General features: G+C 40.7%; 3 protein-coding genes and 1 long non-coding RNA gene across 5 annotated transcripts in view; all 4 read left to right on the forward strand.

The window, feature by feature from the left end:
• Positions 1 to 61,717: 61,717 nt before the first annotated feature.
• On the forward strand, positions 61,718 to 64,820 carry NPVF (neuropeptide VF precursor; the record flags this gene model as incomplete). Of its 2 annotated transcripts, none has more annotated exons than XM_081933502.1 (3): positions 61,718 to 61,846; positions 63,676 to 64,034; positions 64,559 to 64,820. In XM_081933502.1, the coding sequence occupies 3 exons, from the start codon at positions 61,718 to 61,720 to the stop codon at positions 64,629 to 64,631; spliced, it is 561 nt and encodes a 186-aa protein (XP_081789628.1). In that variant the 3' UTR covers positions 64,632 to 64,820. The 2 variants fall into 2 exon arrangements, with proteins under 2 accessions (XP_081789628.1, XP_081789629.1); XM_081933503.1 differs by having other exon boundaries at positions 64,574 to 64,820.
• Positions 64,821 to 70,429: 5,609 nt separating this feature from the next.
• Positions 70,430 to 90,838, forward strand: SPMIP4 (sperm microtubule inner protein 4; the record flags this gene model as incomplete). The annotated part of the gene is made up of 7 exons (XM_081970659.1): positions 70,430 to 70,563; positions 71,661 to 71,831; positions 80,332 to 80,354; positions 83,423 to 83,490; positions 86,210 to 86,354; positions 86,543 to 86,634; positions 90,065 to 90,838. The coding sequence occupies 7 exons, from the start codon at positions 70,430 to 70,432 to the stop codon at positions 90,836 to 90,838; spliced, it is 1,407 nt and encodes a 468-aa protein (XP_081826785.1).
• Positions 90,839 to 95,853: 5,015 nt separating this feature from the next.
• CYCS (cytochrome c, somatic) lies at positions 95,854 to 99,488 on the forward strand. The gene is made up of 3 exons (XM_081933838.1): positions 95,854 to 96,008; positions 97,419 to 97,595; positions 99,081 to 99,488. The coding sequence occupies exons 2-3, from the start codon at positions 97,427 to 97,429 to the stop codon at positions 99,227 to 99,229; spliced, it is 318 nt and encodes a 105-aa protein (XP_081789964.1). The 5' UTR covers positions 95,854 to 96,008; positions 97,419 to 97,426; the 3' UTR covers positions 99,230 to 99,488.
• A 32,820-nt stretch (positions 99,489 to 132,308) lies between these two features.
• Positions 132,309 to 144,179, forward strand: part of LOC309400893 — a 17,562-nt gene continuing 5,691 nt past the window's right edge. Inside the window, exon 1 of the long non-coding RNA XR_014176728.1 lies at positions 132,309 to 132,441. This is a non-coding gene — a long non-coding RNA (uncharacterized lncRNA). The remainder of the gene's footprint in view (positions 132,442 to 144,179) is intronic.

Raw genomic sequence — 144,179 nt, forward strand, 5'->3', positions numbered from 1 at the left:
ACTGGCTAAATTGAAAAGTACCTTCATAGATCAAATTCTTGTAATTATGATTTCAAAATATGATGGGTTGATTAAAACTTTCTGAAAATATTAGGAAAACAGTTTTTTTCAGTGAATTTGGTTGGTGATTCACTGTCCACCTTTTCTAAAGCAACACGGACTCATTTTTTCCTCAGTTCAAACCTGCCAAGTTAAAGTGCTAAAATACTACAATGTACATTTAATTGGATTAGGGTATTTAAGTGTGGGAGATTGGTTTTGCTGAAAATTAATAAATTAATATAATAGCTTTAAAAATCCCTAAAATGAGAAATACAAGTAGTCCTTGATTTACAACAGTTTATTTAGTGACTATTCAAAGGTACAACTGAAAAAAGTAATTTATGACTGTTTTTCACACTTACAATTGTTGCAGCATCCCCATGGTCACATAATTAAAATTCAGATGCTTGGCAACTGACTCATATTTATGAGAGTTGCAGTGTCCCATGGTCATGTGCTTAACTTTCGTGACCTTCTGGCAAAGTCAATTGGGAAGCCATTAACAGTCAAGTTACTAACTGAACAACTGCAGTGATTCTTTCTGCAAGCAAGGTCATCAAATGGGGTAAAGGTCACTTAACAAATGTCTCAATTAACAACAAAATTTTTGAGCTTGGTTGTTATCATAAGTTGTTGTACAATCATTCAAACTTGATTATCACTAATCAACTACTTAGAAATAAATTTTCAATTAGATTACCCTTATCTGTACAAATATCTTTCGGTACATAATACCTAAAATAAAAAACAGTTAGAAGATTTCACTGGGATTTACAGTGACAAAAAAAAGTAGACAAGGGAGAATGTCTCCCAAAAAAGAAACAATCAAACAGCAAAGAAGGAAATGGTGGGAAGAGACTAGGAAAAACCCTGGGGAAAACTACTAGAATAATAAAATTAAAAGTGAGAAAAAGGATTTTGAAGAAAAGATACAATAATTAGAAGGAGGAGGAGGAGGAGGAGGAGGAGGAGGAGGAGGAGGAGGAGGAGGAGGAGGAGGAGGAGGAGGAGAAGAAGAAGAAGAAGAAGAAGAAGAAGAAGAAGAAGAAGAAGAAGAAGAAGAAGAAGAAGAAGAAGAAGAAGAAGAAGGGGAGGAGGAGGAGGAGGAGGAGGAGGAGGAGGAGGAGGAGGAGGAGGAGGAGAAAAAGAAGAAGAAGAAGAAGAAGAAGAAGAAGAAGAAGAAGAAGAAGAAGAAGAAGAAGAAGAAGAAGAAGAAGAAGAAGAAGAAGAAGAAGAAGGGGAGGAGGAGGAGGAGGAGGAGGAGGAGGAGGAGGAGGAGGAGGAGGAGGAGAAGAAGAAGAAGAAGAAGAAGAAGAAGAAGAAGAAGAAGAAGAAGAGAGGAGGAGGAGGAGGAGGAGGAGGAGGAGGAGGAGGAGGAGGAGGAGGAGGAGGAGGAGGAGGAGGAGGAAGAAGAGGAAGAAGAAGAGGAAGAAACAACTAGGAGAATGGGGGGAAAGAAGAAAATTAATAAGAAGTGGAATCTGTTAGAGATCAAGAGAAAATGTTTAGAGGAGGAGGAAGGGAAAGAAGAGATATATTAGTAGATTAAAGGGAATAGTATTAAGATTGTTAATGCTAGTTAATTAAGATATAAGGAAATTATAGTAATATTGTTAATTGTGGATAAATAATTAAGTTAAATGTTCCCTATGTTAAAACTGAACTTGAGGATGTATGTTGCTTATAGTAAAATAGACCTAAATAGACCAACAGATGAAATATGAAATGATAACTTGGTTTAACTTTGAAGGGGCAATTAGTGATATTGTTTATATACTAAAAGGAAAATAAGTATAAGATGAAAAATATAGAAAGAAAATAATATGGCTGAAATTGGAAACAAAACTATGATGTAAAATGGATTGTATATATGAGACGATGTAAGAAAAGACCCAGACAACACTTTGTTTCTAAAATATGTCAAAATTTGTAATAAAAATAAAACCTAGAAATAAAAAAAAAATGACTCAGTCTTCCATCCTTCCAGAATCAGCAAAATGAGGACCCAGATTGTTGGGGAAAATATGCTGAGAGGGCTGGAAAACACTGTGAAGCAATATATAAATCTAAGTGTTATTGATATTCTCTAGTTATTGCTACAAGTGTAGTTCTGGTCAAGTGATGTGAGCAAAGGTCATCACAGTTCTTAGTGACTTTTGAGTTTGCTTAAAACTGATTGATGGTCTTTGGAAGATCTCTCCTGATTTGGATTATGAGAATAATCCTTAAAGGGTAATGTGACTAGTCCGTTATTCTCATACAAGACTTAGAAAACTCAGCATGGAAGGGAATGCATGAGAAACGGGTTTTCATATGGATTGATATGGAAACTGGAGCCTTTTTAAGGCAATGCTCTGCACTCAGAAGTAAGGGGCATAAAGGCTAAAATCTGTGATATAAATGCAATTCAAATGTGCTGTGCTTCAGCTCAAATGCTCACAGGCTGAATATTTAGTAGAATAAAAAGAAAAGGATGGGTTTGATAGGAATTGTCAATCTTTTTATGTGATTTCATACAGGGCCCTGGGGATTTTAGGAGGAAGGAAATTATTTGCATTCTGAATTACAGCTAGTAATTATAGTCAATAGTAATCCTCCCATTTATTCAATTCTTAAGATTCTTATCTAACATGCAATGTTTCCAATGTTTCCAGGCAACTGCATATATTTAGTAGCACTATCTGCATTTCAAAAATGATTTTTTTTAAAAAATCACCCTGTAACATGCACAAGTACATCATCTTTCTGTTATTCATTAAAACCACCCATTAGAGCTTCATATGCAGCTGAAAAAAGATGGCATTGCTTTAAGAAGTTATTTCACAAAGGTTAGTATGACTCATAAAGCAACTCTTTATGTGCTTCAAGACTTGTAAAAAAATATACAATCCACTATTTTAATGATCAATTAAGGAGTTATTTGTTAGTACACACATTTCATAATGTATTCTTAATACTTCAATAATATTGGATTTAATTTATAAAAACTCATTTTCAGATTGACCAAATATGTTCAAATTAACATAATAAATTACATTATTTCCTAATCCAGCAAAAAGTGTTAAAATAACAAAAAAAAAACCTAAGCAGAAGCCATAACAGATGCTTGTCACATTTTATTACATGTTTAGTTTTATAATTATAAAGTTTTGATGTAAATAAGAGGATTAGCTGATGAGATCTAAATGAGAGAACAAAGAAAGAATGGTGAATCTTACCTTATGTTTAGCTAGAATCTTCCATATATAAGTGACTATGCCATCTTTGTGTTGTTTTGTGTCCTACTCTTAATATTGTGAGTTAATATTTTCCAGCTCAGACCCATCCAGATCAATAGTCTGAAGTATTCTTGTTCAGATCAAACCCATTAATGATGAAATAGATGAATGTGTTAAGAGAAAAAAAATATTCTGGTGAAAGAGTAACTATTGTGACTAAGTATTGTACACACATTGTACTATTATGTTTGTTATATAGGCAGGAACTCAGACGGATGCCGTGAGGCGAATTCAAACTAGCTTTATTTACAAACAGCAAAAGTACAGCGTACAGGAGAGAAGCGGGAGCTGTCCCTGCCTGACAGCTATTTATATGGAGCTGTCAAGCAGGGAGGCCAATCAGGATGCGAGGATTGCCCGCGTTCAGCCAAGCCGCGTCTTGACCAATCAGACACGGCCTGGCTGTTGCCGGCAGACTCAGGGGAAACTCCTGACGTCATTGCCAGGACTCTACAATGTTTTATTCCTGATTTGCTGAATCCGTGGTGGCACAGTGGTTAGAATGCAGTAATGCAGGCTAATTCTGCTGAATGCCAACTGCCAGCATTTTAGCAGTTCGAGACTCACCAGCTCAAGGTTGACTCAGCTTTCCATCCTTCCAAGGATGGCAAAATGAGGACCCAAATTGTTGGGGAAAATATACTGACTCTGTAAACTGCTTAGAGAGAGCTGTAAAGCACTATGAAGCAGTGTACATAAGTCTAAATGCTATTGCTATTTGTTCATTAAGCCACAATTAGTTGGATTCACACTTCATGCTAAAACCATAACCCATGATTATGGTTAGTTAACAAATGACTATCATAGATTCATAAATTAAACATATCAGTCTAAACCATAAATAAATTATAGTTTTATTACTAAATGGTAATAAAATTAGTGAGCTTGACATTAATTGCTCAACCTGTGGCCAATATTGTAGCTGGGGCTAAACTTCAGGCAGTAACACAGAGTCCCACGATCAATGTTCCTCCCTGAGAAAAAAAAATAATGCAGGGAAATAAATGTATTTCTAGCTTGTTGTTAATGCAAAAACCAACCACCACCACTTCCTTTCTTTTTATCTGATTGTAAAGAATATTATACTTTTAGGAGTGATTGTATTTATGGATACTATGTAAGTAGTATCTATAAGTAATACTGTATACATTACTTTTTAAAGGTTTCCGCAGTTCATGACTTTCATGAAGCTCAAGTATGATAATGACTTAACAGTATCACAGCCTAAAGAACTATATTATTAATGGATCAAATAGTATACTATATAAGGATTAATGCTCTGTAAATATTCTATGGAAAAAAACACAAATCTCTCAAGACCAATGTCCATCATGGTCAGTATCCAATATATCTTTGGATACTCATCAAGCCCCTTGCTTTACCTGTTTTTTTGAAAGAGAGATAACAAAGTTAATATTTTCCTATGAAAACAGCAGAATATGTTAATACAAAAAGTATAAAACAAAAAATATGAAAAAACCACTAATATAACATGAACTTTTAAAATCAAAACTAATCATTAAAAAATTCTTTAGAGGATGTGAATCTGTGACCTTCTTCAATTAAAACACGAAGTCTTTAACTGAGCAATAATCATGTGAAAAAGTAAGGTGATTTTTCCTTCCATAATGTTCATTGCTAAAGGGAATGAGTGAATAAAACTCAAAGTGAGTGAGACCACCAGACAAAAGTTTGCTTGTTGTCACTTTTTACCTTCATAAAATTAAACTATTTTCATCTCAGAGTGTTTGCGTGTATCTTTAATCTTTAGCTATAACAAGGGTTGAAACTGGTTGATTAAAACTTTGGCACAAGGCAGGCAAACCGCTTTGATTAATCCTAAATCTTCATTCCGTGACATTTTAATCAAAATAATATAAAATTTTATTAAATAGCATATATAGTGCAATGACACTAGCTTGAATAAATAAATAACAGGACTATATGAAGTAGACTATACAGTTGAATTGCAAGTTTGCTAACCAAACTTATGCTGACCTGAAAATCTCCTATTCATCTCAAGGTCAAACTATATGTTATTTCAAAGAACTAACTACCTCTGTGACTGGTGAGGCCTATATAACTTTAGCAGAAAAGTTTATTACTCCCATGTGGGTAGTGTAGGTAATCATGTGAGTAGTCAAAGCCTAGTGTCTAGCAAGCTACATCCTATTACACTGGCAGAGGATCAGAGAGCAAGTGTATTGGGAAGACAAAGGCAGCAAGGAAGCCCCTTGAGACTAGCAATTTCCCAGACAAAAAGCAGGCAGAAGGAGAAAAGAAAGAAAGGATGCAAGGAAATGTCTAATGAGCTACATCCCACTGCCCTTTATGGTCAGTTGATGTCAGCAAGGTAAGCAAGGTGAACAACCAGAAGCAGCACACATTTCAGATATATTCATTCTTTTTGTAAAATAAGATAACAGAACATTAAATTACTGTCAAAGCTTCTCTCTGTCCTATCTTACACCAAACAATATCACAGTCGAATTTTTTTGAGTTTCTTTCTCATCCTTCCCACTTTTTCAGGACTGGATTGTTGTTTCTCCTCCCTTATTTTATTGTTCTCTTCCCCCTTCTAAAGGCCACATATACATTCTTTCACATGGATGGTGCGATGGTCGCATTTCCAAAATGTGACCATCCAAAATACAACAAACACACTTTTGAGACACTTAAATGAAAATTCAGATGGTTTACTTGTATTTGTGTTCCTATGTGGAAAATAAGATGAAACATAAGATACACAACCACATATGTTGCAAAAACATGATCAATTGAAGCATATAGGTGAGTGGGTGGGAGGATATAGTCAAAGGGAGGAAGATGAATATGAATTGGAACAGACAGTTAATGCCGCTGCATCCCAATGAAGTCCCAGTCCACATTATGGGCTTTATACTTTTCAGAAAGGAAAGATAATAAGACATGGTCACTTTTTTAAAAAGTGATAGATAATTCTAAGGGAATTAGGCTTATAAAACTTTAAAAATGGCATGAAACTGATTTTATACAGCAGGACGGTATCGTTAGGTCACGGCATTTTCAAAAATATTAACCACAACCCTCCTACTCTTTTTATTTAAAAAGGTTACATTCATACAAGTTCTTTGAAATCTTGTAACATTTCACCAAATTTATGAATTTTTTTTTTTATGCGCTCATGGTAGAATTCTGAAATCTTCCATTATATTTTTATATGCTTACAGAAGATTCCTAGGTTTTGATTGTCAGAATCCTCCAAGATGCATTAGTCTTCAAGATTTTGAATGCCTGTCAATGGAATTTGAAAAGTACTTATCCCAATGTAGAATTACCTTTCTGAAACACACATAAGGATGACGTCTTTTCCCAGTATATTGTAACATAGTTTTCAAAATAGCCAGGTAACATAGCAAAGTAGGGTTTTAAGTACTTAAAATTCAGATGGCCCGAGTGACCTATAGCACAATTTCTACAAAGCCTACACTTTATTGGATCATATTAAAACCTCAATTCATCCATTAATAGTTAAATCAATATACTCATGATGACAAGCGTAATTCAAACTAAAGATACCTTAAACCAGCGATGGCGAACCTTTTTTGGCTCACGTGCCACAAGTGGGGGGAGCGCGGGGGGGTCGTGTGCGGGCGTGCCACACCCATAATGCAACGCGCGATCCCCCAGTGCGCATGTGCGCACAACCCCCCCCCATTTTTACATGCTTTTTTCGCCCTCCCCAGGCTCCAGAGGCTTTATAGGAGCCTGGGGAGGGCGAAAAGAGCCTCCCCCGCCCCCCCGGAGACCCTCCGGAGGCTTCAGGGAACGTCCAGAGGCTTCCCTGAAGCCTTCGGAATGCTTAAAACGACCCTCCGAGCAACCCAGAAGTCACTTCCAGTTTGCTCGGAGGGTGGTTTTAAGCATTCCGAAGGCTTCAGGGAAGCCTCCGGACTGTCCCTGAAGCCTCCGGGGGAAGCGGGGGAGGCTCTTTTCGCCCTCCCCAGGCTCCTATAAAGCCTCTGGAGTCTGGGGAAGGCAAAAAAATAGCTTTTAAAAAGGTGAACTCAGCTGGCCAGCGCGCTCATGCGCGATGGCCAGCTGACAGGGCAGCACCTCACGTGCCCTGACAAATGGCTCCGCATGCCACTTGTGGCACGCGTGCCATAGGTTCGTCATCACGGCCTTAAACCTTAAACAGATGGGCAATCTAGATTTCAGAGAAAGCTAAGGTTTCCTGTTCTAGTCTAATCCAATTTAAATAAAAGGGTAAACAAAATCAAATCATCAAAATATCTGTAATCAAAGTTTCACCATTTAAAATATATACTGTGTAAGAGAAGTTAGAGAATTGGTGCTATATATTGCATTGGGTTGGGTTAACATTGAAGTTTATAATTTTGAGCCTCTTACTATGTCTCAAACTTTAGAAAATAAAGAAGATAGCTTTGATGAAAATATGTATATTCTGCTAGCTAAGCAAAAGGAAGTAAAGCATTTTTTAAAGTCCAGAACATTCCAGACAATATTCAGAAGTACCTCAGCAGATGCTTCCTTAATTTACCAAAATAAGAAGGCAAGATACAACACAATCTGACTTGCAAGATCCTGTTATTGTAATTCAATCTCACTAAAAGTTGGTTTAGCCATTCCATGGAGTTGATTTCATCATCCACCCATAGGGCTGTCATAATCCGATTAACTTCACAGGATTGTAATGGTGGTTAAAAATTAAAGAATGGGAATTCTTTATATGCGATTTTGAATGATAGCTTGGACATAATTAATTAACAACACATTTTATTGCTTTGCAGTTTATAAATTCTTCAAAAAAGGCAAGTCTGACTGACGGACTGGTTCAATCTATAGTTAGCCTTGGACCTATGACTACATCTCAAGTGCTTGATAACTAGCTTGCCTTTATGACCAGTTGCAATATTCTGCAATCACATGATCATGATTTGCTATGTTTTTTTGCTGGCTTCCAATTTTAAAAATGTCCATTTAGAAGAATTGGTTCTCACTTATGATCACAGCATTTGTTTAATGATTGCAAATTCTCTTAACAACCACTGCAAATAAAACTTAACATTGGATCCCATCTTGTAGGTGCCTTGAATTATGGCTGTAATGACTTACAACCAGAAATACAGTCCTGGTTGCAATAACTGAGTTAAGTCAAGAGCTATCTGACTTCTATTAGGAACTGGCAGCTTGTTCTTGCCTATAATTGAATGCACAACCCCGTTTCCTTGTGATAATGTAAGTTGGTTTCCCTGTTTAAAAAAAAATGTAAGTTATTAATATCCAAAAGGATTTTAAAATATTCCAGAAATCTCAATGTGGAAATTATTTATAGTAAATGTTACCTCATTGTGAAAAAAATCACTAATGCAAAATTGTTTCTTGCAGGAAAAGAGTTATTATAAAATTCCATATGGTAGATTCACATCAATCTCTACAGGGAATAGTATCATAAACTACTATTTTTGCTATAAAAATAACTATTAAAACCAAGACATGCACAAACAAGGTAATCTACCATAAATTTTGAGATAGCAAAATCCTAGAAATGTAAATTTATTCAACTCCCATTGCAATGTTAGCAATTTCCATAGCATTATTAGAAATCCTGCAGTTGCCTTCATTTGGCAATAGCTTATAAATATCGAGGATATGAGTCAGCATACAAATCCAGTCTGTGGTCGACAATCTGAAAGATTTTATAGCTCAAGGCTGTTTATTATTTGGTAAACTTGTAATGCAAGTTCACGTTTAGAAATTGCTGAGAGAACAACTTAACATAAGAATATGACCTTTGCTGGAATGTTCTACTTATTGGAGAATCTCCTTAGCTATTAAGGGTGAAATGTTTTTCTTTTAAGATTTATATCTCAGATACCTTAGATAATAAACAAACAAATAATATCAATACCTTAAATTGAGATGTCAAAATCAAAAATGCCTCAGTTTATCTCAGATAACTTTTACGTCATGGATTGAATTCAATGGGAATAGTCTGAGATGGCCTCAAAAAAAATGTTACATACTATAAGAGTGCCAACCTATCACCTAGAAATCACTGGTGCCTCATGGGGATAAGTTTTAATAAATTGACTTAAGAAGATAACTGCTATCTTTATCTTATCTTTATAAGAAGAAGCTTTATGCATTTCTGATAACTGCTAATATTAAATTGTATTTATTATATTAGCATCAACAACATCTAAATGAGGGTGATCCAGCAGAGCTAACACAATCCAGATTCCTTCAATCTATTTGAAACCAGGAAGGGTGTGTCTTTTTTATTAAGAGCCAGTTTTGCCAAGCAGTTAAGGCACCAAGCTAAAAACTAGGAGACTGTGAATTCTAGTCCAGTCACTTTTTCTTAGATCAATTCACATCACCAGGTTTTTATTGTGAGGAAAATAGGAAGAGGGAGCATTATAAATAGGATATCCTTGCAGCCTTGAGTTATTTATAAAAATAATAAAGGTAGGATTTTTAAAAATCTAAATAAATAGTGAAGGAGATCCTCCAGGAATATAGATCATCCCCTTCCCCGCTGCAGGTACAGTGTTTCAGAGAGCATTGAAATATTGACTCTTTACCCAAGACTTTGAAGAGGGGGATTGAAGTCCTCTTTTTTGTAGTGTGAGTTTGTTTTGTGCTGTTATCTCTCCCCACCCCCTTTGCCATTCTTTGTTCTTCTTGTTTTATATTTATTTTATCTGTTCTTTTACTCTGTGAAATACCTCAAATCTCTGGGAGCAAGTATGTTGATAAATAAATAATACCATAGAAACTGTGAGATATAATGGTTATGTCCTCCAACTGCTCTAAGGATATACTTTTTGCTAATCATGGGTTGTAGATCATGTATAAAAAAGAGGACCATGGGCAGAAAGGAGTGGGAATTGGGAAAAATTGGTAACAGTTCTAACTTTCATTCCATGATCAACTTGAATAATGCTCTTTCTCACATTAGTTGCCCTACCTATTCTTAACAAGCATCTGATTTGACATTTTCAGAATGGGTTGAGTGTCATAATTTTAACTCCTAAGCAGTGGCATTTGCAAAAAGGGATGAAGAAGTCATCATTCAGAATAGAGCTGGAAGGAACTTTGGAGGTCTTCTAGTCCAACCCCTGCTCAAGCAAGAGATCCTATACCATTCCAGACAAGTGGCTATACAGTCTCTTTTAAAAAGACCCCTGTGATGAAGCCTCTCACCCAGGTTAGAAATCTTACTCTTAAATCTAAGAGAAGGCATTCTAAATTGTTGAAAAGAAGTCCAGCCTGTACCTCAGTTAAATATAATCAGAGTTTCAGGGAGTTGTCATAAAATCTATTTCTTATTTGAGACTCCCAAGTCGGGCTGAGCCAAACTGGTAGTTGTGTTTGTATTCTGCTATAGACATATTTCCATAAAACTACAAACTGATCAAACCAAGATACCACTGAAATATGTGAATTCCATACAAACGTGTCCCTTCATTATACTCACCACATATTTCATTTTTAGATTTAAAAACAGCATGAGGATCTGAAATACATTTCTCTTTATGATTGCTTCCACCTGCACCACAAACTGAGTTGGGACCGTCCCAGTGGTGGGTTTCAATTTATTTTACTACTGGTTCGCTCGTGCACACGTATGCGACTGCGCAGAAGCATCCAGATGAGTGGGCGGAGCCTCCCATCGCTGTCACGACCGGTTCGCCTGATCCAGAGCGAACCAGGAAAAACCCACATATGGATGTCCTACTTCTCTCTTATCTCAGCCAAGTCTATCCGTAAAAAACAAAGCATACCAAACTGGTCCTGATACCCAGAAGGCATTATCTTAATAGGTATCTCCATAGAATTAGTCTGCCTATAAACCAGAAGGGGACAATGATACACAAAAGCTGAAAGCAAATTCTCCCATTTCACAAGTCAAATCAATGGAAGGAAAATTTTAAAGAATTAAGCAAAGCTTCCATTTTCTTTACCGAACCAAATATTTCATCTGTGCAATTTATTTCTCCTTCTTGGAAAGAAAATAATATTTCTACAGGTGTCTAATCAATAGCCAGAAACTGTTTCTTTTTAAAATCAAAACAGAACAGGAACTTGGCTGAGGAGGGGATTTCAGTCCAGCTTGATTTTGTAGTAAAGCCAAATGGCAAACAATGTAAAAAACAAAAAACAAAATTGGACTTAAATTGCTCATATTTAACAAAAGCCAGGCTTGGATATATAATTTTCCTCTTCATTTTCATACCATCTGGATTTCTCCCCTGCCCTTTTTTTTCATCCATTAGCCAAAACAATTATCAATCAAATATTCAGTTCTTTATTGCAATTCTGTGTGTCATAGAAGTTAGTGTTCTTCACTTAAAGACAGAGAGAAGTAGAAATGCTAGATTTTTGTGCATATGTATATGTGTGTATACGTTTAAGAATAATTTAACCTAATAACTAAGATAATCCAAATATAACAATGTCTACTTAATACTGAAGATCTTTTATTTATTCTCTTTAATGTGAATAAAAAATACTAAACATGCACTTTCTAATTCTGACTTCTGACATAAAGCAATAATTTTTTTCACCAGATTTTGCCCTGACTGTCAACTGCAAAGTATGTAGTTCCCAATGATGTCAAACCATCACCATAGTAGATAGGGATCATTTTACCCAGGATTTCTTTATTTAATGAATCCATTTTAGATACATTAATGGATACATTTGGATACATTTTGGAGATTTAATGTATCCATTTTGCCATATGCCCTTCCAAAACAGAAAGCTCAATATGTAATTTTTGAAAAGTATGAAATGTAATGGAGGAAAATGGTTTCCAAAGCTTTCCATGGCTTAAAGCATTTATTTTGCCCTTAATCCTCTTTTTTTTTTAAATCCCCCTGGGCTGAAATTTATATCTTGGATAGGTATGTAAAAATCCTGTAAATTTTCCTATTCTGTCTTCCAAGTCACTTCCCACTTTAATGACAGAGGGGAAAGAATGTATGAATAAACACATGCAGCATTGATATAGATCAGAAGCAGACTGAGAAACAGCTGTGAATTTTAGCTACCATTTTATAAATAATGAATACTCTAGGTCCCATTTGTAAAGAAAATACCAGTTCAGTGTACATCCAAAATAATATTGTCTATGGTCAATTGCCTCTCAGCAAAAACAAAACAACAGGAAGCTGGAGCTTAAAAGAACAGTTATACACATAACTTCACAGCCAAAACACTGAAATTGAGTAAATTACTAATTCAGATTCAGTTTGGAAACAAATTTCGGAACCATGTAGCATATAAAAAAAACTTCAGGTTGACAGCATATAATTGGTCCAGGGCAGTCCACAATGTATGGTCACAAAAAACAAGATGGCAGCTGCCCAGTTGGGAACAAAGCTCTACCCTCATAAAAAAACAAAACACGGCTGCAATTAGACTGTAAGGGCACCATCTTAATTTTTGCTCATATACTGATTTGGTCCCTGAGTAGCAATGGCATGCCACTTCAAAAAGAATTATATTTACTTAAACCTGCAACTAATTAATGCAATAGAGCTTACTTATTTACATACATACATACATACATACATACATACATACATACATACACACACACACACACACACACACACACACACACACACACATATATATCCAAATATTTCTACCATTTTCTCTTTGTCCAATTTAAACATCTCTGAGTTGATGACTACTTTTAGAGAAGCGCTAGAACCTCATTTAGAATACAACAGCTTCCAGTTTTCCATTCCTGAACTGTGCAATTTGATGACAGGACAGGGAGAAGCAAACCTAAGAGAATAATCCAGATGCTGGAGCATAGTTGGGAGCCCCAGCAACGTGGGAATAAAAATTAGAAAGAAAAGTAGGTTTGTTGCTTCATGAAAAATAAAAAGAATAAAATAATTACCGTTGGGCATCACTTTTTATTAGAATGAGCCTAATAATCATCTAAAGTTTGGTTTGAGCAACTGACTTTTTTATTGTTTTGAACCAAGGTAGATAAACCATGGCCAAGGTAGATATTAAGACCCAACTAACATGAAAAATTACAAGGGCTATCTTTAATTATAATGTAATAATTTCTGAATCATATGTTTCTTCTGCTTCTGCTTATATCTTATCATTCCTGTTGATCAGTGGTAGGTTCCTACTGGTTCAGGCCAGTTTGGCCAAACCAATAGTGGTTTGGCAGCCTGGGTCACTGCAACTGGCAGTGACCCAGGCCTGCCACACCACTGAAACAGTTCTCTAGTTTTATTGTACTGTGCATGCGCACCTGTTTGCGCATACGTCCATAAGCAAACTGGCAGTAGGGACTGTCAGAACCCACCCCTGCTGTTGATATAAATAATCAAGCCTTTTTTCTTTCTATTATGCTTCAGTTTTATATATATACTGGTTGCTATTTTTCCAGTACAGTCTGCTTGTTCTTTGAATCATATTTTAAAGTACCCTTTCACTTTTAAAATTGAAATACACATGCAACAATTTTTTGAAGCTAAAAATCAAACTGCTGAAATATAGGCATTGAAATAAACCAGATGATCCATCTAAAACGGAAAGTACTCTATTAACTAATGAAAGCTTGGTCGAAGAGCAAAGCTACCTTTTTTTTTTCCTTCCAGCTTGTTTTTTTCATTTATTTATAAAACTTGATGCCATCTGATATCTAATTAATCATTAATGCTTTTTTTAAAATGACTCAACATTAAAGTTCTGCTTTTTGACTTTTCTCCTTTTAACTTTCAGCCATTGTCTGCATAGAAATACATTAGACATGGCCTTTTATCTCCAGAAAATATTCTTTTATGTGGCTTTTTATACCAAATCAGATCATTTGTCTATAGTATTGTCTACAATGATTAGTAATATATTCTGAAGAGGGATATATTCTGTTGTAGCTAAAGATATCCATTATTGAACTTATTCATATTATTTCTAAACCCCAGCCTTTTCTCATCAAGAAGTTGTTAATCGTGATATTAAAATTGCAGTGGAAATAGAAAAAAGGATTTGTAGATATTATTTAGAGGGGGGTAGGTTGTCTAGGATTTTCTTCATTATTTCAATGTTTGTGTGAATACATCATCCAGGTAGAGGAAATTGATTGCTTCAGCCCATTTCTTACAAAAGAAATTTGTATACTACAGTATATTGACTGATGGTCTGGAACCTTCTACAGGAGCGGTGACTAATCTTTTCTGGACTAAGATATAGATTTGATTTTAGAACAAGCATATTAGGGACTTAATACCCCAAAGTGAACAGGACAAATATGGGCACAATATGTTTATTTTTCTTTTATTTAACTATGTATCGTTTCCATAGCAATAAAAATTACAATCAGCAGCAATTTTAGGAGAGTTGGGAGCATATTTAAGACAGAAGTACCACGCTCTCTCTATCTCTCCACTCTCTCCCTCCCTCCCTCCTCTCTCTCTCTCTCTCTTACACACACACACACAGAGAGAGAGAGAGAGAGAGAGAGAGAGAGAGAGAGAGAGAGAGAGAATTCAATACACTGTAAAATGACCCCTGAATATTAATGAGGAAAAACATAGCAGTCCAACAAAACAAAGTTTCAGAAATGTCATCATCACAATTTAAAGCAAAAAAAATTGTGGTTGTGTTCTAAAACAACTGCATTATCTACCACTGAACTGTTAGGGCTTCATACAGCACTCTATAACAGAATTTTCCAATCTTTCTGACATTGCAGCATAGGAGAGGGGATGGTTCTGTGCAAATGGTGAGCAAACGTGCACCTGCACAGCTCCATTTGCCAGAGCAGTGAACACACATGGCCACTGTTTGCACAAGCAGAGCAGTGGTGGGTTTCTAACGGATCGCACTGGATCGCGCGATCCGGTTGAAGAATGAACCCGGAAGTAATTTCCTGCCCCGCCCCCTTGGCGTTTTTTGCATCGGGGCTGACTCCCCGCCGCCACTGCTGTTCCTTGTCTTCTGGCCGCGGCCACACGCCGTGGAAAACATAGGCGCAATTACAGCCCGGAGCAGGAGCAAAGCCCCTTTCCCAACTGGCCTTTCCTCGCTTGGAGGGCTTTGGAGGGAAGCTTCTGCAGAAGCCCGGGTGAGTGACAACAAGTTCCCACCGTTACGAAGTCTCGGAGGCTGTAATTTTCTGAGCTGTGCGCGCGCACCTGTTTTCCACGGCGTGGAGCAGCGGCGAGATTCTGCGTGGCTGGCAATGACTCAGGATGCCATCCGGGAAGACGAGGAACGCAAGGGGAGACCATTGACGGCCTCCGCAATCATCGCTCGCCTCGCAGAGCCTCGCTGCTGCTCCACGCCGTGGAAAACAGGCGCGTGCGCACAGCTCAGAAAATTACAGCCTCCGAGGCTTCGTAACGGTGGGAACTTGTTGTCACTTCCCCGGGCTTTTGCAGACGCTTCCCTCCGAAGTGTTCTGAGGGAGGAAGGGCCAGTTGGGAAAGAGGCTTTGCTCCTGCTCCGGGCTGTAATTGCGCCTATGTTTTCCACGGCGTGGAGCAGCGGCAAGGCTCTGCGCAGCCAGCGATGATTCCGGGGGCCATCCGGGAAGATGAGGAACATGAGGGGGGACCCTGCCCCCCACTGATGGCCTCCGGAATCATCGCTGGCCGCGCAGAGCCTTGCCGCTGCTCCACGCTGTGGAAAACATAGGCGCAATTACAGCCCGGAGCAGGAGCAAAGCCCCTTTCCCAACTGGCCCTTCCTCCCTCAGAACGCTTCGGAGGGAAGCGTCTGCAGAAGCCCGGGTGAGTGACAACAAGTTCCCACCGTTACGAAGTCTCGGAGGCTGTAATTTTCTGAGCTGTGCGCGCGCGCCTGTTTTCCACGGCGTGGAGCAGCGGCGAGATTCTGCGTGGCCGGCAATGACTCAGGATGCCATCCGGGAAGACGAGGAACGCGAGGGGGGACCGTTGACGGCCTCCGCAATCATCGCTCGCCTCGCAGAGCCTCGCTGCTGCTCCACGCCGTGGAAAACAGGTGCGCGCGCACAGCTCAGAAAATTACAGCCTCCGAGGCTCAGAACGCTTCGGAGGGAAGCTTCTGCATAAGCCCGGCCGAGTGACAACAAGTTCCCGCCGTTACGAAGTCTCGGAGGCTTTTTCTGAGCTGTGCGCGCGTGCCTGTTTTCCATGGCGTGGGGCAGCAGCGAGGTTCTGCGAGGCGAGCGATGATTGCGGAGGCCGTCAACGGTCCCCCCTCACATTCCTCGTCTTCCCGGATGGCATTTGGAGTGATTGCCGGCCACACAAACCTCGCTGCTGCTCCACGCCGTGGAAAACAGGCGTGCGCGCACAGCTCAGAAAATTACAGCCTCCGAGGCTTCGTAACGGTGGGAACTTGTTGTCACTCGGCCGGGCTTATGCAGAAGCTTCCCTCCAAAGCCCTCCAAGCGAGGAAAGGCCAGTTGGAAAGGGGGCTTTGCTCCTGCTCCGGGCTGGAGGCTTCCCTCCGAAGTCTTGGGATGTTCTGAGGAGCCCCCCAAGGAAAAACGCCGCTGCCAGGTAGTTAAAAGTACCTCTCTGATTCTGTCAGACTCTGTCAGTCTCTCTCTGATTCCTTCTCTCACTCCCTCTCTCTGTTCCTCTCTCTCTCTGTCTGTCTGTCTGTCTGTCTCACTCACACACACACACTGTGGTCACCTTGTTGAGTGTTCCAATCACATTTGAAACACTCAACAACTGGCCTGCATTTATGGTATTTTGCAGCATTCTGCAGTCATAGGACCAAAATATATGGTTAAAAGCATATATTTTGGTCCTATGACTGCAGAATGCTGCAAAATACCATAAATACAAGCCAGTTGTTGAGTGTTTCAAATGTGATTGGAACACTCAACAAGGTGACCACAGTGTGTGTGTGTGAGTGAGACAGACAGACAGACAGAGAGAGGAACAGAGAGAGGGAGTGAGGGAGGGTATCAGAGAGACTGACAGACACACACACACACACAGAGAGAGAGACAGAGAGGGGGAGGGAGGGAGAGAAAGATAGAGAGACACACACAGAGTGAGTGATTAAGTGAATGAGTGAGAGACAGACACACCCACATACACAGAGTGACAGAGAGAGAGGAAGGGAGGGGAGAGAGACAGAGGGAGAGACAGAGACAGACACACACACACACACACACACACACACAGAGTGAGTGAGAGACAGACACACACACACACACAGAGTGACAGAGATGGGGGAAGGAGGAGAGAGAGACAGAGATACAGAGAGAGAGACAGACAGATAGACACCCAGAGAAAATGACAGAGGGAGACAGAGAGGGAGAGAGGGAGAGAGAGACAAAGAGCCAGAGAGAGAGAGAAAAAGAAAAAGAAAAAAAGAAAGTGGGAGAGAGAGATGAAAGAAAGAAAGAAAAAGAACTTATGACCACAATTGAGCCCAAAATTTTGGTTGCTAAGCAAGAGCATCGTTAAGTGAGTTTCACCACATTTTCCAAGTTAGCCATGCCCACCTGGTCACATGACTGCCAAGCCACTCCCACCAGGTCACATGGCCGGCAAGCCACTCCCACAAAGGAGGCCACACCCACAGAGTAGGTTCCAAAAAAATTTGAAACCCACCACTGAAGCAGAGCATATGTGCGTGCTTGCTCGCTGCTCGCGCAAGTGGGGATGCATGCATGCACACACTTCCACAGCCTGATTCCAAAAATGGCTCAAGGCCCATGAGTGAGCCCAGCAGTGGGCCATGGTCCTTGCTCTATAATACTAAGCCACCATTTATCAGTATCTCCTGATACAGCAGCTTTTTAGGAAGGACTGCTCTGATGGCAAGGAAAAATGATGTGCAGAATTTTCTTGCCTTCACTTCCTTTGTCCATGTGATTATGTTCAGGTCCTGTAAAAAGAACAGATGGATTAGCAGCAACATTGAAGTCCAGAAAATCTGTATCACAACCAGACATCAATGGCTTAAAAAGTTGACTCACAAAAAACAGTTTTCTATCAGGTAACAAGATTAGTTTGGGGTGAAAACTCTGCCACGGAAAATGGTTAGAAATATGCATCTAAATTGAGAAACATTTTTTATTTCAGCCAAACAGGTAGTAACACCGGCGGACACATGACAGTACCGGTTCTATCCTCCGCGGCGCCATCTTGGTTTTCTGTTCTGCACATGCACAGAACAATCTTCATTGAAAAAATGTCTTTTTTTCTTTTTTAAATGTTGTGCATCTGTGCAGACCGTTTTAAGTGCAAATGCCCCACCCATCTGCCCTACCCAATCACTTCTCACCTCCTGGGTGGCTTCCCTGCCTAAGCTGCCTTGCCTGCCATAAGCTGCCATGTGGTGCCTGCACTGTACCCCAACTGAGCTGCCGCCCCGGAGCTTGCTGCTCCCTCCCCCCACCATCACAACCTTCCCTTCCCCCGCCCTTCACGAGCCTCATTATGGCTCTCAACAGGCTTCAGCCAGGACTGCTAGGCCCAAAATAGAGCAGGGGGTGGGCTAGCAAGCTCTCTACAGCTCCCTGGGAGCAAAAGCGGGGGGGGTGGCTTCAAGAGAGAAAGAAAGAAATCCTCACCATTTGGGGATCCTCCAGTACATGGAGAAGAGAGGTCTTCAAAATTGGTAACTTTAAGACTTGTGGACTTCAACTCCCAGAATTCAGCTCTTCTGGCTGGAGAATTCTGGGAGTTGAAGTCCACAAGTCTAAAAGTTGTCAAGTTTGAAGACCTCTGCTAGCTGCTATCCTTAAACTCAGGCTAAGCTAATCAATAGTGGCGCTCGAAGAATGCCAGATGATCAATGGGCATGTTCTCAGTTTCAAAACGTCTGGCTTTTCTACCTCCCACCAAAGACCACCTGGGGTTCTTCACAGGGAGGAAGGGAGGGAGGGAGGAAGGAAAGAAGGAAGGAGGGAGGGAGGGAAGGGAAGGGAAAGTGAATGAGATATGGATGGATGGATAGGGGAAGGAACACAAACCTGGCACTAGACGCAAAAAATCCAGAAATGATTTACCATAATATCTTCATACTTATTCATTTCCAGCATGACATGCAGTGCTCATTATGACACATTTACGGGTTTTTCTCTGGATTTCAGCGGAAGGAGGCATTTAACGAATATCTGTTTACCAATTCCCCACAAATTTTCATCCTTTGGAATTCCGGCACATCTATCCCTCCAATATTCCAGTACTGTGACATTTCCTATGGGCCTTTTCAGGCAAACACTGGGCTAGAATTTACTGAGGGTTCTTAATTCTACAGGAAAAGTCATGCTGTTTGAATCTGGCTGGTGCAGAGCATTTTCCTTAGTTCTTTTTCTATGGGAATTTACACATGAAGAGAATGGAAGGAATCTGAGATTTTAAAAATATGAATAGAGAGAGCATGATTGAACCTTCCCAATGCTCCAAAATGTATTGCAAGGTTCAATAAGATGCAGGGCCAGCCGAAATGTTTTGAAATGACAAAACATTCCTTTTCCTTTCTCAGCCCCAGTTTGGCCCTAAGCGGGAGAAAAAAAAACCTTCTGTTTGAACACCGCCAGGTGAACATTCAGTCCCAGTTCCAGTGATTAAAATGCAACTTTTATTTTTCTTTTGTCCAAAATATTGCTGAGGTTAAAAGGATTGGTTCCCACTAGGATTCCTTCTGTGACTTTAGGTGGTGATTTTTGTATCATTAAATGGAGTGGTGCTATTGAAGGAAATGAGGCTTAGCAGCACAGGTGGGCTGCTGCCGGTTCGGACAGGTTCAGGTGAAACAGTAGTTCTGAGCAGCGGCTGGGTCCACCCACCCACCCCGGCACTATCCCAACCTATATAATTGCCCTGTTTTTGTTGCTGCACGCTCACATTTTTGGTTCTGGGCGAACCAGTTGTTACATTATGTGACACCCACCTCATCTTAGCAGAACTATTTTGGGGTGGGGAGAACAGGTGGGTCCCTATCAGTTCATACCGTTTCGGACAAGTAGGTAGTAACTTGGACGCCCATGCACCCGAACCAGTTCTATTGTTGGTGGTGCCATCTTTATTTTTGCTTCTGCGCATGCACAGAACAATCTCCATGCAGAAATGTAATTTTTCACCATTTTCTTACATTCTGGGCATGCACAGACCTTTTTAGGTGCAAATGTGCATGCTCACACAAAAAAATTGCCTGCTGAACCAGCAGTAATGCCGATAGCAACCCACCCCTGGTGGGGAGAGTCTTCTTCCCAGCCTTAACAATCAGACCATTCTTCAACTGTCAACCACTTTTTGCCATTGTGATCTCCCACACCCCAGCCATACAAATGTGGCACCAGGAAATGTTTTTAGAAAGAAACAAAGGAAAAACCCAACACATACTTCTTTTGCTTTCTCTGCATATACGATGCAGGGACCAGACCGAAAGGCAGTGTTCTTTTAATGAAAACATGTTTCTTTTTGACAGCAAAGAGGTTACAGGGCCGTGTCTGACTGCAAGAAAAAGATCTATGCCCTGCATTGTGCCGTGTTGATACAGACATAAACATAGACCTGTCTTAACAAAAAAACAGCACCAAGCTGCTTCCACTTCCTTATACAAATACCACAATTGGTCCTCTAGAGCCTTTTCTCTGAGCCTAAATAAATCACAAGATTTAATGCTGGGTTATTTATTATTTTTATACTGTATTCTCTATCACATTCTGCATACTTACTCGGCCATACAGTTTTTCCCCAAAGAAAGTGTCATTTGTTGCTAATACAGTTTATAATACCTAGAGGCAGAGAGAACACTTCACTATTTAGAGTGGACCCTCAAATTCTTAACTTCTAACAGATCCAACGTATGTTGAATTCTTGTCTCATTGCACTGCTCCCCATAAACAGATTAGCAATATTTTCATGGGGGTGGGAAAAAGAGAGAAATAATAAATTATGGAATTTGCAAACCGAAGACTCTGATGGTGGCAAAGCACAGCTGGAGTGTTTGAAAGTGACAGTTTTCTTCTGGGCCATCATTTTGCTAATCCAATGGGAATGCACAGCTAAATGTAGCCATAGCTAGTGCAGTGATGAATCTGTGAAAATCTCAAATAAAGAATCGAATGTCTGACTTTCTGCAGACAAATTCCTCCTGTTCTGGTTGATTCTTTTCATGTATGCAGGCACTCACGTTAGTAGTTCAGATGCCATTATGCAGCAGTACACTTCAGATTTTTACATTTTTCATTTTGATTCAAGTCAATGCTATGTGCTCACTCTCATTTGACTAAACAATGTGCCACCTGCTTGGATTTTTAATATTCAGGTTGGTACATCCTGGGAGAGATGTGTTATTAATGGCTCCATTCCACAGATGGCTCTATTTTTTTAGACCAAACTGGGTCATTTTGATTACTTGCAAATTCTTCCAAGGGATTGTCCAGCTCAATGGATCCTTATAATTGCTTTGTCATGAGTGGCATGTACTTAATTCCATGTATCTCCGTGTATGCAGCAAGACAGGGGTAACTAAAAGCCTCTACGTGTATTTTAAATTACACAGTTTAATGCAGCATCTAAATGCTGCATTACATGGTAGTCAATCTTAATTAGTGGTGGGTTCCTACCAGTTCAGACCGGTTTGAGCAAATTGGTAATGGTTTGGCGGCCTGGGGCGCTGGAACCTGCAGCAACCCAGGCCTGCTACACCCCTGAACCGGTTCCCCAAGCAGTGCTGTCTTTGGTGCCATCTTGTTTTTCAGTTCTGTGCATGCGCAGAACAATTTTAATTGCACTGCACATGCGCACGTAAAGTGCACGCATGCGCAAAGTGCCCACACACGAGCGAACCAGGAGTAGTGCCTGCCAGAACACACCCTTGATCTTAATGTTAATTTATCAAAACAAAACAGTTCAATTAACCAGGATTTAAAGTCAGCTTGTTTCAAACAAGCATAGTTAAGAATAATCATACTTGGTTGGTATATATATGGTAGTCTAATACATCAAGTTTCTTATATTTACAAATACAGAGGATCCTAACTAACTTTTACATATATCTAAGAACAGTGACGTGCGGTGAGGTTTATGGCTGGTGAGGCTGGTGACATCATCAGGAAGGCGGGGAATGGAACCATGTGTGCTGGAGGCTCAGGCTGCCTCAGCCTCCAGCACACGTGATCCCATTCCCCACCTTCCTGAGCGTGCTCCGCCAGTTCGCACTCCGCAGTCCTCGAAAGCAACTGGGGAACGACAAGAACTTTCCTGCCTCTGCAGTCGCGAGGAGCGCGCGAAATCCAGCAGAGGCAGGAAGGTTCTCGTCGTTCCCCAGTCGCTTTCGTGCCTTCACCATCTGGGAGCGCCGACAACATTTCTGCCTCCACCCTCCGTAGCTCCCGGGCGCGGCCGGACGGATGTAGCCACAGCTCCACCGAAGCGGTCCCGGCGGACAAAAGAGCGAGCGAGGCAGCCTGATCCTCGGTCGCTCGCCCGCCGGACTGCCTTGGCGCCATTCTGGCTACCTCCATCCGGACGCGCCCGGGAGCTGCGGAGGGCGGAGGCAGAAATGTTGTCTGGGGAACCCAGTCGCTTTCGTGCCTTCGTCATCCGGGAGCGCCGACAACATTTCTGCCTCCGCAGCTTCTGGGCGTGCCCGGACAGATGTATATAATATTATAATATTAATTAATAATTAATTAATTATAATATTATATATATATATATATATATATATATATATATATATATATATATATATATATATATATATATATATATATATATATATAGTATATAATATTATATACTATTAATTCATGAAGAGAGGTGAGGCTCTGCCTCCCCTGCCTCCCCTGACCGCACGTCCCTGTCTAAGAACCTAATATTTATTTATTTTATTTATTTGTTTCCCACCTCATTTACAAATAAGTCAAGGCAGCAAACAATGGTGCAAGGAGCCTCAATTGCCCAGTGGTTAGAGTGCACTACTGCCGGCTGCCTGCAATTTCACAGTTCAAATTCCACTAGGATCAAGATTGCCTCAGCTTTCGGCTCCGCCCCGGCATCTTCGACGTCCAGCCCCAGCGGACAACAGACACCAACTTCTTTATTCCAGCCTAAGCCCCCTGAGGTGGACTTTCAACAGGTTTCAACAACTCTTAAAGGGGCAGGAGGACTTAAAAAATCAATTGAAGGAAATGAATGAGCAGCTCAGAGAGAACCAAGAACGTGCGATCCAAAACTCACAGAGACTGGAACTTTTGGAGGAGGGGACGGCTGAGATGAGGAGAGAGGTGAAGGGGGTGCAGAAAGGAAATCAAGAACTTGAGAACCACCAGATAAAAATAGAATTTGAACGGATGTCTTTTTTCCTTGGATGTCAAAATGTAATTGAGGCTGATGATGAAGATCTGAGGGATATTATGACAAATTTATTGGCTGAATATACTAAAAAAGATAGACAACAGATGGGGTGGGACATGGACCTGGTTTATAGAGTAAACTCAGCATATGCCAGAACACACAATGTTCCAAGGGAGGTACACATTAAATTTCTCAGAAAGACCACAAGAGACGAGATTCTGAGTGCACAAAGGGGGCAAGCATTAAAATATAAGGATAGAGAAATAGCCATTCTGAAACAGATCCCAAAGAAAGTTAGAGAAAAAAGAAAAAATTATTCGCAGTTAGCGAAGAAATTATACCAGAAAGGGGTGTGGTTTAGATGGCTTTTGCCAGAAGGTGTGCTAATATTCTGGGAGGACACGAGAGTTAGAATTAACACAACTATGGAGGCGGAGGCTTTCATGGAAAAAAATAAAGTCCTCCTAGATAAACCTGATGATACTACACCGGACATACAGGACACGGGAGGTGCTGGAGCTCTGCTGGAGTGGGGAGAAGAGGCAACATCTAGAAAACTCAGATCACAAAAATGAACTAGAAAATCTGTTTGATATAAAATGATTGAAATTATTTGAAGATAAAAGTTTATATGCTGACAAAATACTATTAAGTAGTAATAATCTAATGTGTTGATAAATGAAAGTTATGAGAATGGGGGAGAGGGCCATTTCCTGCATAATGTAACTGTCAAAATTTGTAACTTTATCCATCACCCCTTTCCTTGACTATTTTTTTAAAAAACCAATAAAAATTTTGTTTAAAAAAAAAAAGATTGCCTCAGCTTTCCATCCTTCCGAGATTGGTAAAATGAGGAGCCAAATTGTTGGGGGTAATATGCTGACTTTGTAAACCACTTAGAGAGGATTATAAAGCTGTAAAGCAGTATATAAATCTAAGCGCTATTGCTATTGCTATATGGAACTTCCTCTTTCTATTTGCCCCTCAACAACGGAGTGTCTCGATTGCATCAAATAATAGCGCAGCTAGATAAAAGCATAATATTAATTTCTACAGAGAAGCCTTGCTTGATCAAGCTATATGAGCTGTCTCACACAGTAGATTCAGTAGAACTGAAAGCTATTTTGGTCTAGTAGTAAAGGAACCAGGCTAGAAAGCAGGATAAGTTCTAATCCCGCTTTACCCATGAAATCAACCTTAATGATATTGTGCCAGTCCCTTTGTCTCAGCTCAACTTACTCACAAGATTGTTGTTGTGTGGAAAAGAGGAGGAGGAAGGTGTGTTGAATATGTTCTCTACTTTGGATTATTTGTAAAAATAATAAAATAAATGGAATGGAATGGTATAAAATAAAATATACTTGGATGTGCTAAATTCTCTCTCAGGCAGTTAATTTGCAATTCAATACTGTGAAAGAAAATATCAATTTTAGGATGATCCAGCCAAGCCAAGTAATCTGAGTTATAGCCCAGAAATCACAAGAAAAATAAAATTACAAATCATGTCAGTATCCAAACACTGAAGCTGAGAGGTCAGAGTAATATTTGTCACAGAAACAGAATAAGGTAAGAGTATTGTTTCCAATAATTGATTACTTTAGAATGGAGAGTTCTATAGCAAAACATTCAGGCTTTCATCTCTAATACCACTACCATGTTAGGTGCACCATGTCATTCAAGAAATAGTCATGGACTTGCGAGCACCACTGATTACTGAATAATAAGCTCATAGGTGAACTGTAAAAATTAAGATAACCTCAATGTGCCAGTAAAGAGATACAGAAGACCCATACTCCTTGCTACCATCTACTGATCATCATTTGGATTTATGGACTCCATATATCATACAGGTATGTCTTCCTTGACTGCATTCTTAGGAAGGTTTTCTTGGAACTTCATAGTTCTACACACCTCATCCTTTCAACTCTCTACCTCATAATGCTGGCCCTTCTGTAGGCCTGGAAACCAATCTAAGAATTCTGAGTCAGAGTCCTGGGATCCATAACTCTTACCTACTTGTCTGTCCTTGTTGTGCTGGGACTCAGGTAAGGGCTTTATCAATTTGTAAGGTCTAATTTGATGCTCTTCATTATTGGAAGAGAGGTCATCCTCAATGATTAGGTGACTATATGAATCTGCTCAGGTAAAAACATTTATGCCAGGAATTTAGGAATAAAGAATATGTTTGCTCAGCAGTAAGGCTTAAAAGTTACTCAGGTTATGTAACTTGAGGACAAATTAACAAGTACATCAAGAATGTACAGCTAAAATCAGAATAGCCACAAACAAAATATTGAAGAATTTGCTGAAAATTATTTAACAATTATGCAGGCTCAGAAAATATTCATTAATTTTAACATGGTTCAGTAAATAATAGCAAGTTAATATGATTCCAAATATAGATATAGATAATAGATATAGATGGATAATATAGACATATTAATAAACAATGTATATCTGTAGATAGATACAGATATGTATCTGGAACAGAGATAGATGAGAAATAGGGAGAGGGGAAATGCAAAAGGCAGAAGGAATGGGGAGAGAGAAAGAATGAGATTTATGTCTGTTCTTACTGCAACCATAATATAATATTGTATATATAATATTGTAGCAGCAGTTCTGAGCAGGGACTGATCTTTTCTTTCCCTATTTTTCGTATATTATAATAAATGATGGTTAATCAAGAACTCAAGAGAATACTTTGAAATGCTTCCTTATGTCATGCCAAAAAAGAAAAGGGGAAGTGCACAACCAAATTCTCAGCATACTTACAATTATATAAGTAGCAATTAGGAGTTAATCTGTCAGCCTTGCAAGGAAAACACACATAAGTACCAGCTCAAACTTTATTGTAATGTTATATTACCAAGATATTCCAAATCTGAAGATATATCTCTCCCCTCTCTCTTGCCTTTATGGTAAAGAAACTAGGAAGGATTTGCCATGCACTTTTGCTTATGTAGGCTAAGCTGTCTCTACCTAAGCATTGTCTACTCACCAGCTCAGCAGCTAGCAACTCAAGAGCCATATAACTGCTGCAGCATCGTCCTTAAACATGCTGTAATCCCTCCTTGAGAGCAAAACTGCTGCTGTCAAGAACCCTTATGCTGAAGATAAACTGAAAGACTGACTTGATGCTGAGCCTACATTCACAAGTTCCAGGAAACTTGCTAACCTGTGGATCCTTCTGTAGCTTGGGAAAGAAAACGCCTGTTTTAGAACCAACTCAAATATGTCAAGGGTTCCAAAAAGATTATAATGAGGAATCCATTGTGAGGAGTAGTCAGGGTAACGAATAATTCAGAGAAGCCAGTAAGTCCAAATCTTATTTGGCTGAAGAAGAAAAATGAAGAAAGGGAAAGAAAGACTTGATAAAATCAATTTATTTACATACTGAAATGTTATTTGTGAATGTATAATTCATCCTCTGAAATAGAGGTCCAGGACATGATGAGAAACATCACATTATTACGTTGTCCAATAAACTCTGTTCCCTGTTAATATAAAACTTCCTTTTCACCATAGATAAACATTGCTACTTTGGAATATGGAACAGATGGCAAGTCTATCTTTTATCTCCAGTTATCTCACTGACCACTCCCATTAATTGGAAATATGACTAGTTCTGATTCATATATGTATTTTTATGCTACACAAGTCAAAACAAGATACTTTGCAGATATATTGTTGCACATATTGAAGTACAATGGAGAAGAAGTCAAATTCAAGTTTTCCTATAAATCTTGATAATCAATAAGACATAGTATGTTGAAGTATTGTATCCATATTATATATTTATTATTGATAAATGCTGTTTCATTTTGAACCTATTATTTTGTTTTTTTTATCATAGAATATTTCTAGATTTGAAATAAAAAGCTAGTTTCAGGACATAACTTAAATTCTGAATAATCAAAAAAGTCATTAAGATTAAATGCTCAAATTTCCAATTTTTCCAGTTGCATTTCTCTGGAAATAATGTGCAAAATCATGTGGAACAGCTTCAATTCTCTTGAAAGAGACTTAAAAGTAAATCTTGGTTATGCCAAAGCTAAAATGTTGTACTGAAATATATTCAAATGCCATTCAAGTTTAATGCATAACGTCTGGTTGTTCCATCAGAGGTCTCTTGAATCAACTCCCAGAGCTGTGGCTTCTTAAAAAGCTGCTACAATGGAGAAAGCTGGAGTTTATGCATGAAATCTGGCAACCAGCTCATCAATTGCTGCTTTTTGGAATGAGAAAAACAGTTTGGAATTGTGCTTTGCTGTTTTCCACAATGTTAAATATATTTGTCACTTATATTTCAAAAGAAACTTTGCTGAAACCTTAATGGAAAGTGGGAATGAATAACACTGCAGTTATAAGGAAAAACAGAAACATTCCCCACAATGGAAAGGTATCAAGTAGATGATAGATAAGAGTTTCTCAAATGATTACACTGTGGAATATTTCACCATTTACAGCAGGAAAAACATCTCCTAAGTATGTAAACCTGAGAGAAATACATTCTCTAGTTATTATTCAGTTATAGCCATTTTGATTTCATCTCTCCATCCATTGAACCATCCACTGAGTTTCATAGATGAAAAGGTGTGTTACAAAAGTCTGTGCCTGAGGGAGAACATGATATAAATCCACAAATCTCTACACCTCCCATTTTAATGCAGTCTTCCAATATTTAAGGGGCTGTCACAAAGAATAGGGGGTGAACTATTTCCCAAAGCACTTGTGGACATGACAAGAAGTAACAAATGGAAACTTATCAAAGAGAGATTCAGCTAGAGCTAAGGAGAAATTTGCTGGCAATGAGAACAATTTATGTATGTATGTATGTATTTATTTATTTGTCAACAAGCACAAGGAAACAAGTATGAAAACACATGAAAAATGGCACAAATAAATATATATAAATAGGCAAAACATAGCAATAAACACATACAAAGAGTACATATAAATGGGGACAGTAGAACAGGGACGGTAGGGACGCTGGTGCGCTTATGCACACAGTTGAACAGCTTGCTTTCAGAAGTTGTGGCTACTCCATCACTAGAGGTTTTCAAGAAGAGACATTTGTTGGAATGGTATAGGTCTCCTCTTGAGCAGAGGGTTGGACTAGAAGATCTCTGAGATCCCTTCCAACTTCTGTACATTGCAAAATGTTGTTCTGCACTCCTCAGGTACCCCATGAGAGCAAAAACTTAGGCAATGCTACAAGCATTTTCCATTGGCTCAAAAAGCTTTTGAAATTGATGCTGTATTGGTGATATCTGGCTGTCTAAAAATGCTAGCAAGTTGCACATTTACTATTTCTTCAAGGACTTCCTAAAGAGTAACAGTAACTCATTCCAGCGTATTCTAATTTAAATATGCCTAGCTTTCTGTTTGTCCTTTAATATGCACATTTGATAAGCAGTCCTTTAGTGACTTTCAGATTTATAATGAGCTGACATAGCAAACCTGCATCCCTTCTAGGCATATCATATTTGTTTTTCAAACTCTGAACAGTAAACGGGATACTATATGCCTAGAGAAAGCTTTACTGAAATCAGTTCAATTTCCTTTTAAATAAATACGTATATATAGTTGCATAGGATTTCTCATTAAACCCATTTGCTCTGACAAAGGTTTAAAAAAGCCCCAATGCAACAGAAACTATATTAAACAATGCAGCTGAATTCATATACAACATTCAAGGTCATCAGGTTCAGAGAAATGTTCAATTCTTCCATCTCTAAGATTGAGGAATGTTGGTGACGTAGAAAAGCAGACGCAGACAGGAGTAAGGAGTTGTGCTGGGAAGGCCACCCAATGGAAGGCACCCCGAAGGGCACCCACCCAGAACATTGTTCGGGGCTCCCTTTTATTGTCAAACTTCTCAGAATAGTAAAAGCTCATTGGACAGAAAATACACTTGGCAATTATTGATTGGTTTACAGATGCATGCTTTCCTCATGAACACCTCATGGATACTTCATGATATAGATACGTGACTCTCTACTTAGTTAATATTTTGCTGCATGGAATGTGATGTCTAATGTCTTTCCATTGTGCCTTTCTTGTTAGCAAAAGAGATTAAGCGCCAAAGGATTAAGAGAGGAAGGAATGTGGATTTTGACTGATTTAATCAATGTGGTTTGCCAACTATTGATTAATCAATTAACCCTACAAGGAAAAACAACGTAAATTGTAGATATAAACAGAATGTCTTGGAATGTCTTGGTCACAAAAACGTGCTCATCTGCTACCTGTAAAACAGAAATAATAAATTCTAGAAATAAAGAGAATTTTTTAATAGTATTGGGATGCTTGGTAATTATAATTATGGGATTAGAACTTCTGCAGTAACTTCCCAAAGATACCCCAAACAGAGCAGCTTACTTATTTTTAAAACCTTTTGCTTCTTCCCAATTCTGATAGACTTCTTTACCACTAAGAACTATAAAGAAATATCATGTTACCCACCAGGTAAACAATAAATTCAAAGTATTTTTAGCAGCAAAATTCAAGTTGTTGAATTCAGATGTGTATTTGCATGTCATGCAGAAATTAAATGAAATGTGGATTGTTTGTGATCAGCTTTTATTTTTACTCCACAAATTATATTATATGAGAAAACTTCCTTATGGTTATGTAGCTCCCTGTTTTTCTTGTTGACTTCCTTTAAAAAAAAATCACTTTGATTTTCTCACTCTGACATTGCATAAATAAATGAGCTCAGTGTAATTTCATAATTAAAAGTTGTAAAACATGGGTATCACAGCCACATTATGCCATAATTTTTCAGTTTCAATTCTCATATTTTGATACTTTGTTATCTTCCATGTTTTGTTTTCTATTCTACTGCCTCCTGATATTGAGCCAATTATACATATTTCCTCCTTTTCAACCAGAATTAAATGTATGTTGTGAGCGAAGACTTTATCAGTTTGTATTTGGAAACCCCACAATATTTTTATCTGCTCAATTTCAACTACTTTTTCAACTCCATGTTCCTCCCAATTTTTCAGTACTGGAACAGGATAATTTTTCCAAATATTCCATTGAATCATTTCGATGTCTGTGTTATGTCATTGTTTTTAATTAGTTTGCATGATATTCTGGCACAAGCAGAGTGTATGATCTACGTTTCTTCTTCCTCTTTCCACAATATGCACTTTGAATCATTTTAATCATTTTCAATTCTGGACTTGATTGTATTAGTTCGAATAGTTGTTCTTGAACAGCCAAAATCAAGCCTTCGGTTTCTTTTTTTAATGTTCCAATTGTAAACTGTTACTCGGTTTTCTCTTAATCTACTTTACCCTCAATCCTTTGTAGAAATTGACCATCTAATGCTTTTCCTTGCCAGCATTCTGTCCTTGCTTTTATTACATTGTTTCAATATTCATGCTTAGTTTCCTACGCATTCTAGTGTTACAATCTTTAATTTGCATCACTGCTTATTCTTAGCTATCTTTTATATAATTACTCAATGCATATATTTTTTCTTCAACAGTTAAACTAAACATTTGCCTCCATTTTTGTGGGACATGTATAATCTTCTCAGTTACTTAAGACAGTGAGATTGGCAGCATATAAATTTAATAAATAAGTAAATAATCTAGCACTAGCACTACTGGAATGTAATGTATAGGACATTAGTAATACGGTTCGTCATACAGTATGGTGTTACCTTTTGGAATTGACTGATAGTGAATTTGTCAATGCTGTTGGTGTTTTATTTTATTACTATGGTTGGTCACATAGCCAACAAGATGTTTAGACTGGATTTGGCATATTTATCCACCAATCAACCTTTCCAAGAACCTGGGATGAGCAGGTGTTATTGCTTGATAGAAGTAAGGGTATCATTACAGAATGTCAGCTATCCCAAGTAAAGCTGCCTCTTGCAGTTGAATGATGGTGATTTTGTCAATGCTGATGGTGTTCAAATGGTGCTCCAGATGCTTTGGGAATATTAGTATTGTTATGGTTGGTTGCACAGCCAGAAGTTTAGACTCGATTTAGTATTTTTGTCCTTCCCAAGGATAATCTAGGATAGGTAGAAATTTTTGTTTGATAGTGTTTATGGATATAAGATGTTCCAAGTATTATTTTTTGTTGTTGTTATTGGTCACGCAGTCAGATATTTAGCATATATTTGGCATTTGTATGCACTATTATTTCTTTATGTTAATTGAATAGCTTTGGAAAAGATGTGTAGTGAAAGCTGGTAAGCTCTTATAGTTTTTCTTTTCAAACGAAAAGTCAAAACAGCAAATGCTTATGTATTTATATCTACTAGCTGAGAAGTGACAGGTCTTAATAGAATTGGACATTCCAAAGCTTGTGTCAGTCTGTCAGATCTACCTCACTAACACCAATTAACTGCAAAATAGACTTCGTTCCAAATTCTAAGATCACTTTTCTTGTCTAGATGAAAGCTTGTGTCAGCTTGGAAAGGAAGCTCCAGGTGTCTTCAAGAAAATGCCTTTTGGTTTTCAGTGAGCTTTAATTTGAGAAGTGAAAGAGTATCTCCATGGAAAACTGGTTTATTCATATGGAGGAATTCTCCCTATTCTCCACATTCTCAATGGAATTCAGAATTCTATTGAGAATTCTAGTTTAAGTAAGCATGCAGAAACTTGGGTTGTAGGTGGCAATATACTAACACACATGTACAGCTTTTTTTTCTTTATATTTATCACTTTTTATATAAAGTTAAATTACTCTTGCTAAGCAGTTTCAGTGGGAAAAAATAAGCTCTTTTTAATATTGCTATTGCAATTCCAATATACAGCATCTGAAAAACATAACCAAGAATAATGATTTCACTATTGCTATAGAACATTGTAAATGTTACAGCACAGTTATCATCAAGAGTAACAAGCTAGTTTAATAGCATTCTATAAAACATTATATAAATCTTGTAATTCAAGGGCATTCAGTGTATTAACAGAGCCCAAACAGGCTCTCAACTGTTTTTCTTTGCATCATAATTTTGGATGCAGTAAATGAGATGATGGTTTATAGACAAATTGTTGTTGCCAAGATATATATGAAATAAGCATGGTAAAATCAAGTCTTCTTCAGTTGCATATTGTCTATTCAGAATCGATATTCTTTTGTTTGTTTGTTTGTTTGCCGCCCATCTCATTTTGAAGCAAGTCTGGATGTCTTACAGCATTAAAACCATAAAAGATAAATATTTCTAAAATGATAAAAATGGAATTACAATCAAAGATAAAATTATAGTTAAAAGATGAGGGGGAACAGGATGTGGGAAGGGGATTACCTCTTAATTCATCTTTCACCTCTAGTGTGATGCTCCCCTGTTAAGGTCCCAAGCCAACTGTCAGAGCCAGCTCTTCAGCCCATGTTGGAATCTTTGATCAAACTAGCGCCATCTCTTGTGTAGGCTGACATCTCAGCTGAAACACGTCCAAGGACAAAGGGAGTTTTCAAAGGCAGCATTCCATCCCTGGCCGAGATAAAGGGAGTTTTCAAAAGAAACATTTCATCCCTGGCCACGATATCTCAGACTGTGTAACAAATGAAACATTCATGTGTAAAGTTTTGCCATACATGAAATTGTATCTTTCCCTACGCTGTTCCCTTGTTTGTCTTTCGTATCCACCCATTTTTATAACTAATAAAAGAGAGTTACGGAGTCAGATCTGGGCTCTCATCCCGAGAAAGTAGCCTCGAGCGTCTTTCCTGATTCGGCCCATGAGAAGCCCACCAGACATTCGCAAGCCCATTCCAGAAGATCAAGAGTGGGGCCAATCTCACCTCAGGGGGTAAGATATTCCAAAAGGCAGGAATCATGGCAGAGAAGGTCCTTCTCCTGGACCCACCAGTTGAACTGACCGGCCAGGAGCAGCAGGCCTCCTCTGCTGGCACATTGGGCTGAAGCAGTTTCTTAAACTAACCCAGACTCATGCACTTCAGCATCAATGAAAAAAAATAATTCAAGGCCATTTTGATCAGCTTTCCTCAACTTTGTACGCTGCAAATTGTTGTACATCATAATCTCATAATAATCCCTAGTCCTCTTAGATAATGTTAGTTGGGAGTTGGAAATTAACATCTTTGAGGAGTTAACTAGAAAAAGATGAAATACAGCTTAAGGATAGAATGCCACAGATTTGATTTAGATGAAGTCTGTTGAATTAAAGATCTCCTTTGAAAAACACAATGCAATCCTTCTGAGGGAAACCTAAAACAAAATGCTTACATTCAGAATGCAATTATTTTTTTGAAATTTTTTTTATTGTTTTAATTAAACAGAAATACAAAAAAAACATTCTTCATTACATCTTGTAGAAAGCATGTTGATTGGTTACAAATGAATTTCGTGCGTTACTGTTCATCCTTCATATTTTTAATTTACATTTTAAAATCGAAGATCTTTATGTATTTTACCATCAATATACCATCATTCTCATTTAGCTGTAATTATTTAAATATGCTTTTATCTAGAATCATTTGCACTTGAAGACACAACCATCTACTGGCATTCATTAGCTATTCCTATAAACCTCCAATAATTACCCTTTTATAGCATATTCCCTTTTTTTTCCCCAACTCACTAACTAAGGCTTATATCTAATTGCTTTTACCAATGCCAAGACATATAAAAATTGTTAAACATTATCCATTAACATTTTCTTATTATTATAGTTATCTTTAAAAAAAAGATTTTTTTTGACATTTATATCACATCTCCTCCCAAGAAAAATTACATCTTTATAATAAAGTCTAACCAAAAGTTTGTTAGTAAAGTTTATAAGTGCCCAAGAAAAATTGCATCTTTATAATAAAATCTAAACAAAAATATATTAATGGAATTGATAAATCTTTTCCCCAGGTCGCAATTTACAGTTTATATCCAAATTATTTTTACTAATTGAGATTTTTACTTCATCATCATCATCATCATTATTATTATTATTATTATTATTATTATTATTATTATTATTATTATCATAATGAATTATTAATTAACAAAAAATTTTTAAAGAAAACATTCTAAAAGTGTCTAGGGAATCCTACTTATTAATCACCAAAAGTTAACTAAGTTTTGAGTTATCAACCTTCATCATCAGCCTGTGTCTTTCCAGGAACAAAACTGTCTTATCTCTTTAGCCAGTTGTTGTGTCAATTCTCTTATAAACTTCTTTATAAAGTTTTTAAAAACATCTCTCCGCACTTTTTTGGTTGAAAGATCTCTCATATAGTCTTGTTGCCTTGAATTAGTATTAAAATTGGCATGTCTTTAATTATCCAATGTCTTTCTAAGGCTGTTTCTCTTCTTAATTCCATCATCAAATCCATATCTTGACAGGGGGGGGAGATAGAGGTCCAAATCTTCAAGTATGTAATAATAATCAAATTCACTTTTCCATGTTCCCTCCTTTCCACTTTCACTCTTAGGTGCTCCATTATTAGGTTCATCTGTTATCTTGTCTTTATCTTCTATATCTTCACTCTCTTCTTTAATTTTTGAGGCTCCAGTCCCTTCATCTTTTGTTCAGCCAGACTGTTAGATATTTGCATAAACTCCTGTAGTCTCCACTCAGGTCCGCCACTAGAGCGGGAACAAGGGGTTGTTCTGATTGGACGGGAGGTCTGCCAGCTCCCTATAAAAGGGGAGCTGCAAGACGCCATAGCAAGCTGGATCACTATTACTTAACTAATAAAGAGCTGTTTGTCACTATCGTCTGAAGTCTGTTCTCTCGTTGCCCGAATCTAACACTGGCGATGAAGGTGGGATCGAGAGACAGATAGGACGAAGATCTACCACCAGAATCTACGGATTTGATCCAGCCCCGGAGTTCAGTGGAAATTCCGGCAGCCATCTCAGCGCGGCAAATTCGAACGCAGGACAAGATGGTGATGCACGCTCCACCAACTCCTTACAACCCAATAACCGAGCATTGGGAATCCTACATGCTGAGATTCGAATGCTTCCTCGAGGCAAACGATCTCATGGGAGTACCAGACTCCCGGAAAAAGAATATGTTCCTGAGCTACTGCGGGCGAGAGGTCTTCGAGACGGCCAGGGATCTCTCTGAACCAACCCCCATCCAGGCGGTAACATGGACAGCGCTACAACAGATGTTGCAGATGCATTTCACGCCAAAACCTTCCCGCCACGTTCGCCGCCACGAATTCAACATGCAGAAACAGAAGGCGGACGAATCTATCAACCAGTACGTTGCAGCGCTCCGAAAAGCAGCAACACATTGTGAGTTCAGGGACCTGGATGAGCATATCCTAGCACGCCTCATATGCGGGTTAAGGGACATTTCGTTACAAAAACGATTGTTGGCCAAATCCAATTTAAACCTGCAGATTGCGCTAGATGAGGCAAGAGCTTCGGAATCAGCGGACAGATCTACAGAAACGCTACAACGCGGATACAGTGCAGCCCAATCCGGAACCAGGCAAACCCGGGTGCATCACGAGGCCACCGATCAAGAAACCGAGGAAAGCGAGTGCGAAGACAGCCATCGCATGCGTAGCAGCCACGAAAAACCGGCACGAAGATTCGAATCCCGTTTGCCACCCTGCGCAAGCTGCGGAGGGAATCATCCCCAGTCTACCTGCCGTTTCAGAGAAGTTGTTTGCTCGCGTTGCGACAAAATCGGACACATTGCAAAGGTGTGTCGGAGCGAAGTCCCTGCCACAACATGCCAACCACCAACGCATCGCCGACAGAAGCCCACCCCAGGGGCTTGGCAAAGAAACAAAGGGCGCCCGGAGAGAGAACCAAGAGAGTCAGCCGAGAGAGAGTATTCCCAGAGAGCCGAGAGAGAGTATTCCCAGGGAGCCGAGAGAGAGTATTCCCAGAGAGAACCACTAAGAACCTATCTCACAACGATAGGGCAGGTTCGCACAAAGCGACCTAAAAAGCTGAAACTCACTGTCCTCCTGGAGGACTCCCCTTGCGAGCTTGAAGTCGACACGGGATCATCACTGACGATCATCTCGTGGTCAGCGATGAAAAAGGCAATTCCGAGCCTGAAGAAGCACCAACTACGAACACCAGACATCCTGCTTCGAGACTACCAGGGGAACAGGGTTCCCATTGTGGGCCAGGGCACATTTCGAGTCCAGTTCAAAAATATCACAGCCCAGCTGCCCGTGATCGTTGCCAGCGCGCCATTACAAAGCCTCCTGGGATTGGATTGGTTCGAAGCCTTGGGGCTAGAAGTTACCGGAATCAACGCCGTGGGTAACAGCAGCGCTGAAGGGATTTTTAAGGAGTTCGAGGACGTGTTCAGCCCCGGCCTTGGTAAGTATGTGGGCAAGCCAATTTCATTTAATTTGGATCCAAATGTGGCGCCTATCAGGCTCAAACCTAGGAGAGTGCCTTTTGCGCTCCGTCCCAAAATTGATAAGGAAATTGATAAGCTGGTAGAGCAAGGGATCCTGGAACCAGTGGATCACGCTCACTGGGAAACCCCAATCGTGACCCCCATTAAACCAGATGGGTCAGTCCGTATCTGCGCGGACTATGAATGCACAATTAATGTCACCCTACAACAAAGCGCATATCCTGTGCCCGTGGTTCAACACCTATTGCACTCGTTGGGGCCAGGAAAAGTTTTTGCAAAATTAGACATGGCACAAGCGTATCAGCAGCTGCCAGTGGATAGCGCCACGGCGGAGGCCCAAACTATAATGACGCACAGGGGTGCTTTTAAATGCAACCGGTTACAATTCGGCGTAAGCATCGCTCCGGGATTGTTCCAAAGCATCATGGAACGGCTTTTGCAGGGCATACCAGGAGTCGTCCCTTATTTCGACGACATCTTGGTGTCGGCTGCAAATGAGGAGCAATTATTAAAGCGTGTAAGGACTGTTTTGGCCAGAATTCGAGAAAAGGGTCTCCGCCTAAAAAAGGAAAAATGCCAAATTAACGTGCCAAGCGTAGAATTCCTGGGTTACAGGATCGATGGACTGGGAATACACCCGACATCGAAAAAAATTAAGGCGATCCAGGATGCCCCCACACCACGGAATCAGACCGAGTTGCAGGCCTTCCTCGGACTTCTTAACTTCTACAGCATCTTTCTCAAACAGAAAGCCACCGTTGCTGAGCTGTTGCACCGACTTCTAGCAAAGAACGCGAAATGGACCTGGGAACGTTCCGAGGCGGCCGCTTTCACCGCAGTCAAGCGCCTGCTGACTATCGACTCTCTGCTAATCCAGTACACCCAAACCCTACCACTGGTATTGACCTGCGATGCCTCACCTTTCGGCGTCAGCACAGTACTCAGCCACAGAATGCCAAATGGGAACGAAGCCCCCATCGCTTTCTACTCAAGGACATTGTCTTCGGCGGAACGCAACTACAGCCAACTGGACAGGGAAGCGTTAGCCGCTATGGCTGGAGTCAAGCGTTTTCACGAATACCTCTATGGCCGCGATTTCAAACTTATCACGGACCACAAACCATTGCTGGGTCTATTGGCGGGAAACCGCCCAACACCGGTCTCCCTCTCCCTGTGCATGACCAGTTGGACTGTTTTCCTGGCTGCGTATTCCTACAAACTGGTACACCGACCGGGTTCTACATTGGGGCATGCAGACGCGCACAGCCGCTGCCCGCTACCAGAACTGTTGGCCGACCCCACTCCAGAGATACCGGTCCTTTTGATTGACTGTTTGGACACAGGGCCAGTATCTTCTGTGGACGTTGCTAGGTTTTCTGCTAAGGACAACGTAATCAGACAAGTGCAAACTTGGGTATGGAGGGGGTGGCCCAAGGGGATTGTGGGACCCGAATTCAAACTGTTTTGGTCTAAGTGTGATGAACTGTCGGTTTTAAAAGGTTGTTTATTGTGGGGGGATCGAGTTGTTGTACCGCACAAACTGCGGAGGAATGTATTAGAAGCTTTGCATGTTGGGCATCCAGGGATCGTAAGGATGAAAGTGTTGGCTAGGAGCTACGTTTGGTGGCCTAACATGGACAAGGAGATAGAGGAATGGGTAGCCACTTGCAATCCGTGCCAAGAATCCAGACTAGCCCCCCCCCCCCCGAAGCGCCTGCTACGGAGTGGGACAAACCGAAAGCACCCTGGTCGCGAATACACATAGATTTCGCAGGACCGGTTCAGGGACAAACGTTCTTAATAGTTGTGGATGCATACTCCAAATGGTTAGAAGTAGTCCTGATGATCACGGCAGAGGCGGTCATCAAGGTACTACGGCGACTTTTCGCCATGCACGGCCTGCCCGACCTCCTGGTCTCCGACAATGGGCCCCAGTTCACGGCCATGCAATTCGAAGCATACTTAGCAAGTCAGGGAATTCGGCATGCCCTCGTCGCGCCATTCCATCCGGCATCGAATGGACAGGCGGAAAGAATGGTGTGCACTGCAAAAGAGGCCCTCGCTAGGATGGGCCCGGGTGATTGGCAAACACGAATCGATCACTATCTTTTAATCCAACACATTACCCCTAGCGCCACGACGGGAAGGAGTCCTGATGAACTCCTCATGGGTCGCCGGTTAAGGTCTCACCTAGACCGACTACATCCAAATTACTCTGCCACATCGCCCCCAGACTCCACAAGCAAAATTTGGAATTTTAGCATAGGGGATTCACCCACAACTATGCAGGGGGGACACTGTGGATTCTGGCAAAGGTAATAGGCATCACCGGTCCTCGTTCCTACTTGTTAGAATTGGAAGACGGTAAGAACTGGAAAAGGCACATCGACCAACTCCGAGGTCGCCTGACGCACTCCAACCTACGATCATCGAAAGAAGAACTCATACTGGAGGGGGCGTATACCTACCGCAGTTTGCGGCTGCCACAATTTGTAACTTTCCCCATACCTTTTCCTTTTGCAAAACACTAAAAAACCAATAAAACTTTGTTTAAAAAAAAAAGAAGAAGAACTCATACCATCGGCAAAACTGCTGATTCAACAACCCGACTCGCCCATCGCAGACAACTACGGCACAGCAGAACCAGAGGTGGAACCTGAGACCGACGAAAGAACGGAGCAGCCTCCTAGTGAAGGGAATTTGCAATCCCCAGCCAGGACAATGGAACAAAGAGGACACTCCGATCATACGCCCGCTCCTGCACAACCAGAACTACGCAGGTCCACCCGAACAAGGCAGAAACCTGCATACTTACAGGACTTTGTCACTAACCGGAACACTCCATCTAAGAGGGGAGGGGTGTTAGATATTTGCATAAACTGCTGTAGTCTCCACTCAGGTCCGCCACTAGGGTGGGAACAAGGGGTTGTTCTGATTCGACGGGAGGTCTGCCAGCTCCCTATAAAGGGGGAGCTGCAAGACCCCATAGCAAGCTGGATCACTACTACTGAACTAATAAAGAGCTGTTTGTCACTATCGTCTGAAGTCTGTTCTCTCGTTGCCCGAATCTAACACAGACAATAATCTATCTAGCTTCTTATCAAGCCTCTCAAATCCTTCCGATATCTTTAAAATTCCATCCCAAAAATCCTGGTAGCTTAGGATTTCTTCATCTGTATATGAATGCATATTTCCCAGAAGAAAAGAAAAAGTTTGAAATCCACTGCCACTCTCGCCTTCAATATCTCGTTTATGTATAAAAAAAATTTTGTTTTAAAATTGCTTAAACATAAGGTCCTTTTAATTTTTTCAAGGAGAAAAAAGAAATGATGGTTCTATCTTTTCTTTTCTTTCCCTTCCCTTGTCCAAAATATTCCACAAGGACACCTGCAAGAAAAACAGTTCATGTCCTTGAGCCAGTATCAGTCTCTACAGACTAGCTGCAAACCCTCTAGTTACAATGTCAACAAACTCAGAGAAAATAGAGCAAAAGATACTTTGTTTCAAAAGGAGAAAAAAACCAAGTTCTGGCTTCCAAATGGCAGATTCAACTTTCTCTTATTCGTATCAAGCTTAAGGAGAACAAAGATCTCAAAGTGTCTTTAATAAAATTTAATAGTCAGAAAGAGGAAGGATTATTAAAGTGGAAAAAGTTTTAGATCAGCCAAAAAATAAAGGTAGCACAAATTAGGAGGAAAAATCAATTCATTCACTTAAGAGGAGAAACAGGAAGCATTCCAATCACTTCAATCCACAAAATGCTGTTACATAGAAGAGGAAAAAAACTTTCTAAGGCAGTCCAATAAAGATAAATTTTGCCGCTTTATTCTTTTGCTTAAAGGACTAATTTATCTTAAAAAAAATTCTTTGTGTAATCATTCTCAAAGAAAAAAAAAGCCTCACCAGCTGGACTTACTTTCACCTTCTTTCCGGAGCCGTCCCCGACTTTGTCAGCCTGGGGGCTGTCTGTTTACCGCCGGCTTGGAGAACTTCCCTTGGGTCAATCAGGGACTTTGCGGTGTCCCTGAGACCAGCAAGGATTTGTCTCCTTGTCACCATCTCTCCGGGACAGTTTAGGTCCCTGCGGACCATGCAGCAGGTAAAAGAATCAATGGCAGTCTCGGACTGTCGAGACCGCACGTTGTGTTGTCGCGACATCTGGCTCGTTCTCCCATTCAGAATGCAATTATTAAGGATGATGGTGATATTACTTGCCACAGTAAAATCACAAACTATAGTAGATTCCACCATCTTCTTTCCTCTCTCTTTTAAACATGCTCAGAACTTTAAATGAAGCAGACTCAGGGTTAATGTTCACATTATTCAGAACAAAACAGCATTTAATATAACCTGAATTCTACTTTTTTGTATTCTTGCCAGGATTCTTTTTTTTATCGTTCCATTATTCTTTCCCCTACTATTATTTTATGCAAAATAGTCATGGTTGAATCTGTTTAATTGGGAGAGAGATTGATTAACCCTCTCGTTTCTGATCTTCACAGCTTTCCTGTTGCAAAGAGAAGCTGCTTTAAAAACTGAGAGTTACCCTTAGTTGTTTTCCCTAAAAAAAACCCACCATTAATTCCTCAGTATATTTACTTCTAATTTATAGTTTATCACTTAATTAAAGGTAGATAAACATGAATACTTTTAAAATAATTATTCTTTAAAATGACCTGTTGGAAGGTTTCAAATCTTCCTTTGGCTAGGTTCAAATTTCCCACCGGGAAGCGTGAAAAATAATTTGAGTGGAACAGTTGCGTGGAAGCCAGGTATTTTATTTTTCAGGAAGGGGGTACAAGCAGCAAGGTACAAGCAGCTAGCTAATAAACTGGGATTGACTAGATATTTTATACTCTTTTTACCTTTGAAATCTGATATACTTTTTTTGTAGCTTTGTGCTAATGATTCTGGTTTTTATGTGATTCCTGGGTTAATGGTTTCATTCCTGTTTTGCTCTTTGATTGGCACGAAGGTGTTTGCTAGTTTGTGTTTGTAATTTTAATTGCCCCAAGTATGTTTCCCAAAACTGATGCTATCTTTATAATCAGTCTTTGGCACCTTTTTTCTTCCTTCCTTGTCATCTTGGCCAGTCTCCTCTTGTATCTGCATTTCCTGTTTTTCCCTCCACTATATTGGAATTTTAATTACTCTGGTCTTTTTTCTTGGGCTATCTGTTTCTATTTCTATTTAAATGATTTTCTATTCCAATGTTTCCTGTTTTTCCTACAAAGCTTCTAGTGGTGCCTTTGTTTCTGAATTTAGGATTTTATCCTTTTTTTTTCTTTTAGTGGTGGTAAATTCCTCCCATTTCCTTCCTACAGACAGTTTGTATTTTATTACACAGATTGAATATCTGTAAAGAGCAAAAAACTTTTGAGCCAGTAAAATAAACGGACAAATTTAAGGAGATAAATAGGTTTTATGTTTTATTCCCTAAGAATGAATTCCAGAATATACATTTTACTTTGCACAAACCACAAAGGAAAATTGCAATTCAAATTCCAAAATTCCACTGCCTACCTGGCATCCTTTTAATTAGGGAATAAATGCAAGGAATAGCATCCTATAAACACCATCAATTCTGAAAACATAGCTAAAATTCTAATCCAATTATATTTTAATGTGGGGAAAATACAATATATATGCCACGCTTAAAGTCATTTTTTACACATTGGAATATTTATAACAATTCAATTAAATAATGTATCTATATGTCAAATTTATATTGGGCTAACCTAAAATGAGCTGAAACTGCATAGGTTAAACACATTCAAGAATGTATTTTTAATATTTAAGATCCTTTGGGATACTGTATTACAAGAACATTCTGTTATTTAGAAAGCAAATGGATTAAGCAGGATTTTTTTTACCTCTCCCAAACAAACCTTTGCTTTTTAAATGAGTTTAGATTTATTTCAGGTAAAGCACATTTTGCAATAGATTTCAGTTATGCATTATTTGTAGGCAAATTAGTAAGCATTAGATGGTAACCAAGCATCTAATTCACAGAAAAGGCCAACAACCCAGTCATCTGAGCAAATAAAACTGTTCTTATGCAAACATATTGTGCCCCCGTGTGGTTAAACTGAAAAGATGCCTGAAATATCCTTTCTTTTTAAGTTGCCTGGCAAATTTATTTAGCTGTGTTTAGAAAACTAGGCAAAGGTAACGAAAAAAGATGTTTCTGTGGAAAGGAAATGGACCGTCTCCATTATTAACTGCTTTTGAAAAGAGAAAAGTTGCTTATACTTTATTAAACATCAAAAAAGCATTTGTTACATTTGTTGAATTATATTCATGCAATAATTCCTAGAGATGAAAAAGGATTACATGACTTTCATCTGACTGGCTCAGAAATAAACTGAATTAGCTCCAGAAAGGAAGCCTTGTTTCTTAACTAACTCAAATTCTGGAGAGAAAGTGATATCTCTGTTTCTGTACAGAAATGACGGTGATTGATATAGAAGCAATCCAGAGGTGGGTTGCTGCTGGTTTGGCCCGGATCAGGCAAACCGGTAGTAGCGGCAGCAGGAGGTTTCACCCACCTGCCCAGACGCTTCTGCGCATGCGAGCACACGCAGGAGCACATCCGAAACAGAAGTAAAAACATTGTAACCCACTACCGAAGCAAGCAAACCAACGATAAAGACTAGGATAGCAGAAGTTTGTGTAGTAGGATGTTCTTTTTAATACATATGGCATCTATTTGGGATACATTTCTTTACATGGGCTTCAGGGATATCTACAGATATCATATCAGTTTTGGTGATACATTTTTTCTTTTGCAACAAATCTAGTTGCTGATTAAGGTGCAATTTAGCCTCTAAGGATTAGTTAGTAGAATGAAACTTTCTTATATTAACCTTAAACTTTATATTTAGACCTCAGCCCACTAAACATTGCCACAATCCCATTTACAATGGAAAGAAGAAGAAAAATACAAGTTTTATTTTTCAACAAGCATCTTTTCACCCAATAGACATTATAATCACAATATTATTTAACAGTATGGTTCCCAAAAATATTGTTTAAAATAATTAAATATTTCAGTGCACTTATCCCTGAGATCCCACATTTCACACTTAAAACTTCACAAGAAATCTCTGCTATTCCATGGACTTTTGAAGATTTTCAAATTTGGATGCAGATATCTTGGCTCCCAAAGATGCTGTCTTAATAATCCCTGCAAGAAACAATGGAACAATGGACAGATCACCCAGCCAGCCAATTATCAGGACAGCATTCCAAAATGGGATGGATAGTATGCTGAATGTGGAGGCAAGAAACAAGTTATACAGGACTGATGTATAAAATCGCACATTTCTGAATTACATGTAGTCCTTGGCTTACAACCACTGTTGGGGCCAGAAGTTGCCCTTCTGAGCAAGCTGGCTATTAAATGAGTTACACTTGATTTTATTACATTTTTACTGTGGTTGTTAAGTGAAGAACACATGGTTCTTAACAGAATCCATGTCCCTCTTGGTTAGTTTTAGCTTCCCTGGAGGTGACACGAGGCTGGCTTAGGCGATTACCAATGCTTCATTGAGAGAGGGGTTCTTTCCCACCACCTTGAAGGAGGCGGTGGTGAGGCCCCTCCTTAAGAAGCCTCCCCTGTACCCAGCTTCTTTAGCCAAATATGGTCCGGTCTCCAACCTTTGCTTTGTAGCGAAGGTTGTCGAGAGTGTGGTAGCACGCAGTGACGTGCAGTGAGGTTTATGGCTGGTGAGGCAGCAATTATTTTAGACTTGTGGACTTCAACTCCCAGAATTCCACAGCCAGGCATGCTCAGTTCCGATTTAAAGCAACAGCTTTAAACTTATTAAACAAGTTTCCTTCTTTCTTTTTCTTTTTCTTCTCCCTTCCCCTCCTTCCTCCCTCTCTCCTTCCCTCCCCCCTCTCTCAAACACACACACACACACAAGTTGGATTGTAGTGTTTAATTCCATGTAGCTGATTTACAGTGCAAAGGGGAGTTATTTTTGCCCTATCAAATTGCATTTTCTTTAATAAAAGGGTCTTTGGGTTCCCTCTTTGAATGAGAGTTTTAATCAACTGCTGGCCAGGACTCCCCAGCTCAGCTGCTTCCCGGGCAGGCGTCACCTGCCAGACGGGGCGATGGGAGCTGTGAGGGAGCGCCGTGCTCAGCGGAAGGGCTCCCGGGGCTCTTGAGTGTCCATCTGCCACCACCCGCCTTTCGCTCCGTGGAGAAGAGCCACCGGCGCCCGCACCACCTGCTCTGGAAGCCGAACTGCCGGCCAGGACTCCCCAGCACAGCTGCTTCCCGGGCGGGCGGCACCTACCAGATGGGGTGACGGGAGCTGTGACGGAGCCCCATGCTCTGCAGAAGGGGTCCCGGGGCTCTGAGCGCCCACCTGCCTGAGCTGTGCCAGGGCGAAAGAAAGCACTTTAGTCGGTGGGGTGTCGGGGGAGAGGATAGAATGATCAGCAGTGCTGAAGTGCTGAAGTGAGGCTAGCTAGCTGCTGTCTCCCCATGCATGAATGACTGCCTGTTTTAAAAAACCTCTAAACTCTGAGCTCTGCCGCCTCACTTCAGCACTTCAGCACTACCGAGCATTCTCTCCTCTGCACCCCACTGACTAAAGCGCTTTCTTTCCCCTGCGGCAGAGCTCAGAGCTTTAGAGGCTTTTTTAAACAGGCAGTCATTCACAGTGAAGCAGCAGCTAGCTAGTCTCACTTCAGCACTCGTCTTTTCCCGTTTACATTTTTTCCATTTTCATGATTGACAGTGGTGAGGCTGTGCCACCCTTGCCTCCCCTGACTGCACGTCACTGATAGCATGTCAGCTTCCCTAGTACCTGGATGAAGCTGCCTACCTGGATCTGTTTCAGTCAGGTTTCAGGCCCTGGTACAGCACGGAGATGGCATTGGTCGCATTAGTTGATGATCTCTGGCGGGTGCAGGACAGGGGCTGCTCCTCTGTCCTGGTCCTATTAGACCTCTCGGCAGCTTTCGATACCATCAACCATGGTATCCTACTGCGATGACTCGGGAGGTTGGGAGTAGAGGGCACCATTTTATGGTGGTTCTCCTCCTACCTGTCGGATCAGTCGCAATTCGTGTTGACTGGAGGACAGGGATCGACCCCAAGGTGCTTGTGGGGTGCCCCAGGGGTTGGTTCTCTCACCCCTCCTGTTCAACATATATATGAAACCGCTGGGCAATATCATCCGTGGTTTTGGGGTACGGTATCATCAATATGTTGATGATACTCAACTTTTCATCTCTACCTCAAACCACCCAAACAATGCCCTCGACGTGATGTCCCGATGCCTGGAGGCTGTGCGGATCTGGATGGGGAGGAACAGGCTCAAGCTCAATCCCTCCAAGTCTGAGTGGCTATGGTTTCTGTCATCCCGATTTGTGCATCTTGTTCCATCTTTGATGATAGGGGGGAGAAATTTTAGCCCCCTCAGAGAGGGCCCACAATCTGGGAGTCCTCCTGGATACGCAGCTTAGTTTAGAAGAACACCTGATGGCCGTGACCAGGCGGGCCTTTTACCAGGTTCGCCTAGTACGTCAGTTGTGCCCCTTCCTGGATCGGGATGCTCTGTGCACAGTCACTCATGTCCTCGTCCTTTCTCACCTGAACTACTGCAACGCTCTCTACATGGGGCTGCCCTTGAAGAGCACCTGGAGGCTTCAGCTGGTCCAGAATGCGGGCGTGCAGATTATCATAGGGGTACGTAGGTGCTCCCATGTTACACCCCTTTTAGGCGGCCTGCACTGGTTGCCGGTTTTTTCCCGGGTGTGATTCAAGGTACTAATTATGACCTTTAAAGCCTTCCATGGCTTAGGCCCAGGATACCTGCAAGACCATCTACTGCTACCAGTAGCCTCCCACCGTCCAGTGCGATAGTTGGCCTCCTCAGGGTGCCATCAACCAGACAGTGTCGGCTAGCGACCCCCAGGGGAAGAGCCTTCTCTGTGGGAGCGCCTTCTTTCTGGAATGCGCTGCCCACAGAGCTTCACATAATCCCCAACCTCTGGTCCTTCCAACGCTCCCTAAAAAGTTGACTTTTCCAGCAAGCCGACCTGGCCTGAACAGAATAAAATAAATGATTTATTTCATTGTTAATTTTAATCTATTTTTTAAATTTGTATTGTTAATATTAATTGGGTTTGTTTTTGGATACTTTATTTAATTTCCTTTTTAACTTTTGTAATATGTTTTTTTTAATGTTGTACGCTGCCCTGAGTCCTTTGGGAGAAGGGCAGCATATAAATCCAATAAACAAACAACCAACCAAACAAACAATCCAGCTTCCCTCATTGACTGCTTTTCAGAAGCTGGCTGGGAAGGTCATAGATGGCATCATATGACCTTGAAATGCTGCACAACACGGAGTTAAGACAATTGGACAAGAGCTAGAGCCACTAGTAGGGCCTGCCTCATGGCAGTAAGGATGCTGACATTTAACTATTTCTCTGCCCTTATTATGTCTGCCGTTAACCACTCAGTAGAACACTCAGGTTTCAAGTCACTCAGTCCCTTCTCAGAGGGAGTAATACCAAAATTCACTTAAAGAGTCACTGTGAGGAATATGCTGCACATGTGGCAGACAAAGTCACTCACATTAAGTCACACACATGTACGTTAGGACTCCAGCTTTAAAGCTGAATCTGTGGAAATAATGGGGATAACATCTTGCTGGGTGAACTGAGATGAGTTTGAGCCTATGAAAACTGAGGAAGTGTACATAGCCTTCTCAGCTGCTCATTCAGCCACCTGTGTATTGATTAAATTATTATTAAATTTATTAAAGCTGCACAGCAGGGATTGTGGAATTAGATCTGGGTAGTAATTAACTCCATCTTGAAAGAGGGAGTGATCCCACCAGCTCCTCAAGAGGTGATGGTGCACCATCTCCCCAAAGGATCATTGCTTTACTGGACTGTTTTCATGCAGTTTCCAAACACACCATCCCAGAATTGTGGAGAGAGTAGTTGTGTGGCAGCTGCAGACAATCTTGGATGAAGCAGATTACCTAGCCCCCTTTCAGTTGGAGTTCAGGCCAGGGTTTGGGTTGAGATGACATTGATCACAGTCATGGATGATCTCTGAGGAGTGGGATGGTGGTAGTGTATCCATCCTGGCTCTACTTGATCTCTAAGCAGCAGTTGACACCTTCAATACCCCCTGGGCTGGCTTCAGGAGTTGGGGGTGATTGGCACTGTGTTCTGTTAGTTCTCATCCTTTTTCCAGGATTAGTTTCAGTTGGTATTCATAAATAGGGAGATATTTGGGCTGCAGCCCAGTGGTGGGTTGCAGGCGGTATGCCACGGTACAGGGGTATTGGTGCCTGCCGGAAGCACCGGGTACCATTCCGGTACCGTGCTCTGGAGGGTCCGCCTGCCCACCAGAGCTCCTTGCCTGTATTTGAGCTCTTTGGCGCTTCCGTGCACATGCCGAGCAGCTGGAGCATTGTGGAGGCATCACGGAGATAAGACACATGTGTGCTCTGTGCGCATGTGCACACATGCATGTGGGGATGCTGGGCCCCGTTGCACTGCACCGGTTGCAACAGGATCCAGAATCCACCACTGCTACAGCCCCTACTTTCTGGGCTGCCACAGGGTTCTCTCCTCTCTTATTTAATGTCTACTGTACATGAGGCCACTGAGTAAAGTGATTTGTTGGGTTTGGGTGAGATATCATCAATATGCAGATGACAACCAGTTTTATATTTCTACTCCGGGCCCTTGAGTGATGCTGTGGGGGTCTTATTTCAGTGTCTTGAGGCTGTTCAGGTCCGAATGAAGTGGAAAAAAAATTGTTTCTGGAGATTCTCAATCATTCAGACCATGATTATCCCAGAGGTGCTTTTAAAAGGCAACTGGTTTTTAGTTCTTCAGAACTGAAGATGCTTCTTGGATGGGAAATGAAATGTTTTCAAGGAAAAACCAAGAAATTCCAGTTGCCTTAACACTTTGGAAAGTGTCTTTGGGTGAAACAGGCTCTGATTCAACTCTAGCAGGATGGTTGTGAGTATTTGAACCTCTGGAAACAAGTTTCTTCCATCTTTAGTTCTGGATTGGGTGATACTACCTCAGACAGATCCAATGTGCAACCTGGAGTTCCTCCTAGAGTCACAACTCCTTTTTGAAGACTAGTTGGCATCTAGGTTAGAAGAGCCTTTTCACACCTTCAGATAATATGCAAGTTGCATGCATTTCTGGACTGGAAGGCTCATCAGCTCACCATCACCAGGCCCTTTTAACTTTCCCCTTAATTGCCCTTAGCATGTTCTATATAGAGCTGCTCTTGAAGAGCATTTGGAAACTTTAATTGGTGCAAAATGGAAAGGCACGGATAATAAATGGTGCCAGTTACACAGTACATATAACACCACTAGTTTTGACTTTCAGTGGATTTCTGGGTGCAATACAAGGTGCTGATTGTCATCCTAAAACTCTTCAGGTTACCTGAAGGACCATCTTTTTTCAAAAGGTTCTATCCATCCAATTGAATCCAACAGATTGAGCATGCTGCAGATCCTATCAGCCAAAAAGCATTGATTGGTGGGAACTAGAAGATAGTTCCCACCAACTATAAACAGCTTTTTTCTGCTGAAGCACCTGCCTTATGGAATACTGGTCCGCTCAGAGATTAGAATGCCCCCCTCCCCCCCAAGCCTGTAGGCTTTTCACAAAGCTCTAAAATTTGGCTATGTTCCTGGGTCTCAGAGTATCTTAAACCTCTTTTGCTCAGCTGTACCAATATCTGATTAATTGTCACAGCTGCTGCTTGTACTTTTTTACTTTGGGAGTGTGTTTTATTATCATAATGTTTTTTTTAAATTGTTTTAAATGTTTAATTGTTTTATAGTTTTAGAATTTGTAAGCCACCCAGAGCCATTTGGTTGAATTGGGCAGCTGTAGAAATTGAAAATGAAATGAGATGGGATGGCTATGCTAGGTTACCCTAGGCTAGGCTAAGATAGGATAGACAGGATAGGATAAGATAAGAATAGGATAGCAATATACTGTTATAAATACATCTTGGTGCCAAGTGCCTGAATTTTGATCATATGACTTTAGGGATGCTGCAACAGTCATAAGTGCAAGGACTAGTCATAAGTAACTTTTTTTAGTGTCATTATAACTTAAAACTAACACTATATATATAATTAAGTTGAGGACTATCTATAATATTATAGGAGATGGCTGACAAAAATGTCAGGCTAATTATAGAAAAGGAGACTTAACTAGACAAGATAGACATGAAATCTTTTAATTATAGCTAAAGTTCTTGTTTTGTGCAAAAGAGTTAAACTACAAAAATGCTACACATGTATTTGCATAAAGAACTAAAATCTGATACAACCTGAATGCATCTACGTACGACATAACAGTACAGAAAGATTGAAGCCTGCTTTTGAAAATTCTACTTCCATTATGACCTTCATGTTAGAAAGCTTGGAAAGCTAACGGCTACATGGAGATGCTAATTCAAGACATCTCTCCACTTGCACACGGCAGAAAAGAGAAAAAAGGAGAGACAGCAGGTCAAAGAAGTTCTGAGAGAATTGAGAAGAAAGTCATGCGTTGTGATGCTCTAGACAGCTGCCATTTTGCTCCCAGAAGCCCCTAGAAACTACAATGTCTTTAAAATCCTTTGGAGAAGAAAGGAAAATATCAAATGAATGAACAAGCATGAGTATCATGAGAAGAAAGGCTTCCAGCAAAACCATACAAGCTGGAAAAATGGTTTGTGGCCATCTGTCAGTTCAATCCTTTTTTTTTCCAGGAAAGAAGGAGCTTTATCCGGTTTTCCCAACATTCAAGTATAATTGCCAGTTGTGTGTGAAATGTGTGACTAATGTTCATCATGAAGCAGACAGGCTGTGAGCCACAAATCAATGAAAATGATTTGGATTTAGAAACATAGTTTCTTGCCTGCCAAATAAACAGTTAACTGGCAGATGGCAGTCAAGAATCCCAATGGAATTGATGGTCCCTTCCCAAACAAAGCAGCTGTTTGTTTGGGAGGATATGCACATGCGAAAAAAAATGTCCAATGGATGTCCTTTCTTTTCCTCCCAAATGAGTGATAGAAGATCCTAAACCTATAGGTTTTTCAAACAAATATCAAATGGCAAAATAACATGTATGTATACATCGAGACTACACAATGCAGTAAAAGTAGCTATGATAGCATAATCAAAACTTTGCCCAATCTTTATGTGTAAACCATGGCTTGATACATAGAGCAGTTCTATTGTCTCCTGAGTCGGGATGGATTATGCTAGGTATTGGAGTTTCTGGATGCCTGGGGGGAAATGGCTAGAATAGGGGTCCCTAACCCTCAGTGCATAGGCTGGCATAGGTCTTCAGCCAGTTGGGATCTGAGTTGTGCAAGCAGCGAGTGTGCATGTGAAACCATCCCCGACCCCTCACCACCACCTCTGCCACTGCTGCTGCCATTCCATGGAGCCAGAATGATTGGGAACTGCTGGGCTATAGGATCCACGACTAACAGCCGAGCAACTGGGCCAGCTACTGAAGGTGCCCTTTGGAAATAACATCAAAAATCTGGATGAAAATGATCACTACAAATAACTGGCTATCCTTCAAGTTGGCATTGAGCACTCTAAAGTGAAGAAAAAGGATTAGAAGTTAATACATCAAGAGAGTGATGTATTCACTCTGAAGTCCAAACTCATTGGAGGTAATACCATCAAGGCCTTCTGGACAATTACGTGGATGACACTTTCATCATCATCAAATGCTCCCAAATTAAAGAAACACACTACCTACTCAATAACATATTCCTTGGTATTAGATTAACATGCAAAGGGGAAACAGACAACACTCATATTCCTTGAGATCGACAAAAGTGACTAGACAATGGAGAACCGGAAACCCGCATCTATCACAAACCAGACCGTGAGCTTCAAAGCAGCTACCCCATCGCACACAAAAGAACCTGGATCCAAATCCTCTTCGGAAGCCCAGGATACACTGCAGCACTACTACAACAACAAAAGTGGAAGAGAAACAGCTGCTTATCATCTTTCTCCTTAACAGCTATCCAAAAACTTCATATTCCAACACACAGCACCCAAACCATAACACACCACACAGCCAACCACCACGCAAAAACTAATCCTACCATTCACAAAAAGGGTGTCAGAAATGATAACCAGAATCCTCCAACCCCTAGGAATAGCAATAGCCCACAAACCCACAGCCATACTCCCTCAGGAATTATTCAGAACCAAAGACAAAATACAGAAACAATGTAATCTACAAAATCAACTGTAACCATTGCAACCAATTCTCCATGGGACAAACATCATGTCAATCAAAAATCAGGATCCACGAACACCAGCTGGCAATCAAATATTATGATCTAAATTCTTAATCTCTTTCCACACCAAACAGCACCAGTTTTATTGGAGCATCACAAAAATCATTGGCCTCGCTACCACCCACCATGTTTGTGAGTTCATAAAAGACTGGCACACCACAAGCAATTCCATCAACAGACACATTGACTTGAGAGGTTCATATTGACCTATGAATCCTCCAGAATCCAAATCAATCACACAGCCAACCAGAGGACAGCATCAACCAACCCATACAACTCCCCCCTACCAGCAGTTCACCTCCCAATGACCCTGACCTGAATGTAACCACCTTATCACAAGACCTATCACAAGACTCTCACTGATGTTTCACTCCTGACCCATCACAAGACCCTCACTTGACAGACCCATACATGAAGCCCTTATAAACAGAAGAACACTGACACTGACATCCAGGGCCAGATTTAGATGAAAAGAGGCCCTAGGCTATTCCACTTATGGGGCCCTTTCACCTCCCATTTTTAAGTTTGCAAATTACATGGGAGATAATAAAATACATCATTATTGTGATATATATCAGTATATTAAATGAAACATGTTGTAATTGGTACTAACCTTTATAAAAAATGTGGCACGGATAATAAATAAAAATAAAAGGCCCCTCTTGATCTTGAGGCCCTAGGCTGAAGCCTAGTTAGCCTATAGGAAAATCCAGCCCTACTGACATCCCATAAACTCCACTGAAGATATTACCTGGCCTGGTAAGGAAACATTTGGAAATCAACCCACAAGCTCAGGGAATGAACCTTCACCCTTAACTAAATTATATTATCAAAATTATAATAAAAATAGATATTATAAAAAAATCTTAAAAATTAAGAAAAACAAACAAAAAAATTAAAATCTCTGATAACCTAAATAGAAAAGCCTTTTAAAAATTATGGGCATTTATACTGAAAGATTTAATGTTTAATATCCTTTTAACATTCTAGAAAGTCTTTACAAACACAGATTAATGGAAGATTTTTTTTTTATTTCATGCCCTTCATTACTATTATCTCTGAATATAGATTTTATTCTCCCTTGATCTTATTAGCTGATATGAAGGTTGTAGATTTATAGCCAATTCAAACCTTTTTAATAATTTGTAATTATTAATAGAAAAATAATGAATTAGAGACAGGCTATCCTTTAGTACATTTCTAAAAGAGCATTTCATTGTTCTTTTCAAAAGATTTAGTAAAAACCTATATTTATAAACCAGGAATTTCTTCTTAAAAAGAGCATATAATTTGGTCTCTTGCTGTATTATTGCCAGCCCTTGATGGTTTTGTGATATCTGTATTGCTTCTATTATGTTTACCCGCAGTGGGAAAATGACTTAATAAAAAATACTCTTAGATACTCTTAGAGGAAAAACTAAAGATTGATAGATTATTACAAATGACACAATTCTCTGAATCCATTCTTGCATTCTTCTTTGAATAAATCAATTTCCACAAACTTAGCAGAAGTTACTACATAATAGCAACACAAATAATCATATACAGCATTGTAATTTTTCATGTTGTCACCACTATTTACTTGGTTTGCTATTTTATATGTAAAAAAGAAAGGCAAAATAAGAAAAGCAAAACTTCACAAATACTTTCTGATACAATTTTATGTTCTACAATTAAGTCAGTTTGCATAATAATTTGGAAAACTGGAAATGCAGCATGCAGGTAGTTCTCAACTTGCAACAGTTCATTTAATGACCTTTCGAAGTTATAACAGCACTGAAAAATGACTTATGATCTTTTTTCACACTTATGACCATTGCAGCATCAGCATAGTCACATGATCAAAATTCAAATGCTTGGCAACTGACCCCAGTGCATGTGCCCCACCCTGTATATGCACCCTACACATGCACACTCGTCCCCCGTGCATGCACCCCATCCCCTCTGTACATGCACCCTGCCCCCCCGCACCCCATTTTGGCATCCAAGTTTATTTATTTATTTTATTTCTTCGCACTTCTAGACCGCCCCCTCTCCCAAAAGGGACTCGGGGCGGTGTACAGTCCACACAGCAAATACATCATCCACAGTAAAATTCATTAAATAGATAAACAGATGAATAAGTGAATAAATATAAATATGGAGGAGGATAAAAAATTAAAAGAACTGTACAGCAAGAATATAAATATGGCTTTAAAATCCCTAAAATCAATTAAATTTAAAACAATACCCTTAAAATACCAGTTAAAAGTATATTTCCAGGAGGTAACAGTTATAACAGTTATAATTATGCCAGGCCAGCTAATCGGAACAGGTGAGTCTTCAATTTTTGTCAGAAGGAGCGGAAGTCCGTGGTGGTTCTAATATCGGGGGGGAGGTCATTCCAGAGGGTTGGGCCCATCACAGAGAAGGCCCTACCCCTTGGCGCCGCCCTCTGGCATTGCCTAGTGGACGGCACCTGGAGAAGCCCCTCCCTGTGAGAGCGAATTGGCCGCAGGGATGTATGTGGGAGGATGCGATCCCGCAAGTAACTAGGTCCTGTGCCATGGAGCGCTTTAAAGATGGTGATCAGAACCTTGAAACGCACCCGAAAAACCACAGGTAGCCAGTGCAGCTCGCGCAGGAGTGGTGTTACGTGGGAGTATCTGGTACTCCCCATGACAACCCGCGCGGCCGCGTTCTGGACTAGCTGCAGTCTCCAGGCGCATCCCAAGGGAAGCCCCATGTAGAGAGCATTACAGTAGTCTAGGCGAGACATCACCAGCGCATGAGTGACTGTGTGTAGGGCATCCCGGTCCAGTAGGGGGCGCAATTGGAGCACCAGGCGAACCTGGTGGAACGCCCCCCTTGCCACGGCTGCCACATGGTCATCCATTGACAGCCGGGCATCTAGGAGGACGGCCAAATTGCACGCCCGTTCCACAGGGGGCAATTGCTTGTCCCCTATGGCCAGCGATGGAGTCAGCTGGCTGAACCGAGGTGCCGGTAGCCACAGCCACTCAGTCTTGGAAGGGTTGAGTTTGAGTCTGTTGTCCCCCATCCAGACCCCGACGGCTTCCAAACACCAGGACATCACTTCGACAGCCTCATTGGGGTGGCTTGGGGTTGAGATGTACAGCTGGGTATCATCAGCGTACAGATGATATTCAACCCCAAAACCACGGATGATCTCGCCCAGCGGCTTCACATATGCGTTGAACAGAAGGGGCGAGAGGACCGACCCCTGCGGCACCCCACAAGAGAGTGGTCTCAGGGTTGATCTCTGCCCCCCTGTCAACACATATTGTATCCGGCCGGAGAGGTAAGAGCCGAACCACCGTAAAACGGTGCCTCCGACTCCCATCCCCTCCAGCCGGCGCAATAGGATACCATGGTCGATGGTATCAAAAGCCGCTGAGAGGTCTAATAGGACCAGGATAGAGGAACAACCTCTATCTCTGGCCCTCCAGAGATCATCAACCAACGCGACCAAGGCTGTCTCTGTGCTGTGCCCGGGTCGGAAGCCGGACTGGCATGGGTCTAGATAGTCGGATTCATCGAGGTGACGTGGAAATTGCTGTGCCACCACATTCTCAACAACCTTCGCCAGGAAGGGAAGGTTGGAGACTGGACGATAATTAGCTAGCTCCATTGGGTCAAGTGAAGGCCTCTTGAGTAAGGGCCTCACCACCGCCTCTTTCAAGGCAGTTGGTAAGGATCCCTCACCCAATGAGGCGTTCACCAGGCCCAGAAGCCAGCCTCGTGTCACCTCCCAGGATGCCAGTACCAGCCAGGAGGGACACGGGTCCATTGAACATGTGGTGGGTCGCAGCCGTCCACGCAACCTGTCTAAGTCCTCGGGCAACAGAGTCAAACTCCTCCCAGAGTGGTCTCACAAGACTCGCTGTTGACGGCCCGTCCAGTCCACTGGAGGGGGCCCATCCGCTTCGGATCTGAGCGACTTTGTTCTGCAGATATTCCCCAAACTCCTCTGCTCTTCCTGTAAGGGTGCCCCCCACGTCTCTTGCGACAAGAGGGAGCGGATCACCCTAAACAGGGCGGCAGGGCGGTTATCCGCAGACGCAATGAGAGCGGCACAATGTCTGCGTTTGGCCGCTCTCAATGCCTCAAGGTAGGTCCGTAAATAGGCTCTTACCTGTGCTCGGTCAGACTCGGAGCGTGAGGACCTCCACCTGCTCTCTAGACGTCTCCTATGGCGCTTCATCACCCTCAGCTCCTCGGTGTACCAAGGAGCCCGGGTGGGTCGCTGCCGTAGGAGAGGTCGCAAAGGCGCAACCCGGTCCAAGGCCCCAGCCGTCGCCCTGTTCCAGGCGGCCACTAGGTCCTCCGACCGAGCGCGGGTCAGGGCTACAGGTAGTGGCCCAAGCTCCGTCTGGAACCTATCCGGTTCCATCAGGTGCTTGGGGCGGTACCAGCTTGGACAAACTGGCTCCGCCTCCTCGCGGTGGGGGGTAGCGCCAGGGAAGTCTAGACGGAGACATGAGTGATCTGACCATGACAGGGGAATAATATCTAAATCCCCTATTCCCAGATCACTCGTCCACTGCTCAGATAGAAAAACAAGGTCCAGTGTGTGGCCACCTTCGTGTGTGGGGCCCTGAATTAGTTGGGTCAGGCCCATGGCTGTCATGGAAGCCATGAACTCCCGAGCCACCTCGGATGCTGCTCCCGTCGACGGCAGGTTGAAATCCCCCATAACCAAAAGTTTGGGGGTCTCCACCGCCGTCTCTGAGATCAGCTCGAGGAGCTCGGGCAGGGCTGCTGACGTATAGCGAGGAGCCAAGTATACAATCAGCAGACCCCACTGCCTCCCTGGGCCCCATTTCACACCTAGTGACTCACACCCGGGTATCTGAGGAACAGTGAACTCCCTCGGCTCTAGACAGTCCCGTATAACTACCGCCACCCCTCCACCCTTACCCAGGGCCCGAGGCTGATGGAATGCACGGAAACCCGGTGGGCACATTTCCACGAGGGGTAAACAACCCTCGTGACCCAACCAGGTCTCCGTTATTCCTGCAAGGTCCAGCTCCCCCTCAGAGATCAACTCATTAATGAGGGGGGCCTTGTTGGTCACGGACCTTGCATTGCAAAGCATCAGCCGCAGGCCCTGTCTCTGTAGTTCCCGACCACCTAGGTTGCGGGGGTTGGTACAAACGACCGGGCGTAGCCAGTAGCCAGTTGGTACAGGAGTCTTTCCAGACCCAAAATGGGGCACGGGAGGGGGGATTGGAAAGTAGCGGGTGGTTACTTCCAGCCTTTTGGTGCAGCTCGGCATTGGAAAGTAGCGGGTGGTTACTTCCAGCCTTTTGGTGCAGCTCGGCAAACTGCCCCTTTGCTGGCATGAATGGCCTGCAGCCACAGCCTCTTTGCCACCACAAATGGCCTGTAATCATCTCTTTGTCTTCGCCATTCCCCCCCTCCTGCCCCTTTTGGGCCTGGAAAGTCTCCTGAACCAACCTGGAAGCCAAAAAGGGGCATGGGGGGCCTCGCATCAGCAAAGAGGCTGTGGCGGAAGGCCATTTGTGCTGGTAAAGAGTCAGCGGGCACAGGCTGTTTGCGCCTGCAAAATGGCTGCAGTTGCAGACCACTTGTACCAGAAAATAGGCTGTGGGTACAGGCTGTTTGCGCCGGCAAAGAGACAGCACCGGCAGCCAACCAGTGTCTCAGGGCAGAGTCATGCCCAGCTGTAACAAAAAAGGTGAATCCCCAAAATGAAATGTGAGCACTCCCCATGCATGCGCCCTACTGCTTGTCCCCTGTGCATGTACCTTTCCCTACATGCAGGCACATGTGTGTCTCCACATGTGCCCTGCCCCCATGGATGCACAGCAGACTCAAATACCAGCTGGCCACTGGGAGGCATGCATGCATGTGCACTGGAGCTAAGCTGGGGCAACAACTGGCATGCCCACAGAGAGGTCTTTGCGTACCACTTCTGGCATGCATGCCATAGGTTCGCCATCACGGCTCTGGAACATTATTCAATTTTTCAACCTCTGCAAGTTTGAAATGTGTGGACTTCTTGCTGGCTGGGAAATTTTGAAAGTCAGTCGATACTTAAACTTGGCTCATAATATATCAGATTTAACTGTAGTTGAAAAGAAAAAAATATGGATGATTGATGTTGTAATAGCAGGACGTAGTAAAATAAAAAACAAAGAATTGAAGAAGATCACAAAAAAATCAAAATCTGAAAATCAAATCCGGAAGATTATGACATAAACTGGTGGCCCCAGTGGTGATACTAAAAAAATTTGGACAGCACTTAGCAAACATGCACATTGGCAAAATTTCCATTTGTGAATTGTAAAAGGCCACATTGTTTGGATAATACAACATCCTAATTCCTTGGGAAAAGGTGAATGAAGGTGAAGACCAACTAAAGAATTTGGCAGTTGTGATTTCATATTATTGTGAACGTAATAATATAATCAACAAGAAGTTCTGACAGTATGGGATTTGCATGTACCCAGATAATGTGAAAATAATTTCTATGCTCCCCTACCAAAATCCTCTTTTCTGGTTGATATGAAGTTGAACAGTTATGAAGTTGACATTTTCTGGGTGGAAAACAGATTACCCTATTTTTCAGAGTATAAAATGCACCTTTTTCCTTCAAAAAAGAGGCTGAAAATCTGGGTTTTTCTTATACACTGAATACAGCATTTTTTTGCCTTCCGAAACCCCGCCCCTTTCACCAAATGGCCATGGATAGCCTTTAGGAGGCTTCCAGAGTGCTCCTGGGGGCTGGGGAGGGCAGAAATGAGTGAAAAACAGGCAGTTTTGGGGAGGTTTGCAGAATGCAAAAAAAAATTTTTTTTAATTGGCCTCTTCAAAATCTTGGTGTGTCTTACATTCCGGTGCATCTTATACTCCGAAAAATATGGTACACACTGCATGAATTGTTATTACAGACTTACGAACTTAGTTTTTATTAGCAGTAGTGGAAATTCAATTTTCAGAGTTTCCTGCTATATTCATTAGAAATTCTGGGAGCTATAGATCAATATATCTGGAAAAATCTGGCTGGGCCGGGGAAATCCAAATTGGAAAAGGCCATTTTATGTATAGCAGCATTTGTAGACTATCTCAGAGTTCAGCCAGAATGCTGTATAATTCACAGAATGTTTCAAAAAATCACTGGGCAATTTCTCAACTAAAAATGTATGCATTTTTAAATCATCTATTTCAATATGAGCAATAAAATAGGTTATTATATGCTGGGGCAAAATGAATATGGTATGAATTATTCATCTCCGTGGAAATCTTTTGATACTTATCAGTGACATGAGTCATAGAACGCATTGCATTTTTGCATGATGTGTTGTTAATAATAAATAAGGATTTATTATTATATTATTACAGGAAATGCAACAGAAAATATTAAACTTCCTCTTCCACTGGCACCAAATGATTTACAGTCTACCAGCTGATTCACTTAGGAGATGAAGGTGCTCTTTTCATTACTCTTGATCCTATTTCCATACCATCCAATATTTAAGCAGCTGTGTGCAGTAATCCAAGACTACAGCAGCTTGTCTGATGTCTGTGTGATCCTGAATTAACTTGCATTGAACTTGCATATTGTGATGGGGTTGACATTAAACAAAGTTTGCTACTCTAGGCAATGCAACCACTATAGTAAGCTTTTATATATATTGCATTTCAAATAAAACAGTGTTATGTATTGCCTCTAATAAAGCTGAAATTAAAAGCAGCAGTCAAATAGTAAAATTTCGAGTTCTGCTTGAAAAGATGTTCCTTTACTAATTGAAACTAAAGAAGAGATAGAAAAACTCATTAATAAATTAAGGACATTTCTGTAACAAGATCAGAATAGTTAAATATTAGTGTTCACAACAATAATTTATACATTTAGCGTATGGTGTGTCATACATGGACTAGCAATATATATATTAACATTTCATCTAAATTAGTAAAAAACTATAAAATCTAAACATTAAAAAGATCTATGTTCAAACCCTAGGCCAGTGATGGTTAACTTTTTTTGTGCTGAGTGCCCAAAGCATGCGCGCAACCCCAAAATGCAATGCGAGCACCTCCCGGGCATATTCATCATCACAAGCTTAGGCCATCTAACCACTGAAGTGCAGCTTTGTTTATATTTTTAAAAATCTGATAGAGGTTTGTTATATGCCCTCAGTTTACAGTTGGTCCATTGTGATGTAAAATTTGACGTGGAATCCCTCAGTCTTGCTGAGGGGAGGATACTATGCCCCATACATACAGAGAATTCCGGCAGACACCATGAGGTGCAAATCCTATTCAGGATGGTGCATTGCTGACATGATAGTTCAAAGTCTTGCATCTTTTTTGAGGTCATTTATATGTCTACCTATGGCTGAGCATTGAGTAACCCATTTGGCTTTCCATTGGGGATTGATGTTAAAGTTGTTAGGTAGATGTTGTGCAAGTGCCAGTGATGTTTGCCTGGATTTGAGTCTTCTTGCTGAAAAATGAGGAAGGTTGGCATGCACTATTAGGAGTGAGTTGTTCATAATTTTCTGTATTCTCTCACTAGTGTATCCAGTAATAACGTGGCTGTGGAAGCCTCACTTTGAGAAAAAATAGGAAAGGTTTTGTCATCTTCAGATTTCAGATTTGATTATGCTGTTAAGAATACTATACACAGTAAAATGAATATATCAATCATTCTGGAATCAGATAAAAACTGATTGCTCATTTGATGAATAAGTTGAAATTCACATATTTTAGGCAAGCGATGTCAATGAAAGATGGACTCTAAAAAAATTAGGATGTTCCCTTCTATTACTATATTCTCATCTATTGAAATTATGTTTGACAGAGCTCTGGAAAGTAAAAATACTGTAAAAGATGACGAGTACCAGTTAACTGATGATGAAGAGAAGAAATTTCAGAAATGTCAGAGGAACTATGACAGTAAGCATTTGTCTCTATAGTTGCATGGAACTAAGCTTGATTCCTTGACAGTTAATTCTATAATTACATGCTTATTCTGAAAATACATTGACATTTTGAGCAGTGTTGCACTTCAAGATTTAGTGACTATGGCCTAGACACTGACATTTTGTTTCAAGGTACTAATGACTAAGCCTGATACAAACAATATAATAAGAGGCTTTTGTTTAAAATATAATTAAACTGGTCAATATTAGTAACCCTAATTAACAGGCAAGGAAATTTTTGGAAAGTCATCTGCATTTTTGACAGGAAGCTCTTTTGTTTATAGAAGTTATCAAAACAAATTCTCTGCATTATTGTCATATATAATTAGCACTGCCTTTTGATATTAAAATTAAGGTATGTGATATTGACGTCATGATAAAAGATTCTGTTGTTGTCTGCTTGTATAAAATGATGCTACTTTCTATGTCGAGACTTTGATCTCTTATTCAATTTAAGTTCAATTTAAGAGAAATGAACAGAGTCATCATAGTTACTTTAGCTACATGTCTGCTTTTAGCTTCAAAAACCATCTGCCACAATGAATCATTAATGAACAGTTTGTGGACTAGAGAAGAAAACAGTGAGAAAAACTCTTCTGAGGTAAGATCTTAACTGGCATTACTTTTTCCATGAAGATTGAATTATCATTATTATGACCAATGTATGGTCTTAATTTGCTGGAAGTTTTCTTTCTCTTGAAATAGGGGGTTTGGTTTTCTGCTTTGTTATTCCTCTGCAGCGGAACAGGCTGCTGGCTTTGTTCTCTTGAGCCACTCTGCAACCTCTCTAACTGCTTTTGAAATTCCTCTGGCTCATGAAAAGCAACAAAATTCACCTCAGTGAAACACTGTGGGCCATGGAAGCAATTGTTTTGATTGTTTTGTTTTGTTTTTGCTGACGAGAAGAGGGTGCGTCGACAAGGCAATTTGAGTGGCATCAAATCACTTTCACCTTCTCTGGTCAAATTGGATTGCTCACAATGTGAGCAGCAGATACCTAGCTTGGACAACCTTTAGCATAAGCCAGACACCATTGTCCAACAGAAAAAAATTCCTTCCTGGCGCAGAGCTTATTGAAGAAATCTCCTCAGAATGTCTCATACCATGAGCTCTTTGGAAGCAGCAGAAAGGCGATCCACATCACAGCAAAGTGAAACCATGTGCCTGTTTCACCCTTAGAAACAAAGCTACTACATTGCTTCATGGAACAGGAGAGAAAGGTTGCCTGAGTCAAAACTTTACACAACCCTACAATGAATGTATAGGCTTTATGGAGGAGTTTTTTTATTACCTAAAATAAATACTGTATTCCTCCATCTATTAAGAAAGGACTGGTCAAAGAAAGAACAGGACTTTACATATATTCTATGACAAATTCATTTGTAAGAAAAAGACTAGAATTTGACTCTTATCTATGTTGATTTTAGTCAGATATTATTTTTGTAAACAACATTGTTTACAAAATGTTTCCAAAAGCATTGAATCAACATCATTTTTTAAAAAATATTCCCCTAACATCGTGTGTGTGTGTGTGTGTGTGTGTGTGTGTGTGCATACCACAAAGGCAGAAACAATCTGTTTCATTGAGATAATTGTACAGATTGCTTAAGAATCAAGGTATATTCACATGAGTGTGTATAGCTTCATTCAGTAAAGCCTGTTGATCTAAGTGTCACTTTGAAATTTGTTTTTTCAAAGTTCAATAAAAATGTTCAATAAAATGAACTTTTCATTGTATTCCACTTTTGGAAAACAGGAATCATTTCTAAATAGATCTGTTTTTGTTTCTCCCACAGGTTTTCTACCTCTATTAGATATAGATATTATCTAATATTATTATATTATTAGATATATTATTAAATTTGCCTCCTCCCAAAGGAGGAGTAATAATAACTCTTAGTACTTCCTTGTATTGTCTGCTTTTCTCTTCTATGCACATTGCTGTAAGAATGCTTTTGTTGTTCAGAAGAGCAATGATTAAACTGCATTTCATTTTATATGTTGATTGGGAAAATACAAGTTGAGTTGGTTCACTTTAAACTCTACAAAGTTGTTTTCCTTATAATTTCTTCCAAAATTTAGAGGAATTCTTTTTCTTGCACAACTAATTGTACAAGACGTCTAATTGAAACCACATATTTACTAAAATGTTCATGCTATATTTTCCTAGTCATCCTTTGTAGCAGTAAAGTATTAGCTCCAGGGTAGTGAAACTATTCTACTTGCTTTTGCATTAGATTTTATCAAACAGCACAAATTCTTTTCTCTTCCACATACTTCTTCAAAGCATTAGTGCCAAAGATCATTTGCAATCCTTCGGGGACCTTAGGTGCACCTTTCCATGCCACTTATACTAGTCTGGTTTCTTTGCTATATTTTTAATTTATATTTTTAATCACATTAAATCATGTTATATTTTTCCCCTTCCAGCCTAGTGAAGACCTTATAGAAGAAAAACAGAGAAGTGTGAATCTTGAAGAACTGAAAGACTGGGAACTGAAGAACATAGTTAAAATGAGTGGACCAGCTGGGAAGATAGTGCCAAGTTCAATGGCTAATTTGCCACTGAGATTTGGCCGAAACTTCCTGGAAAGAAGAAATATCAAACCTACAGCCAATCTGCCCCTCAGGTTTGGAAGGGCTTTTAGACATTTCTCACACAGTTTTGAGAAAGCTCCTTCAGTTCAAAGTTTCTTCCATTCGCTGGCCAACCTACCAGAGAAATTTGGGAGATCCTTTCTTTTCAATTTGATTCAAGGCTCCAAGGATTGTGACCAAATCAAAAATAGGTGAATAGTTTCAAGTATGCTTAATGGAACTATCATCTCAGTTAGTACCTGAAGGTTTTAAATATTGTTCTAGTGTCCAACAAGAAAAAGACTTTACAATTAGTCTAGTTGGCATGACATATATTTCTAAATTTGTCCGCTAAATGTAAGGATAGCTTTGGCTATCAATTCATATAATCACTGCCCCACATTTAATCATTTTTGCCTTCCTGTCATTTAAAAAATACAATTAAGTGGCTATATTTGGGGGGGGGGGGCTTTGAGAGCTACTAAGAAGAAACTAGCAAAAAGTAGGAAATCAATTTAAATATTGAGCTTAAACGTTCAAACTGTTGGACAAAAACTTTTGAGGTGTTTTTAGGTTGTATTTAGAACACTGAAAACCCCAGTTGATTTACATAGTGAATTAAACAGTGAAGACTAGTTAATGACAAAAATAACATGAATATATTTTTTCTTTCCCTCCCTCTCTCTCTTTTCTTTCTTCTTTCCTTTTTTCTTTCTTTCAAACTTTGCCACTTGAGCAAACTTTTGAAAAGGAACTCTGGAAATGAAGAGCGAGGCGATCAGAATATGCAGGACCAGTTGTCTTTCTGAAATGCAAATGTGGTAGAAAGAAAAAAATGGAAAAAGAAAAACGTCTGCTATCAAATTGTTATTCAATATATGTTATCATGATAATGTCAGTAATAATTTATTCTCATAGCTATGCTGTCAATACTAATTCTTCTGTACTTGATACAACTAATATCCAGTCAGTTGAAAAATATTATCTGTATAAGCAAAATAAAGATGAATAAAACTACTTATGATTATCTCATATATTGAGTCGAAAGGTAGAGGCATGGGGCAGTGTGTGTGTGTGTGTGTGTGTGTGTGTGTGTGTGTGTGTGAGAAAAATTCAATACCGCTTTTGTAACTGTTGTATTGAAGCCAGTGGTGGGTTTCAAAATTTTTTAGAACCTCTTCTGTAGGTGTGGCCTGCTTTGTGGGAGTGGTTTGCTGGCCATGTGACTGGGTGGGAGTGGTTTTACAGCCATGTGACTGAGTGGGAGTAGCTTGGCAGTCATGTGACTGGGTGGGCATGGCCAACTTGTAAAATGTGGTGAAACTCACTTAACAAGGCTCTTGCTTAGCAACCAAAATGTTGGCTCAGAAACTCTGGCATTTGAAGCACACAAATCTTAAAGCTATCAAGTTACAAGACCCTTGCACCCCTAACCTTTTAGAAAAAAACCCAGGGGTCTTCAAACTTGACAGCTTTAAAACTTGTGGACTTAAACTCCCAGAATTCCTCCTCCAGTCATGTTTGCTCAGGAACTCTGGCATTGAAGTGTGCAAGTGTTAAAGCTGTCAAGTTACAAGACCCTTGCACCCCTAACACTTTAGGAGAAAACCCCCAGGAATGTTCAAACTTAACAGCTTTAAAACTTTACAGTTTAGATAGGAGTCTTAGAGGCGGGCAGGATGATTGGTGAGCCAGCCAATCAGTGAGCAGCGGGCGGGGCAAGCGTGATGCAGACGGGCAGGGGGAGAGAGCTGGAACCAGTTCTAAATGGCATGGTAGATTTGTGGAACCTGTTCTATAGAAGAGGTTAGAACTGGCAGGAACCCACCCCTGATTGAAGCTCTCCTCTTTCTTACATGAGGTAACACAAAGAGGACAGGACAATCACAGCCAGAATCCTGACCTCCACAACACATACAAGTTTACAGGTGGCTCCTTCTGTTTGCCTTCCAAATACATATGATTGTCACTTTATTCCACTTCTTGAAATGATAGGATGCTATGTATAGGAAGAGGAGTGGTTTTTTTTCTCCTTTTCATCATAATAGTGTAATTGTCTAATTGGTGTGAAAATGTGATAATCCAGACAGAATGGGCAAAGAAGGAGATTGGTAGTTTATTATGTGAGCACAGATATTCAGCTGGAAAAGGGCAGTATTAGAAACTAAATAATAATCATGATATTGAAAAGTTTCTGTTTTGCTTCCAAATAGTGTTTGTGAACTGCAATGTAGAAAATGTAGCCTGAAATTATCCCAAAGGTGCTTTTTCAAGAGTCAACTGGACTTTCTGGTTTTTCTTTGAAGATGTTTTGCTTCTCATCCAGGAAGCATCTTCAGTTCAGAAGAGGATGAAAGTCCAATTGCCTCTTGAAAAAGCACTGCTGGGACAACTATGACCTGGATGACTGAGAATCTCCATAGACATTTAGAATGAAATTACACTGAGCCAACTCCTTGCTGGTGATTGTTAAGAGAGTCGAAACAATAGTACAAATATCTGTAGCTGGTGGAGAGTCAAAATGTTTGCAAAAATATATCATGATATTATTAATTAAGGATTCAGTACAGAGTGAGGAGATAGCTAATATAGTTACCATGTTTTCTGCCCCCAAACAAGCACCAGGTCTTATTTTGGGGGGATGTCTTGCCCACTTAGCTTAGGATCACTGCAGCCATGTGGGTGCATGAAGTGTGGGGCAGCTCGCCCCCACCCTTGCTATAGCTTGATTTTTACGTCTGCACCTTGCCCCACCTGATACAACCAGATGGTGGCCGGGGCTTAACTTGGGCTAATTTTTGGGGTACGGCTTGTATTAGGCGCAGATATGAAAATCAGGCTAGAGCTTGTTTTAAGGTTAGGGTAGGTCGTATTTTCAGGAAAACAAGGTAGTTCTTGATTTATGACATTCAAAATTACAGTGGCACTGAAAAAAATTACTTATAACCAGTTTTCACACTTATAATCATTGCAGCATCCCAATGGTCATGTGATCAAAATTTGCATGCTTGACATATTTATACCAGTTGTACTGTCCAGAGGTCACAGCTGGCTTTCCACAAACACTTAATAATCTCATGATTCACTTAATAGCTGCAGTGATTCACTTAACAACTGTGGCAAAAAGGTTGTAAAATGGGCTCAACTCACTTAACAACTGTCTTGCTTAGCAATGGAAATTGTGGTCGTAGCTTGAGGACTACCTTTATTTTTAAATCAGCCACAGTCCAAATGAAACTCATGCAAACACATATATGTGCTAATTGCTCAACACAGCTCAGAAAAAAGCCTTTTTTTCTTTTATTTGAGCCATTAATATTTAAGGGAAGGAGAAGATGATGTGAGGAGAACATCTGTCTTCCTCACAGATTGCAGTCCCTCCCTCTGATAAGAATTGCTTTACTACTTATGAAGCATCGGAGATGATACAACTGTTATAGTAAGTCTTTACTTACTAACAAATATTTAATAAACTAATGCTATCAGACTTCTGATTTTTGCCACTGTAGTCCCCCTCACCCTAATATATTTTGAATAAATACCCCAGAAATATTACCTGAGATTGACAGAGCAAGAAGTTTAGTAGGAAATGCTGTACAGGATGAGATCACACAAATAACTTTGTTGATGATACTCAACTGGAGAAGACATATTAAATAATACTAGAAACAACCTGTACACATTAACCTCAATGCAAAAATAATGAAAACATGCCACTTCTGGCACTTATTTAGGAAACTTTTTGTAGCAGGCCAAGATTTTGCTGCAGCATATTTGCTTTCTCACCTCCAGTTTTACTTGTGTGATACAGACACTGCACAGTTTTCAAGATCCAGTTGTTGAACAGCAGCAGCAACCAACCCACAAGCTGCAGGCGACTGGTAGCACTTGGCAAGCTTTTCTTTGTCCAGAGGCATCTGGAGAAGTGGCGGGGGAACAAGGGGAACATACGCTTTATGGAAGATACCACTGTCCCCACCCCCCACCCCCAAGAAGGAGAAGAAGAAAAATGATTAAAGCATAGATTCAGCTCTATAGATATTCAATAGAACTCTGCTATATTCAATAGAGCTCTGCTATTAAAAGATTTATGTGCCCAGGTGAAAGGAAGCAGATCCTTCCTCATTCAAGCAAAGAATAAAATGTACTTCCAAAGATGGTTCTGTCCGGGCATGGGAGAAGATAACACTTTGTGTCCCTCAATACAATCATGTTTATTTTAACCTTGCCTTGACCAACCATCACAATTATACAATATAAATAATAATTATAATACTATAATAGTCAGTGGTTAAGATACCAGGCTAGAAAGCAGGAAACTTTGAGTTTTATAGTTTTACCTGCTTTAGCCATGAAAGCCAGCTGGGTGACTTTGGGTCAGTCACTCTTCCTCAGGCCAATTCACTCAGAGGATTGGTGTGTGGAAAATTAGAGAATAAAGGTTTGTTGGATATGTTCGCTGCCTTGAGTTATTTGTAAAACAATGAAGGTGGGATACAAACATACAAATAGTATGGTTCCAACATAGCATTAATTCATAAATCATCTTTTGTTAACTTCCAATAGCTGGATTCATCCTTCAGAACCAAGCCAAACAATCAACATTGTGATTAAATGCATAATGGGTTATATGCCATGTTGTCCCCTTATATAGAAAAGAATCATCATCCATAAGTATCCTTCAGATAGCCTAGGAATGGAGCGGTTCTGGGAACCCATTTTACCTTTAATACCTGCCTACCTCAAACTTCCCCTCAAATGATCTGAAATTGTCGCTCTGAAATGTGAAAATTTTAATTCTGAATTTTAGTGATAAAGTGAGGGAATGTTAGAATCGCATGTAGCTTATATGCTGCTGAATTCTTAGTGTTGATTTAAATGGTGACAATTGTTTCTCTTCATTGTCTCCCCTCAGAAATTAATCACACAAATTGAGCTGAGCCATAAACAGTCAACATATTGGTATCATTTTATAGCCTCAAAGAAATCATAATTGTAGCTAAACCACACTTTAAACTCTTTGTCAATATGAAAAAGTAGACATACTAAGAAGCGATTTATTCCTTTTGTAATATTGAATAATTTCAAAATTATGAGTGAATTTGAAAAACTAAAGTTGGATCTTTTCAGAATTATCCTGTGGCCACTAGAGTGCAGAAGTTGTCCACCCAAGCTTAAAACTGATATTTACAATACTAGATAAGGCAGATTATTTTCTTTTGTGCAGGAATAGAATCAAAATCTAGTTTTACTGAAAGATAACCACCCTTCTGTTTTATCATTTCCAGCAAGATTATAGTTTATAATCTTGGCTGCAGAAGGTTTTTCTATATCTTAATTAACTTAACTTTCATTCCTGCCTAAGTAAATCAGACATCAATATTTTTCCCTACAGTATTAAAAGTATGTTTCCCTGTTTAGCCTCATTTGATTAAAACCCATTATGCAAATTCAGACATTTCTTTTTACTCTAGAAACAAGAGTGAGGACAATCTCCTCTATTTCACAAGGAGTTGATGACCAAGTCATTGTGATGTCAGATAAAAACTTGGGAGACTAGCTAAGAAAGTAATTCAGTATCCTGCACAACACTTAAATGGAAAGGTAGGTGGATTTGAGGCTGCAAGAGAAAAGTGAATCATAAACTGAGTCATACCTCTCAGCAACCAATGTAGTCAATGTGAATTTAATTTAGCCATAGTTGGGAGACTATAGATTTCTCTGTCCCTAGAATTCAAAGTTCAAAGACATTTCCTCAACTGAACATCTCACTGTATTCAAACTACTCCCATAATTTCTAGAGAGTATGTAACTTTTCTATGGTAGCTGATTAAAATGGGAATTGGTACATGGTGGCATCCATGTGCAGTACTGCAGGCTACTTCTGCTGACTACCAGCTGACTGCAGTGAAAGTTCGATTCTCAAGGTTCACTCAGCCTTCCATCCTTCTGAGGTCAGTAAAATGAGGACTTAGATTGTTTGAGGGCAATATGCTGACTCTGTAAACTGCTTAGAGAGGGCTGTAAAGCACTATGAAGGAATATATGTCTTAAGTGCTATTGCCAATACATTTGAAGAACACGTAGTTTGAGAAGGCTGAAATAACTATAATTGCAAGATATAGCATTTAAGAGTTGCATATTTGATCATTTGAACAAAGTTTGCAAATGGGAATGTGCTGTGCCTTTTTGTCATGAACTAAAGGAAATCAAAATGTCTTTTCTTCTTGTTATATCACTACATTCGGAAATACTTAAATTCATAATATGCATATTTCACTCAATCCAACACACTAGTAAAAGAAATCATTCCACCACATTCATTTTTTGTGATTGTGATTGCTTTATGTGACTTCTGACAAATAAAATTCTTATTTTAATTAGAAACCTTGATCTACTAAAATGCAAAATGACCGTGTCTCTATTTTAGAAATCTTCCCTCCTTTATTTATGTTAAATGCTAAAAGTTTTTATCCATTTTATTTGTTCAAACATATTTAGCATTTCAATACAATCTAAAAGTGTATTCAAATGTATTTGTTTGGTTGGTTTCAGAACCAGACCATTGAAAGTATCTGTTTTTAGGTCTTCTCCCTAGCAGTTTAAGATGGAGGTGTATCCAAGAATGACCTATTACAATGATGTACAAGATGGAGATTCTGTAGTAATGAAAACTTTGGAATCCACTGATAACTTTACTCCACTGCACATCCCTCCAGGCCCACCTATATTCTCAAAAAGGTAAAAATGTAACTGCTTTCAACTCTTATCATTCATAGCTTCAATCTAGACTTTTAAATATTTATACAATGGGATATATTTGTACAATTGCTAAGATCAAGGCTTAGTTGGTACGTTCTTGTTCTTTTGTCTAATTCTCTATATTTGAAAAAAAGATCTAGCTTTATATGGATTATATTATTTCTTTGTGAAAATGCATTTGAAATATTAATTAGGACAAAACAGAAAATCATGTTCTGTACATGATTCTCCATCATCAACATCAAATCAATTATACCTTTTTAAATGATGCGAAACAAAGGGATATCAACTCACCAACTAGAAAGCCAAAGACATACAATGTATTTAAATGCTTCTCTTGCTTTCATCCTACTGCATTTCAATAATGTTTATATTTAGTTCAGAACAAAGTCCACCAAAGCATCCAATCAGGGAGTTGTCAAAAAGGCAAGATGGCAATTGTCACATGGTAAACAGAACTCAACTGATTTTTTCAATGTCAACTATATGCAATATATATATCAATGGCAGGATTTTGATCATGGTGCCTTGACCAATTCTAATCTATGTTTATCTTCCTTCTGGAACCTGTAGAAAACAGTGTTTAGGATGTTCAAATATTCTCAATGTAGGAAATGTAAAAACAAACTTAATATATGTTTAGAATGCTCAAACTTGAAACAGAAAGAGTTTCTAATGTCCCTAATATCCTGATATTTTAAGATTGGTTAGGTGTACTGATTTGCTGTGAATTTTTCATCTGGATTATTAAAATGGAAGAGATTGGAAATATATACTTTCTAGAAGTCTTTCTAGATCATCTACAGTAGAGTTATGAAATTAGACTGAAGGCTACTTGTATGTTATATCACGCTAATTAATATTGTATAAACCCTGCCAATTGTGGTTGACTCAATAAATCCTGATTAAGCAAGCCATACCTGTGAACACAACTTTCAGATCTGTTACAAGAATTAGTGGTTAAAATCCAGTAAAATCAGGTATAATTCAGCAATTCTGGATCACCATAAGCTGTCAACCAGGCTTAGTATGTTATAATTGCAATTGTTCTTTCCTAACGTTTGATTTCACTTCAGATTTGAGGAACTAAGGAAAACATTTCAGCTCTGCAAATCAATCTTGAAAGGAAATCAAGAACCTAGAGAAACTGAGCCTATGCTACCTGAATATCACAGAAACTATGAACCACCTTACAAGTTTACTCCTGCACCCTGCTCTGAGGAGGATACTAAAAATGTTCCATTAAGGTTGTAGAACCATTCTGTTTTGGATTGACTCTTACATATTCTTTCTTTGGTATCATCTCCTTTAGCCTTATTCTTATTCCTGACTGAGGATAAGTTATTTATTTTTATTTATTAGATATTTATCTCACATTTCTTGCTTTATAAATAAGTCAAGATTGTGAACCTTCTTAACATTCCGTTGTCCTCCTATTTTCCTCAAAACAACAACCCTGTGAGGTGAGTTGGTCTAAGACAGTGGTCGGCAAGCCGCGGCTCGCGAGCCACATGCGGCTCTTTACACACTTTAATCCAGCTCTTCTGTGTGCCGGGCGCCCGCTCCCCTCCCTCCTCTCGGGCACTTCAAAACAAGCGCCTCTTTCCCTTTTTTCTTTTCAACCCACAATGATTAGGGAGGATCCTGAAGTCGGGCAGGGACGAGAAGCGAGGAGGCAGAAAAAGAAATGGAGGCTAAGGAGCTTCCCCCCGCCTCCTCCCAGCAAAAATCTAACCGGGAAGCCGGGCGGGCAGTAGCAAATTAGCCGATCACACCGGCTCCCTGATAAGATTTTTGCGGGGGGGGGGGAGAAGCTCCTTAGCCTCCGTCTCTTTTTCTCCCTCCTCGCTTCCTGGGGCTCCATCAATGGGGGAGCAAGGCCCGCCCAGCGCCAGGCTTTGGGCTAACACAGAGGTCTGCAAAGTTGGCTGTTTTAAGACTGGTGGACTTCAATTCTCAGAATTCTGGGAGTTGAAGTCCACCAGTCTTAAGAGCCAATTTTGCAGATCCCTGCCTGGGCTAATATGATTGATGCCTTTGGTGGACTTCAACTCTCAGAATTCTGGGAGTTGAAGTCCACCAGTCTTAAGAGCCAATTTTGCAGATCCCTGGGCTAATATGATTGATGCCCTTGGTGGACTTCAATTCTCAGAATTCTGGGAGTTGAAGTCCACAAGTCTTCAAGCTGTCAGGTTTGAAGACCCTGGTTTTTTTTTTCTAAAGGGTTAGGGGTGCAAGGGTCTTGCAACTTGACAGCTTTAAGACTTGCGTGCTTCAAATGCCAGAGTTTATTGAAACTAAAAACAGTGTACCATCCTATGTATTTTCGGTTTTAAAAATGTGGCTCTCAAAATAAATTTCAATCGTGGTTTTGGTGAGATTTGGCTCAGTTGAAAAAAAAGGTTGCCCACCACTGGTCTAAGAGAGTGCAACTGACCCAAAGTATAACTATAATCTCCTGCTTTCTAAGCAGCACACCTTAACCATTTCACCAAATTTCTCAGCTGTTGCTTCCACTATTTCTTATCTTGTCAAGGTACCTTTAACATCAGTGGTGGGATTCAAATTTTTTTTACTACTGGTTGTGTGGGCATGGATTTATGGGCGTGGTAGGGGAAGGATACTGCAAAATCTCCATTCCCTCCCAATCAGCTGCAACTTGGAAGGCAGAGAATAGATGGGGGTGGGGCCAGTCAGAGGTGGCATTTACCAGTTCTCCAAACTACTCAAAATTTCCGCTACCGGTTCTCCAGAACTGGTCAGAACCTGCTGAATACCACCTCTGGTTTATTATAAAAAGGACTACATCCTGCACATGCCAAGGGACTTTTTGAAAATCTGACCTCACAAAGATTCTGTATGTCTCTTTTAAACTTTAATTGATTGTATGTTGAAGACTGCAAGATTAAAAATATATTCTTGAATTTAACCACCTGATAGCTTTTCATTTGCTCAAATTAAGTCTCCAATGTTATATGAAATACTGCTGATGTGATATTTATGTATACAAAACCATCAATTGTTTCTTCAGCATTAGATTTTGTAGGTCACTTATTTTAAAATGCAAATGTTCTCCCCACCATATTTCATTAATCTGGTTTATTATTGACATGAATATACTCTATTGCACAAACTTTAAAGTGGGGTTATCTATTAAAGACATGAAAAATTGACTGAATGACTGGCCCAGCCCCTCTTTCAGCCTAACATCACAGGATGTTAGGTGCAGGAAAAATAGGAAGGAATACCATGTTTTCCCAAAAATAAGACAGGGTCCTATTTTTCTTTGACCCCTGAAATAAGCACTTGGTCTTATTTTCGGGGAGGTCTTATTATTTTTGAGGTTCAGGAAGGGGCAAGCATGGTCACTTCATGGCTGATGCTGTGTTGCAATATTTTCAGGAAGGGCTTATTTTGGGGAGAGGGTTTATTTTAGTCTATGTGCTCAACAGCCTGATTAGGCTTATTATCCAAAGAAATCTTATTTTGAGGAAACAGGGTAATATGATGTTCACCATTGACTTACAATAAAGATGGGATTTAAAAAGCTCAAATGAACAAATGGAACAGCATGAAAAAGAGAGATTCTTTTCTGCCACCTAGTGGACAGTTCAAACTTAATTTTCTGTAAACAGACATGCACATGTGGAGAGAGAGAGAGAGGGAGAGGGAGAGGGAGAGAGAGAGAGAGGGAGATATGAAGGGCTGTTTCTATTAAACATATAATAGAAAATATAGAAAAAATAAAATACAAGAATAAAAAATAGATATTAGAGAGATACTGATATAGTGATAGTGATAAAGAGAGAGAGGGAGAGGAAAGGGGAGAGGTTCAGATAGGTGTTTAACACTTAAAAGTGTTCTGTAACCTGTGTCCCCTGTGGATTTCACTCTGTTAGTTGTTGCCAACTATAGCGGGCTGTGCCCATCTCCGTTAGTCATGTCGCCAGCATGACATCACAGAATGATGTTCCCACCAAAGTGGTACCTATTTATCTACTTGCATTTGTATGTTTTGAACTGCTAGGTTGGCAGGAGCTGGGACGAGAATGGGAGCTTACCCTCTTGCATGGAGTTAGGTCTCGAACCTGGGCTGGTGGCTTTCCAGCCAATAAGCCCAGCATTTTAACCACTGAGCAACCCCTACCAGCACACACACACAGTGTTATAAAACAGTTTTAATTAAGCCAATTTTGTGTAATGATTAAGGCATCAGGTAGAAACCGGCAGATTGTGCATTCTAATTTAATCACATTCTCTCCGCTCAACACAGCTCACAGGGTGATTATTCTGGACAACAAAGGAGAATCCTTTGCCATCTTCAGCTGATCATTTTTTTAAAAAAATAGCATGATAAAATGTAGTAGTAGTAGTAGTCGTCGTAGTAGTAGTCGTCGTCGTACTAGTAGTAATGTGAATTTTCTCCACTTGGAACTTTTAATAACATTCTTATCAGATAACAAACTTAATTTTTAGATCCTCATCAGTACCGTATTTTTCGCCTTATAAGACACACTTTTTTACTCCAAAAAAGAGGGTAAAAATCTGAGTGCGTCTTGTAAGCTGAATGTAGCCACTGGGTCATCTGAAAATGGGGCAGGCAAAGAGGGGGCTGCAGAGATCGTGATGGCTGGAAAGGAGAGAGGTTTCGCTTTCAGAGCTCCCGCTCGGCTGGGCTCCCGAGAGGGCTTAGGCGGTGGTGGCGGTGGCAGCGGCTCCTCACATTGCTGGGGTGCTGCTTTAAGCTGCCCTCCTCCTGCAAACGAAAGGTGCCTCAAGGCTTTGGCTCCTGAGACCGGTGCGCTGCCATCCAAAATTGCTGCAGCGCCCGCTTTACCTGCCGCTTCTCGGGCGGTTCCAGGCAGCAGAGATCGTAGTAATAGCATTTTGGATGGCAGCGCACCGATCTCAGGAGCGAAAGCCTTTGAATCAAGTTTGATTGTGTCCCATCTAGCGTTCTCCACCCCCAACCCCAAATCTCTCCGGATCTGCTTATTGCTATTGCTGCTATTGCGCCCAGCTACTGTATCTCTTTGCTGCATGACAGATCCGGGCGGATTGTGGGTGGGTGGGTGGAGAACGCTAGATTGGGAAGTTAAAAGTTTTAGATGAGCCACCGGCTGGAGGGCTGGGGCCATGCAAGAAGCCCGCTCAGGCAGGGAAGGAGGGAAGGAGGGGAGGAGGGAGTGAGGATAGACAAGTAAGAGGGGAAGAGGAAAGAAAGCAGGAGGGCAGAAGGGAGGTGGTAGGAAGGAAAGAAAAGTAGACACGCTGGAGGGAAAGAGGAAAGAAGGCAAGCAGGCAGGAAGGAGGCAGAAGGAAGGAGGGAAGGATGGAACTGGAAGGGAGTCAGGGAAGGAGGGAGGGAGAAAGGAAGGATAGGAGGATAGGGAAAGAGGAAAGAAGGCAGGCAGGCAGAAAGGGGCAGGCAAAGAGGGGGCTGCAGAGATCGTGATGGCTGGAAAGGAGAGAGGTTTCGCTTTCAGAGCTCCCGCTCGGCTGGGCTCCCGAGAGGGCTTAGGCGGTGGTGGCGGTGGCAGCGGCTCCTCACATTGCTGGGGCGCTGCTTTAAGCTGCCCTCCTCCTGCAAACGAAAGGTGCCTCAAGGCTTTGGCTCCTGAGACCGGTACGCTGCCATCCAAAATGCTGGTACCACGATCGCTGCAGCGCCCGCTTTACCTGCCGCTTCTCGGGCAGTTCCAGGCGGCAGAGATCGTAGTAATAGCATTTTGGATGGCAGCGCACCGATCTCAGGAGCGAAAGCCTTTGAATCAAGTTTGATTGTGTCCCATCTAGCGTTCTCCACCCCCAACCCCAAATCTCTCCGGATCCAGAGAGATTTGGGGTTGGGGGTGGAGAACGCTAGATGGGACACAATCAAACTTGATTCAAAGGCTTTCGCTCCTGAGATCGAAGCCTTTGAATCAAGTTTGATTGTGTCCCATCTAGTGTTCTCCACCCCCAACCCCAAATCTCTCCGGATCTGCTTATTGCTATTGCTGCTATTGCGCCCAGCTACTGTATCTCTTTGCTGCATGACAGATCCGGGCGGATTGGGGGTGGGTGGGTGGAGAACGCTAGATTGGGAAGTTAAAAGTTTTAGATGAGCCACCGGCTGGAGGGCTGGGGCCATGCAAGAAGCCCGCTCAGGCAGGGAAAGAGGGAAGGAGGGGAGGAGGGAGTGAGGATAGACAAAAAGGAGGGAGGGAGAAAGGAAGGATAGGAGGATAGGGAAAGAGGAAAGAAGGCAGGCAGGCAGAGATCGTAGTAATAGCATTTTGGATGGCAGCGCACCGATCTCAGGAGCCAAAGCCTTTGAATCAAGTTTGATTGTGTCCCATCTAGCGTTCTCCACCCCCAACCCCAAATCTCTCCGGATCTGCTTATTGCTATTGCTGCTATTGCGCCCAGCTACTGTATCTCTTTGCTGCATGACAGATCCGGGCGGATTGGGGATGGGTGGGTGGAGAACGCTAGATTGGGAAGAAGGCAAGCAGGCAGGAAGGAGGCAGAAGGAAGGAGGGAAGGATGGAACTGGAAGGGAGTCAGGGAAGGAGGGAGGGAGAAAGGAAGGATAGGAGGATAGGGAAAGAGGAAAGAAGTTCCAGGCGGCAGAGATTGTAGTAATAGCATTTTGGATGGCAGCGCACCGATCTCAGGAGCCAAAGCCTTTGAATCAAGTTTGATTGTGTCCCATCTAGCGTTCTCCACCCCCAACCCCAAATCTCTCCAGATCTGCTTATTGCTATTGCTGCTATTGCGCCCAGCTACTGTATCTCTTTGCTGCATGACAGATCCGGGCGATTGGGGATGGGTGGGTGGAGAACGCTAGATTGGGAAGTTAGAAGTTTTAGATGAGCCACCGGCTGGAGGGCTGGGGCCATGCAAGAAGCCCGCTCAGGCAGGGAAGGAGGGAAGGAGGGGAGGAGGGAGTGAGGATAGACAAGTAAGAGGGAAAGAGGAAAGAAAGCAGGAGAGCAGAAGGGAGGTGGAATGAAGGAAAGAAAAGCAGACACGCTGGAGGGAAAGAGGAAAGAAGGCAAGCAGGCAGGAAGGAGGCAGAAGGAAGGAGGGAAGGATGGAACTGGAAGGGAGTCAGGGAAGGAGGGAGGGAGAAAGGAAGGATAGGAGGATAGGGAAAGAGGAAAGAAGGCAGGCAGGCAGAAGGGAGGGAGGTGCAAGGAAGGAAGCATAGATAAGCAGGAGGGAAAGAAGGCAGGCAGGCAGGAGGAAAGAGGAAGGAGGGAACTGGAAGGGAGGCAGGAAGGAAGGGAAGGAGGAAGGGAGGGTGGAAGGAAGGATAGACAAGTAAGAGGGAAAGAGGAAAGAAAGCATCTGAATGTACTAAACACGAGTCTTCAGGGAAAAGATGGATACATTGTGAAAACTCAGCTGTCAGTTGATCTTAATGTTATGAAATGAAAAGTATGCCATTTGCTATTAACTTGGCATAAAATAATTCATTTGCATTTAATTGTTATTGTTCAAAGAATGTTCGGAAAAATGTTCGGCCCTCCAGCATGTTCACTTCATCCAATCTGGCCCTCTTTGAAAAAAGTTTGGACACCCCTGTGTTACATGGTTGACATAAAATTGTTCTTAAACTGCTGTTAACTTTATACAGTTGATATAAAATATTTTACTATAGTATTTGGTTCAGAATCTTTTTTTTCTAGATTTTCCTCCTTTAAAATTGGGTGCGTCTTATATTCCGGAGCGTCTTATAGGGCGAAAAATACGGTAATTATTTTCAATTGTTGCCTGTCTTTACAGAATACTGTTATAACTAGGTGTGCAATTATTTTTATAACACAACTGTTTCAAAATGGCAGCACTTGATGCAAACAAATTGTTATTTGATCTATGAAACATAAATAAACATATTATTTGGCTGTAGACAATTCTGCTTAATGGAAGGTGGGTTTTTCCCCAAAATATTTGGAATGCATCTGGTTATAAAGCCTAATAAAGAATTGTCCTGGTGGAAATCTCTTAAAATATAATAATCACATGATAATAGAGAGCTTGTGAGATTTTGGTATAGTGGTTAAGACACCAGGCTAGAAAGCAGGAGAAAGCATATTCCTTCTTATCTGTACTATTCATTTATATTGATTTTATGCTAGATTTCAGTGTTAGGACTTATTGCAAGTCAACACCATGTGAAAAAGCAGGAGACTGTGAGTTCAAGTCCTGCCTCAGTCATGAAAGTCAGCTGAGTGGCTTTGTGCCAATCACCAAACCCATAGGGTTGTTGACTTGATGGTTATTTTTGTCAGCGTTCCAAATACCATGCATGAATAAATCAAAGTCCAAGGCAGAATCATCCTTAAAGTTCCAATTTAAAAATACAGGTATGTTGGCACATCTGTGGAATTCCAACTCTGATTTGCTTCCTGGTATTCCACCCAGCTGAAAGTTCATGATCTTATGCCCACACCCATAAATCCATCACATGGTCCAATCTTCTTCTTCCACTCTGGCAACTCCACCCCTCTGCTTCCGGTCAGGTGTCGAGGTGCGGAGACAAAAGATGACCTTGGGCTTCTAGAAAGAATGACAACAACACATTCCACAAATCTACTCCTTTCTATTCCCCCCTCCCAACTTCTATACTAATGAAACAGCCTAGGAAAATAATAAGAAAGTGTGGCAGGCCAAAGATTGTTAAAGGAACCTCTGCAGGCCTGACAGTTTTATTGTTTGGCGCCTAGAATCATGTCAGTGGTATGAGCAGCTATATAAATTGGATTCATAAATAAATAAATGCAGAATGTTTTTTTATTCTAATTACAGATTACCTGAGTTGCCAGAAAATTCCAATTCAAACAAGTAAGCATATATCTTCTATTTTATCTGCCCATGTAGATCATTCTCTTACATTCTGCTCATGGGTACCATCTGAGTGTTCTTAGGTGGAGCTGTAGTCTGGGATTTTTGAACTAGTCTCAGATCTTCATAATCACTTTAAATACAAGCTGCATGGAAAATTAATTCCCTCAGATGAGCAAGAGGAATCTATAGCCATCAAATATCATTGAACTCTACTTTCCAGCAGCCACTCTCATCATGGCCAGTGGTGAACATCTAAGAGATCAGCAACATCTGGAGATTAACATGCTCCTCATTCCTGCTTTAAAAGCATATAATATCTGTGGGTAGTACAAAAAACTGAAACAGTGTGAACAGAACGTGTAAGTTATGATTTTTTAACAAAAAGCAATGTATTTATAGTTGGACTTAAAATTGTCAAAATAATCTAAGTAATATGGCAAAATAAAAGTATAGAACAAGTACAGCCATGTAAAAAAAATAGGAGGAGACTTATTCAGCTATTGCAAGGTGAACAATGCTGGGTTCATAATCTATAGCATAATTAATAGAAACCAAAATTCCTGCTTGTCCACTCTTGATTCTTAGTTTATGTACTGTGAGTAATGAGGTTACTAAACAGTGGGTAAACAAGGGAGGGGCCATAGTAAGGAGTTCAGCATTCTCTGCATTTTCAGATATGAGCTATTGCTTTTCTGGTTTACAGAAACCAGTAGCAATGCCTTCTAAATAGGAAGTGTATATATTGACGTATGAAGGACTCAAGAACATGCTATAAAAATGCCTTTTTTTGCTACTCATAGCCAAAGCAAGGTTGATCATATGGTTTTAGAATGATGATAAAATAGAACCAGAAAAAGCAGAGGAGGAAGAGGAGGAAGAGGAAGGGGAAGAAGAAGAAGAATCCATACATACATACAGGACTTATAGAAGTTGTTGTTAAGTAACCTTATGTGTTTTAGTTTCTTGCCAAATATTTATAAAATAATTGCTCCATTGTTTAGGTGTGCAAGGTATCTAAAATATAAGACACCAGGCACTCTACTCATAGAGGGCCGATTTCGTCCTTTTCATCCTTATGTCCATGGCAACGCTGATATCCAAGGTAAAGCAAGCTTCTCTTTTTTAAATATTCACTATTTAAATATTCAGGAGAGGACAAGCAAAGTGCTCCACTGGAAATTCTAGCAGAAGGTCTATTCATGCATATGTGCAGAAAACAGGGAATTTTCTCAAAGCAGCTAGGCAAATGTTCCAGAGAGCATTGTTGCTTTGGTATTTTATGGAGGGATACTTTGCTCAAGCCATGTACTTTGAAAAGTGGCTCTTTTAAATGCTTTCCATAGCACTAAGCAGTGACGTGCGGTGAGGGTTATGGCTGGGGAGGCTGGTGATGTCATCAGGAAGGCGGGGAATGGGACCACGTGTGCAGCACACGTGGTCCCGTTCTCCGCCTTCCTGAGTGAACATTAAGGGGACCGCGGAGTGCACTGATCCGCGTAGCATTGCTTCCTCCACCGGCGCCAGTCCCTTCCCCCCCCCCACTCCTTCAAGGTCTCCCACCAACCCAAAGCCCGATCCCCAGCTCCCTCGGGCAAGGCTTGAGCGGGGTGAATGGGAAAGCAACAGCGTGAGCCCTTTTTATTTCCCGCGACACCCCCCCATTCGGGAAAGCTTTCCCCATTGCCTGGGGGGTGAGGGGGCGGCTCCTCTCCCCCCACTCCCTCCGTCCCTGCCTCTCTCCTCAGCCCCAAAGCTCCGTCCGCGTGACTCACTTCCAAGGCGGTGGCTGGAGAGGCGCGCAAGAACAGCGAGCGGTTTCCCACCAAAGCGGCGTTGTGCGTGCAAGAAGGAAAAGTCCGCAGCGAAGCCCTTGTTGCCCCGAGATCTTGTTTGCACTTCCGCCCCTTTTTCTTCGCTCCATCCCGCTCCGGCTCTGGAAGGGCCGGCGAGGTTGGCTCCAGCCGAGAGTGACAGGGAGGAGAGGAGGGGGTAGCTGCGGGCTACCTTCCGGCCCTGGCGTGCGCGCCTTGCTCTTGTCGGAGCCTTGGCCGCCTCCTCTCCTCCCTGTCGCTCTCGGCTGGAGCCAACCTCGCTGGCCCTTCCAGAGCCGGAGCGGGGAGGAACGAAGAAAAAGGGGCGGAAGTGCAAACAAGAGCTCGGGGCGACAAGGGCTTCGCCACAGACTTTTCCTTCTTGCGCGCACAACGTGCGCGATCGGTGGAAAAGAGCTGGAAAAGGCAGCTGGGTAGATGCGTGTTCGCGTGCCTTTGTCCTCCGCAGCTCCCGGGTGCACCCGGACGGTTTCTGCCTCCGCCCTCCGCAGCTCCCGGGTGCACCCGGACGGAGGTAGCCAGAATGGCGTTGAGGCAGTCCGGCCAGACAAAAGAGCGAGCGCGCCCGGGAGCTGTGGAGGGCGGAGGCAGAAATGTCGGCGCTGCCGGAGGACAAAGGCACGCAAACACGCATCTACCCAGCTGTCTTTTCCAGCTACCTAGCGCTCTTTTCCACCGATTGCACACGCTTTTCGTGCGCATTTGGAATAAACAATGATTTCAAAATTGGTTTGGCGAGGCGGGCGGAGTTGTGGTTCTCAGTCAAAGCTGCGGGTGGCCGAGGCTCTGGCAAGAGCGAGGCGCGCACGCCAGGGCCGGAAGGTAGCCCGCAGCTACCCCCTCCTCTCCTCCCTGTCGCTCTCGGCTGGAGCCAACCTCGCCGGCCCTTCCAGAGCCGGAGCGGGGAGGAGCGAAGAAAAAGGGGCGGAAGTGCAAACAAGAGCTCGGGGCGACAAGGGCTTCACTGCGGACTTTTCCTTCTTGCGCGCACAACGTGCGCGATCGGTGGAAAAGAGCACTAGGTAGCTGGAAAAGACAGCTGGGTAGATGCGTGTTTGCGTGCCTTCGTCATCCGGAAGTGCCGACAACATTTCTGCCTCCGCAGCTCCCGGGCGTGGCCGGAAGAATGTATATAATATTATAATATTATATATATATATATAGTATATAATATTATATACTATTATTTCATGAAGAGAGGTGAGGCCCTGCCTCCCCTGACCGCACGTCCCTGGCACTAAGTAAACAACAACCACCTACATTATTCTTTAAGGCACATTGACTTTAGTAATCTTTACTATCCACTATGCATGAAATATTAACATGGCTCATTTAAAATAATGCTTGGGAGACTACGTAAGGTATGATATCTTACAGAAAGCACTATTTAAAATCTAGCTTTTTGGAATTTCTTCCTACAAAGATATTTTTGAATGACCTATACATTTTACTGTAATGCGTTTTCCCCTCCCTCCATGTTTTGATTGTAGCTTAAAAGAGTGTTATAGAGAAAAATCAACATTTGCTTTATAGACTAGGTTGGTAACTGTTATAGTCCACGCTAATTAGCTGCTAGTAATATTGTTGAAAAGTCTAAAATTAGTTGTGTGCAAAGCTTGCCAACCAAAATAAATATCATAAACCACTTTCTGTGTTTAGTTTATAACAAAAGGTCCTATGTTATTGACAGGAAATCATCCTCTCCCACAAAGAACAGATAAAGAAGCTAATCTGCCTCTATTGCCATATTTTTTAAAATGTAGAATGACTTTTTTCTTTTAAAGAGATGGAGATAGAGACTATTTTTCATTCACTAAAAATCCTAATAATAGTTATTCCCTTGCTTTTTCTACTCACAAGAATATTTCAATGTCGATTCAGCATGCAAACACAGTTCCAGTATCTTTAGCTCTTTATGTTTGCAGCAAAAAGAATTATTTTAGTAGTCCTACAGAATCAGAATCAGAGATCTAGAACTTTCTCTGCAAAGCCAGGGAAATGGAACTGCCTTTGTATTAATTTTCATGGTACTTTTAAAAACTACACACAGTGTAATGAAAGAATATCACAAGCAATGTCAATTCTGGTAGTCTGGGCAGAACTCATAGGGATTCTAAGCTAAATTTCATGAATGTCATGTTATAATGGAATGTTTTCATCTGACATTGCAGTTGGCCCCAATAAAAAGGAAGATGCTAATGAATCTATCTATAGAGAAGCTGTGACGTGTTCACGTCATGTAAGTAATTATTACTAGTAGTTTAAAAACATCATAAGCTTGGTGACAAAACACATGGCATGCATATTTCAGATCTCAGGTTCAATTTCTGACATTGACGTTTTAATTGTATAATATGTGTTTTTATTTATTGTACGCCGCCCCGAGTCCCTTTGTGGAGAGGGAGCGGCTAACAAATCTAATAAATAAATAAAATAAAAATAAATCTTCCAGTAAGCTTAACCTGAAATCTCAAAAAGCTGCTACTCTGGGAGACATAGAACTTCTTGGGATGACTTGGGGCAGTTTCCTTTTCTCCTTCTCAGTCCTGGAAAGAGGTTAATGGAAAGTCACCTCTGAAATATTAGCAAGAAAATTGCATGGGCTTGTCAATGTAGTCATCAGAACTGATCCAAAGTCACAACAACAACAGCAACAACAACAACAATACAGTACATTTAAAAAACAACAACAGGTAAAGCAGATAATAACAAAACCCAGCAATGGCTAACAGCAGGAAAATTGAAGAAAGAAATGGTGGCTATTTCTGGCTGCACAAGATCAGACCTTAAGAATAAATGCATATAAAGCAGAGGTGATATTCTGCTGGTTCTCCCCAGTTTGGAAAAATTGGTAGTGGCTGCAGTGGGAGGCTCCGCTCACCTGCCCAGATGTCACCATGGATGTTCTGTGCATGCACAGAAGCGCCACGCGTGAGCGAAGCGAGTTCCAAACCGGTAGCGAAGGTAAGACGATTTCATGCCTGATATAAAGCCAGAATTGAGAAGACATCAACAGATAGTAAGTGCCACCTCTGCAAAGAAGCTGAAGAAACTGGTTAGCAGCTGCAAAAAGATTGCAGAGATCGATTACGAACAATGACATGACAAATAAGCAAATTAGAACAGAAGGAACTAGAGAAGATAATAAAATGCCGATAGCAATAGCACTTAGACTTATATACCTCTTCACAGTGCTTTTACAGTGCTCTCTAAGCGGTTTACGGATTCAGCATATTGTCCTCAACAATCTGGGTCTTTGTTTTCTCCATCTTGGAGGGTGGAAGGCTGAGTCAACCTTGAGCCTTGTGAGATTTAATCTGCCAAATTGCAGTCAGCTGGCAGCACAAGTAGCCTACAATAGTGCATTCTAACCACTGCACTACCACGGCCCAAATATCTGCCAATAGAAATAGAACTGTAGCGGAAGAAAGCAAAAGTAATACCAATAGTAATAGGTGCGCTGGTTGCAATCTCAAAACAACTGAAGCACCACTTAGCATTGACAAATTCACCATCAGTCAACTGCAAAAGGCAGCTTTACTTGGAACAGCTTACATCTTGCAATGATACCTCTAACACCATCAAATATCAACATCTGCCTATTCCAGATTCTTGGGAAGGACTCGATAGGTTGATAAAAATGCCAAATACAGTCTGAACATCTGGCTGACTATACAATGAATCATAATAAAATCAACCACCAGGTACTACGTAATTTCTACAACATTTAGAATATTATCAATTGCAGTTATTAAACTTTAAGCCATAGATATTCAATAGGAGCTTTAAGAAACACTTGGCTTAAAAGAAGATATTAAAAAAAAAAACCACTGAAATTTGGTGCAAGAAATACTAAGGTATCCAGTAAACAGTCACCAAATTGCATTTGAAAAAAATATCTTCTATGCAATTGATTTCTTGCATGAATGGCAATTTCTTTGGGACAAGACTCTCAGGAAATTAGATTGGCGTTATTATTTTTAAGTGTGAAAGTTAGTCAGAGGAAAACAGTCTAATATTAAATACGTTGTTATGATCAAGGAAAGATAGAGACAGTGAAGTCTGCCCAGTTAGAAGAAAGAGGTCCAAAAATATGAATGTTTATTTAAATGTAAATAGGGCTCGCTTTTGATATACAACTGTCCTTGGAATTCTTTTGCCGGGACTTCTTAATTCTTCTATAGAAAGTTTCTACAGAAAGTATCATACATTTTGTGCCTATTTAACTGATTACAAGCCAGTCTTCGTGGGAGCACAGCCTGAGAGTAAGGCAAAACATATTGCTCTTGCCATGCAAATCTCAGCATTAAACCACACTTTCCACACATTCCTAGCATTCAACTTCAGACACTCCAATTTCCATCAGTCCCAGCCAGCCTAGTCCAGTGAAGGAATGTTGTGGTCCAAAGGACATGGAGAACCCCAGGTTGTTTGCCTTTGATCTAATGGGTATTTCACTCTATTTCACACTACAGTAGAAGGACTTTTCATATCACTATTAAAACTATTCCCTTCCCCATCCCCTCTTTCCCTGTTCATTTCCTGATTTGATTTACAACAGGAACTAGAAGGAAAGTCAGGGTGTTTTAACCTTTAGTAAGGTCTGTAGTCTCAATCTAAATCAGTTTCTGTATGCGTTGAACTGATATTTTCTAAAATGTCAGCATGTATATTGAAAGTCCAATTTATTCAGAACAGCAAGGAGAAAAAATGAATACACTTTTCATTAAATATTACATCTCAATTATACTGAACTTATTCAAGAATAAAAAGAGAAAGAGGTACACGAGAGATGGAAAATATATGCAGCATCCTGTTAGATTTTTAAATGTTTTAAAATTTAATTTTAAAAACTGCTACTTCCCAAACCAATAAAGAACCAGTATGCATTCCCAATATGGCTTCAAATGAAGTCATTTGTCAACATGTTTTATTTATATCTTTATGCCAAATCTCAGGTCACTGAAGGAATCGATCACCAAGATGAAACTCCTAAATCAACATTCCAGCCTCCAGAACCTGATCTTTCACCTCGAGCTGCCAATATACTAGAAAACGTAAAGAAAGCTCTTTGGCTATCTGCATACAAGCGAGACTACACAGGTATACATTTTTATCAAACTAAAGTATTATAGTTCAAATCACAAACACTTTCAGATAATCATTTGGTTCTTTGTATCTTCCTAAAAAAATCCAGGGGATTTTCTAAAAAAATGTAGACAAATGAAATATTATTTTGTTTTTAAAAAATAAAAATTATAAAATAATATTTTAAGTACTTTTTTTTTTAGGTAGAGGGCGTATGAACCCATTGCAGCTGGATGACTATAATACCAAGTTAATTGGCAGAGCAACAGGAGAACTGGGCAAAAGTGTGGATCTTGTAAGTACGGGAAGTGATATCACGGATCTGGATTTAGTCTCTTGTCATGGCAAAAATCACACATTAGCTTTGGAATAGCCGATCTTATTTGCAGGGCACAAGGATTACTTGAACAGTCCACCACAAGCACCTAATGGACTGGTTGGATTTCAGAGGGAACTTGGGGTTGGTTTTGAAGTTCCGTTGCAAGAAGGGCTTAAGGTAAAGGTTCTCCCGCACGTTTGCTAGTCGTTTCCATCTCTAGGGGCAGTGCTCATCTCCGTTTCTAAGCCGAAGAGCCAGCACTGGCCAAAGACGTCTCTGTGGTCATGTGGCTGGCATGACTCAATGCCAAAGGCGCACGGAGTGCTCTTACATTTCCACCAAAGTGGTCCCTATTTTTTTACCTGCATTTTTTACGTGCTTTCGAACTGCTAGTTTGGCAGAAGTTGGGATGAGTAATGGGAGCTTAATCCATTATGTGGCACTAGGGATTCGAACCTCTGAACTGCCGACCTTCTGATCGACAAGCTCAGCATCTTGGCCACTGAGCCACCGCATCCCTAATAAGGGCTTAATATGAGTGGCTAGGAGGGCCTTTGTATCAATCCATCTTGTCTGCCCATTGTACTTTTTCCTGAATGAGGATACCCTACTTCCGTGATGGCGAACCTATGGCACGCATGCCACAAGTGGCACGCGAAGCCATTTGTCAGGGCACGCGAGGCGCTGCCCTGTGAGCATGCGCGCGCTGGCCAGCTGAGTTCACCTTTTTAAAAGCTATTTTTCGCCTTCCCCAGGCTCCAGAGGCTTTATAGGAGCCTGGAGAGGGCGAAAAGAGCCCCCCGCCCCCCGGAGGCTTCAGGGACTGTCCCTGAAGCCTTCGGAGCGCTTAAAACGACCCTCCGAGCAACCCGGAAGTCACTTAAGAGGAAGAAATGAAAAGAAAGAGAAAGGGTGAAAAGAGGGAGGGTGAAAAGAGCCTCCCTTGACCCCCCGGAGGCCCTCCGGAGGCTTCAAGGACTGTCCAGAGGCTTCCCTGAAGCCTTCGGAGCGCTTAAAACCACCCTCCGAGCAAACCGTAAGTGACTTCCGGGTTGCTCGGAGGGTCGTTTTAAGCGCTCCGAATTCCGGGGGGGCGGGGGGCTCTTTTCACCCTCCCCAGACTCCTATAAAGCCCCTGGAGCCTGGGGAGGGCAAAAAAAATGTAAAAATGGGGGGGTGTCGCACGTTTTGTGCGCATACGCACTGGGGTGGTCGTGCATTGCATTATGGGTACGGCACGCCCGCACTCGACCCCCCTGCGCTCCACCCACTTGTGGCATGCGAGCCAAAAAAAGGTTCGCCATCACTGCCCTACTTCTAATCAGCCATGCTTAGTTACTACTTGGTTGGACAGTTGAAATATGCTCTATATCAGTGGTTCTCAACCTTCCCAATGCCCTGATCCTTTAATACCGTTCCTCGTGATGTGGTGACCCCCAACCATAAAATTATTTTCGTTGCTACTTCATAACTGTAATTTTGCTACTGTTATGAATCGTAATGTAAATATCTGATATGCAGGATGTATTTTCATTATTACAAATTGAACATAATTAAAGCATAGTGATTAATCTGCCAATTTTGGTTTGGGAGAAGATCAGCCAGGCTGGAATTTTCCAGGATAAAATGACCTCCCTGCCTGCCTCCAGCAGCAGTTCGTGGTTTACATGAGTTTCACTTTATTAAGTTTACTTTTTTTACATTCCGTTTCACCCACTCACCCACCCAGTTTTCTTTCTTTCTTTCTTTCTTTCTTTCTTTCTTTCTTTCTTTCTTTCTTTCTTTCTTTCTTTCTCTTTCTTTCCTCCCTCCCTCCCTTTTCTTCTTTCTTTCCATTTCTCCCTCCCTCCCTTTTCTTTCTTTCTCTTTCTTTCTCTTTCTTTTCATTTCTTCCTTTTCTTCTTTCTTTCCATTCCTCCCTCCCTTTTCTTCTTTCTTTCTTACTTTACTTTTTCTTTCTTTCTTTCCATGCCTCCCTCCATCCCTTTTCTTTCTTTCTTTCTTTCTTTCTTTCTTTCTTTCTTTCTTTCTTTCTTTCTTTCTTTCTTTCTTTTTTTTTCTTTTGAATCGTTATAACCAGGCATGGGAGCATGTAGTGGTTAATTCGTGTGAGCAATCAATTTAACACAGATTAAGAAGTTGCCCTTTAAATAGGATTTTAAACGGGGTGGAAGGAATGGGTGGGCGGGGTCTGGCCTCCCCTCTGGCCTCTCTTGCCAGCCTTCCCGGGGGCCAAAAAGTCTCCAAGCTCAGTTTAACCCACAGGACAGGACCAGCGGCAGGGGCAGCAAAGGCAGCAATCAGGCCCAAGGTGGCTTGAATCCCAACATGCACCTGCCTGGGCGAGAACCCGTCCCGCGGCTGAAGTGGGTGGCCCGACTGCCCCGCCAATCTCCTGCTCTCCAGCCGCCTTCAAGCCCCTGTGCAGGTGGCTGGGGCTGAAGCGGCACCGCCGACCGCGCTCGCTTCAGACATCCGTTGGAGCAGAGGCTGATCCGCCACCCAGAAGAACCCATCTCTCTCCCCCTTCAGCGCCTCGGCCTTTCCCTGGCATGGAGACCAGACGGGGTGGCATCTGGGTTGTTCCCCGGAGCCGGCTGCTTTGCCACCCAGCGCTCTTCATGCACCTGCCACTTCAGGATGCACTCCTGAGCATGGCCGACGCCTGTGGAGGTGGATGGTCTTAGACGACCCCTATGAAAGGGTCGTTCGACCCCCAAAGGGGTCACAATCCACAGGTTGAGAACCGATGCTCTATATGGAGCTATCCTTGAAGAGCATTCAACATCACTGCTTTGCCATCAAAGGAACTACCGCCCAACATATTTCCACATGCAATTCAAGATAATATCATCTTGAACTGCATGTAGAAATCTATTGGGAGCTAGTTTCTTGGATGGCAAAGCAGTAATGTTATGTGGACATATCATGATTGACGTGGATAATCTTTGTATTGCCAGACCACTTATTTTGCCATGTTCATGGCAAAATGAACATGCTCTGGGTCCTTCTGTTAAACACTGTCATCTACTGGGGACTCAAAAAAAAAAACGGTGTTCTTTATTGTGGTGTCTGCCCAAGTTTGGATGACTGTGACCCTAGTAATCTTCCAAAGTCCTTGAAGACCTGGTTTTCCCCTCAAGCGCTGGTGCCAGGATGCTAGTTCAGGCTTATTGCAGTGAACTATAACTTATTACAACTCTCAGTTGCATTGTATTATTGATTTATTTTATATTGTGTTCCTTTATGTTTTATGTATTGCTAACCACTAAGAATTGCTAGACTGAGATGGATGCTCATATGAAATAAATATATAGGTCTATTTGGTTCCAAAAAAATAATATTCAGGTGTGCAGCATTGTATATATAAGTCCTGTGAATCCATTTTATTTCATTTGTTCTTCAGAAAGAATCCCTTCATTCAGATATGTCTCAAGTAAGGCCGTTGGAAGGACGAATTGCCCGTGTCCTTCAACGCAGGATCTCACATCATCAACATCCACATGCTACAGAGAACTATGAGTCACCACTTCATTCGAGAGACCATTGCAGCATAAACTGGCATTCAGAGGGAATGCACAATAGTGGGAAAGCATCCCTGAGCCCCCCCAAAGCAAGTCAAAGGGACAATTACCTGCTCAACAATTGGATTCAGCCTGAAACAGCTTGCCAGGACGAAAACAGTCAAGATAAGAAACTGCTCTCGAACAGATTTCGGAAAATTACGGATACCTGGAAAACAGATCAATTGTACCATAGGCAAATTACAGTATCACCTGAACCAGATCCAATTCCAAAACCTGCTGAATCCATTTATTATGAAGATTTGCAACCCTCCCATTTAAACAGATATATTGTGTGGCATAATCCTGCCATTCTCAGTAAGCCAGCCTCAACCTCAACACAACTGAAGTGTGAAAGGTGTAGCAAACCAGATTCCGAATGTGCTTCTAGTGTCGGAGAGGTTATAACAAGCTGCAATCCGTCCTCAGACTGGATGCCTAATTGTGGGATGGTTCGACCTCAGACAAAATTACTTGATATCCAGGATTCTTTTACAAAGGGAGAAGCCATCAAGTACTTGAACGATCTTACAAGGCGGGGACTAAGAGACCTGAGGGATCATGACAGGTATGGCAGAAAGCATAAATTCCAGGGCATCCATGCTTTCTTTTTGTAATAATTCATCTTCAAAAACAGCAGAACTTATAAACACCTCAGCTACAGACTCCACTACTGAATTGGTCTTTTTATTTTTTTGTATTTTTCTCTCTTAGTTATTATTATGAAATTGTTTCAATATCCTCTAATGTAGGGATGGTTTAGAGTACACTGGCAGGCCTCTGTGGTGTGCAGTAGTCTGCCAAAATTGCATATTCCCAATACTTTATAAACTACAAGTAAAGAAATTGCTGTGCTTAACTGTTTGTGTCTTTCACCCTCAGTGTTCCTATTCTGTAAAATAGGAATATCACTTAGCTGTCTTTAACCATGCTATCCACTTTTCAAATATTGCATCAGAATCATTGTTCTATAATAGTAAAATATGGATAATTGAGTTTTCCACACACATGTATTGCTACAATGCCCTTGTGAAATAAACCCTCCCTACCCTGATCACATGACATGACACACTAGTCAAGACTTGCAATTCTGAGCATTTAAACTAACCCTGCCCTAGTGGCATTGTCACCAGGTAGCAAACTTAATTTGAAATGCCACATCCATGAACAAGAAATTGCCAGTTCAAAGTAACTGAAGCTGCTTCAAATATCCGCTGTATGTTCTCTCTTTGGAGACAAATTTTCCACCTTCTGCACTTGGCCACATCAATTTGCTTGTTAGCATAAAGGATTTTAGTTACAGAACTGACAGCACTCAAGTATTAGGTGGTTTTAAAATTGTTGACTGTCCGTCTTATGATAGGAAAACTGCAGAACTAATCTTTTGGAATTGTTCAGAAGCTGCTAATGAACTTAACTGTATCTGGCAAACTCCGTATGTGCCAGAGGATTTGAAAATGGAAATGCTGTTCTGTATTGTCCAAACAGCTGATAGACATCAGATTGGAGTGTTTTATCTGTGTTGATTCATCCATGTTTTGGATGAAATCCCCCAAAGGTACACACTTTTGCCTCCACATCAGATTGTGGCTAATCTCTTCTTTCCTCATTTAACCCCCCCTTTTTTTTTCCTGCTGAATATTCTAATGTGGATTTTTTGTGATTTTCTTTTCTCATGAGACTGATCAAAATAATAAAGCCTAAAGCCCTCCATACATTTTGAACAATGATCCTTATGGATCTTATTGATTGGACATATAAGAACTACCATTTATAATTCTAGAAGGCTTCAAGGTGCATATTTCTAAAATAGATCATCATCAACTAGATCAGTGGTTCTCAACTTTCCCAATGCCGTGACCCTTTAATATAGTTCCTCATGTTGTGGTGACCCCCAACCATAAAATTATTTTCGTTGCTACTTCGTAACTGTAATTTTGCATAATGTAATGTACATATTTGATATGCAGAATGTATTTTCATTATTACAAATTGAATATAATTAAACCATAGTGATTAATCACAAAAACAATATGTAACTATATATTGTGAAATATTTATCATTTACATTTTTATTCCTGTGGGTAGTTGTCGTAGGGGCCCCAGAACACTTCTTTGCCCAGGGAGCCCATCATGCTGTTAAGTCGGCCCTGTGCATGCCAGCTATGGACTTGTGCCATAAAGGATGCCAAGAACGTGTGGTGGAGGCTGAGGGCACCAGTTCCCATTCCTGGCCCTGCCATCTCTCTGACTCACTAGCACACCCAGCATATCCGTAAGGGAGAGAAATTGAAACCCCCCTTAACCCTGCCAGTAACAGGCCTGAGCCCCACAGGAAGAAGAAGCACACACAGTGCCAGGTGTCTGATCTCTTTCCAGGCAAGGGCTGGCACAGCAGTGGGACATGCCAAGGCGAGGAACCACCCTTCCCACTAGATTCCCCACACCAGAGGAAGTGCCCCCTTGTTCTCTGCCTCTGGATTGGGTGGGACTGGACTAGAACGCCTTTCCTGGAGAGAAGAGCCAGATGCAGCACACAGCAAGGGGTCTTGGGGCTGTGTGTGTGTGTGTGTGTAAAGGCGGGGCTGGGGGAGGCTGGAGGGTTGTGAGAAAAGCCGCATTAAGAGCCGGGCCTGATTTTTCGGTTGAGAGGAGTCCGGAAAGCTGAGGCTCTCCGTAAGCCGGGGGTTGTTCTTGGTGGGCAGCCAAGGGAGGCGGAGGAAAGTCTGTGATAGTGCCGAAGCCTCAATTACTGCCTGGGGTTGAGACGAGGGTTCGCTTAACAGTGTCTTGGTTCCTAAGACCATCGAAAAAATGTGTTTTCTGATGGTCTTAGACGACCCCTGTGAAAGGGTCATTTGACCCCCAAAGGGGTCGCGACCCACAGGTTGAGAACCACTGATCTAGATAAAAATAAAATTTCTAAGGGTATGGGTTTGAATCTGTATACCTATGAGTTGTCTTGAAGGGAAAAATCCACTAGGTTGTAAAATAGAATTGCAAAGATTGTGAAACAGCATATTTGACACACCAGAAATAAACCTGCAAAGTAGCACAAAGATCAAATGCCTTTCAGAATTTTATGGATCCAGAATATGGCTTTTTCTTGCTATGAAAGTTTTCCAGAAAAAAATTGCACAGCACAAGACATGCCTGACCCCATTTTTGAGCTCAAGATAAAATATATTGAACAAAATGTATTTTACTCAGGTGATTCTATTCACTGATGTCATTGATTCATTGTTACACACACACACACACACACACACACACACACACTTCATATTGTGTTCATAGCAGAAAGGTTGAGTTACTTAAGTAACAAAGTTGATACTATATGGTACAAAGCTATTACAGAATTTAATTGTTCTGCTTTGGATACCATAAAGCTTCCTCCCAGGTCATGAAAACTGCTCATGGAGAGAATGTGTAGCATGCCTGGTCAAGCATTGCCTATATGTTATGTCCTGGCTAGAAAGAAATGAGCTTCCAATAATCTTCTTTGCCGTCTTTACCACTCTGCATGGCCTTCCTATCCAAAATAGTAATAATTCCAAACCACATAGTAATACAATGACAGGATGCTTTCAATCGTCCCTCTATAGAAAGTGGTAATGATAGGGGAAGGAAGATGTGCTCTTCTCATACGATGCAGAAAATACAAGTGCTGCTGTAGCCACTTCACTAGTGTCTCTCTACTGAGCGACCACGTTAACCTGCTCGTCAACTGCATACCCAGAAACTTGATACTATCAACCACCTCCACAGTTGATTTGTTAATACACAGAGGTGTATGGCTGTGCCTGCTTTTTCTGAAATCACCTCTTTTGTGTTTCCTATATTTAAAACTACATTCTTTTTATTACACCAGTTCATCAAATTCTCAATCTCCTCCTGGTAATCACACACATTCATTCTCTCTCTCTCTCTCTCTCTCTCTCTCTCTCTCTCTCTCTCTCTCTCTCTCTCTCTGTGTGTGTGTGTGTGTGTATATATACATATACAGTATACACACATACAGAAGTAAAGCTTACTCATTGGTTAGAAATACATTTATTTCAATAAATGTTTAAATAAAGGCTTTCCATATTTTTACCAATGATAACTGGATGTTGCATCATTCGCTATTGTTTTTATCGTTTCATCTCATTCCATCTCAAATAACTGCTTTGTAATTATATGGAAAAATGAATGGAAGTTTTGTAGCTTGTTATTTACTGGTAATTATATTTATTTTTCACAATCAAGAGACTCTTGGTGGCTATACAGATAGTTCTCACTTAACACAAATGAGACTAGAATTTCCATCACTAAGTGACACAGTCATAAAGATTGATGTCACGTGACTATACTGCTAAGCAACAGAAATTCCTGTACTTTGCCATTGCTAAATGAATCACTGCAGGTCATTAAACGAGGATATCATATATGCATCATTTGTAACCTCCTGTTGGCTTCGCCATTAACTTTGCTTGTAGAAATCCAGCAAAGGAGATTGCAAATGACAATCAAATGATGGCAGGTTGCTATAAAAGCATAATTGTCAACCTAGCACCATGTATCTGGATTGCAACGTGACTATAGGAACGCTGGGACCAATGTAAATATGAAGGTTAGTTGTAACTTGTACTCATTTAGCACCATTGTACGTTTGAACAGTTGTTGAAGTGATCATTAAGCAAACCTGTATGTTGTTTGTGGTGTTTCACATTAACTGTGATGGTGACGCACTTGGCTAGGACTTGTCCACTCTTATTGGTTACTGTAGATATGTCCAGTCCCTTCAAATCATTGCAAACTTTCCCACTGCCCCTTTTCACATGGGCAGGATGGAGGATCTCTGGGGTGGAGTGGGAATATGGGCTCTCCAGATGTAACAGAAGAGACAGAAAGTCTGCTCTGAGTCAAGCTCAACTTTTATAGCATCACGGTATATAACAATATTCACACTGTTTTCTTGGTTGTCACTGCTTCCTACCAGGATGTTTTCCTGACTGTCTGCTTTGCTCTGTATCATTGGTGAGCTCCTATCCAAATAGGACGGTATTCAATTTTGCTTAGAAGGCATCCTTTAGATTTAGACAACACCCAAGGTCTTCTGATAGCTGTTACCAATTTGGACAGAATGAAATAGAGCACGATCCACAATCCAGTGTTACAAACATAATGTATCTTTCCAGTACACCGAACTTAATAACTGACTCTAAAAGTGCAACTTAAGTTTCTGCAAGAAGTTTTCCTATCTCAGTAGCTTGATGATTGCATCATTTTCCGGCCGCCCACCCACTGCACTACCAGCCTATTTGCCGCCAAAAGAACAGCAAGTCTCTCGCCTTAGGGGCGGAAACCCCGTTTACGTCACTTTTTGCCGGCAAAAGAGCTCATTCACATATGACACGGGGAGGGGGGGGGAATCATGAAAGGCACAGCGGCTTCAGGTAGTCCTGACCTTGTTACAACGACCCAATACGCATGCGTAGCTTCCTCCCTTCCTACGTCCTTGCCCATTGCGCAAAACCAGACCGTCTTATCAGACATGCCTCGAACTCAACCTACTTTGCTAGTTAATGATAGGCACCAAGGCCGTCCAATAGTCTTGCTTCCGTCTAGCGCCTGATTGGCCAATGTAAACAAGACGAGCAGGAAGCTTGGTTGCAGAGGCACCGGTTACAAAATCTTGCGCACCGGGTGCCCTTGGGTAGAAACGGTGCGGCTAAGAAAGGGAGATCGGCGCGAGTACGACGACGACACCGCAGATTTCTTGCACGTAGCCCTCGACTCGGCCTGGTAATTAACGAGAGACCCTTCCCCCATCCTAAGATTGCGCGTGTGAACGGAGCTTCCTGAAATTGAGGGGAAAGAGGCTTGGTGGGAAAAGCCGGCGCTGGGGATTGGCGGGTCAGGGACAGAGGGCTCGCGAGGTCAAGAGCAGCAGACTCGCGTGCGACGCTTGCGCAGATCCTCGAGAGAGCGAGCTCGTGGCCCCACGTGGCTGTGGAATGAAACCCCACACACACTAAAAAAAAATGATGCTGGGGGGGAGCCATTGTTGTACAATACATCTGAAAAGTGACACAGGGAGGAAACTGGGTCCATTATCAAGTGTGTGGGGTATTTCCTCCCTGCTGGGATTACCAAAAGAGCCAGGCCTTCCTTCCGAAAGAGACGAAGCGGGCTGTCCCATGCTGCCTCTTGCGGCATCTGGCCTTATATGGGACAAAGGAAGGATGTCAGGGCGGCGGCTCAACGCGGCTTTAACCTGATTAAAAAATTTAAAAAGCGCCTCTTTTAACACGTCCCCAATGGATGCACTTCATTCCATCGAGGCCAGCGGTCAGGGGATCTTTAAGGCAAAGGGAGCCTTAAGTCATCTCTGCCGCCTTTTAACCTTTGCCTCGTCATTTGGGCCTTGGTTAAAGGAGAGAGGGAAGCTCGATTCACTTCACAACGGAAGGACGGAGTAAGCAGATTTAACCTTGGCTGCTTCCTGATAGCAGAAAGTAATGGTTTCTGTGTCGATTAGAGGTCATAGTCAGGGTCATTGAATAATTTATTGAATTGAATCGGGAATTTTGCCAGATGATACTATGCAAGGGCCTCGTTTTATGTCAAATCAATTAATGTGCTTAATTCTGCTCACTTGCAATAATCAGCTTAATATTTTCCATAATAATTATGCATTGATGATATATATTTGGCACACTTCTGCAGGAAATCCTAAGTGCATGTGTTTACTTGAAAATAATTTTCAATGAAAGTGCATATTAGTGCATCATAAAAAAAATTCTAGAAGCACAATTTCAGCATTAGAGTTATTGATTGTTTAATTATTCTGATTATGTTATTTTGAGTGTGATGACAGATTGTTATCACATACAAAGGCTATATTTAGAATTGGGGTCTAGGACTAGGCTGAAAAAGAAAATTGATCCTAATCCTAATAATTCAGAATATAGCGATTTTTTGTAAACTTCATTACAATCTCCATGCAATTGACAACATGAAGTATGAAATACGTTTAATACATTTATTGTGCTAAAACATGTCATCCATTATGAAAGTATACATTTTGGCAGTTCATTTTTAGTTTTGATTTTTGTGCTTCAACATATGTTTCAGAATGCCTTGTATTTTGCAATTTCTATCCATTTTTGCATACTTCTTTAATTAACCCTGTTGATGTGTATATCTTTTCAGAATTTACAATGGGAGACGTTGAAAAGGGCAGGAAGATCTTTTCTATGAAATGTGGAACTTGCCATACTGTGGAAGCAGGAGGCAAACATAAGACTGGTCCCAATCTACATGGTCTGTTTGGCCGAAAGACTGGTCAAGCTGTTGGTTACTCCTACACAGAAGCCAACAAAAACAAAGGTAAAATGGAAGTGTTATACTTACTTTACAAAGCAAATGCAATAGTAATGGGAAGGGGATGACATATTACCGAAGGATTATTGTATGTTTAAAAACATCCAAACAAAATGGATTCTTGCTCCAATGGATTTTAGTATATGTTAGCTATCACCTTCAGATTTAATACATTTTTTAGAATGTAATGAATCCTAATTCTTTCATATTTTCTTAGCAACAGCAGTCTTCTTTAGTGGCAATTACATAATCTGATCCTTCTAAATTGCAGATTTAGACTTCTATTAGTTCAAGATGCAACTCATCACTGTATTTCACCATACGTGGATGACAAAAAACTACTTATTAAATAAGATAATTGTTAGTGCAGGAGCATCTTTCACTGATATAAGTAGCTGGTGGAATTTTACTAGGAAAATAATTTTTAGCAGAATTATAATAAAGTCCCATTGTAAAATTTTAGAACATTTAGCTTCACTCACAATGATAAGTAAGTATTCTAAATTATCCCCATCTTTAAAATGACATAAAACACAAGGAAAAAAGATTGAGAGAAGATTTTTTTAAAAGCAAATTGTAACCAATCTTAAATTATTAGTTCTAATTATAATTTGTTGCATACTGTGAGGCAGTTTATTTTTTCTTCATTGGTTTTACTTGCTATGGCACAATGTGAATTATATGTAAACCAACATATTACATCTGCATTGATGGTTCAAAAAAACTAAATATTTCTTCAGAGTTTAAGTATGCTTAGACTTCCTTACTGCATTCATTTGAACTACAGTAACAATACCCAATGACTGGTCTAACGTTTCAGCATATCTGTCAATATTCTAAAATAATCCTGAAATAATCTTAATTTCTTTTCTAACTCTTAAATCTCTTTCTAACTAGTGTATTTTGCAAGGAATTAAATTGGTGGGAAACAGGCAGTTCTGTGTTCCTCTCTATCTCTTTAAACTACTCTGGTGTTCTGTATCTGTTCCAGATTTTAAGGTCAAATATTTGGGCGGTAAAAAGCCAGCAGCCCACCTAATAATTTCCTAAGGATTGATTTAGATTTAATTTAAATTATGTGGATCTTTTTGTTCCTTTTCTGTTTTTTTCTTTATTTTAATAATTACTATGTATAACTTTTAATATGTCCTTCTTGTTTTTTATTAGATTCGTATCTGCACTTTATTTTGTAGAACCAAAGGCACAATATGTAATGCGTCCTATTTTCCTCAAAGCAACCCTATGAGAAAATTAGACTAAGATAATGAGATTGGTCAATGTCTCCCAGCCAGGTTCAAAGTTTAGGACATTCAGGATCTTCTGAGTTTTAGTTCAGTGCCTCAGCCATTATATTGAATTGTTTTTATTCATCTATAAAAACATTTAAAAATATGGACGCCTTAGAAAAAAAAAATACCGAGATTCTGATACACAATATAAATTATTTTGAATTTAATTCTACAATGTTCTTGTAATAATGTTCTCTCATAGGTATAATCTGGGGAGAAGAGACATTGATGGAGTACCTGGAAAATCCGAAGAAGTATATTCCAGGAACTAAGATGGTCTTTACTGGCCTTAAGAGTAAGAAAGAGAGGACAGATCTAATAGCGTATCTTAAGGAAGCCACTGCTAAATAATGGCTGTGTATTGCCTTATTTATTTTATCAAACAGAAACATTCTCTGTGTTGAGATTAGATCTTAAACTTTCTATTTTTACATACATTGTATCTAACACTTAAAAATATTACTCATCAACCAGAGAACTTTGATCATGGATGGTTAAAAATACATATTTGTTGTCCTAATTTATAGAATTGTGCAATCAGGTTTGAAGGAATATTGTCAGGAAAACCACATTGCAACCTGAATCATGTAATTAAAATCCTATCAATGTCTTTGGTTTGGTTTTGATTATTTTTATAAATGAATTACTGTTTTTGAAGAAAAAAAGGGTTTTGAAGAAATGCTCATCTTAAAACATTCATGTAGCTTCTGAGGTCTTCTCTGATAACTTGTCTAGTAATTAGAAGAGTTTCTGTTCATCCTTAGGGCCACGGAGGAGAAAGGGAACAGGGAGATTCAAAGCAATGTTAAGTGGTAGAAAGATGCAAATCATGTTATCACTGAGTCTCAGTGAGGTGACCTCTATGAAACAACGCACCTCACTGTCAAAGTATAACTGCTTATAAGAGCCTGACCTATATAGACAAAGATGACTCATCATTAGTAGAAACTAAAAGCAACCACAGAATATCCAGATGCCTCTAAGCAGTGGACCAACTAAACTAGCATATATCATTTTTTGTATTTCAATTATTTTTATGGAAAACTTTATACGTGCATGTTCATGCACACATACTAATCTTTGGTATTGCTTCACACGTTTCTCGATGGTTTTCATCTCAGATGTCACCCCAGCCTAACATCAGTTAAGTTTTTCTACAGGAATCTTTTAGGGGGAGGGGACAATGATTTACCTTTTAGGTAGTCAGACAATAGCATAATGAATGGGAAAGAAAGAAAGAAGGGTCATCTTTTTCTTTTGTCTTGGCTAAATGGTTTGTTGCTAGCCAGAATATTAACCACCACATAATACATACTGTGTGCATACTTTGAATTTATATATGTGGCCTTACAGGTGTGCACTTATTTAATCTAGGTAGGTCAGGAGTTAGGGCACCTTAATATACTTACTATACAGTGTGAAGGTAAGTGGACTGTTTCACTGGAACTGAGGAAATGTAGGAGTGGGATGGTGAATAAATCCCGCTGCAACTCAGATGTGCAAAAAAAAAATAGATCATTCCATTTGGGATTTTCTTCTGGTATGAGTTTCATCCATTATTCAGAGACAAAAGGAATAAATGCCAACATATAAATTGCATGGACTTTCATCCAGTGTGAGTGCTCACTGAAGGGCCACAAGATGAACCAAATGATTCTTAACGACTGACTTCCTCCCACTAAGTGATTGGTTTTGTGTGATTGAGATGATTTAGTGTCTTCACCTGCTGCTACCAGAAAGTGGAAGAAACTTCCTCATTCTTCCTTAAATGGCAGGTTAGGGAAATCTGGCAAGGGAAGATTCATTTTCAAGGCTGGTGGCACCACCAAGTTACCATCTAAGTGTAAATGATGATATATCAACTGCACAGGATCAAGTGGGTTAATGGGCAAGTGATGTTACCAAGCAACTATTATCCTAATCTCCACCTAGGCTTTTGCAAACAGGAATTTTCTCTATTGGAGGCAATTGTCAGTGTGGGAATTCTCAGTTGGGACCCAAATGTGTAAGTGTTGCATGATTCAAGTGTGAAATCAGGCCACCAAAATTAATTCTCAGAGCTCAGCTTCTCTTCAGAGTTCAACCAAGGACAAAGCCTGCTCAGCATGACTGCCTACATTTTATTTGAAAAATGCAAGTACAGAGAACTATTTCAACCATGAGTTTTTGCTCCTAGAAGTGATAGCTAACAGCCTTGTCACATGCACCTGGGTGAGTTGCTGTCTTAGAGGCAAGAAAAGTTCTATGGGGTAACATTCTGAGAAATTAGGTATTGGGAGAAAGTATTCAACTTGAGACTAATTCCTTTCCTTTACAATTTAGTCAGAATTAGCACTTGTCTGTTAAGAACACAATTTCTATTGTGTGCTGACATAATCCTAGTGCTGGCCCCCTTCAAACGAAAACTTCCATTCAATTAGATTTCAGTCTGTAAATAATGCAATTCATGCCAATATACAATGGCTAGTGGGTTTTCCATGCATTTTGAACTGGTTGGAGTAGAGCTTTTTATGCTTTGTAATCTATTGACCCCCAGGGGCAATAGATGTACAGCTAGCTGAGGGATTTTGTACTTTAATTCATTTTCTTGTCTAAAAATCCATATCTCTGCATAGGATGTTTCCCATTGGCTAGATTTATACTTGCAAGGCCATCACTTTCTTATGCAAAAAATACCCCTGCCCTGTGTAATTCAGGTGACCCATTTAACAAATCTGCTCCACGATGAAGGGCAGGACATTGCAGCATCTTAGTTATAGGCAGACTTGAATAACAGGCTTTTCTATCACTGTTTCTTCCTAAATAAAATTTAGCTTTATTGTATTTTCTTCTCTACAACTGACAGCCCCATGGTTTTTACAAATTTGTATTCATAATAGTGTTTCTCCCCACTCTTTCTACTGTAGAAAGCTATCTGCTCTCCAACAGAGCACATAATATGCAGTTTATGAGAATTGCATGAAGCCTGTTCTCATCCAAGCTTTTCCCCACTACATTGATATGATTTGCCATATGAGTCACACTCAGCTCTTTGGCATGAAGCAGAAGCCACTTATGCCTGGGTTCTGCATATGGGAAGTGCTGAGGAATACCAAACATATCCTCATTCTCACTCCATCAATATGCAGTTCATTTTGACTAGACCAAAAATTTAATGACAAGTAAATTTATTTTTTTATTTATTTATCCTGCTTGTATTATTTTTTATAAATAAGGTGGCAAAATTAGCTAATATTCCTTCTATGTTCCAGTATATAATTGCATTTTGGTGAAATAATTCGGTCTCAGAGCCATTTACATGAAAATAATGCAAAGCTTGATATTCTCAGTTTTAGTGCCTCAAAAACTCTCAAGCTCACTTATGCTATTACTGTTAATATTGATAGGGTCTGAATTAGGCCTTAAGCCAAAGCCTTGAACACTGATTCTCCAACCTCATTAGCCAGAACTAGCCTGTCATTTTGATTACTGAGGTAGTACAAAACCCAAAAATGTATAATGGAACTTGTGAAGCATTCCAACATGCTCTGTTCCCTCTCTGGATCATATCAGGAAGGTCTCAAAATCATATTTCAGTTTGGTTGGTTTCTGAAAGTTAATCATCTAATCCAGAACTGGCCCTAGGTGTCTTCAACATTTAGGAGTTGCTGATGAAACATTTCTGTTTTAGGGCTGAAGGACCACCAGGACACAATAGACTTTCTAATTCAGTAGATTTTTTTTTATTTTGGAAGCTGCCAAACTGATTTCAGAATATCATAGAACGGACGAGGTTCAGCATGGTCTGGGAGGAGAATGAAGCATTCTGGAATTATCCAGAATATTCCATCCCAAATTAGTTACATAACCACAAAACTACTAACCACTATAAAACATTAGATCTCATGAGAAAAAAGAACAAGCAGATAAAAAAGTACAATAGAACTACAGATGGACACAGTGTCCAGGAGGGCTTTGCTCAGTTTCAGATGGTGATTTGCAGCTCTTCTTGGACAAGTGACTTAATAACACCTGTACTTAAGATATTGCAATGTGTGTTCCTTTTTTGTCATTAACATTTTTATTGAGTTATAAAGTAATGTAAAATACAAAGTATTTGTAAAATACAAAATACAAAGTAAATATGAAAGCAATGAGGAAAAGGGGAAGGAGAGGTAAGGAAAGGTAAGGAAAAAAAAGAAAAAGAAGCATTGACTTCCAACTCTCTTACAGTAAAATAAGGCATTAACATCAAACATCAAGTAACAGACCTGGCTTATTGTTGTAATGCTTCTGCGTAAGACTTGTGTTTGGAAGTTGGGAAATATATACAGATAGTCCTTGACTTACAACCGGAAATGATCCCAAAATTTCTGTTGCTAAGCAAGACAGTTGTTTAGTGAGTTTTGGCCCGTTTTACCATCTTTCTTGCTACTGTTGTTAAGTGAGCCACTGCAGTTGTTAAGTAAGCAAGTAAATGGTAAAAGCAATTTATTGTTGTAAATGAATCTGGCTTCCTCATTGCCTTTGCTTGGCAAAAGGTTGCAAAAAGTGATCACACGACCCCAGGACACTGCAACTGTCATAAATTTAAGTCAGTTGCCAAGGATTTGGTTTTGATTACATGACCATAGAGATTCTGCGATGGTCACTAGTGTGAAATGTGATCACAAGTCACTGTTTTTATTGCTGTTGTAACTTCAAATGGTTACTAAATGAACTGTTAAGTCGAGGACTACCTGCATGATGTAAATCAATATTGTTTAATGGAAAAATCAAAATTGAGTCATACAGCTTATAGGAATAATGTTCTTTAAAAACTCTTTTAAAATGATCAAAATAGGCCCATTTCTATGTCTAACTGCAAAAAAAGTTTTCAAAACTTATTTATTTCTTTTTAAAGAAAACATCTTTTCCTCAATTATCATGGATTCTGATTTTGAAAGAAAGGACTTAATAAATGCATACAATACAGATTGCCCTTGGACACTTTGATACCTTACAGACACTTCCCTGCTGACAAGATTGGCATAGCACTTTCTGACAATTTAAAAAAAAAACATAGAACAATACTCACTCCTAGATTGGTTTCTATAGACCCGTGATGACGAACCTATGGCAAGCATGCTGGAAGTGACATGCAAAACCATCTCTCTGGACACGTAGAGCTGTCGCCCATTGCTCTTCTGGGTTCTGGCACGCAGGCCAGCTGATCTTCACGTCCGCAGGAGTGCCAGAACCCGAAAGAGCAGCCACATGATGGGCATGTGCGTGCCAGAAAGATGATCTTCAGGTTTCTGGCATGCATGCCTGAAAATCAGGTGACCAGCGCACTGGAACCCAGAAGAGCAAGGGGAGCAGAACTGCCAGCCAGGATGGGTGAGCTGGGGCTTCCCTCCCCCCCCTGCCCGAGCAGGCTTCTTGCACAGCTCCAACCCATGGCACTGATGCGCTTCCGCAGTCTGGAGCCCCTGGCCAGCTTGGGGGCAGTGGGGCAGGGTTTGCTGGCTGGGTGGCAGCCCACCCCGCCTCCTGCTACTGCAAGGGGGCAGCAGCAGTTCTCGTGCTGCCGCTCCTGGCTGGGATGCTGAGCAGCCAGGAGGAAAAGGAGGAGGAGCCGCATCAGGGAGTTGAACTGCCCCAGAATGGCTGGAGGAGAGCACGACATGGAGATGTCACAAGGGGTAAGAGGCGCGCTGGCCAGGAAGCGGCCAGGAAGGGGTGGCTGTGCTGGCTTGTTGTCGGTAGCAGGCTGGGTGGGGTGCTTTATCCTGGCCAGAGTTGGGGCAAAGCTCTCCTGCCTCCTGACCCAACCTGAGTCCTGGGAACACTGATGCCCCTTACCTCTGAGGTCATGAAGGGGCTCTGGCTTTCCAGTGAAAGGAGGTGGCATTCCTCTCCCTGTCCAGGGCTGCGGAACCGGATTGTCGATGGGGATGTCCTGCCACCCTAATGGGAACCAGGGGGGGCGCATGCACATTCCTGTTTCAGCACTTTGTGCGTCTATAGCAGCGTTTGCCAACTGCTATAGATGTAAGGGGACAATAGGCTGTAGTAGACAGTGTATTTTATGTTCAAATGATGAAATTGCTCAGTTAAGCCAGAAGAGGGAGCAAAAACATTGAAAAGCTCAGTCCTTCAAAGATATAAAGTACATGACTATCTCCAGTAATATAAGATATCCAGATAACAAAAAATAACAATACACTCTTCCATTTGGGAATTATATTGCAACAGTGGAAGCCTACTGTAGTTTCATGTTCCATTTTAGAAGCAAAAAAGAAAAAGAAATGTACAGTACGTGGGTTTATTTTATCCTTGTAAGTCAACTAATGATGGGTTTCTGCTGGAAGATCATGGTTGCTGCTTCTCTTTTGACTTCTGGCATACAGCCAGACAAAAGAACTGATTATAATTTGCCATTAAATGCAAATTTGCACTGATTAAAATTCAGTGAATTTAAGCAGTTGTTTTAAAGTATTTTTTTTTTCAAATGAGTTTAATGTTCTCTGTTAGTCCCTATTTGCTTTTTTGTTGGTGAGAATATTACTAATAGAACCCAAGGATATCAAATGAGTCAGATGTATAGGAAGATTCAAACATCCATCAAAAAAGTATACTTGACAGAGTTTGTAAAGAGCTTGTAAGAATCATCACCAAAAGATGGAAATTGAAAAATGCATCAACAAAGCAGAATATTTGTAGCTCAGGCTTGAAATGGGGTGGGGGTGGGGTGTCCTCTATGTTCTCTCAACTTGGTTGTTTTCTTGCCCAAACCAGGTAACATCAAAAATGCATACAGAAGATTTCTAGCAATATTTACAAATCAGCTTCAATTTCACAGTGTTGGCTTATTGGGAAACTATGATGGGAGAAAGACTGACCTTCAATTGCTGCTTGTGGGTTTCGTAGAAGCATCTGCTTCACCATTAATTGAAAAGAGATAAATAAATCTAATCCCTTATGGCTCTTGTTTGGGAGGGTCCTCAGCAGTTCAAGACATCAAATTCATTAGCTTCAGTAGAACTCTACTATCAAGTTACATCTGAATCCTAAGAATTGAGGCAAAAATATTTAATATCAATATTTTGATTTCAGTCAAAATATTTTTGCTGGTTTTCAGCTCACTCTACTGTAGGTTAGTGTAACTATTCATGTGGGGTTTAAACATGCTGAACTCATAGGAAAAAAATACATTTTTAAAATCTATTTCCTAAGACAGATATTCCTTCTCTTTCTTTCATTAATCCCCAAGTTCTGTGTATACTTTATTGGAAATACATCTTCCTTTCTTTAATACAAATAGTTTTCTACTTACTCAAGCGCAAAATTTCTGTTGCTGAGACAATTGTTATGTGAGTTTTGCCCAATTTTATGATGGTTCTTGTCATAGTTGTTAAGTGGATCGTTGCAATTGTTAAGCTGCAATGTAATATGGTTACATGAATATGGCTTTCCCATTGACTTTGCTTGTCAAAAAGTTGCAAAAGGCGATCGCATAATCTAGGGACATTGCAGCTATCATAAATATGAACCAGTTGAAAAGCATACAAATTTTGATCATGTTGCATAAGGATGCTGCAATGGTTGTAAGTGTGAAAAATGGTCATAAGTCACTTTTTTCGTTGTCTCTGTAATTTTAAACAGTCACTAAACAAATGGTTGCACCAGTACACAATCACATTCCCAAAATAACTCATTTTATTCAATAGGAGTAACTCTTGGGAATCAGATATAAGATTGCACTCTTGGATGTCTGGCACATAAAATAATCGTTTAATGATTCAAGTTTTAAAGGTAATCCATTATAGTGTTTGTGGATGATGTTTTCTGTAAGCTTATATATGATTTATGTAATATTAAAAATGTAGGGCTATTTTGGAGTTTTGATATACATAAATATTTTATACATAAATATTTTAAATTATTATAAATAAACATAAATATTTTAAATTAAATATTATAAATATACATAAATATTTTAAATTAAATAGATCTCATTCATTCAACTAGAGTTTCACTATTTCTAGGTTAATATACTATTCCTTGGATCTCAAGGTGGGAGAATAACTATTTTGCAATTCTTTAGTATAGTTTTTGGTCAAATATATAAAGGTCAGAAAAAATACACAGTCATGTTCATTATTTATGATTTAATATAGTACATACCACAAAAGGCTATTTAATTTTAAAATACTTCAAAATACTGATTGTTAATCTTTGAAAACTTCTTTTAATTTCAACAGAAACAAAAATATAAATTAAGAATTATGTTTGATTTCTTTGACAATCGAATGACTTCCTTTTTTTTTATACAAAAAGTAGCAAATCTTGTTATAGATCCTTTCCTTCCAGCTCGCAAGATGTTATGGATGATAAGAGTTATTTTTCTATCCAATTCTGTCAACATGCTTTTATGAACTGGAGCCCACTAAATACTGAACTTAATTTGGAATGAATAGGCTTAGGGTCATACTGCAGTATACAGATTTTTTAACAGATTGGTATTATTCTGGATTCCATGTGGTGTTGTGATGTTAGGTTGTTCATGCCCTCTGTGAAAAGTTGTTTAAGCAGCCAATACCATTCGTGTCAGCTGTAGCTTATCTACAGCCAACAGCTTAGGTATCAGGAAAGCAAGCTTGGGAATCAGCAATATCTTCTCTTTCTGGAATTCTTAGCTTGAGTGACTGCCAGAGTTTGAACAGTAAAGCATAACTTTCAGAACATAAACAAACTTTACTTGGCAGACCCGGGGCTATTTGTGCAATAGTATTTTCAGCTCTGAACATTACTGGTTCCAACTTCTTTCCGAGAAGCACTATGAAACATCTTTGAAAAAGTAAGAAACCATGCTCCCAAAATATAGTTCCAGAATGCTACCCTGTTAAATACATTGGTAGATAAAGCAACAATTTTTATTTTGATTAATCTTTTGATTTTTTTAAATGAGTGCAGCCATGAAAAACTAGGAGGGCTAAAAGAGGAAAAGTAGGTGGGAACAAAATACAAATATTAGTGATGTATCAATTATTCATTAAACAAATGAATAAGAGGAACATAAGGTTGATTGATGATCACTAACTGCTACTGGTCAGATAAACCACACAATCCTGGGCAATCTCAGATTTTTAATTCAATGTTATTGTATTTAAATATAGATATTTTGAAGAAAAATCATTTTGTAAGCTTTTTCTTAAAAGGGAAACACATGAGGATTAAAACTCTTATTTCTTTTGTGGTCAAAATAATGGTATTTTTCTCATTTTGAGGATTATATTTGAGAAATATTCATTAATGTCACAGCTTACTTTCTTCTAATATACAATTAGAAAATACACAATAATCTATTAAAATTCCCCATGCTCTAATTTTGTTGGAGATAATTAGAAGAATTTTTGCAAAGTATATTTTCTGTTAGAACAGGGATTTGAAAAGGTTCCAATATGAAGGTTTCTAAGATGTTGTTAAAATGATGCCATTCTTTGCTAATTTACCAAGTTGGAAATTCTTATTTGCTATTAAGGATCTTATAAAATGCTTTTATCATCGAAGCTCCAGATATTGAAAAGAAATCCATACAAGCAAAAAAAATCTAAAGGAGACGATGATGGATCACTTTCAGAAGAAGTAGCAACCATATATAGAGGAAGCAGTCATTCAAGGATTCCTAATAAAATGTTTTCTGGATCTTTCTTAGAAAGGAACTGTTTACTGCTAACAAAAAGTTATGTAAAACCTGAGATTCTAGTTTACATGCAAGGACCAATTTCTCAACAAAGTATAGCAGAAAGGAAGAAATTGCAGACTTCTGACCATCCTTTACTCCTTTACTCCTTGACCCTTCAATACCATCAAACATGGTATAGGGCCAGTTACAGAGTCTGGAGCTGGATGGCACAGTCTTGCACTGGTTTTGCTCCTTTCTCCAAGGCTGATCCCAATCAATGTTGATACAGAGTGAGAGATCCAGCTCACAGTTGCTCTTCTATGGTGTGCCACAAGGCTCATCTCTTTCTCTCCACTCCTTTTTACATGAAGGCTTTGGGTGAAGCCATGAGCTGAGTATCATTAATATTAAGATGATACTCACCTTTGTATCTCCATCCCTGCTGACCCAAGTGATGCTGTTATACCGTCTCATGGTGTCACTACCCCACACAAACCCAAACTGAAATTTAGGGATTTTTCTGGATTTGCAATTCCTGCTCAAAGAGCAGGGGGCAGTTGTGGCTCGCAGAACCTTTGAACAGCTTCAGGTTGTATGCCAGTTGTAAGCAAGTTGCAGCCTTTCCTGTATAAGGCGCTCTTGTGCTCAGTCATTCAAGCCCCGATCATCTCATGCTTGAACTACAGCAATGCGACTACATGAAGAACGTTCAAAGTTTCAACTGGTGCAGAGTATAGTGGTACAGGCAGTCTCTGGGGCCTAGACCACTGTTTAGAGAGCTGCACCAGATATTAGTTTGATGCCAGGTGCAATTCAAAATGTTGATTATTACCTATAAATTCCTGCATGACATGACTCCAGGTTACTTAAGGAAGCATCACACCCCTATGGGATAGTCCCCCTCCACCAGTGCTGGCAGATAAGTCATACAGTAAATCTCATCATTCAAAGAATTCTGACTGGCAAGGTCCAGGAAAAGAGCCCTCTCTGCTCTGGCCTTGGTCCTTACATCTTATCCCCTAAGGTGAGATTGACTCCTGCCCTCCTGACTTTTTGTAAGAGTCTAAAGACCTGGCTCTGTTATTTGGCTTGGGGCCCTGATAGAGAAATTTTACATTGGAAGTGGTTGATCAACTAATAGTAGCTTTCCCCCCCTCCCCCATCCCCTCATACATTCTGGTCCCTTCCTCCTCATCTTCAGTTATAACTTGCACTATTATAATTTTAATGTGATTTTATATATTTATTTATATATTTTATGATTTCATTTTAATGTAAGAGTCACCATGTGGCAAGATTTTTAATTAATAAATAAAATAGAAGAGCCCTAAGCAAGAACCAACGTCCTTCAGAAAACTGAGACAATCAGCCCTTAAGTACTCAGAGGACTCCCAGAACAAGGGTTAGAAGTATATGACTCTCCAGAAATTATTGCACTTTAATTCCCAATAACTGTCAGTGAGCATGCCAACAAAAGCTTATGGAAAGTTGAAATTCAAGAATATCTTGGGGATCAGGCATTGTTTACTCCTGAGAGTGTCTAAGAATACCTTTATCCTGCATAGGTGTCTCACAGGTAGATGTAAGCTTCCATTTCTCCATATTACAACAATATGAATATCATTTTTCCATTGTTTTTCTTTATAAAGCACATTAATTTCAAATTGTGGCTTCCAGTCTTTTTTGTTTCTTTGCTTCATTTTTTAATCTTTTTTTTCAAGTTCTTCAAATTGTACTTTTTATTATATAAAATACAAAGAAAATAGGAAATTAAGGAAAGGAAAAGGAGCAGGAAAAAGGGGGAAGATACAAGGGGGGGAGAAAGAAAAAAGGGCATTGACTTCCAATTCTTCTTAGCATAGTACAAGGTAAAACAGGACTGAGGGTAGAACAAGAAGCAATGGGTGGAAACTAATCAAGGAGAGAAGCAACTTAGAACTGAGGAGAAACTTCCTGACAGTTAGAACAATTAATCAGTGGAACAGCTTGCCTCTAGAAGTTGTGGGTGCTCCAACACTGGAAGTCTTTACAATAATACAATAATACAATAATACAATAGTAGAGTTGGAAGGGACCTTGGAGGTCTTCTAGTCCAACCCCCTGCCTAGGCAGGAAACCCTATACCGTTTCAGACAAATAGCTATCCAACATCTTCTTAAAGACTTCCAGTGTTGGGGCATTCACAACTTCTGGAGGCAAGCTGTTCCACTGATTAATTGTTCTCACTGTCAGGAAATTTCTCCTCAGTTCTAAGTTGCTTCTCTCCTTGATTAGTTTCCACCCATTGCTTCTTGTTCTACCCTCAGGTGCTTTGGAGAATAGTTTGACTCCCTCTTCTTTGTGGCAACCTCTGAGATATTGGAATAATGCTATCATGTCTCCCCTAGTCCTTCTTTCTCTTAAGCTAAACATACCCAGTTCCTGCAACCGTTCTTCATATGTTTTAGTCTCCAGTCCCCTAATCATCTTTGTTGCTCTTCTCTGCACTTTAAGAAGATGTTGGATAACCATTTGTCTGGAACGGTATAGGGTTTCCTGCCTAGGCAGGGGGTTGGACTAGTTCCTTCCAACTCTGCTATTGTATTATATAAAAACCATCCTCAACTTTTTGCTTTTACACACTAAAATATAACTAGCCATTTTTATAATGACAAAATCTTTCTGAATAATGAAAGTTAATGTCAGGTTCTTCCAAAACCGCAATGAGCTCCACTACATTTTCAGCTACATGTGAAGTTTCAGCTACTTGTGAAGTTGCCTCGGTAGTTTGGTAATATTTTCTACATGTTTGCATCTCAGTAATTTGAGATGATTTTGTATTATCCTTGGAGCACAGCTGGTCAACAAATTGGGGGTTTTATTTAGAGACCTTTCAAATATATCTCTAATAGTCTATTCCACCATCTTGGCTTCCACTTTTAATCAGGATCAGAAAATTTTAACCACCCACAGCAAAGTAGAGCAAGCTACAGGTTACTACAATAATAAACTAAAATCATGTTTCCATCAGCTTTTTTTAATTCCACTTCCTTATTTACCGTGCCTTAGCAACCTTCTTCCTTGTTATTTAAGACAAGAAGAAATCCCTAAAATGGTACGAGTCTTCAAAAAGGCATAAGCTGGCTAAAGAGAGTCCCTTTTTAACTTGACTTTAAAAAAGAATCATAGTCTTTGAAGGTGATTAAGAAGAGAAGGGCACAACTTACTGTCCGTTTGAAAGATGAATTAAAATGGAGGCTTCTTCAACCCTGCACAGATTGCACCTCACCCCTCCAGCTTTGGGCATGCAGCATAGCTTTGGCGACAAATTCTAGAAGCTGTTTGCTAGCTTACAGCTCTATTGGAGGGTTCCAAGGGGAAGTTCTTCAACTCACTCTGCCCATGTGGGTCATAAAACCTGAAGGGAGTCAGCCCTTCAGTTAAAGTCTGGAGAACTACACCTCAGGGGGAAAAGCTTCAGAGATCTCTCCCCAGGTGTGTATTTTAGTTGGCCATTTCCCCGGAAGTCAAATGGTAGTTTCCAGTCTTGTCAAGAGTTTTTCTTCCTATTTTGAAACTCTGTTTTGAACCAGGTGTTCAAGGCGGGCCTCTGTAGCATTCTTTATTTCTCTTAACAAATCTTCCAGCCAATGGTCCTCCGATGACTGGTAAGGCTCCACTTCCAAGCTACCTTGAAGGCAGCCTCCCACAGGAGGATACTCACAGGGCAAGGTCCAGTGTTCAAAGTCCAAGTCACAAGGCAGAGTCAAGACACAAGATAAGGGCAGTCCTCAGGACAAGAAGCAAGTTCCAGGCAAGAAGAAGTTCCCAAAGCACAGTGAAGTAAAGACCAAATGCAGGTCACAAGGGGTATGTCCAAAACAAAAAGCGAAGAGCAATCTTCCAAGTGAGGCAAGGCAAACAGCAACAGGCATGAGTCAAAGCTGAGGGATGTAAGCCAAAGCAAACTTGTCCTGGCAAAGATTAACTGGCTTTTCTTTAAGATACTCCCCTCCAGATGTTCCTTTTGAGGAGAGGTGGGATGTCTTCCTTCTGAGTAGCCTTGTAGTTCTTCCTTGGACTTGCCTACCCTCCACTCTCCTTGCTCTTGGAACAAGTGGACTAGACATCTGCTCTCTATCAGAGGATATTGGCTACCTATCAGCACCACAGCCAGTCAGCAGCTGATCCTTCCCTGTCTCTGTACAGGCAGGCAGCTCTCCGTCTGGTTGACCACCTCCCCTAGTGCCTGAGGGTCTCAGGACAGTATCTTCCTCATCTCCTGGTGTGCCTTCCCTTCAGATGGTACCACTTCCAACTCCTCCTCCTGTAAACCGGGTTCTGATGGGGCTATGACATTGTCTAATCGTGACCCTAAATGTTTATCCATCCTTGAAAAGAAATGAATGTTTTCCATTTAATGCACTTGCTTTTTATTTTTCTGTTGATACTGCCCTTTACAACAATAAAAACTTAGAAATAATGTCAATAAATAAAAACAACATAACAATATAACCATAAATCAGTCAAAAGAAAGCTACAAATCACATAATATTTTATAGTAAATATTAGCTTCATTTAAAGCAGATGGGTCTTAGCCTGAGTCAAGTTGCCAATAGAATGGATGCCAATTGCTTACTTATTTATTTATTTATCAAATGTACAAGATAACAGGTATGTACATGAACAAAGGAAATGAATACAAATAAATGGAGACAGTAGGACAGGGACGATGGGCACGCTTGTGCACACCCCCTCTAGGGACCTCTTAGGAATGGTCCACGGTAGACAGTTTTAAGATTGAAGCTGTGAGGCTTTGAGGATGTAACAATGTAGTTGGGTACAGCATTCCAGGTGTTGATCACTCTGTTGCTGAAGTCGTATTTTCTGCAGTTGAGTTAGGAGCAGTTTACTTTGAGTTTGTATCTATTGTTTTCTTGTTTATTATTGTGGTTGAAGATGAAGTAGTTGTTGACAGGTAGGACATTGTAGTAGACAATTTTGTATACTATACTTAGGTCGGACTGCAGGTGGCGCAGTTCCAGATTGTCCAAGGCCAGGCTTTCAAGCCTGGTGCCTATTGTGAGCAGAGGAGTGGAGTACTCTTCTCATGAAATACCCCTGGACCCGCTCAATTGTATTAATGTCCAATATACAGTGTGGATCCCAGGTAGAGAAGCTGTTTTCAAGAATTGGTCTGGCAAAGGTTTTGGATGCCCTTGTTCTAAGGCATTTCAATCTTAACACATATCTTGTTGGATCTAAATATTCTTTTTCTAATGACAAATGACTTAAGATTTTTTTTCTAAAATCTAAGAATGTGGAGTAGTTGATGTCAGGTTGTTCTTTTAAATGATGAGAATGGCATGTGACTGGAAGGGCAGAGCAGATGTCGTGGTAAAACAGTGTGCCTTCACAGGGGCTCCATGCTAAACTGCCAAATTCTGCCTGCCAGGGAGTCCAATTGGATTTAATTGGACCCAAGCCACCTTGGAGAGGTGGTGAAAACAGAGGTGAAATTCTCTTGATCACAAGGAGTCAGCAAACTCCTTTTTCAACTTGGAAAAACCCCTCAAACCGGCAGGGAAAAAGATGGCCATTATACTGGCTGGATCAAGGCTCCGACAGCTCCAATGAAAGAGTGATGAAGGAAATAAGTGGATAACAGCGTGGTTGATCTGGCTGAGATACTTCCAACTTTCCAACTTCTTTTGAAGAATTTGCCCCAGAAATTAACTTTTTCTTTGAAATGAGATTCTAAACAGGAGGAGGTGGTCTTTAATCACTTCCCAAGAATGGCAGCATGAGCTGCTGACAGATCCGAAGGAATGGGAAGAGAGTGCTTTTAAGAAATAGGCTTTTAAGTGGCTAAGACCCTGGGCTGGCTGTTTGTGAACATTTTGCCTGATTTTCACAGCACATTTAAGACATTTTTCTGAGAATTGAAAACTTTGAAAAGTGAATCTGGGACATTTTGAAAGCTCACAAAAGTTCTTGAAATTAAAGCTGTGTGGCAGTGGAAAAACAGAGTAAGGGCACCATCTATGGGTGGAACACCGGGAGGAAGAAGACCTTGAATTGCCTTGTGAAATGCGAATTGTCTGGGTTTGCCTGGATCTGAACTGATAAGCCCAACTTGTTATTGACTTGTGGAATTAACACCTGCAAATTGTTTACTTTTGACATTTAGAAGACACAGAAAATTTGCGATGGAAACTCTCTGAATCTGTGTGGATTACAAATATGCTGGGCAGTGCGAAACTTGGATTTATTTTGAAGCTAAGTGGATGGTTTTTTGAACGGCTAGAGAGGGTGACTTATGACTATTGGGGTTTTGTGGGCCTTGTGGATTATAAATACCATTTGCTATAAGAAGAAAAAATGGATTAAGAAGAACACTGAAGAAACCCACTGGATTAATTCAGACATCAACTGTGTGGAATTTAAAGTTAAAAAGCTGAAGTTGGTTGATGACTTAAAGAGAAAAGCGGGGGGGGGGGGGAGAGATATTGGTTAATACTAAAAAAGGAGATGAAAAGGGGGTGGAAGATTTGGGAGAATTTAGAATTACTGGTTGGCACTTGCTTCAAATTTATTGATATACTAGTCGGTTGGATACACATGCTTCACTATGGAACTATGTGATTGGGTTTGATAAATTGACAGTTAAAGCTTGAACATTAATGAGTTGTTATGATCGGCTTCTCTTCTCCCCTTCTCTCCTCCAGGCTGGCCCCATTGATCCTCTCCTGTCCCCTTCTCTACCTCAGGCTTGCTCCACAGAATCCTCTTCTATGTTATCCCTTTCTCTCCCTTTCAGGTGGGGAGGGGAAGTAGAATCAGAGCATTTTTCAGTTGGGGAGGGGGAGTAGAATGTCCAAACTACCAGCCTGAAGGCTGGATGAGTCACGTGCTGGCCATGCTCACGCCTGTGGCAGTTGGAACAGAGTTCTTTTCAGGTGGGGAGGGTGAGTAGAATGTCTAAATCCTTAGCATCAGAGCATGTTAATGATAATATAAGAAATACTAATGATCTGATGGTCATTTCGAAAAATCCTTTCTTAGCAAGAACCTAGAAGCCAAGAGGAATATACATGCCAAATTTCAAGTTTGTAGGCTTTACAGTTCTGGAGATTTCATGATGATGCATTAGTGGTGTTTTGCTTTTATATATATATAGTTTGATATAGTTTAAAATGTCGAACTCAAATTTATCTAAACTAGGGAAGGAAATCCCATCAGCACCATCATCTGCATTATCATCAGCAATGTCAAGTCCCTCAAGCCAAAGATCAATAGAACGTTTGATTCAGCAGGAGAAAATGAATACAATCCAGAAGGACATGCAGGCAATGTTTCAATCATTATAAGAGGCCATAGCAAAGAACTATAGAGAATGGCATCTGACAAAAGTATTGTGAGATCTCGCACATATGAATTCCATCAGTCATTCTTTTGTGTTTTTCCAAGCTGAACCATGTGCTAAATATTGCTAATGTTTGGGGGACTGAGGTGTGCTCTCTCAGACTTGTGCCATTGAATTAGGGCAGACCAATTCATCCCTTAGAATGTATTTTATTATATGGAATATTATTCTGTTCAGAACAAAACTTCTGCTCCGTCTATGCCCTATACCACAATGAAACAAAAATAGGATTTGTTTATGTTTCTTATTCAAGTCTGTTCAGTGTGCTCATGCTGAAGGTGAACCTTTTTCATTCTGTTATTCATTTACAGTTGAAATAGATTGGCTTGTTAAGGGAATATTTAAAGGAAATGAGATAAATGTTTGTTTAATTATTTCTGCTTTACCTCGTAATCTCCTTTTAACACCCTTGAAGGTTGAGATGCAAAAATCTAAATATTTTGAATTTGTTCTTTAAAATCTTTGTGAAGGATCTTTTTTTTAAAAAAATAGTAGCCATTGGAGAACATGATAATTGAAATTGCTAGCTTTGCATGCTTTTGGATAATTTATGAGCAATTGTTTAACATTTGGAGACAACACTTGAATTAATTTTGATGTGTTCCTAGGACAAAGTAGCAACTGCAGTCCAACAAATAATTAAGGAAAGTTAACTATTGTAACTGGCTTTAAATAGTTGAATTCTGATCTGGATGATGACACAAAAATATACAATAATCTGGCCACTCAAAGTGCTGTATTGATAACTAATTTAATGTAATATTTCTCAATGTTCTCAATCCTTAAAGAAGGATGGACTTACTCCTAGAATTTGCTAGCTGAAGAATTCTGGGAGTTAAAGTCCACATATCTTAAAGCCACCAAGGTTGAGAAAGAAAAATAGCTCGGCCTGCTGAGCAGCAGGAAGAGGATACAGTTTGCTATTTTGAAATGGACAAAAGGAAAAGAAATTATTGACCAATTTGTGTAGCAAGATGTTTTAAAAGCATCGGGCCCCTGGAGGGATGTAATTTGGGTCAAATTTCAAAAGAGCAAAGTAGATTGCTATCCATGCTGAAAAATAATCATTTTTATACACCAAACGACTCATAGAATTTTATATGTAAAGTGTGCTGTACTACATGCAATATGTCTTGATGTGACAACATTTATTTTAAAATTGGGGCAAAGATATTCTTTTATTATGCGTTGCTAAAAAAAAAGACAACAAAGATGATTTGTAATTTTCTGTTTTGATGTAAAAGAAGCAGATCTGTCCATGATTCTCAGTTGATATCTTGGACCAGACCCATTCTTTGCTCAGTTTAATTTCCCTATTGTTGTAATATTAATAATCCTCTTGATAACATTTTCTAAAGTGTAGCAGCCATTGCGTTGAGGTTTAAAACCCTTAAAAATAACTATATTTTTCTTTCCTTTTTTTACATTCAAAGAATGGAAAAAGAAAGGATCAACATTAGTGATGAATTTTTGCCTCTTCCCCCTTTTTAAAGATCTGAACTACATTTGTTGGTACTATTAGTTCAAAATCCCTATTTTTAAGATGCTACAGATTAGGAAAGTAGTAGTTGTATTGCATGAATCACTTGATTACTTACCTTTGCTGCACTGTCTGGATGCCCAATTATCCAACATCCTTCCTTTCAAAGACATTTGAAAAATAACTTGGACCAGAGTGATGCTTAATGCACTCTACTCCTCTGCCAGGGTTTTTTCCCTCAGTAATAATGGCTTTTACAATTATACACACTCCTACCGTTCTCCTAGGACAATTTCTGGCATTGAGATTTAATCTAAAATTTAAACATCATGTAGGAGCAGGAAGATATAGATTCCATTGTAAGAATAGTGGTTGCTGCAAGATCAAATTTGAAATGCATTAGCAAGCAAGCCATTAGTTCATTTTAAGGCATTAAAAAGTTGGTGTTTATGTGGAAAGAAAAAGAACTAGATTGGAAATGTGAATGAGTTTTCAATTATTTAGATATTATTTATGGCAAAAACAAGAGGACAAAATCAATTGTTCCTTTTCATCTTTTTCTCATTAATACTATTAAGAGAATACATAGAATTTGTTTGTTGAGGGTTGTTTACAATAACATAAATGAGAAAATTATACTGCTAAAAATTTTAAACTTTAAAAACAACACGGAATGAAATGATAAAGACAGTAAGTAGAAAGTTACTGCATTCAAATAAACACAAGGTAAAATTAATTTAGGTACACTGAAATCGAACTAATTAAGCATCCTTCTCTATCTTGATCCCTTCCTTCCTCCCTCCCTCCCTCCCTTCTGCCATCCCTCAATTCCTTTTTTTCGAACTCAATCTCTTTCCTATGCTTAGGACAAAAATCATGGTGGCTTTGATTTAAACATCTCCATCCCTAAGCAATGTAAACTACTTTGCTATTCACTTTGAAAATTAGTTATCATGGTATGTTTTCATAAGGCCTATAGGATTTAGTTTGTGGAAAGTAAACATTAGTTTTTGACCAGTGCTGCAAATGTAGAACATAACATTCTTCCTTTTAAGTGTCATGTGAATGTAACTTCATCTTCTATTTATATATAGCTTATTTTTGGAAGGGATGAGTTTGAGCCAGTCTTGACTCCTAGAGACTGCCTGAACCAGCTCTTGAATTTTTCTTGGCAAAATTTTGGAAGTGGATTGTCCCAATGTCATCCAGTTGGCTTTATACCTTAGACAGTACTAGAACTCATATTCTCCTGGTTTCTAGCCTGGTGCCCATATGATTACTATATGATACTGGTTCTCTATAGTTTACTTATTCGGTTATTTATTGACAATTTCTGCAATAAATTAAAAACATGCTCATTGCACATCTTGGCCTAAATTTGTTCCCCATCAGCACTCATAAGAAAAATGCTGGTGTCATTTTTAAAGAAAAAGAAAAAGCTGTCATAGAACAGAGAATAGAATGGTGAAATTGTTTAGACACATTATGAGACCCTTATAGATAATTATAACTTCTGATGAGTTTATTGTGACTAAAAGTGAACTTGAAATTCTCAGGCCATTATACCATTCAATATTTGGGCAATACGGGAGTCTTAAAATTCATCTTATAAAGTAGCACTCGTGGAAATTAGAGTAAATTTAAGTGGAAACACCATCTGCCACTTTATTTACTTGGATGTTGGAATAAAAAGCCTGCTTTCCCTACTTATATCTCCCTGCCCCATCAGGATGGCATAAGAGGCATGTGTCCCTTCTGTTAAGGAGGGCCATTTGATGGGACGCAGAAGGAGGCTTTTCAGCCATAATACCTGTCCTTATGCTTTACAGTTTTAGTTCAGTTTTAATGGGGCGGGGAGCTGTTTTACTGTTAGCTGTATTTTGTTTGTTATATTTTGTGATTGTTTTAATTTTTTGAGTTACTCAGTCATGTATGTGAAATAGATGGGTATATAAATTTAATTAATAAATAAACAATAGATAAATAGCTCTAGGTCTTCTCATACTGGCAAAAAGAGGGAAGTAAAGAAGTAATAGATTTATGGGAAATAAATAATAAATGGATTTATTTTATTTCAACAAAACTCCAGACAGAAAAATGAATTTCTGAATTTCTATTCATAGTATGGTATACTATCTAATAAAGAGCTTTAATACTTTGTGGTATTCTGTTTTTAAATAAATCAGATTAAATGGTTCATTTCAGAAATCTATCAACTACATTATGTTAAGGTGTACCAGAGAGCCATGGTGAAGAACTCTTGTAACTTTTAAAAGAATTATGTGATACAAATAGAGTTTTATCTTATCTCATAGTACTTGGAGTGATGCTCAGGATGTATCAATGAAATAGTGCAATATCTCTTTTCTTTTCTGAAATTGCTTATACTTGATCTCTTTCAGAAATAAATTGAGTTTCCCCATGTTCTGTTTTAATTTGTTCCAGATTGTTTTTATGCAGAAATGTGTGCTGAGATCCATATTCTTTTCTCCGGTAACAATACCAAAGAAAAACATAATGTTATCTGCACTCAAATCATTTTATTGTTAGGGGAATTATAATCCCATTTTCTCCATAATATTTCTTGCTTTCAAATACTCAGGACAAACAACATCAGATGATATTAAATTATTGATGGATCTGTCTGAGCTTTCTAACACCACAACCCAATATTGTACAGGCATCATAATTGTATAGCTGTGTCTTTGCCAATGCAAACAAACCAAGCAAGCAAGCACAGAAAGACAAACTCTTTGCATTTGATTCTTAAATGTGATATTGAATTCAATTTGGTTTACTTAGGGATTACAAAGAAATCTATTAAAGTATTTATGACAACTGATCAACAGATCTATGGAAATGGATGCACAATATTAAAACTGAATAGAGGAAAAGTTATATATTAAAGCATTGAGTTACGTAGACTTATTTCTACAATTGTTGAGAAAAACAATGATATAATTAAAAAAGAAAAAGAAATATTACTGAAAGATAAATATGATAGTTATGATGTTGATGCATATCACACACACACACACCACACACACACACACATATATATGTTGTATTTGTGCTGATAAATAAATAAAGAATAAAGAATATATATATATATTCTTCTAAGCAAACTTCTTTATTATTTCTTACCTCTAGACAGAGATCTTGCCAATGAAAAGTAGACTACTTACACATAAAATATATACAGGTAGTCCTCAATTTACAACAATTCATTTAGTGACAGTTTGAAGTTACAACAGCACTGAAAAAAGTTATTTATGACCATTTTTCACACAGTTGCAGCATTCCCAGAGTCATGTGATCAAAAGCTAGATGCTTGGCAACTGACTCATATTTATGATGGTTATAGTGTCTTAGGAACATGTGATCACCTTTTGCAATCTTCTGATAAGCAAAGTCAATGAGGAAATCAGATTCACTTAACTGGCAACAGATTCATGTTACTAACTTAACTGCGGTGATTCACTTAACTGGCAACAAAGGTCATAAAATAGGGCACAATTCATTTAATAAATGTTTCACTTAGCAACATAAATTTTGGCTCTATAGTAGTAATAAGTTGAGCACTACCTGTACTCTGGGAACTATTAGCAAGGCACTTTCTTCACTCTCTTTCTCTCACAAAACGTAACAATGGTACCTTGGTACTCAACTGCTTTGAAACTCATCAAATTTGATACTCAGTGCATTTTGATGAAAAAAATTTGTTTCAGTGCTTGTTTGTTTTGTACTGAATGCACAAGCTAGAACTTGTTGGTGTCGGTTGCCTCATGACTCACTACTCTTTCCAGCTGAAACCAAGTGTGACACATTAGTCATGCAGTAGCTCTTTCCCTATGCATATCCCCTTGCACTCTTAGAAATTGCACAATTGCACAATTAGAAAAATGTCTTTGTATGTTTATAAATAATAAATTTATTATATATGTATCCCACTGAACTTTCAATGACTCCATGGAAGTACAATTATTTTTCTTCATTGTATATGTATATGTAGGGGACTTTAAACTTTCTGGTCCTTGAGCTCAAAATTGCCATTATGCTGCACTATTAACAACATAGACCAACTTTGTAGAAATTTCTTGAAATACATCTGCACTATGGATTATGGATTATTTGCCTACCATAATCAGAGGAAGATCCTGCACATTGTCAGATATGTTAGAGGAATATAAAGGCATCCATGCCTCCCCTCCCCACCTGCGGCAATTTCAGTAGCATTGCTTGCAATGGGAAGAGATGGCCATTCGGAATGATTTGTAAATTTAGATCTTTTTCACATCGTTGTTGCTAGAGACAAATCCTTCCAGCCCACAAATACTACAATCTGGAGTATCAAAATATTGTAGCCATTTGTTCTCATTCATTACTCTGTTCATTTTCAGTCTAGATAAAAATAAATCTAGGTCCCATCTGCTGTCGTGTTTAACACATGCCAAGTCAACTGTGCAGCTTTTAGCCGTCATCCCAGCTTCAGATAAGGCAATCTTATGTGAAGACAGAAGCAGCTGCATTCTTCAACATAAAGCAACCTGCCCCAGATGCATTGGACTGCAACTCAGTTCAGTATTCCAAAGGTAGCCCATGGGGTCTAGGCTGGGAAAGTTTTAAAAGCATGACCTCAAGGCCTGTTCCTCCTCAATTTTCTTCTCTTTAATTTGCTTGCTTTCCACTTGAGCTCCATTACCAGGCTAAAACAAATATTACAACAGGCTGTTAACCTTGGTGTTTTGCACTATGGGTATCAAAGCAAAAGTTATCTCATTATCTGAAACTTGAATTAGAATTACAATGGACCCCACAGTTCCGAACTGTAGGTAAAATAAACACCACAGATAAGACCATAATAGAGAAAACAACAGTTCCCTTCCTGAATGAAATCACTAAAATGTTTAATGATATTGTAATATTTGGAAATGCATATAAAAAGCCATGTTGTACAAACTTTCAGAGATACTGTAACTTATCACAGGCATGCTCGTGGAGAAAGGAGGTACTCCCCAGTGTAATTGGAGCCAAATATTTGGAAGAAGCAGATAATTGATCAATGAGCTAATGCAATTTTAAATGCAATACTGAAAACATGCCATAGTACCTAAAACAACCCCTGAAAAACAGCTATGAGCTAAAAGATGACTGAGGATTGCCTTCCATTTATGGATAAAACTGGGGGAGTGATGAATTTTAATAACTTTGCAAATCCTAACACAGCCATTTGAGAGGAGTAGTTTGTGTTTCATCTGATAAATTTGCCTGCAAGGAAAGACTAGCAGAAAAAGTCACATTTGCTGTATTGCTCTGTGTTAGCTGATTTGGGCTGTTTCATCTGTTTGCTTTGGGGGGGTGTTGTTTTTCACTTTTTTCTAAATCCACAGCTTTTATCTTTCTTCCCCTCCCCAAAACAAAGTAATTTTTTTAGACTAAAGTACTGTCTATAAATATAACCTGGGGAAATTAAATATACAATACAGACTATTAGTTATAGTGAAATAATAATAAGACACAGATTGTTCAACAGTTTTTCTCTTTAAAATGGCTGCACAAACAGCGCACGACATATCTTTCCAAGAAGATGCAAACTTTGCCCATGAAGCCTTACAATAGTATCAAAGTATGCTGAAAGCTTCATTTATTTAGTAAGAAGTTTTACTTTTTATATTTTTTACATTTTATTTTTAAGTTGGAATAGTAGACCTATCATAAAAATAAGGAGTGTTTTAATTGTACTTAATAATAAACCTCTGATTTAAATAAATCTTGAACCTCAAGGGGGTTCATATCAGTTCATATTGCCTTCAAATGCCTAATCTGAATTAGCCAATATGGTAATGAAATGGGGGGCCGGAAGTTCCAGATTCAAATTTTCCCTTAGCTGTGACAATTCATTCAGTTCTTTGGACCAATTATATTTTCTCAGCTTAACAAATCTCCTGTTACTTTTGTGTAGCTGAATAGAAAGAGATCCCATTGTATATCACCTTGAAATATAGATAACTATCTAACAAATATGTAAAATAGAAACTTAGATAATTTGTACACTACTAGCTTATGACATATGCCATTAGAGCTAGTCCTCACCAACCGCAATTGGGACCAGCAATTCTATTTATAAGCAACATAATTGCAAAGTGAAATGTCACATGACCACACAAATGATCTAAGTTTCATTATGATGTCAGTTTGGAATGCTGACACTCTGGTTATAGCCAGTAAGTAAATCACTGTGGGTCATTAAGCGTGATATAATGTTCACAGGTTGTGACTTCTTATTGGTTTGCCCATTGATTTTGCTTGTTGGAAGCCATCTGTGATGATCGCAAATGGCAATCATATGACTATGGAGCACTATAATCATCATTAATATATGCCAGTTATCAAGGACCAAAATAGCGTTTGCATGACCGCAAAGAGGCTGCAATGACAGCAATTTTGAGGGTTGGCCAAAAGTCTCCATTTTCAGTGCTGTCATAACGATGAACAGTTGCTAGATGGGTAGTCAGTAAGCAAGGACTATCTGTATGAATTTATTAATATAATTATGCCCTTCAGAAATACAGAATCAGAAGAGGAGAACACATTGGAGATCAGGAGTGCCAATGAAACCCTCAGGCTCTCATTCAAAGTGTACATAGTTCAATCTGATATTCTTTAAAATCTGTGGATTTGAGTTCTGCGAAAGCTCAACATTTGGTTTGCTAATCTCCTTTATTGTTCCAATAAGAGGAAAGAAGAACTTTTCAAATAGTTAAGTCCTAAACATATTTACTTCAACTACATCAACTTAATTCAACAAAACTTGAAAGAACAGTTCATTCTCTAATACTCCAATAGTGGCAACTAATTAATGTTAGCTAATTAGTCTTATATAATTTTTCAAAGCAAACATTGTATCCACCAGAAACGTTGTTTTTACCCATATACTTTATTTGATCCATCTCACTTGACAATAATCTATTTCAATAATAGTTTCAAGCAGGAATGAGTCAATTTTAATTATTTAACAAACTTTAAAAGATGGAAACAAACCATGAAAATAAATTGCTTAGGGAAAGATTGGTTATCAATTTATTCATGCCAAGGAAGTGGGTGGATTATAGCATTTTTTCATGATTAAAGATGTAAAGTGATTTTGGAAACAAACCCATCTTACCAGAAGCATCCAAATGTTATGATAATGACATTATCCAAAATATAGGACTGAAAATAAAACTTTGGAATTATTGATGGATTCGCATAGAGTTGATAGTAATACACCCATCACTTATTTTCATTAACAAACACTCATTTAATGTCAATCCTTGACCTTCTGGGAGATCAGATTGAGAGTCAAGGGTTTAAAATAAATGAGTCAATGTAGATCACTGATTTCATGAAAAGATAATGTTGGCGGCTTCTATATTATCTACAACCTACAATTGTTCAGATAATCCACTGGTCTAGCTCCTGCTTTAGATTAAGAATTGTAGGTCAATTTAAAAACCATTGTTTGCCAACTAGTAACAGGAAACTTTCCACTCTAATATATTTGTCTTTGGATTTTTACTAAAAATAAAATCCAAACATTAGTTGACAGGGAGGAGGGCGTTATTTCTTCTGAGCATACTTGAAATGGCCAGGGCTTGTAATTTTTTGCCCAGGTCCTCTACACTCATGAAAGTCCAAATTTCTCACGATGTATTGCTTCTTAGGCTGAGCAAATGGGACATTTCTTTGGGAAGACAAAGCAGGGAAACAGGATTTTTGACCACTTTATACATTTTCAAGAGTTAGATTTTTTTCTTTGCTAGAAAAGATAACATTAATTAATAACTCTCTGTATTTTTATTATTCAAGGTGACTAACATAACACTTTCTTTTCCTGTTTTCTTCCCAATCAGAATCCTGTGAGGATGAAGTGGGTTGACAAAGAGGAACTGATCCAAAATCACATAACTAATTTCTCTGCCTATTTTATTTTTGTTCATATTCACTTCACCAAGGATTGACTAGGAACAAAACCTCAAATAATCTTAGTGATGTCTAGAGGGAAATTATTTTCCAATTCTAGCAGAGGAGAATTTTCTGATGAGCAAGATTTAATCTGCATTAAACTTTAAGCTTCATTTATTTTCATGCTTCATACTGAAAATTTGCAGACAGAAATATCATAAATAAAGGCTATATTAAAATGCACACTGTTGGTGGGATTGCTAAACTATATAATAAAATTAGGATTTGACATTCTCTGTGTGATGTTTTATGAGTTGGTTCCAAGAATGAGATTTCTTGTTTCTCATTTAGTCACGACTAAAGAAATTCTAAGCACTGAGAATATATGAGTCTGCACACATTTATAGGAATATATGAGGAACAAAATTATTCAACAGGCTTTATTAACTCTCACAGGCAATTCTATTAATTCTGCTTAGTCTCAGCCAGTTGCCATAAAATAGATTGATGGCTATCATGATTTCTATGGTTTACCACATAACCTGTATTTACATAAAATAGCAGCTGTTGCATTATCAGAAACCATTTTATTCCTGTTAATAATCAACTTGAGTGTTGAGTGCTGAGAAAATTACAAATAAATGGGGCTACTGGAGAAAAAAAGATATTTAGCATACTCAGTAGAATTCCCAGATTTATATATTACTAATAATAGTTCCTTAAAAATACTAAGGAATAAGAAACACCCAACACTTCCCCTCCCCCTTCCTTTCTCCGAAAAAACCAAATTCAGTCAGAGCATGCTCAAGATCCATGAAATGTTGACTATCAGATAGAAAAGAAAACATATAATAAAGTTTTACTTGTGGAGAAACGTTCAGTTTGATTTATTTATCACTTATAACTGTCAATGACCTTTTTTAGTGATGGATCTTAGAAGAATGTAGTAATTATCTTGCATTCAAGATAAATGCAAATTATAGCTTAAACCATAGAAAGTCAGCTTTTCTGATGTTTCTGTGGCTTCTCTGGCTTTCTTTTATGCTGTTTGTTTATGCAGTTAAACAATTTTGATGCTGTCCAACTACAAATGACTCTGGGCAATTTGCACTTAAAAGTAAAATAAAAAATAAAGAAGTCAAATCTATTCAGAAGATAAACACTTTACTGGACAATAAATAAAATGTCTTGGGGGGAGTCTGTTCCAAGGGCAGGTGCTGTGATAGAGAAGGCATGCTTCCTAGAGCATGGAACATGATATTGTTTAATCAAAAAGATTCGAAGTCCCGCTTACTTTTCCTGATATCACAGATGAACAGAGCCTGTTGGAAATATCCAGTCCCTCAAATAACCAAACTTATTTATTGAAAGACTTTGAAGGCAGCAACTAGTATTCTGAATTGCATCCAGAAGTTGACTTGTAATGAGTGCAACTTGCAGAGCACTTATAACACACGGGCAAATTGCAGCATGCCCATAACTGTCCATTTCACTGCAATCTGGACTAGTTTATCTTTAATAGCACCTTCATGTAGAACTCACTGTATTTGTGAGGTGATTAGGGCACAAGTGATTGACTGGAGGGCTTTCTGATCAGGAATGGGTATCTGTGCAATGTCTCTTTTGGCCACCCCTGCCAGCTGCTCTTCCTTGTTTATTAATTTAGTCATCATATTTATCACTTGTCACAAATTATTTTATCAACAAAGTTAAAACAATTACAGCATGCAAATTAATATTTAATAGTATGAATATTAAAAACTTTAAAATGATAAAAGGCACAGTATTAAAACCAAATAATGAGATTAGGTGAATAGCCAGATGTTAATCACATTGGAGCCATCTCAATGGGTCCCCTGGGTCTTCAAAATTGAAAACACAATCATGTCTTGAGCAACTTCTGGTAAGTTAAAAAGAGGAAGCCAGTCTCAATTCAGGCAGAAAAATGTTCCATAAAGTGGGATCATAAGACTCATAACTGAAAGAAGCCCTCCACCTACTATCCCACAAAGTTTCTTAGCCAATGGGACCTGCAGTATCTCCTTTCTGCTGGATCTGGGTGTGGGGGGTAGGTATATGTAATCAGGAAAATCCAGTCCTTTCCAATAATCTGGTCCCATGCCATGTAGCACTTTAGAGATTAAATACGTCACCTTGTATTTGACCTACAAACAGACTGGTAACCAATGCAGTTCAAGAGCAGAGATATAATGTACGTTTCTATACAGGCACACATCACAGCGAGTACTGCTTCTAGATAATCTTCAAGGGCAGCCCCATGTAGATTACATTACAGGAATCCAAGTAGCCGATGATTAGGACAGAGTAATCATGAATAGAGTCCTTTGATCCCTTTATCTATGCACAGCTGATGCACAATACAAAATTGAGCAAAGTACTTATAATCACAACTGCCCCTCAAAGAAGGAATTATGAGTCTAAGTCAGGATGGGCATTTAATTTTTCCAAGAACCGAATCAATAGGGCTGCCACTGCCCTCCCCCTCTATTGCCACAATTCCTGCAAACCCCTGCACTGCCACCATCACTGCCTCATGCTCCTTCCCTCATTTCAGAGAACAAATTTTAAAGGAAAAAGAACCAAACGAGCTTACTGTGGTCTGAGCATGGTCAGTGAGCACAGAATCCTGAAAATGAAGAAATAAATTACAGAATGAGGAAAATTATTTTGATTTCAAAAAAGAAATAATACATAGACAAAGACAATGAAATGCATGAATGAACTATATTTTTAAAGAAAACCTCATATGCTTCTCATATAAGTAAATCTATTACCATTTTGTTTTTTGTTCAGTTTCATTCAATGCCACATTGTTTGGATTTATCTTTCTTCAAAGTATTACCTGATGCTTTTTAAAAATTCAGTTGAAATAAAGGTAGCCTATAAATTTCTAATGAAGTGGTACATTCTTGGGGTTACGTAATTTATTCTGTCATATTGTGTTAAATGTATCATTCTTTAGTTTTTATGAGTCCTTCCATTTTTTACATAAAAACAATTTGACATTGTGTCACAGAGCGTATTATTTAGATTAAATTGTAGACTTTTACTGCCTGACTCAATTTTAATAATATTTTCATCAAACATGAAAAACATATAAGATTTGTTTGAATCTTTTTGATACTTTATCCCTTCAAGGGAATTGGCAATGATGAATCAATGAAAAGAGATGATCTTTGGAACATAGTAATAACGCATGGACTGGATCTGTGATCTTTCTTGCTAATATTCCTCAAGCAATAGAATGTCGTTGTGAAAAATAGAAATGATGTGATAAAATGCTTACTGAGAGAGAATCATGCCAAAGCTATACAATGAACATAGTTGCATATGAGACAATGACAACAATAACGTGAGACTGTGCAAAAACAGTAGTTGTAAATGAGATATAATATCCCCAAAAAACCCTATAAATCAGTAATGAAATTTCAAGGTATTACAAAAAGCAATGTTACAAAACATTTCTGCTAGACGAATAATAACACGATGGCAAACCTATGGTAATCTTGCCACAAGTGGCATGCAGAGCACTCTCTGCAGATATGCGAACTGTCATTCCAGCTCAGCTCTATAAGTATAAATATAATCTTTATTGTCATTGTACTTAAATACAACAAAATTGGTTTTAACCTCACTGGTGTAAAATTATAACAGAAACGAAAAAAGAAAGAAAAAGAAAAAAAACTAGTGTGTGCATGGAGCGATTGTGGTTATATTTATAAGTCTCACAGCCCAAGGATAGAAACTATCTTTAAACCTGTTTGTTCGGCTGGCTATACTTTGATGTCTTCTGCCTGATGGTAGAAGTGCAAAGAGACACTGACCAGGGTGTGAATCATCTCTGAGTGTCTTCCTTACTCTGCTAAAGCAGCGAGATCTGGTGATGTCATCCAGTGGTGTCAGAGGACAACCAATGGTTTCTTGTGCCGAATTGATCACTCTCTGTAGTGCCTTCCTGTCTGCAGCTGTTAAACCAGCATACCATACTGTAATGCAGTGTTTCTCAAACTTGGTGACTTTAAGTCCTGTGGACTTCAACTCCCAGAATCCCCCAGCCAGCATAGCTGGCTGGGGAATTCTGGGAGTTGAAGTCCACAGGACTTAAAGTCGCCAAGTTTGAGAAACACTGCTGTAATGCAATATGTGAGGACACTTTCTATGGTGGACCGATAGAAAGAGGTCATCAGCCGTTGTTCCACCTTTTTTCGCAGGACTGTAAGGAAATGAAGTCTCTGTTGGGCCTTTCCAGTCACCAAAGACATGTTGTTTTTCCAGGTGAGATCTTGACTAATAAGCACTCCCAAGAATTTAAAAGAGGAAACCCTCTCCACCCAGCCCCCCTCGATATACAGTGGGGCAGGTTCCTCTCTGTGCTTCTGGAAATCTAGCACCATCTCCTTTGTCTTACTAAGATTTAGATGTTTCTTGAGCACCATGCGGATACCTTCTGGACTTTTTCCCTGTATGCTGATTCGTCCCCTCCAGTTATGAGACCCAGCACCATTATGTCGTCTGTAAACATTATTATGATGTTGGATGGATCAGATGATATGCAGTCATATGTATACAGCAAGTACAGATAGGGGCTGAGCACACAGCCCTTAGGGGAGCCTGTGCTGAGCGTCAGCATGGAAGATGTAAAGGACCCAACCCTTACTGTTTGTGGATGATCCATCAGGAAGTCTTTGATCCATTCACAAGTGAGGGAAGGGAAATTCATGTCAGTCAATTTTTCAATGACAATTCTTGGTAAGATGGTGTTAACGGCTGAGCTATAGTCTATAAAAAGCATCCTGACATAATTCCCAGATTTCTCAAGGTTGCTCAGTGCAGTATGTAGAGCAGTGGTGATGGCGTCCCCTGTCGACCTGTTGCTTCTATAAGCAAACTGGTGTTGATCAAAATTTGGTGGAAGACAGGATCTGAGGTGTTGTAGGACCAGTCTCTCAAAGCACTTCATCACTACAGACTTCAGTGCAATGGGCCTATAGTCATTCAGGCTGTTTATGTCTGCTTTCTTCGGAACTGGGATAAAAGTGGCTGCTTTCAACATGATGGGACTCTAGCCTGCTGCAGGGAGAAGTTAAAAATCCTTGTCAGGACCCCTGTTAATTGGTCAGCACAGGTTTTTACCACTTTCCCCAACACCCCATCTGGACTTGCAGCTTTGTTGGGATTTACAGTCTTCAGCTCAGCTCTCACTTGATATTCATCCAGGGTGAGTGGCTGGAGGTTACACATAGTTGGGCTAGAGCCATAGAGACTGATCTTTTGACCTCAAAGCGGGCAAGAAGCTATTTAGCTCCTCTACTAGCAGGGCATTAGCATTGGCTATTTTTTTCATATTGCCCTTATAGTTGGTTAGGTGTTGTAGCTCCTGCCACACCTGTCTTGAGTTATTATCTTCCAGATACTTCTCTACCTTTTATTTGTATTTCTGTCTAGCCACCTTAATGCCTCTTCTCAAGTTTGCCCTGGCTTCATTGTATTTGTCTTCGTTTCCTGCCTTGAAGGTGGAGTTTCGGGCTCTCAGAAGTGATTGTGTATCTCTGCTGACATCCAGGGTTTACAATTACTATAAACTCTGATGCACTTATTCACTGTTACATTTTCTGTGCATGTTTTAATGTATGAGAGTACAGTGTAAGTGAATTCTTGCAGCTCCAAATGTTCAAATATACTCCACTCAATAGTCTCAAAGCAGTCCTGCAACTGGCAGAGTGCTCCCTCCAGCCAGTTTTTGACAGTTTTCAAGACTGGTCGTATCCTTTTCCCAAGAGGGATATACTTTGGGCACAGTAGCAGAGAGATGTGGTCAGACATACCCAGATGGGAGAGGGGGATTGCTCTATATGCCTGTCTTAAGTTTGAGTATATATGGTCTAGAGTATTCTTACTCTGGTGGTACACTGTACATACTGCACAAACCTAGGGAGAACAGACTTTAGACTGGCTTGATTAAAATTCCCAGCCACGTATGTGCGCTTATTTTCCACTGGCCAGCTGGTTTTTGACTCTCTGCTGTGCATGCATGGGGGGTAGGGGCATGCAGATGTGCATGCATTCATGGGGGCATGTGCAGGGTTGCATGCACATGTGTGGGGGGCAGGGGGATTGCAGAGGTCATGCAGGCATGCACGGGGGCAAGGGGAGAATGGGGGATCACATGCACATGTAGGGTGTGGGGCGCATAGGGAGGTTCACACGCAGATTGCATTATGGTTGTACACGCTTTCAGCCCACGACAACAAAAAGGTTAGCCATCACTGATATAGGATAAAGTACTTAATCAAGAAAGCCTTTTTTTTTCTATTCACAATTAGTTCTTCAGAAAAGGGCAGATTTTAGAAAATCATTACGATTTGCAACTTTTTATTCCATCAAATAAAGGAACTTTTTCTTCCATCTATTATACTCAAACCTTGCATATTTTTATTTCTAACAAGACTGACATAATTAATCTTGTCCCCATTCCTATTTGCCCTCTTAAAAGTAAAATAATATATATGTTAATTTGGTTTTCCCTCAGCTTTTTCCCCTTCTGACTTTACTTTCATATAGTCTATTTGTATATGATGAAATGTTTAAAAATGAGAAAAATATTCTCATTTTTAAAAAGAAAATTAACTGAATATTTTTTTTCCATCTGGCCATAATCTACCTAGCAAATTCAAAGTGCAAATATTGATAACATAAGGATGCTAATTTAGCACCTATTTCATTGCTGTTAAAAGCTAATGATACTGTCAAAAAATAGTGGTTGACATTTAATTTAATACCATAATCATGACTGAACACTTAAAAGATTTGTACCCAGATTTTCAACATTTAAATGAGAATTTGACAGTCTAATAACAGGCAATGGTTGTCATTCCCCTAATAAAACAATTTAAAATCTCATGCAATTTAATCTAATTGAAATGTCTTGATATTTTGTTTATTTATTTTTTGTACCTTTTACAGTGTTTCAAAAATTTGGTGAGAAGATCATGGATCACGTAGGCAATAAAATACATGATACTTGACTAGAAGATGAGCTCTGACTAAATACTTTGAATGTTTTGGTAAATTTATTTATTTATTTGCATTTATATCTGCATTTCTTAATGTATTTTTTTCTTTTGTCTTTATCACAAAGTTGCAAACTTTATTAACAAAACATTGTTACTAACGTCTGACTAGTGAACTAGTGATAGCAAGTAAAATGGTCCTGCATTTTAAAATAATTTCTCATTAAATTACAGGAGAAAAAAATATGTTGTGGAAATTCCTGGAGAAGTTCTTATTTTTCTGGAGAAAACCTGCAAAAATAATCTCTCTTTTTTTGGTCCCAAATACAATGGAGAATTTGGAAATATAATTTTGGCTTAGGTTTAGAAATAAATCAACCACACCCAATCTTACTTAGAACTTAGCAGCTCTCATAGAAAAATATTTAGACAAGGTTCTATATTGTCTAACTAGAAAAAGGACTAAATGCACAAATAGCCAATTTCTTTAGATTGTTTCTATGTTGCTATGAAATTTTCCAACCTGTGTGGCCTTTTCTTATGTAAAGGCTTCCATTTGGCAATTCAATATATATATATATATCTCCTGCTGTGAAAGGGGTCTGAGGTGAAAGAGGGAAATCCTTCTCCTGTACAGGGTTTCAATCAAAAACTCAAATGGTTTTGTTTTGTATCCTCTGAAGTAGTAATTTCTTATAAAAAAATAATAAACCGGGAGTCAGCCTCGACAATGAAGCAGAAAAGATGGAAGGAGGGAGGAAAGAAAAAGAATAAACTGTAGATCACATAATGGTCTTCTAAACTACAATTTACAGTGAAAATAGTGAATATAATTATGTCCTGCTAAAGGTGAAATGAGATCGATCATAATCCTTTAGAAAGTACATTTGAATCCATTTGTAACATTTTAAATGTTGTGGTCAATATGTACCAGGACATTATGATAGAAAATAACTTAAATATTTTATTTAAGGAAAAACTAATATAAAACCAACTAATGCAGAGATTGCAACAGATTAAAAAATGGTTTTTCCAGAAGTAATATATGCCAAAGAAAGCTGCTCCCTGAGGAAAAAAAATGAGGCAAAGAAGAAAATTCTTTGAATTATAGTTTTGGCAACAGTTACATTATGGACTTCAAACACTATCAAGCAGTTGGTACTGGAAGAAATAAAGATTGACTGTTCCCTTGAGGTGATCATTAGCAAGCAGAACTCACATAATTCAGGCATGTGATGCAAACTAAAAGAGAAAAATGCTTGGCAAGGTTGAAGGAAAGTCAATTGATCAGGGATGGATGGAACTATCGATCCCTGACAGAAGAGATCAGGTATGTCTCTAGAACAGTGGCAAATTATTAGTGAGGACAGGTCAGGATGGACAATATTTTTCTGTATGGTCAGTGTCATATCTGATTCAGATATGACTTAACTAAGCTTCATAACATCAGGTTAGCAAAGTCATTAATCCTGTGCAAAGTTTTCTGCAGTGGGGAAGTACTTTGCATTAAAGATGTGTGTGAAGAAGTAACATTGCTCCCCAATAGTCAGGGACAGCTGAATTTGGTTTCATTTGAAACATATTTAAATGATGCATATTATATGATTTCTATTATCTACCTATGTTTAAGTAATTTTTCTTCCATTGTTAAACTACAGTTTGGACACAGTTTCTAGTTCCAGGGCCTGATATAATTCTAGAGACTTAGGTTATAGATTACTGCTGCAAACATTTTGAATTCATGTCCTCTGGCCATATTGGAAATTATGGAATCATGAGTATTAATTTTTTTTTAAAAAAATATGATGACAGTTGTTTCTGTGAAATGTTTGTCTAATACAAAACATTTGACAAAATATTACTTCATCATGAAGGCACTTCAGTATGTTTTAGAGTGTTAAAGAATAACAGAATATCAGAGTTGGAAGGGACATTGGAAGGCTTATATAGTGCAACCCCCTGGTCAAGCAGAAGACTGGACAAATGGCTATCTAATATCTTATTAAAAATTTCCAGTGATGGAGCACTAACAACTTCTGAAGGCAAGCCATTTATCACAACAGCAAAGCTTTCATGAATCAGCTACATGGAATTTCAGAAAGTATTCACCTTACTTAGTACAAAAGAGGGACAAAGAAATGATAAATGGTATGAAGAAATGGCAATGAAAAGTAAAAAATAAATGCAGAAAAAGTGTAGCATCAATAAGCAGGTGTGTGGCTTGGGGAAATCCAAGATAAGCCAAGTCCAACAGAAGAAATTATTCATAATTGAAGTACAGTAATAAACTCTACCAGTTCACACCATAATTCCCAGATGGATTCTATATATCTCAAAGACCACTCGGGAATTTTCAGTTTTATAAGGAATCCCAAAATGTTTAGCATATTTAGTTCAGTTTTTTTTAAAGGAACATTTATCATGAGAACTGTATGTATGGTATATATTTTTACCATTGTAAATCATTTCAATCCCTCAGTGTCGATTATGCCAATATCCTTCCTTGGGAGAAAGTGAGAAAGTTCCAGAAATCTAGTTATTTGCTGAATTTGTTTTCATAATGACTTGTGAAAGATGACCTGATTATTGAAATTGTTGTTCTGTTTTGGAAATAACACCAGAAAACATCAAAAACATGAAGTGGGAAGTAAAATAGGAGAAAGAAACACTAGCTACACAGTCTTGTGTTCCTGTAATATATTCTGTGTGTGTGTATGAAAGAAAAAGAAAGAAAGAAAGAAAGAAAGAAAGAAAGAAAGAAAGAAAGAAAGAAAGAAAGAAAGAAAGAAAGAAAGGAAAGAAAGAAAGATGAAATCTTTCTGGTACCTTTCAGTTCTTTTGGACTATATACCAGGCAGAATTGACTGTGAATAATGGGAATTGATGAATTCAAAAGATTTATGAGACTTGAAAACCAACACATAATAAGAGCATCAGTGGGGAAAGTTGAATTAATTAACTGGTCAATATGCTGAGTGGATACTAGCATGCAGCACTTAATCTATACCAGGTAAAGTTTCAGAAGCCAGAAATCATCATCAGGCTTCAACATCAGGCTTGGCAGAAGAGCTATCTACCTCCTGCTAGCTGCCTCCTTGACTGTAACCACCTACCCCCCTGCTGACTATTTACTAACAACCTGCCCCTGTTTACCATCTGTGTGCGCCCGGGGGATTACCTCCTTATCTTCTGTGACTCGATCGTTTGATTGACCATCTGCCCCTTGCCCATTACCAACAATAGTCTATCTACCCCTCGCCATCCACCACTGACCACCCACTAGCCCCCACTTATCGATCGTCATCTGACCAGCTTACCACCACCACCACCCCATCTAGGACTGGATAATTTTCTCCCGCACTGGAGCCCTGGCTTTTTCAAACTATACTGGACTATGGCATATTTGCCGGAACATCTTCAGCACAGATCCTAGGCCCTGCCGAATTTTTAATATCACATGTACTTAAGGTCAGACCTAATCCTACTGCGGGAGTCCCCCCTCTCGCAGGTGTGGCCCTCCGCCCTCTTGAGGGCCCACCTTGATGACGGATTTATTAATCTCGAGAGGTGGAGGAAGCGGAGACTTAGGGGGTTTTTAGCTAAATGTTTTTTAAAAATTTGTAGGGGTTCTGGGGTTGGGGGGCGGGTGGGTCAGGTCAGGAGTGATGACAGAGCCAGGTCACTAGGTGTGGTCGCGAGTGGAAGGAGCGGAAGGGAGGAGGAGGTGGAGGACATCGTTCCAATACAGGGCTCTTTGATTCCAACGGTCGTAGGGAGGGGCAGATACGAGGACAGATCAAGAACTCGCAGTCGGTTGGGAGACCGTGGGTGTTGGTTACACCCGGTCGCTTGTACCAACCCCCGCGTTCTAGGTGGTCAGGAGCTGCAGACCCAGGGCCTGAGGCTGTTGCTATGCAATGCGAGGTCCGTTGTTAATAAGGCCCCCCTCATTTACGATCTAATTTTGGAGGGGGAGCCGGACCTCGTGGGAATAACGGAGACCTGGTTGGGCCACGAGGGAGGTTTACCCCTCGTGGAAATGTGCCCACCAGGCTACTGAGCATTTCACCAGCCCCGGGCCCAGGGAAGGGGCGGCGGGGTAGCAGTGATTATTCGGGAAGATTTAGAGCCGAGGGAGTCCACTGTGCCACAGACGTCCGAGTGTGAATCCCTTGTCGTGAAATGGGGCTCCGGGAGACAGTTGGGCCTGCTGATAGTATACCTGGCTCCTCGCTATACATCAGCCGCCCTGCCTGAACTCCTCGAGCTGATCGCATCAGTGGCGGTTGAGACCCCCAAACTTTTAGTGATGGGGGATTTTAACCTGCCATCGGTGGGAGAAGCATCCGAGGGGGTTCGGGAGTTCATGGTTTCCATGACAGCCATGGACCTGACTCAATTGATTCAGGGCCCGACACACGAGGGAGGCCACACCTTGGACCTTGTTTTTGTCTCTGGCCAGTGGTTGAGTGATCTGGGCGGAGGGAATTTAACCATCACTCCCCTGTCATGGTCAGATCACTCACTCCTCCGACTTGACTTCCCTGGTGCTACCCCCCGCTGCGGGGAGGCGGAACCGGAAAACACTAGATGGTTCCGCCCCAGGCACCTGATGGAGCCAGATAGGTTCCAGATGGAGCTTGGGCCACCTCCTGTAGCCCTGACCCGCCCCCGGGTAGAGGACCTGGTGGTCGCGTGGAATAATGCGACTACCGGGGCCTTGAACCAGGTGGCGCCTTTGCGGCCTCTCCGGCGGCAACGATCCACCCTGGCCCCTTGGTTTACCGAGGAGCTAAGGGTGATGAAGTGCCGCAAGAGATGCCTAGAGAGTCGTTGGAGATCCTCTCGTTCCGAATTTGACCGAACACAGGTACGAGCCCATTTAAGGACGTACCTTGTGGCATTGAGAGCGGCCAAACGTCAATATTGTGCCACTCTCATTGCATCCGCAGAGAACCGCCCTGCCGCCCTGTTTCGGGTGTCCCGCTCCCTCCTGTTTCAGAGGCCGCGGGAGGCCCCTTTACAGGGTAGGGCAGAGGAATTTGGGAAATATCTGCAGGATAAAATCGCTCAAATCCGGAAGGATTGGGTCCCTTTCAGTGGTCTAGTGGAGACGTCCGCGGCGAGTCTTGAGAGACCAGTCTGGGAGGAGTTTGACTTGGTTGCCATCGAGGATTTGGACAGAATGCGTGGACGACTTCGACCTACCACGTTTACTGGACCCGTGCCCCTCCTGGCTTGTACTGGCATCCTGGGAGGTTACACGTGACTGGCTCCTGGGCCTAGTGAACGCTTCGTTGGTTGAGGGGTCTCTTCCGGCCGCCTTGAAAGAGGCGGTGGTGAGACCCTTGCTCAGGAAGCCTTCCCTGGACCCTACGGAGCTGGCCAATTATCGTCCTGTCTCCAACCTTCCCTTTTTGGCGAAGGTTGTAGAGAGTGTGGTGGCTTATCAGTTTCCACGACATCTGGAGGAAAATGATTATCTAGACCCGCGCCAGTCCAGCTTTCGCCCCGGGCACAGCACGGAGACGGCCTTGGTCGCGTTGGTGGATGATCTCTGGAGGGCCAGAGATAGGGGTTGTTCCTCTATCCTGGTCCTATTAGATCTCTCGGCGGCTTTTGATACCATCGACCATGGTATCCTGTTGCACCGACTGGAGGGGTTGGGGGTCCGGGGCACCGTTTTGCGGTGGTTTGGCTCCTACCTTTCCGGTCGAACGCAACGTGTGTTGGCAGGGGAGCAGAGGTCGACCCTAAGCCCCCTTACTTGTGGGGTGCCACAGGGGTCGGTCCTCTCGCCACTCCTGTTCAACACATATATGAAGCCACTGGGTGAGATCATTCGTGGTTTTGGGGTGGGATATCATCTGTACGCTGATGATACTCAGCTGTACATTTCCACCCCGAACCACCCCAACGAGGCCGTCGAAGTGATGTCCCGGTGTGTGGAAGCCGTACAGGTCTGGATGGATGACAACCGACTCAAGCTCAACCTCTCCAAGACGGAGTAGCTGTGGGTTCCGGCCCCCCGGTTCAACCAGTTAATTCCATCTCTGGCCATCGGGGGCGTACAACTTGCCCCCGTCGAGCGGGCGCGCAATTTGGGCGTCCTCCTGGATGCCCGGCTGTCCATGGACGACCATGTGACAGCCGTGGCAAGGGGGGGCGTTCCACCAGGTTCGCCTGGTGCGCCAATTGCGCCCCCTATTGGACCGGGACGCCTTACGCACAGTCACTCATGCGCTGGTGACGTCTCGCCTGGACTACTGCAACGCTCTCTACATGGGGCTTCCCTTGAAATGCACTCGGAGACTACAGTTGGTCCAGAATGCGGCCGCGCGGGTGATTATGGGGAGTACAAGGTACTCCCATGTGACACCTCTCCTGCGCGAGCTGCACTGGCTTCCTGTGGTCTATCGGGTGCATTTCAAGGTTTTGATAACGATCTTTAAAGCGCTCCATGGCACAGGACCTAGCTACTTGCGGGATCGTATCCTGCCCCATACATCCCTGCGACCAATTCGCTCGCACAGAGAGGGACTTCTCCAGGTGCCGTCCACCAGACAGTGCCGGGGAGCGGCGCCTAGGAGCAGAGCCTTCTCTGTGGTGGGCCCAGCCCTGTGGAATGACCTCCCCCCGGATATTAGGACTACCTCTGACCTCCGCTCCTTCCGTGCAAAGCTCAAGACCCACCTTTTCCAAGTAGCTGGCCTGGCTCAACCATAGTTTGATCATATCGCTCCTGACGGGTTTTTTAATTTTGTAATTTTATTTAGGGGATTTTAAATTGCTATTTTAATTGTTTCCATTTATCTGTCTACCTCCTCCACGTATACGTCTATTTTTGTGTATGTATTGTCTATATTTGTATTTTATATGTTTTTTATTGTACGCCGCCCCGAGTCCTTCGGGAGAGGGTGCGGCTAACAAATAAAATATTATTATTATTATTATTATTATTATTATTATTATTATTATTATTATTATTATTATTATTATTATTATTATTATTATTATTATTATTATTATTATTATCATGGTGAGTGGCTAAACATTTTTTCCTTTTTGCATAGACCTGGAATAATAGATTAGTAACTCACAGGAACGGTATTTTCCAAAGATGGAGGGATAGGGTGAGGTTGGATTCCCCTCTCCCATTTCAGGAAATAGTATCACAGGGTCAAATTGAAGTAGGATACTTCCCATCTAAAAATAGTCAAAAACTATCCCATTGATTTTTCCTGTAAAATATTGGTTTTCCTGTGTACTGCTTGGAGAGTCCAAGCAATGGGTTAATTCAGTCTGCTTGCCCTTTGGACTGAGGAACTTTTTTTCCCTTTGACCACACCTCCTTGTGTAGCCACTCCCCCAGAATTTTTCCTCAGTCAGCCCGTTCGGATGCAATTGCTTGAGTTCCAGCTGAATTAATCCTTTTTTTTGGCTTGGACTCTCCATTTCTTATTTATTTTTTCCTAAAATCTCCCCTTATTGTTGTGTTTTGGATTTTCCTCGTTGCTGTGCTTCTTTCCAGCAGTTTCTCCGTTCTAGAAGGCTAGGAGGTAAGTTGGAAGGTAGGGGGGTGCTCCTCAGCCGCGCCACGTTGGACGGCTTCAGAGGCCTGCCGCTTGCCTTTTAAAACAGCGCGGCTAGAGCGGCGAGGTCCCTGATTCCCTAGGCCCCTCGTTTATTATTTTAGATGCAGTTTTTTCGTCTCCCCGGCCTGCTAGGGGACTTCTGCCGCAGGGAGGAGCGGGCAATCATCGTTTTTAAAACACGGTCGCCGCTTTCGTCTCCCTTCACCCCTACGCTGTTGCGGCGACCATTTTGGGCGCGAAAATTTCGCGCCCTTTCTTCGGCAGCCATTTCGCTTCAGCCACGCTACTGCAGGAGACCGCTGGAGATTGGAGGGGTTTGGCAAGGGTCTCCAGGCCGGCCCACCAACCTCCGTCCCTTTTTGCAAGCGGTGCTGGTTCCCGGGCCGTGTAACGGCCATCACACCGGCTCAGGGAGAAGGCCTTGTAATGTGCAGGCCAAAACCAGTTTTTGCTTAGTCATTCTCCTCCCTGCCTCTCCTGAGAGACCTCACACCCCGGTGCAGGCCTCAATCCACCTCTTGGGCCTAAGACTGGTCCCCTTATGGAAGTTTTTTTTGTTTTTTTGGATTCTTTTTTCTCTGTCCTAATGTTACAAAGATACAGTTTTTTCTATAGATAACATTGTGCAAACACTAATTCTCTTGAATTTTTTGTTCCTTTTCCCAGCAGACTAGTCTCGCCTCCAGTTTTTCTTATCATAGCCTTGCACCACCTTGCGTGGTCATTGACTATGGAGCTGCCCAGCCCCCCTGATTCCCAAGATACTAGGCCAGGCCTCTCTCAGGCTCCTAGCAAGGGATCCTCTTCCTCGGGGAGTGGGGAAATGGGTAAAAGCGGAGGGGGAGGATCTGGGAAACATCGTTCCAGGACCCCGTCCGCGGCAGAGGCCAAAGACGCTGAAAGGCACCAACGGGCCCTTGACAAGCAGTTCGAGAAGGCCCAGCGCCAGGCAGGCAGGGAACCATCCCATTTTGACTTTCCCCTGTCTCGGGAGGATCCCCAAGTGGTTCTGTCTGAGGAGGTAGAGTCCCAGGACCTGTCCCCCAACAGTTCGCTAGCGGACCCGGCTTCCCCAGCCCCATCTTGGGCCTGCGAACAAGCTCCTCCTCCAGGGGACCCATGCTTAGATGACATGCCCGGGGATGCTCGCCCTGCCCTAGAGGAGGCCCTAGATCCAGATTCAGATCAGGAGCCCGAGTTATCACCCCGCATGCAAGCAGTGATGGCCTGCGCCATTGCTAAGGGCATCGCTGAGGCCATGAAAACCCGGGATACCCCCTCAGCGGCCCCAAAGGGCCCCAGAACCGACCAGGCAGTCCCCCTTCCGGCCAAGCGAGTCCGCCACCCTTCCCTGGAGTCCTCTATGGTCAGCGAGGCCTCAGCCCTTGAGGATCCCGACCCAGAGGGACAAGAGCTGTCGGAGGACGAGGACCTCCCTCCGGAGGCACCTGCCTTCATGGGTCTCTTTAAACCCAGCCTATTTAAGTCGGTCCTCCATAAAGTCAAGGCTGCCACTAGGGTAGGGGTCAAACCCAAACCCGCTCTACCGGCGACGGAGTCGACTTCGATCAACCCCAACGCAGTTATGTTTGACGTGCCCACTCCTCAACAGGAGCTGGTCCCTGTCCCTGGGTTATTCCTTGACCTCATCCAGCGTCAGTGGGCCCAGCCAGCCACACAGTCTTCCCCCAGTGGAGTGGACAAAAAACTCTATACTATGGAGCCTGCCTTGGAGGACCTACTGGTCCTACCTACAGTTGACCCACCCATAGCTGCCCTGACCTCGAATTCCTCCCTACCAGCAGACCTCCTGGAGGGACTCAAGGCAGAGAATAAGAAGGCAGAGAAGGCATGCCACAAAACCCACCTTGCGGCCGCCTGGGCCATTAAGGCTTCTTCGTCCGCGTCCTTCTTCAACAGGGCCTCCGTCATCTGGCTGCGTGACCTGCTGGCCAAGCTTCCGGCGGGGGACGTTCGTCTCCGCCAGGATGTCTCCAAAATAATCGTGGCCTCTCAATACGCCACTGATGCATCTCTCAACGCCACTAAATTTGCTTCTAGGGCCTTGGCGTCCAATGTTACCTCCCACCGTTTGATCTGGCTCAGGCATTGGCAGGCAGACCAGAAAAACAAATGAAATTGGCTTCCGCCCCCTTTAAGGGGTCTAAATGATTTGGTGAAGTGCTGGACCCCTTCCTCATAGAGTCCAAAGACAAGAGGAAGGTCCTTCCTTCTCTGACCCAAAAACAAGACCGCAAGGCTGCGCCCTATCCCAGAAGGCAGTCCTTTCGGGCCTCTGAACCTTCCACTTCCTCCTCCTTCTCTTCCCCCAATAGATCCTTCGGACAACAGGGGGACAGAACCCAGGACAGGTCTGCCTTTCGAGACAGGAGTAGACAGAAGTTCGGCTTCCGCAAGTATAGCCGCGGTGGGGCCTCCAACAGGCCGTTCCGTAAGTCCAAGTGACTGCCCGAACACAGCGCCCATAGGGGGTCGTCTTCAACTGTTTGCCTCTCATTGGGCCCAGACCACCGAGAACGCCTGGGTCCTCCAGATTGTCAGGGAAGGACTCTCCCTGGAATTCCTGCCCCTCCCACCCCAGACCTTCATCCGGTGTCCCACCCCAGCCTGTCTTCAGAAAAGAGAATGCATGAACCAGGAGGTCAATAATCTCCTGGAGATCAGGGCTGTAGAACCAGTCCCCCCAGGCAAGGAGGGGAGGGGGTTTTACTCCATCCTCTTCCTGGTACCCAAAAGCTCAGGGGGGTGGAGGGCCATCTTGGACCTCAAGAACCTCAACAGGCACATCGCCTATCGGAGGTTCAAGATGCAGTCCCTCCAGACTATCCTAGCGGGGATCTGCCAGGGAGACCTCCTCACCTCTATAGATCTAAAGGAGGCATATCTTCACATCCCCATCCGTCCCCAGCACAGGAAGTTCCTGCGCTTCTTCTATGCCGGCCGCCACTTCCAATACAGGGCCCTTCCATTCGGCCTCTCGTCTGCACCCAGGACTTTCACCGAAGTTCTGGCGGTTGTGGCGGCCCAGCTCAGGAACAGGCCTATAAGGCTGCAATGCTACCTGGACGACATCCTAATCCAGTCGTCATCCAGGCAGCAGGCCTTGCGGGATCTCCAGATCACCATGAGATCCCTCAGGAATCACAGCTTCTCCCTAAACATAGAGAAGAGCCATCTCGTTCCCACCACCAAACTGGTCCACCTGGGGGCGGTGATAGATACCACCTTGTGCAGGGTATTCCTCTCCCAAGACAGGTTGGAAGGCCTAAGGTCCATGACCCACAAGGTGATGCACATGAGGCAAGCTCCAGTGGTCCTTCTGTCGCAGCTGCTGGGGAAGATGATTTCCTGCATCTCCATCGTCCCGTGGGCCCGTCTACATTCCAGGCCATTGCAGTGGCTGCTGCTACCTCATCAGAGGGCCTCCAGGAGCAACTCACCCATGCTGGTTCGCGTTCCACCGAAGGTGAAGAGGTCCCTCCGTTGGTGGGTGTCTCCGGCACTTCTCAAAGACCACCTTTTCAAGGAGCCCGAGCGGTTAGTCATCACCACAGACGCCAGCCTCGCCGGCTGCGGGGCTCACATGGACCACCTGGTGGTACAAGGCAAGTGGTCTCCAGTAGAAGCAGGCTACAGCATCAACCTGCTGGAGTTGCGAGCAGCCCGCCTGGCCCTGCATCACTTTCACCAGTCCGTCCATCGGCGCCATGTGCTCCTGATGACAGACAATGTAGCTATAAAGGCGCATATCAACTGCCAGGGCGGCACCAGGTCCAGGTCACTAATGAGAGAGGTGGAGACCTTAGGCCGCTGGGCGGAGACTCACCTGGAGTCCCTCTGCTCCGACCACATATCTGGAGTAGACAACACCCAGGCGGACTGGCTGAGCAGGACAACCATAGATCCCGCGGAGTGGAAGCTGGATCCTGCTCTATTCCACCAGCTGTCCTGTAGATTCGGCCCACCGTCGGTCGACCTCTTTGCGTCCAAGGACAATGCGCAACTCAGGCGCTTCTCCCGATTCTATACCCCGGGGGCAGAGGGGACGGATGCCCTGCGTTGCAGGTGGCCCCGCAAACTCCTGTATGCCTTCCCCCCTCTGCCCCTCCTTCCACAATTCATCACCAAGGTCATCGTGGAAGGGGCAGAGGTCCTTCTGGTAGCCCCTCACTGGCC

The sequence above is a fragment of the Natrix helvetica genome (assembly GCF_964273705.1).
Source record: "Natrix helvetica genome assembly, chromosome: Z".
Lineage (NCBI taxonomy): Eukaryota > Metazoa > Chordata > Lepidosauria > Squamata > Natricidae > Natrix > Natrix helvetica.

Coding starts and splice junctions, on each gene's coding strand:
- CYCS (XM_081933838.1), top strand. CDS start 97,427: ATGGGAGACGTTGAAAAGGGCAGGAAGATCTTTTCTATGAAATGTGGA. Junction 97,596..99,080: donor AGAAGCCAACAAAAACAAAG/GTAAAATGGAAG, acceptor GTTCTCTCATAG/GTATAATCTGGGGAGAAGAG.